Source organism: Haliotis rufescens, unplaced genomic scaffold (assembly GCF_023055435.1).
Source record: "Haliotis rufescens isolate VD_foot unplaced genomic scaffold, xgHalRufe1.0.p SCAF_133, whole genome shotgun sequence".
Taxonomy (NCBI): domain Eukaryota; kingdom Metazoa; phylum Mollusca; class Gastropoda; order Lepetellida; family Haliotidae; genus Haliotis; species Haliotis rufescens.
In genome coordinates this window covers 190,764-299,554 of record NW_025963817.1, presented here as the reverse complement: position 1 = coordinate 299,554, position 108,791 = coordinate 190,764, and the positions used below count along the sequence as shown (strand labels likewise).

Below are 108,791 nucleotides of genomic sequence, written 5' to 3'. Positions count from 1 at the left end.
CAATATGTGACACTTAAATAAACATTTCTTCTTCTTCTTCTTCTTTGTTCTCCCGCTGTGAAATTTATTCCCCTCCAAGGCGGGATACACGGTATTTAATCAAGATGACATGCAATAATGAGATCTCATCATTCTGACATGGAGGTATGATAACACTTTGTGTCTATCATTGCCGCTGGTTTGTCACGACTTCTCTTGAAAATGATTCCGTATTTGTCATCTAACTGTCTGACGGTTTGGGACGCTGCCCAACCTACACCCAATACTCTCCCAACAGGTTGTGGTGTATTTATATGTAACACAAGAGGCCTACACAAGTGCGATCCACACTGTGTCATGGTTGGCTTAACACAGCAGGGCTCCGTTGATAAAGTCATGTTCCCTATTAGGAAAGTCATTGGGTATTTCCCACTTCTTCCAGGTAGCCATATTGTGTGGCTGTGACTATCACATTCTTTCAGTGGGAGCAGCGGTTATGTGTACGTTCGCAGGCATTAGGGTGAGATTATATTAATAACTTTGCTGATGATTACAATGTATTTCATGAACATTTCATGTATCCATTATATTAGTCACTTGCATTTTATTAGTCACTCCACCTCAACACATTCATTTCACCAAATCAATCAAAGAAAAGAAAAAAGAGTGTGTGTTTTCATATCCATACGTGTGTGTGTGTGTGTGTGTGTGTGTGTGTGTGTGTGTGTGTGTGTGTGTGTGTGTGTGTGTGTGTGTGTTCGTTCGTTGTAAGAAGCTTGGATATAGTGACTTGGGTATGCTTTCTCCCTTGAAATACGCCATATTAATATCACATCTCCTTGCACTATTACCTCTCCATCGTCATTGGTTGGTTTAGTTGTGACGTTATTTGTGTATTTTCTGTTTACTAAGTGGTAGAAGTAGCTAGTTGGTTGTTCACCTTCTTCACATCATCGGATTCTATTGCAAATTTGTATTCCTCTATTTTCCATCTTTGTTTTAATCCAACTGTTTTGTATTTTCTCTCTTTTGTCTTTTTGTCTCTTTGGAAGTGTGAAGCAAATGATGTTGTTATACCACTTACTTTCATTAAAAAGTTTCTAAAAATAGAGAATTACTGATTGTTAGTTTCAATGATGCATCTTTCGTATATTTATACGATACAATATTCATTTAGTTGTTGCCATACATCTACCAAGTAAACTTTTTCTATTTTATCTAATACTGTTTTTCTTGCGTTTGAATTATTAATTTTTTATTTTTTTTTAAATTCCATGGTCTAGTATACCCCCATACTATTACAGATTCGTTATCAAAATCATCAATGCTCTTGAATAAGGTATCATAGAACATTTGATCATTTCTATTAGGTCTATAAATTATATTACAAAAAGTGAGTCCTATTCCTTCAATAGTGGTCTTGGGCGTTGATGTAGCCTTGTGAATAAAACGTTTGCACGTCACGCAGAAGACCTGTGTTCAATTCCCTGTATGAGGGGTACAATGTGTGAAGCCCATTTCTGGTATATCAGTGCCGTAGCCAGCAGGAACATATTGAACAAGTCAAAATAGGGAATTGCATCGGACATCATTTTTGACACTGATGCGTCAAATTTGGTAATGTCCTCTGTTTGTTTAGCATAAACGTTTTGGAAAGTTTTAATAAGGCCTTGACGTCTGTAGCCTTGATCAATCTTAAAGCAAGAGTCGTATGACGCTCTTTGAAATCTTGGTAGAAACAGCATGTCCACTTGTACCTAAAACAATGTGAAATGTAGACACCAAAAGCTGGAGCTGTTGGAATATTTCTACGCATAAATGGGAAAGTTGTCTATTGGAAGGTTGATGTCATCCATCTTGCCATTCTTACCCGCCCTGAAAGAGGGGAAGCATGCGGTTACTTTGTTACTAAATGGACTACCAGTATTGAACGATGTCAGAATGTCATCAATATACCAGAGGCTTAAGTTAAACATCTTGGCCCAATTCCCTTTGGCATTTCACATATTGTTTTTTTTTTAAGTACACTTCAGATGGATTTTTGCTTTCATTTTTGAACCTGTGAACACACATGGCCAATCAAGGAATCAAGTTTTTCCTAAAGTTTGTCTTGTGGGGCATTGGTGTACAAAGTTGAAAAGACAAATATTTTTACTTAATTAAACTTGGTTCTTTTCTGAGACTGCAAATCAAATAGGCAAGCAAATCTTTTGAGGTTTTGAGAATGCACATGGTATTACATGGTTTCGAAAAAAGTGTAAGCATGCCCTGCCCTATGGCTAGCACACGACACTCCAAAAATTGGCATAAAAAAGTATAATTCTTGCAAATCCTCTACCTCTATTACATCTTTGCTTGATTTTGGCTTCATTCACACTAACTTAATTTTCAGATTTTCAACAGCCGTCCTCTTCACTGTCAATTACACACAATTAGTTGTTCCCAATATAGCACTACAGCAACCCAAGCAATGACGTGTGAAATGGCTGGAAACCTCACTTCTTTCCTCTGTGTGCTCGAGTCAACACCTATTATTATAGTTGTAACGATCAAGCACTTGGTGGTGGTCACATAAATCTAACATTGTTGTATAGTTTTCTTAAAACAGACATATTAAGTCAAAATTAAAAGCTGCTAATTGTTGTAATTCTCACGTAAATATAAAACTGGCGTGGATGTTTGTGAGGTCGTCATGGAGTCTCCCTCTCCTCTTACTTGCAAGAAGTGTGGCCATTTTATGATCATGAGATATCCTCATAACAACTGCTGGAAGTGCAGAGATGCACGGGAGAGGCAAGATACGATCAGTGCTCTTCTCTATCTAAGAAGGCCTTCACCAAGCTAGTTGAAGCCTTAATTAAAGCTAGAAGACGAGAAGCAGCTAAGCAGAAAGTTGACGTCATTGCGGCTACTGACACTGACTTAGCCTCTGACTCTGTCCCAGCGACTCCACCAACTACTCCGGCGAATGGATCATCTCCTGCGTTCTCTATGAACTTGATAGAACAACTCTTCATACAGGAGATGATGGAGTCGATGTTAGAGTCTCGCTTCTCTGCTATAACTAAGGACATGGAGATGCTTAAGAAGAAGCAGACCGTATTGGCTAAGAAGAGTCCTCCGGCCAAGAGGCCACATGGGGGACAGCCGTTTGGTCAGGCTACAACCACAGCTCAGGTTTTACCCTCCCGTGAAACATGGGCATCTAGATCTCCGCTCGGGTCCTGTCAGAGTGCCGCAAGGCCATACTCCCCAGCTAAGACACCGCACGGACTCTACTGTAGCCAAGCAGAGCGTTACGAGAGCGTCACATCAACCGCAATGTCGCCAGATGTCAGCGGGACAGTCTAGCAGTTTGATGGAGGATCATCATTCCTGTACTGGTTCCATTATACACGGGCAGTCATTACAAACCGCATGGACCTTACTCATAGTGGAATCCTGGATACCAGCGAATGATGAACCGCAAGGGGAACACGTTGAATGTATGGATTATGACGAACAGCAGATGGATACAGCTGGGACAGCTGGCAAATTGGGACATGTCCTAGACGAGATCAGACAAGACACAACTGAACGATTCCAAGTATCAACTATTGACCTAGCTGTCAAGGCACATGAATCTTCCTATCCCCCCGAAGTGTTCCTGGGACCACAAGGACTCGTCATATAAACAGCCACCTAAGAAGAATTTGTCCCTTCCGTGAAGGATTCATTCCATCCGAGTTGGGTGTACGAAAAGCATCAATCTTCTCAGGATTCATTTTGTCAGTCCGACTACAGAAAACGAAGATCCTATTCCTGGGGCAGATTCGGGGGCAGAGGTGAACGCAGGTTCTGACTTCCTTGCCACCCATTCTGCCGTTATAGACACTTTCGACCTTGTTATGTATATGGACTGCGATTTAAGCCTATCATCTTCAACATAATACCGACTTCAGGGCCAGTGGGAGGGAGTCTTGAGTCATATGCCTAAAATTGGAAGCAGATTACACCCGACAGCTTGAAGATACTCAACAAAAAATTATTGGTACCTCCTCTAAAGTTCCAGATGGAATGCATTAGGAAGATGCGGTTGGCTTATCAGCCTCGACCGACAAGACGCCTATCTTCACGTCCCAATACCCCCATCAACATGGAAGTACCTGTGCTTCATAATCAATGGTCGACGTTATGAGTTCCAGGTCTTACCATTCTGGTTATCAATAGTCCCTTGGCTGTTTACCAGGATTACAGCGCCAGTCATCAGCTAGTATGAAGCCATGGCAGACCAAGAAGAAGCTTGGTTACACCAGAACATTTCTGGTCCTATGCTTATGACCTACCTAGGCTTCCTAGTCAATCCCTCCAAGTCTGAGACCACTCCGGTTCAAGACATTGTATACATCGGAGCGCGTTTCCAACAACACAAGGGATATCTATGTCCACCATAGGATCGATTCGTCAAGACTATTACGATAATTCAATCCCTATCAAGTCAACCTGCCAGGTCTCTAAGGTGGTGGATATCTCTTCTAGGCAATCCAACGTATCTACAGAATATGACCTTCAGAGCAAGGTTGATGTTACGTCCTCCACAGACATGGATCAACTCACTACGATCCAACACCCTAGGGTTCAGGACTCAGTTACATCCCAACTTATTACGGGACCTGCATTGGTGGACACACGGAGAAACTCTTTTCACAGACTCCCCAGATTCGGGATGGGGAGCCCATATTGACGATCTTATGGTACAAAGGTCTTGGAACACCAGAGACAGGATTCTACATATCAACTGCACGGAAATGAAGCCCATTTATTACGCCATCCTGACATCTAAGATACGTCTCTCCCAATCGTCCATCTTCATAGCCACAAACAGCACCACAGTAGTTGCATACATTCAGAAACAAGAAGGAACCAGATCAAGTTCTCTGATGATGGAGACTACACGATTGTTTGCCTTGGCAGACTCCATCAGGTTGGAAGCGAGACATATTCTCGGTAAGCTGAACATCCTTGCTGATCTGACAGCCTTTCCCGCCAGGGGAGAATAGTACCAACAGAATGGACCCTACATCCCAAGATCTTGGCTTGGATAACCACGTTATGGGACATCAGGCATCTCTTTGCCACCTGCCCAAACCATCAACTTCCAGTTCATGTCTGTCCAGTTCCCGAACCAATGGCTCAGCAGATCAATCTGCTGTCGATGGATTGGACGGGTCTATTTGCATACGTATTCCCACCTTGGTCTCTCCTAGACAAGGTCATCCACAAGGTGGAGGAGACGGATTGCATGATAATCTTGATAGCACCAGTCTGGCCAGCAGAGCGTGGTTCCCCAGATTATTAAGTCTATTAATGGAAGAGCCTCCCCATTTACCTCTCCGTCGAGATCTGTTTCAACAGCCCAGGTCAAACATTTTCTACGACAACCTGCCCAGCCAATATCTAACCACCTGGAAGTTATCACGCAAAAGATGCAGACATCCGGGTACTCTGAAGCTGTGGCAAGATCATGAAGACATTCATCATTATACAGTGGGCCATAGACACTATAACATTCCTGCCTTGGGGCTGACAGTGGATCACCAAGACAGACTTTTTTTTGTCCCTTCAGAGCTCTCAAATTCTACCCTTCAGCTACAAACCCACATAGACGCCATAGAAGGAGACTATTCATATCCTGCAAGCCTCATTCCAATAAAGACACCACCAAGGTTACGATAGCGGGCTGGCTTAAGGCTACCGTTGCAGCGAGTTATACGCAGGCACAGAATTCCACTCCTGTCTTGGATCCTGACCAGCTCACGAAATCAAAACCCTAGCCACGAGTCTCACTTCATCGACATTTCCGTTTCAGTGGAACAAGTAGTGTCCAGCTGTCAGTGGGCCTCACAAGACACCTTCACCAGTTTTTACTTGCGTGACGTACTATCATCCACCACCTCGTTCTATCGAAAGATAAGGCAGGGTGGTGTGTGTGTATGTGGGTGGGTGGGTGGGGGGGGGGGGGGGGGTGGGGGGGGGGGGGGTGGGGGGTGGGGGGGGGGGGGGGGGTGGGGGGGGGGGGGTAGAGGTACTCTCTTGATTACCCTGTTAATTAGGTGTAGGATTTGATTTGGAGCACCTTGAGTAACAGCTGCTACTAGTACGAATTGCAGATGACCGGAAGTGACGTCAGAGCCGGAAGATGTATAATCGGAAGTGACGACATCACTAGAAGTGACATCACCACCAGAAATAGAAGTTTAAGGTCAATCTAATCAGGAAATGACGTCTTTTGGTAGATATAGACATAAGACGTCATTATCCATTATCCAAGGGAAGTGAGAAACCGGAAGTGACGTCACAACGGAAAGTGAGATAAGAACAGAAAGTGACGTCAGCACCGGAAATAGTGTCCATTTTTAACAAGAAAAGCCGGCATTTGGTAGAAATACAACAGAATGACATCATTGCAATACTCTCCGGTGTAACATGAACAGTTACACCATTTCTCATGTATCAATACGTTTTTTACAACCAGTGACAACAATCTTTCATAATTTAGTGTGGATGAACCAAATCTATCACCCTGGTGATGACAATGCCTGTTCAGAAAAATACATTCGTCCTGTGTTACATACATCAGCTGATCTTCGCAGCAAAAAAACTAATACATTTCTATTTTTATAGTTTTACTTACAAAACACCGTTGGATTTGGAGAACATTTATTAAGACTGTATTTTGACATAATGCATTTCAAATATTTGCAACGCAGACACGTACGGGAGGTTTGAAAAGGTCTTCGGCAACCCTTGCTTGCCTAAAAAGTGAATACGTTTGTCGTAAGAGGCGACTAACGGGATTGGGAGGTCAGGCATCTTAGTAAACATAGAGTTGAAATATGGATGAGATAATGCCGATGCGACGTTAAATTTTAACTCACACACTCACTCAATTACGTAGATCACTGCTCATATTGTCAATCACTGAATTGTCTGGTCTAGACTCGATTATTTACAGACCGCCGTCAAATAGCTGGAATATTGCTGAGTGCGGAGTTAAACCACAAACAAACAAACATCATTGTTCATTGTTCTAGTGACGCACGTCTATCAGGACAGAAGCAATATGAACCTGGTGGATAACCCCTATACCAGTCTGTCTGGGCAGGACATGGTTCACACAGACCGCGGTCGTCCACATGTAGAAGAGGCAAGAGAGCAGTTTTCTCCTCACATGGAAGGTGTGGTGGGAGACCAGACAGAGGAAGATGCGATCGTGAGTTGAAATATTTGATCTTCATCATTCGTATGGGTAGGCCACTTGAAATATTGTAGTACTTGAACTTTTTAAGTGAATGTTGTTTCGGGATCCTGGCAATGCTACATGTAAGGGATGCGGCACTGCTCAGGGAATTAACACGCACTATCTCCTTCATGGGTACCTGTGTCATTATTGCATGTGTGGATTCTATGACTATTTTGGACTTATATCAGAACAGTGGAGTGCAACTTTCAGTGAATATACCTTAGATATTGCCAAGATATACTATATTAAACTTTTACCATGGTACTGTTACAATGATTTTCCATTATTTCAGACCTCAAGTGAAGGAGAACAGGAGGTTCAAAATGAACAAGGGCCTGGTAACATAGATAATCTCTTAATACTTATTGAAAGGACAATACAGTACGATGCAAAGAATGTAGGAGATATTGGGAATTAACAAGACATTTCTGCTGATGTATATGATATTATTAATGGAAATCATTTCATAATATCTGGGGATCGTATCTGTTATGGGTTCTAAAGCTTGATGTGATCAGATGGTGGCGCACTTGGTCATTAAAGAAGTCGGAGGTCAAATAAGAAATTTGCATTTTGCAGCCAAGGTCACTAATATCGGGTAAAACCACCTCTGTTGGCCAGACATGCGTGAATTCTTTGATGTGTCGACCAATGTCAGCTTCCACCCATTGGTGAGAGCAACATCGAGTTCATTAAAAGTGGTGGGTGGAATTGGGTCACAATGAGTAGTGCTCTATCATCTTGAAAGAACACGTTGAGCAAGTGGCAGCATGATTGGTGCAATGAGGTTGTCCCGATGGTGTTGACCTTTGAAACTGCCACGGACAACATGGAGTGGCAGTCGTGTACCAATATGGGTCCATAACGTTGACGTCCTTAAAACGTTCAAAAGGACGTCTCTAAACGCGTTTCCTTCGGTCATAAAAGTCGACATTTAACCTCGTTTCATCAGAAAACATAACATTAGCCCAAAGTCGATTCTTCCGGCGTTGATGTTCCCTACACCACTGACGCCTCTGATTCAAATGACATGCAGTAAGTTGTGGGATGGCACGTGGGATGACACGTAAACGTGGACACGTGGACATCGTGCTCGCAAATTCCATCTGTGCAAATGATTTCGCGTGTACTCTTACACCAGTTGCCTGTTGCATTGGTACCTTACCTGAGTGTCAGTTTGCAACCCATTTCTTAATGCTATCAGTCTGATCTGATCTGTCCTAGCCTGGAGATGCTGCCCTTGGGGGTACATAACGGCATTCATCATCGACGTAATGTGTTTGTTGGCATCGGGCCCACAATCTGCTGATGACAGATTGGGAATCATGCAGCATTATTATGATGTGTGCTTATCTGCAAAATACCTATTGTTTAGAAAGGTGTCTTTTAGCGTTTGGTTCCAAGAAAACTCACAAGCGATGCAGTCAACTGACAATGGTAAATCAAGTATTCCACCCTGTCTGAGTGTTGTCCGAAGTCACATGCTTCATGACTGTCACTATGTTGTGTTTGGAGTTGTGTTTCGGAAATGTTCTTGTCACATAAATCACTTACTTTCATTGCCAGACATTGTTGCATTTTCCTGTAATTTCACCTGAAACAAAATATATTAAAATTGTTTTGCAAAGTGTATATTAAAGGGGGAAACTCTACACTGAATAATACACTGAAATATCCGCTAAATATATCATACCAAAGTAAAGTTTTAAAAGCGAAACTAGTAACAAACGGCTCGTAACTTATCACATATGAAGTACTAGTGCCTTGCCGTTTTGTAATCGCCCTTTGTCAGTATCTTCGAACCTTATAAAATTATTAAAAAAACTATTCTAAATGGTCAAAACATATACTCACAGAACTAGAAACAATAGACCTGACGGTTTCCAACAGGTTCGCCTTTTGAGTCAAATGTAATCTTCGTCACGATAAACAGGTACAAATCTTGAACACATCTCCAATGTCCTCAATCATCTAGTTGTCAGAAAAAAATGTTACTATTTAACATATAACCAGGAACAATTATTTTGCTCACGGCTTCACAACTTACATGCTCTGCCTTTTTAACAGTTGTCATCTACACACGTGGTGCAACAAAACACGCCGACAACGTGGATGCGTTCTTCAGAAACAACGGTAGAAGTATACCACGACTTCAGTGTGACAGTGAGTATACTTTTGTTAAAGTAATGCATGACAGTAATGAGGCAACACGTTTACCGCATCCAGTGGCGAGTTGACCGTTATACATTGTATATATTCGGTCCCATTATTAAGAAATGATTGTATATTGCGACCTCACATGGATTATCCGAACAGGCAATATGGTTGATATTCCTATTTGTCATTGTGTCCTGGTTGACTAAATATTGATCACGTATGTATGTGTGTTTCTACTGGATAATGAAAGACTATCAAGACAAAATGTTAAGCATAGAATGTGATCCCATCGAATTGTTTAGCGTATTATCTTTCTTTAATTTGTTTTTGTAGATGCTGAGACGTTCACAGAGGCAGTCAAAACAAACTGTACACGTATGATTGTGTTGATTGATGAAAAGTTTTCTCAGTTGCTGGAAGATGAATACATGATGTTCAAACTTGCTTTCAATGGTGACAAAACTTTCTAATCATTTTCTGTCAAACTATCAAAACCTATTAGAATGGAATTACACATATATTTTCGACCGATGAAGATCTGGGGTAGAATAGGTCTTCAGCAACCCATGCTTGCTGTACAAGGTGTATATGCTTGTCGTAAGAGGCGTCTAACGGGATCGAGTGGTCAGGCGAGCTGACTTGGTTGATGCTTGTCATCATATCCCAATTGCGTGGATCGATGCCCATGATGTCAATCACTGTATTGTCTGGTCCAAACTCGATTATTTTTCAGACCGCTGTCATATAGCTTCAGTATTGCTGCGTGCGGCGTTCACAACAAACACATATTTTTGCATGAATTGTGCGACCAACCAACACGATATGTTTTTCATGGAATTAAATTCATGTTAAATGCTTCCATGTGGAATTGTATCAGTTATTCCTAGTGACACCCATTGTGTAGCTAATGCCACGGCAAAGATATTGTCTTCATTGCGACATGTTCATATTTTCGCTGACATTTGAGGTAAATCTTTGGATTTTTCTTGTACAGTATTGGACTGTTCCCAACTTTCTAAGAGTACAATGCTTTATGGGTCTAAAAGGTGAAGCGACCAGTTACATCCTTGAACAAATTAGCAAACTAAAACATCAATCATATCAGCTGTTCTGGTGTAAACCGATAAAATAATTCATCGCTGTTTTACAAAATATCAGAATCTTTCCATCATATATTTGTCACTGACACGTCAAAATGTCTGCTATAAAATCGTTTGGAATATTTGCTAAGGCCTTGAATGCTGTCAAACAACTTTTGATCAAGAGGCGTATGCCGATCTTTGAAATCGCTGTAAAACGAGCATGGTCGATTGTACCTCAAACGTTGTGAAAGGCAGACACCAAAGGCTTTTGAACTGCTGGAACATTGCTTGACATATAGGCAAGAGTTGACTCTTGGAAAGTTGCTGTCATCCCTCATACAGTATTGTGGGGTCTTTTATGTCACTCTGAATCTTTATGCATAGATCTAAAGTTGAAATGGATGAGGCGGTTTACACGGGTTTCTTTTATCTCGAGTTAAATCGGGTGGTTAAATCAGTTGAAGTGAATGAGCTATTTGACCGTTATTGAAGGGTATCAGATCATTGATACACCTGACGCTCAAGTGAAACTTCTTGGCCAAGTTGTCTTGTTTAGATTTTGTCAGTCCGAGCAGACATTCCGATCCATATGCATAAAGAAATAGATCAGCAAGAAGCGGAATACATTTGGTGCCAATGGGGATGCCTACACATGCTCATGATTTCGATGGAGGAGTAAAATGAACTCCGCATTCAGCAGATATTTTTTTAGGAATATTGAAAAGTTTTTGTCGCTTTTATTTAATAGAATTCTTGCCATCATGGGATGATTTCAAATTCTCTCTTACCACTTCACTTTGTTTCTGTCTTATCTTTGAACCATATTTCCTTTTAAAAAGATTAAAGGTCACCAGACTTTATCTCAAACGTTTGTACCATTTAGAGTACTGATAATTTTTCACACATTAACCTACCTTTATCAGTTAATCCCTTACCCTATCAGATTATATTTGCAATATTTGTCTTTAATTACAGATCTCGTAGAAGCAGAAAAAGAGGTTCAATTAGTCAATTATCTTGATGATGACGAAATCTTCCGAGAAGTAAAGTATAAGCTTCCTAGGGCCATGAGAAAAAATATTATTCCTAACACTCGGTTCCTCAACAGTACCAATGGTCATGTGGCTCTTGAAGGTAGGCTCTTGAGTTTTTTTCATTTTTTTTATTGGCTTTTGGTGTAATAAAATAAATAGCACGATAGCAAAACGATGCGCTTGCCACAAGAACCATTTACAAACAAATTAGCATGACAACATCAACGGTCCAGCTCTATCTCCATTGGTAGGACTTTCTGACTTCTCTTGCCACATGGTCAATCGGCCGTGTGCCATTATCATTTACGTGTTTGCCCTTACAACTTTGTGTGACCGATCACACCTATTTTGTTGCTTAGCTTGCTGAGCAAGAATTACTATGCGATTTTAAACATTTCTGCCTTTAATGCAATGTTGAAAATGCATTTGTGACCATTACGCATATGAACGTGGAAAAAACATATTTTAAAATTGTTTTGTTGTTACCTCAGCGATGACTTTAAATAGCACGTTTTTCTAGCCAGACTGGTGTATCTCTGTCTGCCTGTTGTAGAGACACTTCTGTTATTTGATTTGACTCTTGACCTCTTTATGACCTGACCGAAATAACAATAGTCCAGAAAAGTGCGTTTGTCTTCAGGCTTGATGTTCAATTTCTAATTTATCAATATTAATCGGGTTTGACTGTACTGCTTTTCATGTGACCAAATATAAACAAATTCGACAATACGATGGTCAATAAATTTTCACAACAATTTTTCATTAATTTGGAATATAGATTTCGAATATTTAATTGTGTACATTGCTTGCAGAGACGTGTAAAACGTGTGTCCTTTCAGATTGATAAGATGCAGTATGAAATTGATGATGCAGGATGTCTGAGCATGACACATATTTTTCAGATCATGCTACAACAGCTACACAGGTTGGCAACAACAACCATATGGAAGTCCCTCCGGAGGCTGGCAATATACGCGCACAGCAAATCGGGAGAAGCAACACGTTTACCGCATCCAGTGGTGAGTTGACCGTTATATTGCGATCTCGTTCACCAGTCTTTGGTATTGTGTATGTAATATGTCTTAAAAACACATATGATGCAGCTAAAATTATGATGTCTGTGGACAGTGTCCATTGTCATCCATTTCATCCAACGCTTACATATTCCCAATATTTTGAAGGTATGAAGGCCGACAATGCATTATTATTCAGTCAGATCAAACTTAGTCAAAAGCCATGTAGTGATATAATCTTGTGCGTGGGCTTGTGCGTGTTCGTGTGCGTGTGCGTGTGCGTGTGCGTGTGCGTGTATATCAATATTGGAATGAATGGAAGTGAAATGAGCAAGTCAATATTACGTGTGTCACTCATTGGCGCTAAAAGTCACACCCACACTCGACGTCTTGCGGAATCTATAGGATATATGTTTAGCGGTAGCAAGAACTGAGATCTGATTTTGTTGAGATTGGAGCTGTTTTATTTCTCATATGTTTTCAGTGTTCATGTTGCGCATTCACGATGTAACAATTTAGAATTCAGTAAACTAAAGGACGGTTTTCAGTTGCACTCGTGGCTGTCGTTCTGCAACTGGTATTACAATATTTCGTGTGTTCGAATCCAACTCTCAAAGCGTTTTTTTGTGTGACGTGAGCCTCTGATATGATAGGATACGCACAACTTTTCATGAACACCTGGTACAGTTATTGTGATTCATAAACGCATACATAAGATATAGTCGGAATCGTACACTGGACTCTGCATTAAGCAGAGATTCCTTGTGATTATTGAAACTGTTTAGTCACTTTCATTTATCTCATCTGACAACTACCATGTAATAGGTACCAGCATGAATATCACTTACACGTCCAACGGCCATATCTCTTAAATGACTCTTATTGGTATTATGTATTAAATCTGTTTGACACAATTAATTGTAAATATGATGTTTTGTAACTAAAACATTCTTGTCTCAGGCCCATCAATTCAGGGCTACGAGTTGACCGTAAAGACGCCTGACACAGACTACGAATTGTGTGTAGAAATGAAGAAGCACATCGACAAGAACATAGACAACATTAACATCTCCCTGAAACCACACAACGCCAGAGTGGAGTCCACCAGTCTGGGATCTGTCATCATCAGGGTGGCAGTGGAGCCTGGCACAAAACTTGGACCAGTTTGGCTGAGAGAGGTCATCACAAAGATCCTGTCTGAAGACATCATTGCTAAACTGCCAAAAGGCACCAGCATGGAAGTCAACATCAGTGCATCTCTTCCACTCACACCTCTGGATGTGGATATATTCGGTAAATACACAGTAGCATTGTAATTAGCTCTAATATCACCTTTCATTTCATGAGATACTCATGGTATGCAAAACAAATGCTCAGTTTGCACGTGAAAGTCATGATACAGTCATAATATTATATTCACAAGCTATATTATTGGCATTATGGCATATAACGGTGCATTGTAGACTGATATAAGCATCAATATGTTAAATGCTATATGCAGTTTAGCTTACCATTCTTACCATACTTATGTCGAATTGTTTGGTAGCAAGTAAATCCTTACGTATAGATTTATTTGTTTTAAATTTAGGTTTAGAACAGGAGCAAGGGAAGAATATTTTTCAATAAAACAAACAATTTTGGACAATATTAATTTTGAATTATGTATCAACATGCATTGTAAAAAAGATCCTTGAACATTTCTTTAGCTTTGAAAATACAAATGAAGCTTGGGTGTTGTGTATTGGTAGCTAATAAGGTTCTTTCTGACTTGCAACATTCATAACGCAAATCAACAAAACGATAATGGAATAATTAACTCAGTTGAACCAAACATGCAGTCTGCATTGTTACCATTGATGTGTTTATAAAGTTGGATTTCAATTAACTATTTTGATATTTCTTTTTTTATTCAGAGTTTGAAGGTGAAAACGAAGCCACCCATTGGATGACAGAATATACATCTGACATTCACAGGAGGGATAAAACTGGTCGCAACATGCTCCACCAAGCGGTCAGAATAGGAAATAGGGCTGCTGTAATTTTCAGTCTAATATCAGGCTGCCTTGTAAATGATCAAGATTGTCATGGGAATACTCCTCTTCACTATGCAGCAATGTCAGGTCAAACGGGTGCGTCCTTGTCCAGACTGCTCGTTGAAGGAGGAGCCAGCATTGACGTGGTTAACAGGGTTGGATGCACACCACTACATCGTGCTGTCACAAAGAGGAACCTGGAGATGGTCGAACTCTTTGCAAGAAAGTTTGGAGTGAAAGAGAGCACTCCTACAGCCAATAAAAAAATAGAGTTATCTTCCCTTATACATCTCTTGGTCAAACAAGGAGGAGATGTCAATGCCCTCAACAGAAAACGTCTCACACCACTGCATGTGGCTGCTTCATCACAGAGGTTTGATGTTATTGTGGCATTATTGACCGAAGGCGCGGACGCGAATGTTGTTCATGAAAATGGTCAAACTCTGTTGCACCATGTATTGGGGTTGAGTAAGCCTAACAGGAAAATGTATGAAGGGTTGAATAAGCCTAACCGGAAAAATCCGAAGAAACACCTGCGAGAAAAGCCTGTCACACAATCATCTGGAGATACATGTAAACCTGATGATAATGGAGCTAGTAAAGCACAATCTTCAGTGTTGGACATACCAGACAGTGAAGGTAATACTCCACTTCAGAGTGCACTCAAATCTAACTTCACACAAGCTGCTATCATTCTGTTGAATGCTGGGGCAAATGCAAATACCAAGAACAAGAAAATGGACACACCCCTCCATACAGTTACTAGAAATACAAACATTGAGAATACTATCACTGAACGTGATGCAGTAGTGAAGATTATTGAATTCAGCAGAGATGTGAATGTTACAGATAAGCAAGGCAATACACCTCTGATGTTGGCTGTCGAGAAGAACAAAAACATCTCACCCCTGCTCAAAGCTGGCGCTGATGTCAATGCTCAAAATATACATGGTGACACACCGCTGATCATAGCTGTTAAACACAACAGTCGGATAATGGAAACATTACTGGAGGCCGGATCTGAAGTGTCCACCGGCAATACACAACTTCTACTGAAAGCAGGAGCTGACGTCGATGCACCCATAAATGAGAGACAAAGCAACACCGAACAACTGATTGCCGCTGGAGCTGACGTCAATGTTCAAAACAAAGATGGTACCACGCCTCTGATGTTGGCTCTTAATACAGGACGGGATATCGCACCACTACTCACAGCTGGGGCAGATGTAAATTCAAAAAAAGGATTGGGTAGAACAGCGCTGCATCTTGTTGGTGAACAACAAGATCACAGGTATGGAGCCGCAGTCATAAACAAGAGCCTCACAGATCAACTGATTGCTGCTGGAGCTGACGTCAAAGTTCAAGACAAAGATGGTAACACGCCTCTGATGATGGCTGTAAAGACAGGACGGGATATCGCACCACTACTCACAGCTGGGGCAGATGTAAATTCAAAAAATGGATTGGGTAGAACAGCGCTGCATCTTGTTGGTGAACAACAAGATCACAGGTATGGAGCCGCAGTCATAAACAAGAGCCTCACAGATCAACTGATTGCTGCTGGAGCTGACGTCAAATTTCAAGACAAAGATGGTAACACGCCTCTGATGATGGCTGTAAAGACAGGACGGGATATCGCACCACTACTCACAGCTGGGGCAGATGTAAATTCAAAAAATGGATTGGGTAGAACAGCGCTGCATCTTGTTGGTGAACAACAAGATCACAGGTATGGAGCCGCAGTCATAAACAAGAGCCTCACAGATCAACTGATTGCTGCTGGAGCTGACGTCAAAGTTCAAGACAAAGATGGTAACACGCCTCTGATGATAGCTGTAAAGACAGGACGGGATATCTCACCACTACTCACAGCTGGGGCAGATGTTAATTCAAAAAATGGATTGGGTAGAACAGCCCTTCATCTTGTTAGTGCACGCGATTATCACCTGTATAGGGCCACAGTCACACATGAGAGCCTCACAGAACAACTGATTGCTGCTGGAGCTGACGTCAATGTTCAAGACAAAGATGGTAACACGCCTCTTCACATTTGTGTAAAGAATAATGATTACCGTTCTGTCAAAGTCCTTTTGAGTGTTTTACGGTCTGATGTCAATATTACAAATAGAAATGGAAAATCAGCATTGGACCTCGCTGAAGAAGCTGTATTACCAACACATTTTGGTATTAGGGGAAAATTCAGGAAAATACCACAAATATCTTTTGGTACACCTGGATATTCTCATGATCCTGAAAAGGATAAAAAAGCAAAAATACATGCAATCCTCAGCAGACATCCAGATCTCAATGCTGAAAACCACAGTGACAGAACCCCTTTGAACATTGCTAAAATGTCAAGCGACATATCTCTTAAAGAACTTCTGTTATCTAGAGGAATAACGTCAGAGGAGTCAACATATGGCTCGTCGAGGCCAAGACCTCATTATTCATCATCAGAAAAGACGAAATTGAAAATGCAAGAAAAGACTAAAAACCCGTGGAAGGGAATGTTTGAAGGGAATATGGACGTCCATTAGATCAATGTCACAAAAAGGAACTTGATTATGTGTTGACAAGATAGGCAATTGTCCTACCCAAAACTAGCCATTGTTGCAGACATTATGCATTTCTAGTGCGTGACTGGATAATCACTATCATAACTTCGAACGTTTGTAACTAATAGATGTATTTTCAATGAATTTTAAGTAAGAATTACCTTGCTTACGAACGAGTGTTGCGTAATTCCTATCTGTGTATATGTTTCAAAATTATTTTAGCTTTTCAGACGTAGTACATTTTGATAATATGTATTTTGGTGTATATGAAAGTAAGGGATGGTCTTAATAGAAGGTTAATGGTTGGCACAATTAAGATGCTACAAGTCTTCAGTTTGAATGATTTTATATGTTTAATGTGGACATTGCACCTCTTGAGTAATTCATTTTGTTTTCAGTCAGGACATATACATAGGTATACATGGAGAAGCTGTATCATGTTCAACCAAACTTTGATTGAGAATATTATGTTTCATTTTTTTACGTTTGTATATACATGTACACTTGTGAATTAGTTTTACGCCTCATGCATATGCCTGTCAAAACACAATATACTTATTGATTATACTAATTGATTGTATGTACATGGATATAGCACACAATGTTTGGTAAATACATATTAAAAGTTTGGTAAATCAGTGATCTATGATTTCTTGTGAGCAGTGTAGGTTGATACTACATTTGTCCTCAGTACTTCTTAAGCCTTCATAATTGTAGTTGCCAGTTTATTCAGTCTATTGGCTGGGTTGGTTTTATACATCAATAGATACTTGTTATTTATCTGAACGTGTTATCTCTTGGTGAATTGTATCAGACGGAATATTTTGTTGATTGTACAAGATTTACAACTGGTAAAAACTTGACCATTTTTGTTTTTCATGTTCGTTAGTTAAGACAAATAAACTCTTTGAGCTATTTCTATGACCTTATAAAAGGATGCATTGATAAAAGAAGTTCCCTTTTTACAAATCATTTTTTAAATCATTGTTTAACATTCTATTGTATTTTTTTCAGATGCGTTTGTTATCCTCTTGTCTTGCAATGAAACATCAGATATGTTTTCCCCAACCACCCATGTAAAATGTAAACATGGCGGTATTGCTCTAGTCAGCATGTTTGTGGTATTTTCTGTGTTGAGTTGAGTCCTGCTTAGGAATGTCTTAAATGTTGTTTAGTGCTAATTCATTACAAACATAATTTGTTGATTGTGATTCTTATATTGACTAAAGTTATAAACATGTCATAGACTACCCTACCGATTAGTCTGAAAGGTTGCCACAGTAACCCATATATGGTCTACATGGTATGCTAATTTTGATTTGGTTAGATATTCCAGTTCACATGTACGGTTTTTTGGGTCCGAGTTTCTAACCGAGTGTATTCGCAAGCTTCATGAATGTATTAGTAATCTGTTTGTTACTATTACTGTTACTATTATTGATTCTGGCTTATTTGGGCGACGTTATTTCATATTTGTATAAGTATATAATATATACATCAAATTATTTTTAGATTTCTCATGTTACAAGGATGTCTTGTGGATTAAAAAATACGCTAAAATGTTCAAAGGAGGATAGAAGCGCAAAAAGGTGTGATTAGTCGAGTAACACAGAAGAAAACGTTAACAACCGAAAGTCCCTTTTACAAGAGTTTCCTTTCAAACGTATATTTGCCTAAAACAAGGGCTTCACTGTATAAGTATCATGGGCGGATACAGAGGGGGGGGGGGGGGGGGTTCGAAAAAATCTTTATTTCTGTATAAATTACCACCATATCTTAATTGTGCTAGATACTATTCATTTGTTAATATAATCACAGTCCTGAGCCAGTCGAATTCGAGTTTGGAATTGGTCCTCAGGAACCAATGTTTGTGGTAGGGGCAACAAACATGGATAGTCGACCAGACTCAGTGACTTGATTGAATGCGTACCAAGGCTGTGTGGGATGTTGAACAGAATATTATCAACTGGTTTGTCTGGTCCAGGCTCGAGTATTTACCGACTGCCTTGATACATCTGTGTATACTTTGCTTAGTGTCACTACTAGCTACCTAAAATTGGCACTGTATTACATGTATGCTTATATAGTTTATGTATTAGTATATGTCTGTCAATGTAGAGGAAATAAACATCGTTTGAGGGTAATTCCCTGTTTCGCTTATCCATCACATTACAGCTCCCACTTGGTTGTGGTAGGCTTGTTAATGCACATATCACCTATTGATGACGAGGCATGAGATTTTTATTCCACATTGCGCCAGGTAAAAACATCTTCCAAAGACAAGAGAGTTAACTGACATTAAAAGTCCAGTGTCCACCCTTTCCGAACTAGGCTGGAATTCCTTGGATCGATCGTAGCGCCACCAGTGGCTATTACGAGTTTTGTCACTTCTATGCCTCTCCTATGGACCAATCAGATTCCACCTCTCGTATCACTTGCATTTGCACTTGCAAAATGGTGGCGCCCAGTCAAGACGATCTGATTGATAATCAAGATCTATATTGTGATAAAACGAGTCTTACATCGCGAATTGCATCAAATCACGTAATCACATTTATTAAAAACACGAAAAAGTTTTTAGAAAATATCTGTTGATGAGTTGGCGGTGCACATGCTTTCCAAATCCTGCAATCAACCAAAAGCTGCATGACAGTTTACGAACCGGATTTCAATTTTTTCGGTTGTCTTGTGTCTAATAAGAATCTTTGAGTTTTATAGGTTAATCCCTATCCAGTACCAAAACAGTACATTTCATGGTTGACCTAACATGACCCGAATATGTTTGGTCAAGTCAAGTTTCCGACACTGACCTCGAATATTGACTAGTCACATGATCACTATGACCTATCACGTGACGAGTATTAATTTCGTCTGCTACAAAAACATCACTTCTGCGAGTGGCAATACACGGTTTGCCGATCTTTTAGATAAGATCGCGACTGAAACGTAATAAATCAGAAGACTGTAAGGTAAAATCTAATTAAGTTTTCGGTATCACAAAGCACGATGATCAGTCTTAGCGAGGTCATTATGCGAATACCAGAGGACTCTACCTGAGGTGGTCTGTCCGGGCCGAGCCAGCAGCATACACATGTCAGTATGTGATGTTGACTGCGCACAGTAATATACCAATCCACTGGATCTGCTTGTAGGTAATAAATTTCTGCTACCGCCTGTGACGATTATGCGATTCAGTCGTGATGTTGTGTTGTTTGTTTGTTTGTTGTTTTACGCCGCACATAGCAATATTCCAGCTATATGACGGCGGTCTGTAAACGATTGCGTCTGGACCAGACAAGCGATGGATACGATGACATGCATCAACCAAGTCAGCGAGCTTGACCACCCGATCCCGTTAGTCGCCTCTTACGACAAGCATAGTCGCCTTTCACGGCAAGCATTGGTTGTTGAAGACCTATTCTAACCCGGATCTTCTTAGGTCTCAATTGATATGAGAAATGTATTGAAAAACAGGGATATTATGTTGAAAAACAAACTTAAAACACTTTCACAATTGTTGGTTTTGTTTGTTAGGCTTAGAACGTTTTGACCAGCCCTCGTATAAATGTGTCTGAGTGGGGTATACGGATACCCTCGGGGAGTTATCATTGAAAAACACGTTTCACCACAGAGCGTGTATTGTGTGCTGCGACTTCCATAATGTTACCTATTGGTTTATCAAGTACAAAGAGTTCTCTCTCATTTCTCATGGTAAAGTTTGCCTACATGTACGTACAATCCTATATAAACCTCTAATGTAGTGACCTAATCATATTGTTTTAAGGGGCCTTCGTTTCGTAGAACATTCTTTCAGCAGGGACTTTCTACAGAATATCCCTCTGTCCAGGAATATTCTATTGAATGTCCCTTCGAGATATATTTTGCATTGTCCACATAAAAAAGATTCTAACTAAAGGATATGTGCGAAAAGATGTAAAATCAAAGCCAAATGTTACTATATATGTCAGTGGGATCGAAACCTTTGTATTTGTTAAAAACTTCGTATGTGAGTGAACCCCTACCCTACAGAGGCGCTGATATACTACACTGTTGTTTTTTTTAATCCTTTTTTAACCAGACTTATTTTGGGTCCGTTTCCTAAGGTTCATGGGTAGTGTACTGGAAACATAAAATTAATTCAGATTTTCTCAAGGTTTATAAAACGGCTAAAACACCAAACAAATATCCAGGCCTCGCCCTAGTTATTTCCCTCATCCTTTCTTAACACCTTACCCGACCGTGTCCACGAGTTTTACCAAAGGGGTAAATGTTTATACCTCAGACCTCCAAACAATTAGATGTAAGACTGAACTTTATCCTTTATTCTTTATCCCTAATTCTACAAAATTGTGGAATAATCTATCTGAAGAAATTTAATATTACGTATAATCCCATCATTCTATCAAATCGGGCACTGTTGATTATGCTTCAGTTGATAACTGACCACCAAGGTATATTGTGTGTAATCATCATGCTTGACACCCCACCTTGACTTTCTTCTGTTACTTGATTATAAATAGGGAGAGATATTTACAAAAAAGAATTGTTTACCGATCCCAATTTTTAGCCGAAATAAAATTATTTTTAAACAATTTTAACTTAACATGCATTAATTAAATATTATGTTACCGGGTTTTCTGTGGCATTATCCATTATATATACAAACAGATGAGACCAAAGACGGCTTCTGTTTACTTGTGAGTGAGTTAGTGACTGGGGCTTATTGCCGCTTTTAACAATATTCCAGTTACGGCGGCGTGTCAGCTTAACGTGGGAGGAAAGCCCGAAGTGATGCAGGTCTCAGACCTTTACCACTTCAGTGAAACCCACGAGCACGGGTATGGTGCTGACAAACCTAGAAACATAATCGGGGCGAACCGGGATTCGAACCCCCAATCATAGGTTTCTGGCGTGCCCAAGGGACACATCTCTGCACAGCGATTCGCGGCGCTTTAGACGACTGGGCCACCCGTGCCCCCATACCGCGTATGAAAAAAAGTTATTTCAGACATTATTAAAGGTTGGTAATTGAACTGATTCTCTTCCACCCTCAGCTAAAGGGTTCACCCCAATTATGACTACAGAAAATGGGGGTAAATTTTGAGCCTACCTATAGAATAATGGACTACCCCAGTCGTCGTCTGTCCTTTGCCCATATATACATAAACAATGTCATTTTCGATGTATTACTTTTATATTATTTTCACAAAAATCACAGAGAAATCTGTTAGAATATTTAAAATAGCAATAAAAATGTTAGTGGAAAATGCAACAAAAGCTGTGTTTGCATTATTAAAGAAAGCAGGAAACGTGAACAAGCCTCTTGATTGTATGTTTTTGTCATTTGACAACGATTGCCTCGATTTAAATGTATAAAAGGCAAATTTAGGGATTTGAAAATACAAACTTTTTTGATATAGCATTTCTGTTAATTGCAGCTGGTCTTCGTTACTCAACACCAAATGTCATGGCCCAGGGTGAATTTGGAAGATAACTACTGTATCATATAGTGTATAAACACAATACCAAATTTTCGAATCATAATTGCAATCCCCAAATTAACAAACATTATATACCGGTATATCACTCTCAGCAGAAAAATGTGAAATGTGAAAAATACTTAATGATTGTGGACTTTGATAACCTGTTTATATGTTCTAAGCAATGTCTGGCATTAGAGGTAGGAGAAATATTTAAAGATCAATGTCTGAAAAACTGGCTTTGCTGTACAAGTAATTTAAAGAAACTTTATCTTTGGAAATGTATCTCATCTCAAATTTACAACTAACAAGCATGAAATATTCATATTCTCCGCCAATATGACATGCCCGGTTGTGTGCAATGCTTTAGCTCCTGTGAACTATGTTCACTGGGCCTTTTTGTAAATGTCCTTATTGCAGCACTAAAAAAGTTAATACTGGTGTTGCTTTGCCATCTACAGTTTATGATAGAATATGTAACTGTATTTGTAATGAGTAAGGATGAGACATATGGACGAACAACTTTTTTATGACAATTAGGTTGGTTGGTTGGCTGGTTGGCTGGTTTGTTGTTTAACGCCGCACTCAGCAATATTCCAGCTATATGACGGCGGTCTGTAAATAATCGAGTCTGGACCAGACAATACAGTGATGAATATCATGAGCATCGATCCACACAATTGGGATCGAAGACATGCATCAACCAAGTCAGCGAGCCTCCGTTAGTCGCCTTTTACGACAAGCATAGTCGCCTTTTATTGCAAGCATGGGTTGCTGAAGACCTATTCTTCCCCGGAATCTTCACGGGTCTATTACAATTAGGAACGATGGTTTCGGTGTAGGTTCTAACACCGTTATCAAGCAAGTGAAGTACAGAGTATGTTTGACAGAAATATATACAGGATAGGAGGCAGTGTCTATACAGTTGAGTGGGTTTAAGATCAGTTACACTGTTGTATTTGTAATGAGTTGTATTTCTGCATAAAGTTAGCCAGTGAATGCAACAACCGTGTCCATGACACTTTTGGAGGAAAATACTCTCAAGAAATGAAGAACTTACCAACAAGAAAGGAAATGTATTCAATACTGCGAGATTACATTATGTGCCATGTTTGGTGAAGAAATATGGGACGGTTTTCAAGATCTTCTCCAGAAACGAGGACTACCGCCATTTTCAGTCTAAGTCAAAGTCGTTGCCATGGACACTCAAATTTTTTTATTTTTTTAAATCCCAAACTATCAAAAGGCACCAGTTCACCACTAGACATATCTATGTGCCAAGTTTGGTGAAGAAATATGGTACGGTTTTCAAGATCTGCTTCGGAAACGAAATGTGACGGACGGACGGACGGACGGACGGCACCCATTCCTATATCCCCCTTCAACTTCGTGGCGGGGGATAATAAACAATAGAAACCATCCCCTGGCACAACATTTCAGAGTACCACGAGTATGGAACGACGCTCCCGCAGTTCGGGGTGAGTTTCACTATCTCAGATGTGTAGCTCTTCTCCAGAAGCGAGTTATGTACATTCCTAAAGCAACCTATGAATGGACAAATATGTATGAATAAAAAAACATGTTCTCATCCCAGAAAGCGAAAAATTGAAAGATTGTTTCTAATTTGACTGTACTGTTTAAATAAATGAATAATTCCATTGAATACTACAAGGAATCGTTTTTGTCTTTTTCCCATTTTTACTTCTTCACCCAGAAACTGGTGACAGGTAGTGATTAGCAGTCACTGAACTATGAAGCATATGTATTGAAACAGTAGTCATAACGGAAAGACATGTGCCATAGATGAAGATCTGGCCAATCCATATTATAAGTTGTAGCAGGATCACGATGGATACATGGGGTTTTATCCTTCCCGAGTATAAAACCTAACGAGTGTCGCATAAAATCCCATATTCCCCGAGCGATCCTGCTACAATGAATTTATCATACTTCGTGACATTGTAAAAGAATCCAACGAATTAAAAATTAATAGAGAACAGCTGTTCTATTAAGCTAAGGTTACCTTGTCTTATGTCACGTGACTTCCATTGACTGTATTTAAAGATCGATGCTGACACTCTGACGGTTTGGGACGCTCCCAAGCCTACACTCCACTCGCCCGACAGGTTCTGTTGTATTTATATGTAACACATGCAACCAACACAAGTGCGATCGATGCTGTGTTAGGGCTTGCTGAACACACAAGGTTCCGTTGATAACGTCATGCGTTTTACGAAGTAAGTCAGTGGGTATTTCGTACTTCTTCCAGGTAGCCCCATATTGCTTGGCTTTGACTACCACATTCTTTCAGTGGGATCAGCGATTACTTGTACGTTCGCAGGCATTAAGGTGAGATTATAATACTATCTTTGCTGATGATTGCAATACATTTTATGAACATTTAATGTATCCATTTTAAGTCTGGTCTGTTGTCTTCCACCAGGTGAAATGTTTGGCACTTTCATTTAGTTCTTGCCATACAGCTGTCAAGTCAAGTTTTCCTATTTTTTCTGTTGGGACAAAGATCCATTTGCAGAATCACACGCAGTATGCCTCGTCGAGTGAAGGAATTATTGACAAATCGTGGCGGTATTGCGCACTACTGCTCCGGTACAATGAACATAAAAATATGTTAAGTGAAGGAGAATGTCCGAAATCTATCTGATACTATGCTATACTTTGGGACAATCTCATTAAAAATAGATTTTAGTTCTCGCTGCCGCTAAACAAAGATCTGAAGACATCCCATTACGGGTCACGTCAGAACGACCTTTCGCGAATTTTGACCGACCAATGAAATGACTGACAAGAAATCGACATTGGCCAATCAGAAGGCAACTTTCTCGAGCTTTACAACACTAGTTTCCAACTGGCGACTACATTTCCAAATATATATTTGGCGTATTCGCGATTAAAAAAATTAAAACTGATAAGAAGAACATTCTGGAATGGCTCATAGATGGCCTAGATTGTATGGATATAATCATAAAACCTGTAACTGTTGTTCGGAATACCCCGTGTTAAATATATCGTGGTATATCCGACTGTCACTTTCATGTTCTGGAAAGCGATTCTCTGATTGGTTGCACGCGTCACATGCGTAGTGAAAACATTGAATTACATGAACACATATACCCAGCAACAAAAGTTATTGTGACAACCTTCTTTACCCAACATAAACTACATGTACATGACTTATAGAAACAATTACTTTTTTGTAGTTTTGTCAAACACAGAAAGTGCGTTCGGCAACTGCTGACTGAAAAGCGACTATGCCTTTCATAAGAGGCGACTAACGGCACCGGGCGATCAGACTCGGTGACTTGGTTGATGCATGGCATCACATCTCATTTACGTAGAGTCGCTATATGGCTGTAATAATGCTGATACGATGTTAAATTTTAACTCTCAAAAGCACTCAATTACGTAGATCGATGCTCATGATGTCAATCACTGGATTGTCTGGTCCAGACTCGATTATTTACAGACCACCGTCATATAGCTGGAATATTGCTGAGTGAGGCGTTAATCAAACAAATAAACAAATAAACTAAGTGTCCTATTATCATTATATGGATGCTTTATCCCAAATAAAATGTTGTGGACACACTGATGGACATTATTGTCCATTGTTCCAGTGACGCACGTGTACCAGGCCAGAAGCTATATGAACCTGGTGGATAACCCCTATACCAGTCTGGTTCACACAGGCCAAGGTCGCCTACATGTAGAAGAGGCAAGAGGGCAGTTTTCTCTTCATATGGAAGGTGCAGTGGGAGGCCAGACAGAGGAAGATGCGATCGTGAGTTGTGGAATTATTTGGTTTTCATCCTTAGTAAGGATAGTCTACTTTAAATATTGTAGTACTTGAACTTATTAAGTGAATGTTGTTGAATGAATGGGATCCTGGCACTGCTACATGTAAGGGATGCGGCGCTGCTTAGGGAATTGACACGCACTACCTCCTTCATGTCTTTATTGCATGTGTGGATTCTATGACTTTTTTGGACTAATATCAGAGCACTACAGTCAGAGTCTAACTGTCATTGAATACACCTTAGATATTGCCTAGATATACTTTATTTCGTAAGTATTTAACTGTTGCCATGGTATTCTAACAATTGTCATGACTTTTCCATTATTTCAGACCTCGAGTGAAGAACAGGAGGTTCCAAATGAACAAAAGCCTGGTAATATAGATAACCTCCTAATAATTATTGAAAGGACAATACAGTACTGTGCCATATAAGGTTTAGGTCGCATTAGGTCGTTAAAGAAGTCGGAGTCAAATAAGAAATTTGCATTTTGCAGGTAACGTCACTAATATCGGGTAAAACCACCTCTGTTGGCCATATATGTCGATCAATGTCAGCTTCCAGTCATTGGTGATAGCAGCACCGTGTTCATTAAAAGTGGTGGGTGGAATTGGGTCACAATGAGTAGTGCTCTATCATCTTGAAAGAACACGTTGAGCAAGTGGCAGCACGACTGGTACAAAGATGTTGTCTCGGTAGTATTGACCTTTGAAACTGCCATGGACAATATGGAGTGCCAGTCATTGTAATACCACCCAATATTATGTATTCATAACATTAACGTCCATAAAACGTTGAAACGGACGTCTCCAAATTCGATTCTTTCGGTCATCGAAGTCAAAATTTAACCTCGTTTCGTCAGAAAACATGACATTATCCCAAAGTCGATTTTTTCAGTGCTGATGATCCCTGTGTCTTTTAGCGTATGGTTCCAAGACAACTCACAAGCGAGTCAGTAAAGTGACAATGCTATATCAAGTATTCCACCCTGTCTGAGTGCTGTCCGAAGTCACGTGCTTCATGACTGTCACAATGTTGTGTTTGGAGTTGTGTTTCGGAAATGTTCGGAACCTTCGAAATTATAAAAAGATCTATTTTAAATGGTCAAAACATATACTCACAGAACTAAAAACATTAGACCTAACGGTTTCCAACAGGTTCGGCTTTTGAGTTAAATGTAATCTTCGTCACGATAATCAGGTACAAATCTTGAACACATCTCCACAGTCCTCGATCATCTAGTTGTCAGAATTTTTTTAATTATTTAACATATAACCAGGAACAATCATTTTGCTCACGGCTTCACAACTTACATGCTCTGGCTGTTTAACAGTTGTCATCTACACACGTGGTGCAAGAAAACACGCCGACAACGTGGATGCGTTCTTCAGAAACAACGGTAGAAGTATACAACGATTTCAGTGTGACAGTGAGTATACTTTTGTTGAAGTAATGCATGACAGTAATCAAGCAACACGTTTACCGCATCTAGTGGCGAGTTGACCGTTATACATTGTATATATTCGGTCCCATTATTAAGAAATGATTGTATATTGCGACCTCACATGGATTATCCAAACAGGCAATATGGTTGATATTCCTATTTGTCATTGTGTCCAGGTTGACTAAATATTGATCACGTATGTATGTGTGTTTCTACTGGATAATGAAAGACTATCAAGACAAAAGCTTAAGCATAGAATGTGATCCCATCGAATTGTTTAACGTATTATTTTTCTTTAATTTGTTTTTGTAGATGCTGAGACGTTCACAGAGGCAGTCAAAACAGACTGTACACGTATGATTGTGTTGATTGATGAAGAGTTTTCTCAGTTGATGGAAGATGAATACAGGATGATCAAACGTGCTTTCATTGGTGACAAAACTTTCCAATCATTTTCTGCCAAACTATCAAAACCTATTACAACGGTATTACACATACTTTTTCGACCGGTGAAGATCCTGGGTAGAATAGGTCTTCAGCAACCAATGCATGCTGTACAAGGCGACTATGCTTGTCGTAAGAGGCGACTAGCGGGATGGAGTGGTCAGGCTAGCTGACTTGGTTGATGCTTGTCATCATATTCCAATTGCGTGGGTCGATGCCCATGATGTCAATCACTGCATTGTCTGGTCAAAACTCAATTATTTTCAGACCGCCTTCATATAGCTGGAATATTCTGCGTGCGGCGTTGACAACAAACAAACAAAGACATATTTTTGCATGAATTGGGCTACCAACTAACACATATGTTTTACATGGATTTAAATGCATGTTGAATGCTTCCTTGATGAATTGTATAAGTGATTACCAGTGACACCCATTGTGCAGCTAATGCCACGACAAAGATATTGTCTTCTTTGCGACATGTTCATACTTTGCTGACATTTGAATTATTGAACTATTCAAATCTTTCTAAGGGTACAATGCTTTATGGGTCTAAAAGGTGAAGCGACCAGTTACATCCTTGAACAAGTAGGCAAACCAAAACATCAATTGTCTCAGCTGTTGTGGTGTAAACTGATATAATATTCCATCGATGATTTACAAAATATCAGAATCTTTCCATCATATATTTGTCACTGACACGTCAAAGTGCCTACTATAAAATCGTTTGGATTATTTGCTAGGGCCTTGAATGTTGTCAAACAACTTTTTATCAAGCTACATAATTATGTCGAGCTTTCAAATCGCTGTAAAATGAGCATGGTCGACACCAAGGGCTTGAACTGCTGGAACATTGCTCGACATATAGGCAAGAGTTGACTCTTGGTAAGTTGAGGTCATCCCTCATACAGTAGTGTGGGGTCTTTTATGTCACTCTGAATCTTTATGCATAGATCTAAAGGTGAAACGGATGAGGCGATTTACACTGGTTTCTTTTATTTCGACTTAAATCAAGTGGTTAATCAGTTGAAGGGAATAGGCTAGTTGACCGTTATTGAAAGTTATAAGATCATTGACGTGCCTGACGCTCAAGTGAAACTTCTTGGCCAAGTTGTCTCGTTTTGATTTTGCCAGTCCGAGCAGACATTCCGATCCATATGCATAAAGAAATAGATCAGCAGGAAGGGGAATACAATTGGTGCCAATGGGGATGCCTGTCCATGCTCATGATATAGATGGAGGAGTGAAATGAACTCCGCATTCGGCAGATATTTTTTTAGGAATATTGAAAGGTTTTTGTCGCTTTTATTTAATAGAATTCTTGCCATCATGGAATCATTTCAAATTCTCTCTTACCACTTCACTTTGTTTCTGTCTTATCTTTCAACCATTTTTCCTTTTAAAAAGATTAAAGGTCACCAGACTTTATCTCAAACGTTTGTACCATTTAGAGAACTGATAATTTTTCACACATTAACCTACCTTTCATCAGGTCATCCCTTACCCTATCGGATTATATTTGCAATATTTGTCTTTAATTACAGATCTCGTAGAAGCAGAAAAAGTGGTTCAAATTGTCAATTATCTTGATGATCCCGAAATCTTACAAGAAGTAAAGTATAAGCTTCCTGGGGCCATGAGAAACAATATTATTCCTAACACTCGGTTCCTCAACAGTATCAATGGTATGTGTCTCTTGAAGGTAGGTTCTTGAGTATCCAGAAGTTTTTTATTAGCTTTTGGTGTAATAAAGTAAATAGCACGATAGCAAAACGATGCGCTTGCCACAAGAACCATTTACAAACAAATTAACATGACATCATCCACGCTCCAGCTCTATCTCCATCATTGGTAGGACTTTCTGACTTCCCTTGCCACATGGTCAATCGGCCGTGTGCCATTATTATTTACGTGTTTGGCCTTACAACTTTGTGTGACCGATCACACCTATTGTGTTGCTAAACATGCTGAACAAGAATTACGATGCGATTTTAAACATTTCCGCCTTTAATGCAATGTTGAAAATGCATTTGTGACCATTACGCATATGAATGTGGAAAAAACATATTTTAAAATTGTTTTGTTGTTGCCTCAGCGATGACTTTAAATAGCACGTTTTTCTAGCCAGACTGGTGTATCTCTGTCTGCCTGTTGTAGAGACACTTCTGTTATTTGATTTGATTCTTTACCCCTTTATGACCTTACCGAAATAACAATAGTCAAGAAAAGTGCGTGTGAGCTTCAGGCTTGATGCTCTATTTCTAATTTATCAATATTTATCTGGTTTGACTGCACTGCTTTTCATGTGCCCAAATATAAACAAATTCGACAATACGATGGTCAATTAATTTTCACAACATTTTATTCATTAATTTGAAATATAGATTATGAATATTTAATTGTGTTCATTGCTTGCAGAGACGTGTAAAACGTGAGTCCTTTCAGATTAATAAGACGCGGTATGAAATTGATGATGCAGGATGTCTGAGCATGACACATCTTTTTCAGATCATACTACAACAGCTACACAGATTGGCAACAACAACCGTATAGAAGCCCGTCTGGAGGGTGGTAGTATACGTGCACAGCAAGTCGGGAGAAGCAACACGTTTACTGCATCCAGTGGTGAGTTGTCCGTTATATTGCGATCTCGTTCACCAGTCTTTGGTATTGTGTATGTAATATGTCTTAAAAACACGTATGATGCAGCCAAAATTATGATGTCTGTGGACAGTGTCTATTGTTCATTGTCATTGCCAACGCTTCCATATTCCAAATATTTTGAAGGTATGAAGGCCGACAATGCATTATTATTCAGTCAGATCAAACTTTGTCAAAAGCCATATAGTGATATAATCTTGTGTGTGTGCGTGTATATCAATATTGGAATGAATGGAACTTAAATGTGGAAGTCAATATCGCGTGTGTCACTCCCACGCTAGACGTCTTGCAGAATCTATAGGCTATATGTTTAGTGGTTGCAAGAACCGAGATCTGATTTTAATGAGATTGGAAGTGTTTTATTGCTCATATGTTTTCAGTGTTCATGTTGCACATTCACGATGTAACAATTCAGAATTCAGTAAACTAATGGACGGTTTTAAATTGCACTCGTGGCTGTCGTTCTGCAACTGGAATTACAATATTTCGTGTTCGAATCCAACTCTCACGCGTTTTTTTTGTGACGTGAGCCTCCGAAATGATAGGATACGCGCAACTTTTCATGAACACCTGGTGCCATCATTATGTGTTTGATTCATAAACGCATACACAAGATATAGTCGGAATCGAACACTGGACTCTGCATTAAGCAGATATTTCTTGTGATGATTGAAACTGTTTAGTCACTTTCATTTATCTCATCTGACAACTACCATGTAATAGGTACCAGCATGAATTTCACTTACACGTCCAACGGACAAATCTCTTAAATGACCCTTATTAGTATTATGTATTAAACAATTTTTGGCACAATTAACAGTAAATATGATGTTTTGTAACTGAAACATTCTTAATTCTTGTGAATACCTCACCTCTATAACATCAGTGCCATAAATTCCTGTTTATGCTGAGAACCACACTATAAATTTTTATAAATTTTCAACAGACGTCCACAACACTGCCAAGATATCCATAGTTGTGAGGGAAACCCTATCCCTTGCCAGAGGCGCCTATGCGCATGCGCAAGGCGGGAATCTAGTCACTTCTTTCCTGTGTGTCCTGATGACAACAAGGGAAAATTTGTATGTTGCACATCCGAACACGTGATTGAGTTTCACATACTAGATAGATCGTCTCAAGCTTCATAGATACAATCAAAGAGCAGTTCTACAAGCAGAACGGGGTTATAGAAGATCGGAGTCTCTAGTAAGTAATTAGTTAAGAAAAGTGTTGTGGGATGAGATCTTCCTCTCATAAGCAGACACCTGTCTGTTCGGGCTGTGGACAACACCAAGCTCCTGGGGATCCTCACCCTAGATGTCTCGCATGCAAGAAAACAGCTGTACACAGAGGTCAAGGTGCAGTTATTGCGAGCATCTGTCTAAAGAAAAAATTGACAAGCTCTCCAAGGCATGGATAAAAAATCCTGATTATTAAAAGGTCACTAGAGCATCTACATCAAGAAAACAAGTGATTAAGCTCGTGGCGGCAAAAAATAATCACGTGGGTGACAAGCGAGCGTCGCGGGAGGGCGCCGTCTTACCTTATGGGGAGAAGAGACCCCGTCGCTCATCCTACTCTCCCTATAATATTGCGGAGCAGATGCATTTTACCGGTCAATCAGAAAGTGCCTCTAACTTGCATCCGGCAACGTCTGGTACGGTCGATCATCGAGTTTGGACAGGAACTAACAATTTTCACCCTCTGCCGCGTTCCCCCTTCAACGTAAATGAGTTCGTGGAAATAATACCAAATTCTATGTCTGTTATGATTGACACACGCATGCAATCTATGTCTTGAGAAATCTCAGCTCTAAAAGAATCAGTTAATCAAACCCGGCTTGGCCAACCAGGGATTGATCACGAGAGTAAACAGAGATCTAAGGCTGAATATGGCAGTACACCCTCATACAGCAGACATGTACAAGGTTACGCTGAATCAGACTATGAGGACAGTAGGAGAATTATACTAAGAGACCGAGAATCTCATAGATCTTCTCCCTACCACGCATACCATAGGGCTCATCGTGAATCACGGTCTTAACACCGAAGCATGCACAGAAATACGCACCAATCACCGTCAAGCCACTATGATAGACGCACCGACAAAGCTCGTGCATATCAGGATAGTAATCCTAAGCGTGCACCCTCTCATACTGCCACACAGTCCTGTTATACGGGCGAAGAAAGCGAGGGAAATATGACATCACCATACAGTTATAGATCACGTGATTCCCGCTCAGCTTGTCGTAAATCAGACGACCGGGATTACGATACCCTCAGCCATACGACCCACTCCCAGCACAGCCAGAGTAGGGGGTGCCGATCTACACCTGAGTATTCAGGCTATGGGGACACTGCTAAAGAGGAGGTTTAAAGATCAAACAATTACTCCCTTAGAGACATCATAGCAGAACTTTATGAACTAATGCCCATCTTAAAACCAGATCAGGACAGTACACCCGTTAAACCCTTGATTGAACGTGCAGGATATGAGGGACCCGATAAGGGGACCGAACCATTCCATACGCTTCCCCCTCCGTCATATTTGGATGACGTCATCAAGAGAACTGAAAATCAATTGAATTTTTCAGCGGGTCCTAGTGCTAAACTGAGGCCTATCTATATTAGATCTGCTTACAAAACACATGATGAACCATTCCATACGCTTCCCCCTCCGTCATATTTGGATGACGTCATCAAGAGAACTGAAAATCAATTGAATTTTTCAGCGGGTCCTAGTGCTAAACTGAGGCCTATCTATATTAGATCTGCTTACAAAACACATGATGAACCGTTCACACTACAGCCTAGCATTGACGAAGATTACTTCGATCTGGTTAAGAAACCTAACCCCAATATGCGCATTGATATGTCCAAGATCAAGAGCTTAGATAAGGTCAATAGACAAATGATTAATACCAGTTCTTAAATCAACTGGTTAGCAGCTGGTATTCGCCATGTCATACCCCCGTGCAATCAGAGCGAAGATCTTCCCTTAGACACTTCCACGGAGATGACTAGTCAGAAGACGGGATTTATCCACAGCTCATTAGACCACATACTGAAGATGCAGGAAGACCTCCTATCAGCTCAAGTATGGATGTCATCGCAGTTTCTGCTCATGCAAAGAAGACACTTACTACAGCAATTTCATCATGTGATGCCAGACCCTTTAAAGAGATGATGATCCATGATGTCACAGCCCATTACGTCATCGCAGATTTTCAACGGTAGACTGAAGTCGGTGAAGGAAGCCATTATCTCGTCAACTAACCAGAAATTTCAGGAATCCACCATCTCATTAGCATCCAAGTTACAGAGACAACCGGCCGTTTCTCAACCCCAGCGACGGAGACCTGGACCCCGACGCGAACAGCCCAACCGGGATTCTTTTCGAGCCTCTACACAGAGAAACAGATCGTATCAACCCAGGTACAAGAGCTCCAAAGTTGATTTTCCCACTTCACAGAGAGGACTTGGCAGAGGAAGAGGCAGTTCCCGTAGGGGCCCCCTCCGGAGATGACTTCACCATAAATCTACAGACCCATCCAGATCCTACCGACTTCGCCTGCCCTACGGACAACGATTTAGCATTACGGAAGACCAAGAACACGTCTACACCAAATCCAGTCGAACTAGCCAATCCTAAAAACATCGACCCAAGACTTCCCAAGTTCAAATCTCATCCTATTCCGGGACCTGTCGGGGGCCGTCTTATGCAGTACGCAGACAACTGGGAGACCATCACAGACGACTCATGGTTACTCGAAGTAATAAGAAGAGGCTACAAACTTCACTTCTTAAAACGACCAAAACTAGTCATTCATCCTACAGGACCCCGATTCCAGCTATCAGGACCAAAGCTAATCGCAGCAGAAATAGCCATACAAAAATTTCTCACAAAAGGAGCTATCAGCACCCTAAAAGAGTCTGACACCACCCTCGGATTCTACTCCCCAGTTTTCCTGGTACCGAAGAAGAATTCTTCGGGGATGAGATTAATAATAGACCTAAAAACTCTGAACAAAGATTACCTGGAAAATCCACCCACATTTCAGATGGAATCTATAAAGAAGTTGAAGAATTCCCTAAGACAAGCAGATTGGATGATAAGCATAGATCTCCAAGACGCATATCTTCACGTCCCCATCCATCCAAGTCATCATAGATACCTACGATTCGCTGACAACGGTCAGAGATACCAGTTCAGGGTACTACCATTTGGCATATCCATCGCCCCATGGTTATTCACCAGGATCACCAATCCCGTCATTGGCTTCGCCCATCTAAAGCTCATAAGGCTTCACGGATATATAGACGATTTCCTATCGGTCGATCAGGACAAATCACAACTCAGTCTAAACACAGTGTGTCTCATCCAACTTCTCACACACTTAGGTTTCCTGGTTCACTCTAAAAAATCAGAGCTGGTACCCACACAGGTCATCACCTACATAGGCGCAAGATTTATTCTCGACAAGGGCATAGTCGCACCCCCAGAGGACAGATATGCAAGAGTACAGCACATGATTACAAGCGCACTCGATCAGCCCGTCAAGTCGAGAAGGTGGTGGATGTCTTGCCTAGGCACGCTCACATCTATCCAAGACCTAACCTACAGAGGCAGGCTACAATTACGGTTCTTGCAGATTTGGATGAACACCGACAAGAACCTAGAGCTGGAAGCACTAATCCAACCCCCACAAGTTCGAATCTCAGAACTCCTTTGGTGGCTAAATCGTCAAAATGTCATGCCAGGTATTCCACTAAACTACCCCACCCCCCTACATCAACTCTACACAGATGCATCAGGAGAGGGTTGGGGTGCCAATATGGACGATGTCACCATTCAAGGGAAATTCTCCCAAGAGAAAAAGTTACATATCAATTGTCTAGAAATGAGAGCGATATATCTAGCATTAACAGCTTGGCTGTATCGTCTACACCACTCGTCAGTGAAGATCGCTACAGACAACTCAACCGTGGTCGCTTACATACAGCACCAAGGAGGCACAAGATCTCAGCCTTTACTGAAGGAGGTTACACGTTTATATGCCTTGGTAGACTCAGTGAGTTGCAAGATCGAAGTAAGACACATTCCGGGCAAGCTAAATATACTAGCAGATTACTTATCCCGGAAGACAAGATAGTACCCACAGTACCCAATGGTCACTACATCCCGAGGTGTTCAAGTGGATAACCCAGATATGGCACACTCCAAACCTAGATCTATTCGCCACATGTCTCAACAACAAGGTACCAGTCTACGTCAGCCCGGTACCAGACCCACTAGCACTCCAAGTCGCTGCGCTCTCCATGAAATGGAATGGAATGTTTGCTTACGCATTTCCCCCATGGGCTCTCCTAGACAGAGTACTGAAGAAAATAGAGGAAACGGACCCTTGTCATAATCCTCATAGCCCCGGCTTGGCCAAAAAGGGCTTGGTTTCCGAGACTTCTACAACTCCTGGTAGAAGTACCTCTGAAACTCCCAGTACGTCACGACCTATTGAGACAACCAAGGACGGACATATTTTACGGCCGCCTCGACAACCTCCATCTTCACGCTTGGAAGTTATCTCGCATAAGATGCAAGCAGCCGGTTACTCTGAATCAGCTGCACGAAGAGTGGCTAGCTCATGGAGATCAGCTTCATCTGCATTATACAATAACAGATGGGACAAGTTCGTCGAATGGAGAAGAGGAAAACAGTTACATGGAGATATAACGATACCTATAGTAGCCGATTTCTTGCTCCATCTCAGAAACGACAAGAAATTACGACACGGCACTATCGAAGGATATAGATCAGCCCTGTCATCAGTATTACAACACGATGACCTTTCTATAGGTACCCATCCAGTACTAAATCGACTTATGAAGTCTTTTGCCCTGGAAGATATAAAAGTACCACTTTCTTTCCGTAAATGGGATCTATCTATAGTATTGTCAGCATTGATGAAAGCACCGTATGAACCCATGAGTAGTGCGGCATTACTATCAGTCTCCAAGAAAACTGCTTTTCTCTTAGCCATGGCTACGGCGGCTCGCGTGTCAGAACTACACGCTATTGACACCTCCACTGTAACTCATACCCAAGAATGGAAAGCAGTGTCGTTCAGATCGCTCCCTGAATTTATTGCCAAAAACCAGTCGTCAACCTTCGGCCCACTCGGACACAGGAAATACACAATACCAGCCCTAAGTAAAAGTGTGGACTTCCCGGATAGATTGCTTTGCCCCATAAGAGCCTTGAGATATTTTATCACAGCAACTCAACCCCACAAAAAGCAGAGAAAACGCCTATTTATCTCTTGCAAGCCCTCGTCAGAAAAGGACATCACAAAGGGCACTGTAGCAGGATGGCTAAAAACAGTTATCACAGATAGCTATAAAATGGCGCAAATCTCTACTCCGATTTGGGGTAGCTGCAGACCTCACGAAATCAGAGCACTGGCAACAAGCCTAGCCACATGGAATACTGCATCCATCGAACAAATCGTGGCCAGCTGCCAGTGGAAGTCCCACAACACTTTTTCAAACTTTTACTTACGAGACATACAGACCGATCTAAATGGACTATACACTCTGGGGCCCTTGGTGGCTGCCCAGGTGAAAGTCACCAAGTGCCCTGTTCCCTCCCTCTTCCAGGAAGGATTAAAAAAAATTAAAAAAATGTGTGTGTGTGTGTGTGTGTGTGTGTGAAGATTTCAGAAGTACCTCATGAACTCAGGGTAAGTTGTATTTTGTTACTGGATAGCGCTATTGAGTAAGTAAAACAGGGCAAATGACAACACTGAAATCAGAGATCGAAGGATTAAGTGATATACGGTAATCTACATGATAGGAACGTCAATGTACTACCACCGGAAGTGACGTCATAGGAGTCATCACACCAGAGAAACGTTAAGATACGTTAAATAATACTATCCAAAAGGGCATAACGGTAAACCACGTCATAAGTGATACGAGAGAATAGTGACACCGGAAGTAACGTCACAGATGACATCAACACCGGAAGTGACGTCACATATGACATCAACGCCGGAAGTGACGTCACAGATGACGTCATCACAGGAAGCGACGTCGCCAAATGTCTAAGTATCACAAGGGAATATACATATACCCGTCACATAACGCCTTGAAAATTCTATACGTCTAAGTCTTGTAAGTAGACTATTAGACACATCCGTTTTAAGACCCCTTTTGGCATTTTATCCTTGGTTTTACCACTTCACTAGCCAAATATCTATGGGATGCTAGATACCAGAACCCGCCGGTCCCTCTGGTGTATACTGGCACTGATGTGATAGAGGTGAGGTATTCACAAGAATTATCAAACAATAGTTATCATTGTGAATAAGTCTAAGAATACCACCTCTATCACATAAGGAATTAATCCCTCCCACCTCCCCAAATATCTGCATCTAGTTGATGAGAGTATGGGTTAAAAGAAGTGACTAGATTCCCGCCTTGCGCATGCGCAGAGGCGCCTCTGGCAAGGGATAGGGTTTCCCTCACAACTATGGATATGTTGGCAGTGTAGTGGACGTTTGTTGAAAATTTATAAAAAATTATAGTGTGGTTGGCAGCATAAACAGGAATTTATGGCACTGATGTGATAGAGATTGTATTCTTAGAATTATTCATAATGATAACTATTGTTTGATGTTTCAGGCCCATCGATTCAGGGCTACAAGTTGACCATAAAGACGCCTGAAACAGACTACGAATTGTGTGTAGAAATCAAGAATCACATTGACCATAACATTGACAACATTAACATCTCCCTGAAACCACACAACGCCAGTGTGGAGTCCACCAGTCTGGGATCTGTCATCATCAGGGTGGCAGTGGAGCCTGGCACAAAACTTGGACCAGTTTGGCTGAAAAAAGTCATCACAAAGATCCTGTCTGAAGACATCATTGCTAAACTGCCAAAAGGCACCCGGATGGAAGTCAACATCAGTGCATCTCTTCCACTCACACCTCTGGATTTGGATATATTCGGTAAATACACAGTAGCATTGTAATTGCTCTAATATCACCTTTCATTTCATGAGATACTCATGGTATTCAGCACAAATGTTCAGTTTGCACGTGAAAGTTATAATACAGTCATAATACTATATTCACGAACTATATTATTGGCATTATGGCATATAACGGTGCATTTTAGACTGCTATAAGCATCACTATGTTAAATGCTATATGTAGTTTAGCTTACAATTCTTACCATAATTACCATACTTATGTCGAATTGTTTGATAAGTGCTTTCTACATACTACATGGTAGCAAATAAATCTTACGCATACATTTATTTTTATTGAATTTAGGAGCAAGGAGAGTATAGGAGTTCTTTTTCGATAAAACAACCACCTTTTGGACAATATTTATTTTGAATTATGTATAAACATGCACTGTTAAAAAGATCCTTGAACATTTCTTTAGCTTTGAAAAAACAAATGAAGCTTGGGTGTTGTGTATTCGTAGCTGATGAGGTTCTTCCTGACTTGCAACATTCTAAACGCAAATCGAATTAGGTGAGGTGAAATGGGGTCTTACGTCGCGTCCAAGATTATTGCACTTATATAGCGACGTGCATGCACGTGTATGTGTGCGTGTGGCTGCTTGTACTAGCACACTGAGATACCATGCCGCAGGTTAACATGAATACCCCACTGACACATTATACTGACTCCGAGCCGACCAGTCCTCGTTTTAGCCCCTTAATGCCGAGCGCCAGACAGGGTAGCAACAAGTACCATAATTTAACGTCTCTTGGTATGACGCGGGCGGATGCTCTACCATTAGACCACGGAGGTGGTCGCAAATCGAATGAAAGACTGACAAAACGATAATGGAATAATTAACTCAGCTGAACCAAACTTGTGTGTCAGCATCGTTACCATTGATATGATTATAAAGTTGGATTTCAATTACCTGTTTTTCATATTTCTATTTTGTTTCAGAGCTTGAAGGTGAAAACGAAGCGACACATTGGATGACAGAATATATATCTGACATTCACAGGAAGGATGAAACTGGTCGCAGCATGCTCCACCAAGCGGCCAGAATAGGAAATAGGGCTGTTGTAATTTTCAGTCTAATATCAGGATGCGTTGTAAATGATCAGGATTGTCTAGGAAACACTCCTCTTCATTATGCAGTAATGTCAGGGGAAATGGGTGTGTCCTTGTCCAGACGGCTCGTAGAAGGAGGAGCCAGCATTGATGTGGTTAACAGGGATGGATGCACACCACTACATCTTGCTGTCACAGAGAGGAACCTAGAAATGGTTGAACTCTTTGCAAGAAAGTTTGGAGCAAAAGACAGCAATCCCACAGCCAATCAAAAGATGGAGATATCTTCCCTTATACATCTCTTGGTCAAACAAGGAGCAGATGTCAATGCCCTCAACAGACAAAGTCTCACGCCACTACAAGTGGCTGCTTCATCACAGAGGTTTGATGTTATTGTGGCATTATTGACCGAAGGCGCTGACGCGAATGTTGTTCAGGAAAATGGTCAAACTCTGTTGCACCATGTATTTGGGGTGAATAAGCCTAACTGGGAAATTGATTATGTCACTGGGGCATACAGACTGAGGAAACGCCTGAGAGTAAACCCTGTCACACAATCTTCAGTGTTGGACATACAAGACAGTAAAGGTAACACTCCACTTCAGAGTGCACTCAACTCTAACTTCACACAAGCTGCTATCATTCTATTGAATGCTGGGGCAAATGCAAATACCAAGAACGAGGAAATGGACACACCCATTCATACAGTTACTAGAAATACAAACATCGAGAATACTACCTCGGAACATGATGCAGTAGTGAAAATTATTGAATGCAGCAGAGATGTGAATGTTACAGATAAGCAAGGCAATACACCTCTGATGTTGGCAGTTGAGAAGAACAAAAACATCTCAACCCTGCTCCAAGCTGGTGCTGATGTCAATGCTCAAAATATACATGGTGACACATCGCTGATGATAGCTGTTAAACACAACAGTCGGATGATGGTAAAAACATCACTTGAGGCCGGATCTGAAGTGTGCACCAGCAATACACAAGGTGGTACAGCTGCAGACAGGGGGTGGGAGATTGCAGACAATGGAGCTGACGTCGATGCACCCAAAAACGAGAGAAGCAACACCGAACAACTGATTGACGCTGGAGCTGACGTCAATGTTCCAAACAAATATGGTAACACGCCTCTAATGATGGCTGTAGAGAAAGGATGGAATATCTCACCACTTCTCACAACTGGGGCAAATGTTAATTCACAAAATAAATTGGGTGAAACAGCGCTGCATCTTGTAAGTGATCACATGTATGAACATGCACCCATAAATGAGAGACAAAGCAACACCGAACAGCTGATAGCCGCTAGAGCTGACGTCAATGTTCAAGACAAAAAAGGTAACACGCCTCTGATGACGGCTGTAAAGAAAGGATGGAATATCTCACCACTACTCACAGCTGGGGCAAATGTTAATTCAAAAAATAGATTGGGTGAAACAGCGCTGCATCTTGTTGGTGATGAACACAAAGGTGACTGGTATGGATATGCACTCATCAAGGCGAGACAAAGCAACACTGAACAACTGATTGCCGCTGGAGCTGACGTCAATGTTCAAGACGAAGAGGGTAACACGCCTCTGATGATGGCTGCAATGGCAGGACGGAATATCTCACCACTTCTCACGGCTAGGGCAGATGTTACTTCGAAAAATGGATTGGGTAAAACAGCGCTGCATCTTGTTTGTGAACACCGATATCCCCTGTTTGGAGACTCAGTCACACACAAGAGAGTCACAGAACAACTGATAGCTGCTGGAGCTGACGTCAATGTTCAAGACAAAGATGGTAACACGCCTCTGATGATGGCTGTAAAGACAGAACGGAATATCTCACCACTACTCACAGCTGGAGCAAATGTTAATTCAAAAAATGGATTGGGTAAAACAGCGCTGCATCTTGTAAGTGATCACATGTATGAACATGCACTCATAAACGAGAGACAAAGCAACACCGAACAGCTGATAGCCGCTGGAGCTGACGTCAGTGCTCAAGACGAGGATGGTAACACGCCTCTTCACATTTGTGTAAAGAATAATGATTACCGTTCTGTCAAAGCCCTTTTGGGTGTTTTACCGTCTGATGTCAATATTAGAAATAGAAATGGAAAATCAGCGTTGGACCTCGCTGAAGAGGCTGAAGAGGAATTTTCAGGAAAAGACCACAATTATCGTTTGGTGCACCGGAATATCCTCATGATCCTCAAGGGGATAACACAGAAGCAATAATACGTGCAATCCTCCGCAGACATCCAGATCCCAATGCTGAAGACCACAGTGATAGAATCCCTTTGACAAATGCTAAAATGTAAGGCAACATATCTCTTGAAGAACTTCCGTTATCTTGAGGAATAACGTCAGAGGAGTCAGGGTTTGTCTCGTCGAGGCCAAGACCTTATTATTATTCATCATCAGAAAAGACGAAATTGAAAATGCAAGAAAAGACTAAAAACCCGTGGAAGGGAACGTTTGAAGGGAATATGGACGTCAATTAGACCAATGTCACCAAAAGGAACTTGATAATGTCTTGACAAGATAGTCCAATTGTCATTGTTGCAGACATTATGCATTTCAAGTGTGTGACATTTAGGACATGTTTCGTGGCAGATTCTGTTTGGTACCATGAATGTCCAGCATGCATAAAGTCATCAATGCTTCCACCTTCTATAAATATTTGAAAATAGTCAAATCGTACAATTGGCGACTGGACAAACATTCCCATACACAAAGAAGTAATGACCAGTACATGAATTAAAAGCAATGCAAATCCTTATCTGGACATCATAAGGTGATATTTGTCTCTTATTTCAATAACAGAAAAAGTATGTAATATACACATCATGATCGTGTATTATGACTGGATAATCACTATCATAACTTCGAACGTATGTTTGTAAAAAATATTTGTATTTTCAATGAAATTAAGTAATAATTACTCTGCTTACGAACGAGTATTGAGTAATTCCTATCTGTGTATAAGTTTCAAAATTATTTTAGCTTTTCAGACGTAGTACATTTTGATAATAGTATAGTGATGTATAAGGAAAAAAGGGATGGTCTTAATAGAAAGATAAGGGTTTAAACAATTAAGATGCTACCAGTTTGAGTCTTCAGTTTGAATGATTTTATATGTTTAATGTGGACATTGCACCTCTTGAGTTATTCAATTTTTGCAGTCAGGACATATACATGGTATACATAGAGAAGCTGTATCATGTTCAACCAAACTTTGATAATATTATGTTTAATTTTTTTACGTTTGTGTATACACGTACTCTTGTGGATTAGTTTTGTGCCTTATGCATATGCCTTTCTAACACAATATAATTTATTGATTATACTTAATTGATTGTATGTACATGGGTATAGCACACAATGTTTGGTACATACATATTTAAAGTTTGGCAAATCAGTGATCTATGATTTCTTGTGAGCAGTGTAGGTTGATACTACATTTGTCCTCAGTACTTTTCATAAGCATTCATAATTGTAGTTGCCAGAGCATTTAGTCTATTGGCTGGGTTAGTTTTATACGTCAGTAGATACTTGTAATGTATCTGAGCGTGTTATCTTTTGGTGAATTTTATCAGACGGAATATTTTGTTGATTGTACAAGATTTGCTGCTGGTAAAAACTTGACCATTTTCGTTTTTTGTGTTCGTTAGTTCAGACAAATAAACTCTTTGAGCTAATTCTATGACACTATAAATAGATGCATTGATAAAAGATGTTCCCTTTTCACAAATCTTTTTTTAATCCTCGTTTTACATTCTATTGTATTATTTCAGACCCGTTTGTTATCCTCTTGTCTTGCAATGAAATATCAGATATTTGTTTTCCTCAACCACCCATGTAAAATGAAAACATGGCGGTATTGCTTTAGTCAGCATGTTTGTGGTATTTTCTGTGTTGAGTCCTTTTGCTTAGGAATGTCTTAAATGTTGTTTATTGCTAATTCATTACAAACATAATTTGTTGATTGTGATTCTTATTGACTAAAGTTATAAACATGTCATAGACTACCCTACCGTTTAGTCTGACGGTTGCCATAGTAACCCATGTCTAGTCTACATGGTATGCTGATTTTGAGTTGGTTAGATATTCCAGTTCACATGTACGTTAACTTTGGGTCCGAGATTCTAAATGTACGGTTACTTTGGGTCCGAGATTCTAAATGTACGGTTACTTTGGGTCCGAGATTCTAAATGTACGGTTACTTTAGGTCCGAGATTCTAACCTAGTGTATTCGCTAGCTTCATGAATGTAATAATAATCTGTTCGTTACTACTACTGTTACTATTATTGATTCTGACCTATTTTGGCGACATTATTTCATATGCTTCTAAGTATATAATGTATACATTAAATTAGTTTTGGATTTCATGTTACAAGGATGTAACTTATAAAATGTACGCTAAAATGTTTTAATGAGGATAAGAGGGCAATAGGTGTGATCAGTCGATTGACAGCAACACAGTAGAAAACATTAACAACCGAAGGTCCCTTTTACAAGATTTTTCTTTCAAACGTTAATGTGCCTAAAACAAGTGTTTCACTGTATTAGTATGCGTATTTATGCTTTTTACTCTAGTCCAGCTTGCTACCACATATTGAGTCTAATTATCATATACACACACCTTACATATTCTGAAACCCAAGACAGCAGCTTTATTTCTTTCCAACTTTGTTCAATTTCATTTACAAATGAATATAGACATGATGACTCCATCGTACATCTATCTCAACTACATGAGATCTAGATACTATTCATTTGTTCATATATTCACAGTCCCGAGCCAGTCGAATTCGAGTTTAGAATTGGTCCTCAGGAACCTATGTTTGTCGTAAGGGCAACAAACATGGATAGTCGACCAGACTGAGTGACTTGATTGAATGCGTACCAAGGCCGTGTGGGATGTTGAACAGAATATTATCAACTGGTTTGTCTGTTCCAGGCTCGAGTATTTACCGACTGCCTTGATACATCTTTGTATATTTTGCTTAGTGTCACTACTAGCAACCTAAACTTGGCATTGTTTTACATACATGCTTATATAGTTTATGTATTACTATATGTCTGCCAACGTAGAGGAAATAAACATGGTTGAGGGTAATTCCCTGTTTTGCTTATCCATCACATTACAACTCCCTCTTGGTTGTGGTAGGCTTGTTAATGCGCATCACCTAGTGATGACGAGGCAGTCGCTGCTGCTCTTGATGCTGCACAGATTTCTACTCCACGTTGAGCCATGTTAAAACCATCTTCCCAAGACGAGGGTTAATTTACTTTAAAAGTCCAGTTTCCACCCTTGCCGAACTAGGCTGGAATTCCTGGGATCGATCGTTCGGTCGTTTTGTGTGTATTAAGAATCTTAAGTTTAAATGGTTAATCCTTATGTACCGAAACAATAAATTTCAAGGGTGACCTAACGTGACCCGAATATGTTTGGTCAAGTCACGTGGCCGACACTGACCCTGAATATTGACTAGTCACCATCACCTTTCACGTGACGAGTATTAATTTTGTCTGCTACGAAAACATCACTTCTGCGAGTGGCAATATACGCGACTGAAACGTAATTGTAATAAATCAGAAGGCTGTAAGGTAAAATCTAATTAATTTTTCGGTATCACAGAGCTTGATGATTAGTCTTAGCGAGGTCATTAAGCGAATACCCGTGGACTCAACCCCTGAGGTGATCTGTCCGAGCCGAGTCAGCTGCATACACATGTCAATATGTGATGTTGACTGCGCATAGAAATACACCAATCCACTGGATCTGCTTGTAGGTAATAAATTTCTGCTATGTGACTTGCACATGTGATTAAGTGGTGATGTTGTGTTGTGTTGTTTGTTTGTTGTTTTACGCCGCACATAGCAATATTCCAGCCATATGACGGTGATCTGTAAACGATCGAGTCTGGACCAGACAATCCAGTGGATACGATGACCTGCATCAACCAAAGCAGCGAGCTTGACCACCAGTCCCTTTAGTCGCCTCTTACAAGAACAGTCGCATACGACAAGCATTGGTTGTTGAAGACCTATTCTATCCCGGATCTTCACAGGTCTCAATTGATATGAGAAATGTATTGGAAAGCAGGGATATTATATTGAAAAACAAAATTAAAACACTTTCACAATTGTTGGTTTTGTTTGTGAGGCTTAGAACGTTTTGACCAGCCCTCGTATAAATGTGTCTGAGTGGGGTATACGGTTACCCTCGTGGAGTTATCATTGACAAACACATTTCACCACAGAACGTGTATTGTGTGCTGTGATTTCCATAATGTTACCTATTGGTTTATCAAGTACAATGAGTTCTCTCTCATTTCTCATGGTAAGGTTTGCCTACATGTACGTACAATCCTTTATAAACCTCTAGTGTAGTGACCTAATCATATTGTTTTAAGGGGCCTTCGTTTCGTAGAACATTCTCTCGGCAAGGACTTTCTACAGAATATCCCTCTGTCCAGGAATATTCTATTGAATGTCCCTTCGAGATATATTTTGCATTGTCTACATAAAACAGATGATAACTAAAGGAAATGTGCGATAAGATGTAAAATCAAAGTCAAATGTTACTATATATGTCAGTGGGATCGAAACCTTTGTATTTGTAACCCCTACCCTACAGAGGCACTGATATACTACACTTTTTAAATCCTTTTTTTAACCAGACTTATTTTAGGTCCGTTTCCTAAGGTTCATGGGTAGTGTGTTGGAAACATAAAATTATTTCAGATTTTCTCAAGGATTATAACGGCTAAAACACCAAACAAATATCCAGGTCTCGCACTAGTTATTTCCCTCATCCTTTCTTAACACCTAACCCGACCTGTCCGTGAGTTTTACCAAAGGGGTAAATGTTTATACCTCAGACCTCCAAACAAATAGATGTAAGCCTGAACTTTACACAAAATCCTTTATCCCTAATTCTACAAAATTATGGAATAATCTATCTGAAGAAATTTAACATTACGTTTAATCCCATCATTCTATCAAATCGGGCACTGTTGATTATGCTTCAGTTGATAACAGACCATCAAGGTATATTGTGTGTAATTATCATGTTTACGCCTTGACTTTCTTCTGTTACTTGATTATAAATAGGGAGAGATATTTTAAAAAAAGTATTGTTTACCGATCCCAATTTTTAGTCGAAATAAAATTATTTTTAAACCATTTTAACTTAACATGCATTAATTAAATATTATGTAACCGAGTTTTCTGTGGCATTATTCATTATATATACAAACAGATGACACCAAAGACGGCGTCTGTTTACTTGTGAATAAGCAAGATAGACACCCTGTAATAATTAACAATAGATAATATAATATATGCATTATTAAATTGTATTGCTCTTACATTGCTTACAACCAAATACTATTAGATGATATGAGAGAAACGGCTTATAAAACATATTGGATAAAATAGCTACACATGTGATGCACTTCTACGTGTATCTTAGATAAGAAAATGATATACAATGCACACATACCCTATGTGTGAGTGAGTGAGTTAATATTTAACGTCACATCGGCAATATTTCAGCCATATCGTGACGAGAATTAATACATTAATAACATATAAGTATATATACTTTATAAAAAACCTGTCAGCAAAGGACAGTACAATAACTAGAATATCACAGAGTGTATGAAAACTAGTTGAGGAACATATAAAAGCAGAAAGAATTAACAACACAATATAAAAATGGGCTAGAGATCGTCAGTAACTAAAGGGAGATCACCATACCAGGGACAAAGGGGACTTACAGTGCCTTTGCTTCCTGCATGCGCCCTGGCTGGATTTATATCATCCCTTCAGTCACTGGCGATAGTTTACCAGTTAAGCCTTAGATTAAAATGACAAAAATACTACGTTTTAAAATTCTGGTATGCATAACAATACATTGAATGATGTGGGACTGACATACCCTCTTAGGGGGACAATAATTTTACGCTACTTCAACCCCCTTCGAGGGTACAGCCACTAACAATCTAAGTTATATATTAGCACTACCAATATATAAAAACATATTAGGTACATCAAAATTTATGTATTAAATCAATTTCCTTTAAAAAGTGCAATACTAAATGAGAATTAACTTGACTAAAAAGGTCCTTGACTGTTTTGACACTATAATATTTATCCCTTGTGATGGCAAAATCAATACAATCAAGCAGAACATGCTTGACTGTGATTCTTTCATCACAAGGGATGCAAAACGGAGGATCCTCACCATTTAAAAGATACTCATGTGTATATCTTGAATGGCCAATACGACATCGTCGCATAATGACCTCTTCAAATCTGGACTGACAGCCCAAGTAGGTGTAACCGATATTTGGTTTAATTTCATGTAATTAATTGATACCTACTTGGGCGTCCCAATTCTGTTGCATAAGATCTCTGATGTAAGATCGAATCATGGGTTTAAAATCAGTGTATGGGATCAGAAATGGTGGCACAGATTTGTTGAGTGCTGCTTTTGCAGCAGCATCGGCCATTGTGTTACCAATGATACCAACATGGCTTGGTAGCCAACAAAAGACGATGTCATATTGGCCAGTAGCAAGATCATTAAATAATTCGAGAATTTCTATTAAAAGTGGATGTTTAGGGGACATATTTTTAATCGCCTGAAGGCATGAAAGAGAATCTGAAAACAGTATGAATTGTTTATGTTTAGCTTGATTACTGATATATTTAAGTGCTGTAAAAATGGCGTTTGCTTCTGCAGTGAATATGGAACTGTTATCAGGTAAACGTGAAGATATTGTTCTGGATCCAATGACGGTGGCACTAGCAACTGCGCCACCATCCTTGGATCCATCTGTAAAGATAGATTTATAAGTGTCATAATTGTTTCTTAATTGACTGTATTCTTGTTGGTAAATTAATCCATTAGTGTCTGATTTCTTTAGTTTTGTTAATGTAAGATCTACCTCTGGCTTTACCATTTGCCAAGGAGGAGATGAGAAAAGTTTAGTAGGAGCTATATCTTGGAGTTGAATATTAGAAGCTGATACTGCAGATTTTATTCTGATTCCGAATGGTGGAGTAAGTGTTGATTTCTTATTGTAAAGATCCTCGTAGAGAGGATGGAATATGCATACAAAAGCTGGATTGGACTGATTAGAATATAATTTAGTGATGTATTGTAAAGATAATTTTAGAGGGCGTTGTTTAAGAGAAGGCTCATCTGCTTCTATATAAAGACTGTGAATGGGAGACGTTCTGAAGGCTCCAAGGCAAAGCCTCAGGCCTTGATGATGGATGGTATCAAGTTTTATCAAATTACTTTTACAGGCCCCACCATAGACGATGGAGCCATAATCAAGTTTTGAACGGATCAGTGACCTGTATAAGTGTAAGAGGGTTGTTTGATCCCCTCCCCACTTTGAATTAGAAACAACTTTCAATAGATCGAGTGCCTTCAGGCATTTAGCTTTAAGGTATTTAATATGTGGGAGGAAAGTTAAGTGATTATCAAAAATAAGTCCCAAGAACTTGGCCTCCTTAACAACTTTGATAGGGGTGCCATTCAGAAATAGTTCAGGGTCCTTATGCGGTTTATATTTTCGGCAGAAATGTATGCAATTAGTTTTTGATTTGGAAAATTTAAACCCGTTTTCTAGACACCACTTGTTAATTTTATTTAGACATAATTGTAATTGCCTTTCAATTGTGCGCATATTTTTACCACGACAAGATAGATTAAAATCATCCACAAAAAGGGATCCATCAACTGAATCATTTAAAACTTTTGACAAACTGTTAATTTTTATACTGAATAAAGTGACAGACAAAATACTGCCTTGTGGGACACCCTGATCCTGATGATAATGATCAGACAGGGTTGACCCACTGGGACTTGAAATTGCCTGTCTGTTAAAAACTGGGATATAAAATGAGGCAGACGGCCTCTTAATCCAAAATCATGAAGATCTTTTAAAATACCATGTTTCCATGTTGTATCGTAAGCTTTTTCTAAATCGAAAAAGATCGATACAGCATGTTGTCTATTTACAATGGAATTTTTAATGAACGATTCTAAACGCACTAAATGATCGATAGTACTTCTGTTTTTCCGGAAACCACATTGTATATTGGAAAGAAGATTATTTGTTTCCAAGTACCACACTAATTGATTATTTACCATGCGTTCCATCGTTTTACAAACACAGCTAGTTAAAGAGATAGGTCGGTAATTTGATGGATCAGAATGATCCCGCCCAGGTTTGGGAATGGGGATAACAATGGCTTTATGCCATGAAGCTGGAAACATCCCAGATGTCCAAATATCATCGAATATATTTAACATAGTTTCAAGGCATGATTCGGGCAAGTGTTTCAGCAGCTGATAATGAATATTATCAGCGCCTGCTGCTGTATCATGAGCTTGCCCTAAGGCATTATATAGCTCATGTAGTGAAAATACCTCATTGTAATCTTCACCATTATCAGATGTAAAATTTACTTTTTTCTTTTCCTGTTGAAGCTGATATTTTTTAAATTCAAGAATGATGAGATAAAGTTTCCCCAATGCTATTGGCAATGGCAGATTTATCAGTTAACAAAGTATCGCCATCCTTCAGATGGTTAACTGTAGAATTTGATCCCTTGCCTTTGATCTTTTTAATCATGTTCCATACCTTGGACATAGGGGTACGAGAGTTAATTTTTGAGACATAAGTCTGCCAGGATTGACGTTTATTTTGCTTAAATAGACGTCTTGCCTTGGCATTTGAAATTTTAACAGTATTTAAATTGTGGACAGTGGGATGTTTACGGAAGTACTTCTCCGCCTTCTTACGACATTTCCTAGCTTGTTTGCAATTAGCATCAAACCATGGTTTACGAACACGTGGGTTGACAGAGGACTTAGGTATTGTTTCATTAGCAATTTCATTCAGTTGATCTGAAAACAACTGAATTGGGTCAGCAACATTCTGAAAAGACGTAGGTTGTAATTTATCTTTGCATAAAGATTGAAATAAAAGCCAATCAGCCTTCACAAAATTCCATCGAGGTGAAGGTGGATCATCAGCGGGATTAATGGGCTTAAGCACCGTGGGGAAATGGTCACTCCCACATAGGTCATCATGGACGGACCATGAGAATTCATTTAACAAAACTGAATCCGTCAAAGACAGATCTAAAGATGAATAGGTACCAGTAGCAGGGTGTAAGTAAGTGTCAGAGTCATCATTAAAAATGCAAAGATCATTATCGGAAACAAAATCCTCGATCACTTTTCCCTTTTGATTAATGGTTGAACCTCCCCATAAAGGATTATGCCCATTTAGATCACCCATGATGACACAGGGCTTTGGGAGCTGGTCGTATAGTTTTTGTAGATCAGTACGCTGAAGATTTGAAGATGGAGGAATGTATGAGGAGCAAAGTGTGAAGGCAAAATGCAGTGTAAGTCTAACTGCAACTGCTTGCAAATTCGTGTCAAGCGGAACAGGACTGTGAACAACGCCCCGCCGCACCAACATAGAAGCACCTCCAGTAGCTTTATCTCCTGGAGGAGAAAAAGAATGATAGGAACTATACTGCCTTAATTCAAATCTATCTGTATTTTTTAAGTACGTCTCTTGTAAACAAATTGCTGATGGAATATAATCTGTTGTTAATAACTGTAGTTCATTAAAGTTGTGCCTAAGCCCTCTGCAATTCCATTGAATTAGACTAGAATGATTCATGGTGGTTCTATATGAGAACGCTCACGTGAATGTGAAGATGAGTCACCACTATTGTTGTGGAGTGAAGATGGGGTAACATCCATCTCAAGAGGCTCGAAAAAGTTATGAAGTTCAGTGACAGTGGGGATCCTTGTTGTAATTTTTTTACTTTGTTTTTTCTTTTGTTTTTTTGCCATATCCGTTGAAGGTTTGTTTGGAGCTGACATTACAGAAGATGGTATTTTCGGAGTTGGTGGTGATGGGGCCACAGCCTGAGTCACAACCGGAGATGCTGAAGATATATCACATGGACTGACGGAATGATTTGTCTGACTCTCGGATGTTGTAGTTTGAATGTCAGATATATTTGCGATAGACGCAGTTTCAACTGGCTGAAGAGAAGTGACCCATGTCAAATTGGTTTGACACTGAACAGATACAGTGGTTTTAACAGGCTTTGCCACAGCAGCAGAGTAGTTTATAGTTGAAGGAGAACTTGACTGATGGACAAGCTTCCGAGCATCTGTAAAAGATATGTTTTGTTCACATTTTAGTTTCAGAATTTGTGTTTCCGTTTGATACACGGGGCAGGATTTGGAAGAGGCCATGTGTTGGCCTTCACAGTTGATGCACTTTAAATCTAGACTGCAGTCGGTACTGTCATGGTTTCCACCACAACGATTACAAACGATAGATCGTGTACAAGTTTTCGAACCATGTCCAAACTTTTGACACTTATAGCATCGGAGTGGATTGGGGACATACACCTCCACTCTGATGTTGACATACCCAGCTTTAATAGAGTTCGGAATCGTTGGACGGTCAGAGGTGAACAGATAGGTATTTGTGTTAACAAAATTTTATTTTTTCATCCTTTCGGGTGAAACGCTTGACTGACTGAACTCCTTGATGTTGAAGTTCTGAAACAATTTCAGCTTCTGACATATCTGACAGTGAACGTGTCCTGTCACGGACAATGCCACGGCAGGAGTTCAGCGTCCGGTGTGCAGAAACAGTAATATTCACATTAGCAAACTGAGTTATTGATAAAAAATTGATAGATTGCTGCTTTCTCACACATTCTACCAAAAGAGATCCACTGCGTAAACGTGTAACGTTTTTAACCTCCCCACAATAGCCATGTACAGCTTTGGATATAGCGAAGGGGTTAACTTGATTGGTTCATGATCTGCAGCTTCGATCACAAGGAATCGAGCCAAGGAATCAACATGTGTATCAGCTTCATCAGATGTACTTGTATCTACATGTCTTCGTTTAGAACCAGGGTGATTGTGAGCCATATTGAAAGGAATTTTTTCAGCAACCCTGCTCCCCACCCACCATGGAGCGTCAACAAGGACAGTGTTAAATTGCATCGGATCTCCAGGATGCAAACACCAGGGATACAGGGTTGTTATACGCCAGCGAATATGACACAAATAGCAATATTTGTATACCAAATTAAATGCCAGGCTGGTTCTGCCCATGACAAGAAAATGGATGCATATTGAATTTGGAGGTCAACAACACCAGATTGGCCCATGAGCCTCCGCCTCCGCCTCATACGACAAGCAATGGGGTGCTGTGGAAACATTCTGCCCCGGTTCCACACGGGGGAAGAGCTATTAGCGTTACCCAGCACTCACCACGAGGAGGTTGCTCTTCACGAGTGCCTACCCTATGTGTGGCACAGGGGTGTGACAAGTGACACACTGAAATCGTCACTGCTTATGATATATGTCCTGCAAAAGAAAGAACAGGAATAAATACTTTTGCATAATATGTAAATAATATGTAAATACTTAAAGCTCCAAGAAAATAGTATTACCAAGTGCACAGACAAATTACTATGCAAACTAAATGCAATGAAATAAATATCAAAATGTGTAGTTTGTGCATTTCCATAATGGTAGACAATGGTAGATATACCGGTACCTTAACATATACACAAGACAATAATAAAATACACTGTTGAACTTTGCTTGCTTAGGTTAAAGTTCAACCTCTTAAACACATACATTCAAAACATCAACATTCATACAAACATAAATTAGCGGGCAAAAGAAACGTTTCCAAATAAATAATGGTCGTCAGTTTTCAACAAATTTGCTAAACAGCACGAAAACTGTTGGGAACACATAGCTGGAATGCAACTTACATATTCCCTGTGAACATGCGCACGAGAAGACTAGTGTACTCAGCGTCGACCTCTTGTTAGGGCCTGCATCGCTGATTGGGGTGGGGGTGGGGTAGGGGGTGGGGATTGGGGGTTGGGGGTTGGGTGTGTGTGTCACATCCGATACTGAGCCATGTGTGTAGCACGGGACTTTAAAAGAGATCGACGTCGATTCTGCGGGTGTGTGAAAGAATTGACTTCATGATCAGACGCTTGTTGGAAAAGTTTGACCTGCCAACTGATAAATATTCACCCCACAGCCTCCTGAAGAAGGGGCGGGGCTACTCACCTGCTGATATGGTAGATGCACGTCACCGTATCCCAAATGCTCCTGATGTCAATCTGGTCCAGATCCGATTATTTACAGACCGCCATTATATAGCTGGAATATTGCTGAGTTTGTCTTTCAACAAATACTAAACAAATATATAATCGTATCCTGTCTCAAATATCGCCGTGTAAGGTGTCGCAATTCGCGTCCCTTGCAGAGTTGCGTCGTTTAGGCGTGCAATAAAATTGTTAAAAATACGCCCTCATTACGTTGTTGATTTTGTTAAATAGCACAATGTCCGTGCCCGCGTGTTTCATCGAAATAGTCATCGTCAATCCAAGTGGACTCCACCTGGCCATGGCGCCCTGTAATCAATAAAATAACACTCAACACATAGATAAAATACTCTTTCTAAATATATAAGTTCTAAAAATCGTTTTGATGTATTTATGTTTCTGGGTGGAACACAGTAGGGAAGGGTTATTATCACTGAGGTTCTTTCTTTTACTACATTTTTTCCTGAACATTATGGACAAATTGTCAACCTTTTAACAATACATGGAGCTTACACCTTTCCTTTCGTATTTTTTGCGATTAAACATTTGCGCCGAAACAATATTTTTTCCAATATTTTTGTTTGTTTATTTGTTTGTTGTTTAGAAACGCACTAAACCTTATTTTCATCAATATGACGAGGGCATGTTCATAATCGAGGATATAATTTTACTTATTGTCTGCTCCATTCAAATTTCATAAACGAGTAAACTTAACTGTACATCCGAGAATCAAAATGAACCTTTGGAGCACAACATGATGTATGTACATACGTACAATTGTGATAATTTAACGTTATAGACAGGGGTAATATCGTCTCGCTCTCATAGTTGACAGGAATAATTTCCCCAACTGGATCTACTAAAAACACAACAGTTAAAAAAAAATGCTTGGAATGAAAATAAAGAGTGATTTTCACTTGGTTAATGCATAATGTTCACCTCCTCATGCAATTATTGTACAGTTGAAAGAGAACAATTAAAAAATAACTGACTTAGTTACCGTGAGCAGACACAATAAAATAAGCTACAAAGTTACAAAATTACTTCCATCCGTACACCTATTTCACATCACGTGTGCAGCGACCAGAACTGGGATACGACCAGAACGGCCCGCTCCACAACAACCTGAGTGTAGAGTGAGTGTGCTGACAAAGCAACCTATCCAGAGCGATATTAAAAGTTAAACAATGATAAAGTATATTCGAACGCCTATCTATATTATATTTTTTCTCATGTGTTTACAAAGTTATTGATTGATATTCAACCTTTATTCGATTAGTACAACATACTGGGAATATCCACCTAAATATTTCACAAACCTTACAGTCAGCTGAATGTACAACGCTATTACTAGCTATGTGTGTTTTTTACAGTTACAGTCGGTTGGCTTTCTGTTATAACAGAGACTGTGTAGATATTCAGATAAACGTCGCTATGAGGATAATACAATCAGGAGATGTACGTTTAGTAGACTACTACCATATCAACCTGTGTGTATAGCGAGACTACAATGAAATAACGGTTTCCGTGTTTACATATGATCGTCAGATTGTTCAATGGGTGTGTTGACTATGTACTAGCTGTAAATAGCTAACAAGTGAGTATTCAACAAAAGACAGCTTCTCCAATTATGAATAATATTTTATAAAATGGACACATTGACCAAAGAAGTTTATTACCCGGGTTCATGCTACAGTCAATCCTTCTAGATCTATACATGTATTGTCAAGGCTGGCGTGGGATAGATCCCCGACCCACGCTAGTCTTATGTACGGGGATATTAAAATATTGAAATTGTATACTCTCGTTGTTTGTTTTAAAAGTATAATTATTTGTCTCAATACATACTTCATAGGGGGCGGCCGGGTAGCCTAGTGGTTAAAGCGTTCGCTCGTCACGCCGAAGACCCGGGTTCGATTCCCGACATGGGTACAATGTGTGAAGCCTATTTCTGGTGTCCCCCGCCGTGATATTCCTGGAAATTGCTAAAAGCGGCGTAAAATCATACTCACTGACATACTTCATATCGACCCCTAATCACGATTCATTCTGTTAAATCGACCGAGATTCAAAATGAAGGAGGGGCACGCAATATCACGGCGGGGGACACCAGAGTGAGTGAGTGAGTTTGGTTGTACGCCGCTTTTAGCAATATTCCAGCAATATCACGGCGGGTGACACCAGAAATGGGCTTCACACATTGTACCCTTGTCGGGAATCGAACCCGGGTCTTCGGCATGACGAGCGAACGCTTTAACCACAAGGCTTGCCAACCGTCCCTGTGGTGGTCCAGAACATACACTTATTCAGCAACTCGTCTCATTCAGCCCATTATTTATCATTGCTATGGGTGGGTATATACACCAGACTGAACAAGAGTTGGCCTCGAACTGGACAAATGCCGCTAAACACATAAAATCGTTAATTCCCCATATTGACGATTTCAAGAATTTAAACATTATGATGACGTCACGCTGTTGCAGTTGATTTGGAGCCAGGAATTCACTGTGTGATATTAAATTTAAATGAAATGTACTTTGCTATATGGCTCTCGAAACTTGGACCAGAAGTTATTCTTTTAAGTGGTATAAAAAACCTGTTATATATTAACGTGTGATAATTGTTTTCAGAAGATTTAAAATTCCTTGTCACTTTGAAACGAGATGAATTCGACATGGACATAATTGTGATAAACTGAAAACATCTTCAAAATTATACCCTCCTTATCTTTTACTGCTTTCGGATCTTTTCAATTCTATTGTCTTAAAAAGATTTGAAAATTGACGGTGTTCCTTGTTGAGGGCTCCGACTTTTTGGATGCCACATTTATTAATAGGCGATGAAGGTTTTCAAATAATCCATGGAAATGACAAATAATTTCAGGTGGATTATTCAGGCCTTAACTCCGCTTTTAACAGTATTCCAGTTATTTCATGGCGTGTCAGCTTCATGTGGGAGGAAAGCCCCAAGTGATGCAGTTCTCAGACGTTTACCACTTTGGTGAAACCCACGAGCACGGGTATGGTGCTGACAAACCTAGAAACATGATCGGGGCGAACCGGGATTCGTACCCACAATCATAGGTTTCTGGCGTGTCCAAGGGACGCAACTCTGCACAGCGAATCGCGGCGCCTTAGACGACTGGGCCACCCGTGCCCCCTTACTGCGAATGAAAAAAGGTTATTTGAGACATTATTAAAGGTTGGATATTGGACTGATTCTCTTCCACCCTCAGCTAAAGGGTTCACCCCCATTATAACTACAGAAAACGGGGATAAATTCTGAGCCTACCTATAGAATAATGGACTACCCCAGTCGTCGTCTGTCCTTTGCCCATATATACATAAACAATGCCATTTTCGATGTATTACTTTTACATTATTTTCACAAAAATCACAGAGAAATATGTCAGGCTGTTCACAATAGCAATAAAAATGTTAGTGGAAAATGGTACAAAAGCTGTGTTTGCATTATTGAAGAAAGCAGCAAACGTGAACAAGCCTCTTGATTGTATGTTTTTGTCATTTGACAACGATTGTCTCGATTTAAATGTATGAAAGGCAAATTTAGGGATTTGAAAATACAAACCTTATTGATATAGCATTTCTGTTAATTGCAGCAGGTCTTCGTTACTCAACACCAAATGTCATGATCTACGGTGAATTTGGATGATAACTACTGTATCATATAATGTATAAACGCATTACCAAATTTTGGCATCATTATTGCAATCCCCAAATTAACAAACATTCTATACCGGTATATCGCTCTCAATAGAAAAATGTGAAATGTGAAAAATACTTAATGATTGTTGGCTTTGATAACCTGTTTATATGTTCTAAGCAATGTCTGGCTTTAGAGGTTGGAGAAATATTTGAAGATCAATATCTGAAAAACTGGCTTAGCTGTACAAGTTATTTAAAGAAACTTTATCTTTTGAAAAGTATCTCATCTCAACTACTAAACAATAGAAACCAACCCCTTGCACAACATTTCGAGAGTGGGAATATGGAACGACGCTCCTGCTGTTCGGGGTGTGTTTCACTATCTCAGATGTGTAGCTCTTCTCTTCTCTAGCAGCGCATGAGTGAGTGAGTGAGTTAAGTTTAACGCCGCTTTTAACAGTATTCCAGTTATATCACGGCGTGTCAGCTTCATTTGGGAGGAAAACCCGAAGTGATGCAGGTCTCGGACGTTTACCACCTAGGTGAAACCCACGAGGACGGGTATGGTGCTGACAAACCTAGAAACATAATCCGGGCGAACCGGGATTCGAACCCACAATCATAGGTTTCTGGCGTGTCCAAGGGACGCAACTCTGCACAGCGAATCGCGGCGCCTTAGACGACTGGGCCACCCGTGCCCCCCGCAGCGCATGATGTACATTCCTAAAGCAATCTATGAAGGCCAAATATGTGCAAATTCTCATGTTCTCATCCAAGAAAGCGAAACATTTAAAAAAATGTTTCTTATTTTACTGTACTGTTTAAATTGATGAATAAATCAAATGAATACTACAAAGAATCTGCTTTGTCGTTTTCCCATTTGTACTACTTCACCCAGAAACAATTGTGATAGGTTACCCGTAGTAATCAGCAGTAACTGAACTATGAAGCATATGTATTGAAACAGTAGTCATAATGGAAAGACATGCGCCATAGATAAGGAAGTGGACACTCCATATTATAAGTTGTAGCAGGACCAGGCGGGATACATGGTGTTTTATGCGTCCCGAGTTAGTTTTGTTCGCCACAGGTGGTTGGTATTAACCGTAACGAGTGGCGCATAAAATCCCATATTCCCGAGTGATCCTGCTACAATGAATTTATCATACCTACATTATATGTCATTGTAGAGAATTCAAACGAATTCAAAATTAATAGAAAACAGCTGTTCCATTAAGCTAAGGTTATCTTGTCTTATGTCACGCGACTTTCATTGACTCGGCTCTTTGCTTTGAAGCAGGGTATTATAATCTGTCTCTCAGAAATCCACATGTCGCGGCGGAGGTATGGCAACACTTAATGTCAAGCATTGCCGCTGGTTCATCACGACTTCTCTTGAAAATGATTCCTTATATTATTTGTCATTTAAAGGTCGGCGGTTTGGGACGCTCACCAACCTACACTCCACTCGCCCGACAGATATGTAACACAAGAAACCTACACAAGTGCGATCGATACTGTGTCAGGTCTTCTTGAACACGCAAGTTTCGTTGATAACGTCATGCTCATTATGAGGAAAGTCAGTGGGTATTTCACACTTCTTCCGGGTAGCCATATTGTGTGGCTGTGACTACCACATTCTTTCAGTGGGGGCCGCGATTACTTGTACGTGAGGTGAGATTATTTTAATAACTTTGCTTATGATTACAAAATAATTCCATTTTGTTAGAAACTTGGATATGATTTCTTCCTTGAAATGCGCACTTTAGTAACACACGATATGTCGGATCTCAACCTCAACACATTCATTTCACCAAATCAATCACAGAAAAAAAGCGTGTGTGTGTTTTCAAGCAAATGTCCTGGGGCCTCATGACAGATTTGGCGGTGGATCGGTTATCGTGTGGGGTGGCATCAATATAACTGACACTGGACAAAATATCATCCATTCCAAAATATTGGATTTGTTTGGATTTGTTTGGAAATGTTTGGATACAACATGTCATAATCATATCTGTTAAACGTTGTACAACTTTTGACCTTATGTGAGATTAGTAATGACATGAAAGTAAATAATTAAGAGTATTTTGGCACTATGTACCACGAAAAGACCAAATCATGAGCAAATTTAACTAAATGAATTTCTGTCATTTAATGTGGCTACTCTTTGTATTTAATTTCTTATCTTCCTTGTCTATAATCATATGACATTGACTTTGAACTTTGAACAATTAAACAAATATTTTGTTTCCCCATACCGACTTACGGTTGACGTAGAACAAAGACCGTTTCGAGAATATAGAGGGCCTCATTATTATAATTTGAACTAATATACATATGTACATAATAATACTAGGTATAAATGAATTTTGATAAGTGTTCGTACAAGAATATGAACTTCGAACTATCTCGGAATTATGCGCAACACAAAGGGCTGGAAATTTTATAATTGTTCTGGAACTATCTGACGGTAATTCAAAACAGGGAACAAGATTTCGTCAAATGAATCATTGAGCCAGGAATGCAACGATTTAAATGCTGACAAAATGAATAAACATATCTGGAACAGAGTAGACTGTTCATGTGGACAATTTTATGCTACGTCTATTGCCAATGAAGTTTATCACCCCATGTTATAGCATTTGTTTCATACAAAAGATAGAAGCCAAATAAATGGGACAATTAGTTGTTATGAATTAGCTTTACCTCTGTGACACATTACGCAACTAAAGGTGAATATGTTTATCAAATAATCAATTACAGTAATTAACCTAGTGTCCTTATTTACACACAATTTAATTACGTATTGGGGTACAATATATAATAAACATATACACGGAATGATTTCTTATTTTGTCAAATTAATCATAACCCAAATCATACAAATCAAAATGTGAAAGTAGTTACTAACTTTATGATCAAGGGTATATACACAATTGTATCTATTAATCCTAATAGTATAACAATAAACCCTGTGTATATACTGAGAATATTTAGATACATCCGGATCTACGACCGCAGCAATATAATCAATCAAGGAAAGTATATTAGATTGAATTACAAATGTGCTATCACTTAAACAAAATTTTCCGTTATCCACGTAAGCCTAAACCTGGGAGAAATTAAGTTCTGCTCTGTTCTGAAGACGCCGTCATGATTAGTTGGCGCCAGTCTAGACTGTCCAATCAACGTGAATATACAAACCGTGATGTTACTTGACCAAACTCAAAGTGCCCCTGGTCCTCCACCCACCATGTACATTTTGTTGTTTTTGTTAACGATCGTTTCCATTTTCAACGTGGTAACCTTATAAGTGACTCACTTTTTTATCATGATGAAAGAAAACATATTAAAATAATCAGAGGGACTGACAATCGCATTTTTCGCATATATGTCATGCTCGCATTAATTTCATGATTTACTGAAGATAGATTTGAACATTTCTGAGCAACGATCATGTTTGGGTAAGGGAAGTAATCTTGTCTCCGCTTGCAATTGGATTCAGTTCCGAGATCGCAGCTTGACTGTTCGGTACGGCCGAAAGGCGGCATCCATGTTGTTCACGCTCCGCTGATCACGGGGCCTCATTTGTGTGTATTCTGCTTATGAGCCGGGATGCGCATGAAACACGGGTGTCAAAACGAATATATTTACCAATTATACGAACGGTCAATTAGCCAGTCCAAGAGACAATACCCTGGTTCTACCACCTTTAGGTGTAATTACGTCGCATGCCCCTGGTTCACGGTTCGTCTGATCTCCCGTCATAAAACCACGATGTTCATTTACCTGGATCCTCCGACAGCGCCGACTTCCTGTGTACATGTACGTACATGGCAATAAATGGTTTGACAGTTGTTTGACGGAATCAATCAATAATTATTGACACGGTGATGTAATTAAAATTTGTCATTATTCACAACTCCTATTTTTACTTTTCTATTGTTCAGCTGTATTTTCGACCAGTTTTATATGTATAAAACATCTTCTCTCGTATTTATAAACCAAAACTAAAAACATAATATAAGAACAATTGTGTTTTTAAACCGTAAGTTTTCTATTAAAACAACCATGCAAGTAAGATTTCAGCCGTAATATTTCTTTAGTCACTCCAAAGATTACACATCTTATATGCTGCAAACGCAGCGAATGTAATGCTACAACGCCACAGCTGCCTCGTTAATTAAGGGCTGGAATGTTTTTGTGAAGGCAGTTAGAGCAGACGAATTTCCCCCCTCGCTGTATAATGACGGTCGCTAACCATATATGTGTATTTTTCGTGTTTTTGGCTTGATTTGATTTTCCTTTGATGAAAACAAATGTTCAATTGTGAAAGCAAACCCTTTTCCCCTGAACGTTAAAAAGACAGCTGACTTTGTTTCTGTCTGAAATATCAACGTTGGAGTCGTTTATATATTCGGAAATCCATATTATGGTTAATATTTATAATATAATATCGACAATGGTAAAATTCATTATCACAGTTTAAGTGCTATTCCCAAATGTATGTAAATCTACTTCGTGATGAATGAAGCATGGCAATAAATGTATGCATCTGATTCTTCATTTGTTCTGTATTCTTTGACGAGAATGAGTTTCGTTAATGATGATCACTCTTACAGATTTTTTTATAAGAGGATAGGACTTTAACTGGAGAATAGTTATGGAAAAATATATAAATAAGTATAGGCGGTCTGTGCACATGTGGTGAAACTGATACCTCATTGATTTGCTAATAGGGACTTGGAAATCATAGTCTGTCATTAAATTGATTTTAAAATATATGGTTTTGACTGTAGTACGTCCTGACATCATAATATTATGTTGTAAACAACTTATCTTATCTTATGTTAAGTAAAACAATTATTGATAACTTCCTGAATTCCAATTGTTCAAGGAACAGAATTTTTCACAGCCCTGGCGTGAGACAACAATAAATTAGATGTTACCCAAGATTGTCCATTTTATGATCTTAGGCACATGTCGGCGCACTTACATGTGAGCCGTCTAGACGACTGTCTGTTTTGTAATTAAATGGCAGCTGCCATCCAGCCGAATACTTAATCTTGAGACCTATTAGTTGTCATTTATTCCAAATTTAAAACTTCCAAAAATTCAATATAAGCAACCCCTAAAAGCCCCCTCTTGGGTTGCACACACAACTTTCACCCTTTTCGGAATACACTAAATGGTCTGGCCAGGCCACTGCGAAATAATCAAAGCGCTATCGGTGCTTTGCGTGTACACGAAGCCTGCATGGGCCATGTCTTCAGCGGTCTGGACCATCTGCATCGACCACGCCTGAAACGAAGTGATGCTGCTTTCAAAAGATTGATGACATGGCGACGTTGGCTTACTGGACGGCGACGGTGGTGGTGGCGGCGGCGACCTATCGTGCTCAACCATTCGTGCTCTTAGTCCACAGATGAATCTTGGATCCATAAGCATCCGTCAGCTCAGTCACCATGGTCCCCTCACTCGTATTCGTACTGCTCTCCCTCTCTGCAATTCTCACGATGCGATGATTTTTTTTTCACAAGTGACTCCACTCGAGTGGCTTCACTTTTTTATGGGAGAGGGACCAGATCGAACATTGCTGCACACTGAATGGCCCAACACGCTGTGTGCTCATTGGTCCGTTCCATCACTTGGCCTGAGCCTCGACTTTTCCAAAATGGACCGACCGTTGTGTTTCTTTTCCATAGAAAATGGATTTTACCATGGGAGAAAAAGCACAACCTGGTTCGACGAATCAGAGGCCAGAACAGACGAGCGCGTCCTCTGAATGGTCGAAAACCAAAGCGTCTGATTGGTCAGATGTTTCGACCAATCGGATAAATATACCTTCTTGTTTGTCTATATAGAGGAGGGCAGACGTTCATCGGGCACTCATAGCCATCATGATGGGCAAACAGAGTACACCGTATTGTTTGGAGAAAGCAGAGACGTCTCGATCCAGATGGTTAAGAAGCGCTAACAACAATTATCGTTTGACATTGAACCCAGACTACTTGGAAACCATACCACTGGATCGCTTTCCCATAGAAATACCACCTTTATTTGACATGGTGATCGAGGACTTCTATCAACAGATGTCAGGTCAGAAGGGGGATCGTATTGGTCTAGGTATCCAACACCCCGCTTTGGGAACCCCCATACAGATTCCATTTCGCCGCTTTGAAGATCTCCATGGCCAAGATATCTTGCATGAAGACGAAGAACACCCCCGTCCAGCGATTGCTCATAACGCACGAGGGTATGATCTGCATTTGATCATGAAGGGCATGCTCCCGCATTTGTTGAAACCCCCAACCAAGATTCGGAGAGGGCTACAGATTTTACAGACGACCAAGGGACGGTTGTGTTTGTGTTTCTTTCCCTGGGTGATGAAAATATTTCAAGAGACCTTTGAACGGAATGAACTGAAGAAAGGGTATTTTCCTCACTTGTTCAATACCGAAGCCAACCAAACCTACAGAGGTCCCCATCCATCAGCTGACATGAACGATCCTGATGGCATGTCTCCTACGGAATGCTTTGCCTTCCTCCAGTGGCATACCAAGAAAGTACAAGAAGGAGCCTTGTTTGACTTGCAAGAATAACGCTTAGCCTACTGCCAGAGTGATGTCGATATTTTGAGATGTGGATGCGCTGCTTTCAGACAGAACTTCATCAGGACAGATCGCATGGATCCCTTTGTAGAGGTGCTGACACTCCCTTCTGAAAACATGATCTGAAAACCAAAACCATGGCCATTGCTCCACCTTAAGGATACCAACCCAAGAAAAGATATTCCCAGGCCTATATGAACTGGTTATGTTATCTCATGGAGACCGACCCTGATCTGCACATCCAGCACGCCAAGAATGTAGGTGAAAAGACGTTCAGGTGCTGAGAGGGTAAACATCATTACCATAGGGATAGCTACGACCAAGCGACAGGCACCGTCTCTGAATTCATGGGTTGTTTCTGACATTGGTGCTGCTCCTGTTACAAGACCGAACATCGAAAACCTCATGCCGTCCTGGGCACGTCGATGGGAGCATGTTTTCGCCTGGGTCTCTTGAACCAACACCCTGACGCCCAGCAACGGTCAGACCCTGCTTTGCGCGCTTTCTTGCAAGGGGACCCACTGTACCAACCTACCTGTTCCATGGATGACGAACCAACGCCACCCGATTATGCTACGACGCCCAAAATGGTTAAACCATCAAGTATATTGATACCTGTTTGCTTTATCCCTACATTTGCAAGACTAGAGAGTTTCCCACGGGATACCCGCCCATTCTTCATCAACCCCCTGTGGAGACGTTGTTTGATCTGAAAGGTCTTATCCAACGTCGTGTCCTACCCAAGACACAGCTCTATCATCTGCTACTGCCCTACAGATCGGATGGAAAAGTGCTCTTTAATTTGTGCTGCACGTGTGCCGATACCCTGTCAGAGATGAAGAAAATACCATCGATGATATCACTGTCATCAACGAACATAGAGTGGAGGTGACCTATACTCGCAAGGAAGAATTCCAAACAACTCATCCTCATTTCAATGTCGCCGTGGCTGCTTGGGTCACCGCACAAGTGCGTCTTGAGCTGTACAAGACCCTCAGCCCGTTGGGTTGCAGGGTCTTGTACTCCGACACGGACAGCGTCTTATACATTCATCAACCCGGGGAATGGAATCCAGAGCTGGGCAATTCGTTGGGAAAGTTTACAGACGAACTGAATGGAAAGACCATCAAGACGTTTGTGTCAGGAAACTATGCCTATGAGTTAATGAACCCAAGACCCGATGGAACCCGCACAGTCTGCAAAGTGCCAGGGTTCACCTTGAATTACAGAAACCAACAACGTCTCAACTTTGACACCATGAAAGGAATGATTATGGGACAACGGCCTAGGAAGGAGAGGTAGAAAATCAGCTTGCATTTCCCCATAAGATCATTCGTAAAGGACCTCGGCATGGGAATGATCTTGTGACCAAACACACCAGAAAAGACTACCGCATGTTTATGACAAGCGACACATCATCTACGACAAAACCACAGGTCTGCCTGTAGGGAAGCTCCCCTTTGTGTACAGAGACTAGATAATTTTTTCATGATGTTCTTTACACTGTGTTTGCTGTTGTCATTTAATCATGAAGACAGACGTGTTTCGGAGAGAGTACCATGCCCTGCTCACTTCCATCCGTGAAGCCATCAACCCACGGGCCGAAGGTGGATCAACATACACCACCCTGAGAGACTAAAAAAACCAGGATTGAAATCTGACCAATGAGGTGCTAGGGTTTTGGACCAATTGGAGACTGTCCCCACCCTGGGTGTCCCTCTGATTGGTCAAAACGCTGTGGTGCTTTCTCTCCCATGGTACAAGCCTGACCTCATGGAAAAGAAACACAACGGGTGTGCCACACAGAAACCAACCAATGAGAAGGTTGGGTTCTTCACCAATGAGAAGGTCGGATTTTCCACCCATCAGGAAGCAGGGTTTCAGTCCCTTTAAATACGACAGACGTTCTCTTGCTCATCACTTTTCAGTGAACTGTCCAAACAACAACATCATGTACCCCTGGGATGACGTCCACTACCGCATCCCCAAACAGAACAGGGAGGGGGAAGGGGAGTATGAGGACGTTCTAAAGTCTGATGACCGATGCCGACCGTTGTGAAATCGTCGACATCATGGAGGAGCGGTTAGCTCTCCATGAACAGATGATGAGATCGATCTGTATGTACGCAACTTCCTATGACGAGACACGTGAGCGTGTAAAGGTCGTCGTGGAGTCATTACCTCCAGGGTATGCTATTTGGATCCCCACCATGAGCAAGGAAAGGAAACAGCCTGAACGATCCACTCCACCTGATCAAAAAAACAAACAAACAAAACAACGGACTGAACCCTCATCCACAACAACAACAACAACAACAACAACAACAGCAACAGCAACCACACCAGCAGCAGCAGAGGCAGCAACCACACCCGCAGCAGGAACCACACCCACAGCAGCAACCACACCCGCAGCAGCAGCAGAAGAAGCAGCAGCAACAAAAGCAGCAGGAACAACACCCTCTGCAACGCTGACTAGAGATGACTTTGCCAGATACTTACCCCAAAGCCTATGTGGTCAACACAGATTCAAATTATCAACCTGGCACACACTGGGTGAGCATCTACCCGCCAGCTCCTGGATGCGTGGAAATGATGGATAGCTACCCCTGTTTAAAGAGACTTTGAATCGCATGGGTCAGAGGGAACAACGATGGAATACACGCCCCTTATAACATGAATACAGCACGTTTTGTGAGGTGTACTGTCTCTACATGCTGACCTATCGCGTGCGTGGATGGACTTTTAATCAAGTGTTAGATACGCTGGACTGGAAGGATACTGTCAAGAATGAAAGGACACCCCCTCATCCTATGACTTTGGTTTTTGTTGGTTCATGTGAGTGGGAATTTAAAAAGTTGGAAAAAAATAAGTGTTGTGTTGTCTTTAGGATGGGAATCACCATGCCCACATGAGGAAAAAAGCAGGATCGAAATCTGACCAATCAGAAGCTTGGGTTGTTGACCAATCAGAGCGCGTGTTCGCCCTGTTCTGGTCTCTGATTGGTCGAACCGGGGTTGTGATTTCTCTCCCATGGAAAACAACATTTCCTATGAAAAAGAAACACAAGGGTCGGGTCAGTTTGGAAAACTGAGTCTCAGGCCAGGTGGCGGAACGGACCAATCAGCGCGCTGTGTTTTGGACCAATCAGCGTGCAGCAATGTTTGATCCGGTCCCTCTACCATAAAATGGGATCCCTCGAGTGGAGTCAGTGTCACATCATCCCCATCATGCCACGTGGAAACCATGCTGACATCCCGGCGAGCCTCCTTGACTGGAGGATACACACTGGCTACATTCCCCGTAGAAGGAGGAGGATGCTGGACTGGATTCACCCCGGCAACCTTCTATGGGAAAGGAGGAGGAGAAAAGACTCCCCAGTGCCAAAAGGGCCACAAGGCTGCGAGATCAACCCGCCACCCTCCCTCGGAGGAGGAGGAAAAAAGGCTACCCGACAGCAGATCCCCCAAGGCTGCACGTCAAGAGCACCCCAGATACAGGAGGTGTTAAGATATACATCATGACTTCTCCACACACTAAAGAGCCAGCATCATCACAGGAGAGGTCATGCCCCAACTGCCAATTCTTTGGTCGTTGGCCACCATGTTGCTACTAAGTATGACGGCCATAGAAAACTAGGATGACGTTTCCGTTTCCGTTTCTGTTTCCGTTCCTGTTCCAGTTTTTTCATCTTCCTCCAAACGGCCCTTTTCAGGGCCACCAATCTCTCCCGAAAGATAGCTTTCATTCTTGCTTTGACTACCCTCTCCACCACAAACCAAAACAAAGAACCCTCCTCCTTCCCTCCCTCCCTCCCTCCTCCTCCATCTTCTGAGTGGTGTCATTGAACCGGAAGTGCTGCCATCTTGGAGGCGCAGGTCACGAGACTATGGCGGTAACCAGATCCCTGCCCCCAACTACTGCCAAGCACTGCAAAAGGCAGGGGACAAACATCCATTGGGAGAATCTTACGCAGTATGCCTCGTGGAGTGAAAGAATTTTTGACAAAGCGTTGCGGTATTACGCACTACTGATACAACATCATCAACTTGGAAATTTCGCCTCTCGCCCGTATTGTCCGTTGGCGGTCATTACATCAACTGTCATACTTCACTACCGGTTTAATCTGTTTCCGATTCGTTCATTATTATCTTACAAATGTTACTAGAAACTAACATCGCAAAAAGGGTAAGCATGCACTGCATTGTTGGAGTTGGTTCATCATTACTTTTCAACATAATCCCCTCCGTTCTTCACACACTTTTGCCAACGATGCTGGAGTGCCTGGGTCCCACTGGTGTAGAAGGATTCCTCCTGTGGGGTGAACTGTCCGCAACAGCAGAAATGATGTCATCACTGTTTACATATTCCTTACCAGATAGCTCTTTCAAGTTGGGGAGGAGGTGGAAATGTGGTGGTAAACACATTCTTATGATCTACATATACATGTAGTCGAAATCTTACAATGGATTTGAAAGGGTTTTGTTTTGCAATGCAAGTCACTATATTCCAAGATGGATTATCAAGACCAGTCATGTTCAATATTCCTATTTGTAATTGAAAGACTGAAGAAATATTAATCACCTGTGTTTTTTATGTTTCTATGGCATAATATAATATAGTATATTTGTCAAATGTAAATACAGTTCATTTGTTTTCCAGGATTATTGTTCGGGTGTTATGAGGAACCCAAGCCTCGTTTTCATGTTCAACTGTCTTCTTCTCGTTGACTTTTTATATTTAAATGTTTGCACTGTTATCTTTTGAACATATTGCATGATGTTACAGATGTATTGGTTTGGATTTTAGGTACCGGGGTTGTCTCTCAAGAAAAGTATTGTACTATACCATAACGTGTTTGTGTTTGTGTTTGTGTTGTATGCATGCATGTGTCCGGGTGTTCAATCTCTTTGAATTGTAACCTCTAATTTTCATAATATGACTTTTATTATAAAAATATGGCATTTCATGAGACGTCAATGAACTCCAACTCAGAGGACAGTGTTTGAACTGCTAACATAATGGGACTTTTTCTTGCTTAAAACTGTTTTGTTGAGCCTGACCCTGATTGAAATAGGTTAATGACGTCACATCCGTTGTGAATACATTGAATTACATATACCCAGCAACAAAAGTTATTGTGACATCCTTCTTTACCTCAAACAAACTACATGTACATGACTTATAGAAACAATTAGTTTTGTCAAACACAGAAAGTGCGTTCAGCAATTGCTGACTGAAAAGCGACTATGCCTGTCGTAAGAGGCGACTAACGGCACCGGGAGGTCAGACTCGCTAACTTGATTAATGCATGTCATCATATCTCAGTTGCATGGATCAATGTTCATGATAACGCTGGATTGTCTTGTCCAAACTCGACTATTTTTCAGCCCCCCCCCCCCCCCTCCGGTCATATTGCTGCGTCCGACATTAAACAACAAACAAACATCTCATTCCCGTAGAGTGGATATATGGCTGAAATGATGCCGATGCGAAGTTAAATTTTAACTCACAAACTCAATCAATTTCGTAGATCGATGCTCATGATGTCAATCACTGGATTGTCTGGTCCAGACTCGATTATTTACAGACCGCTGACATATAGCTTGACTATTGCTGAGTGCTGCGTTAATCAAACAAATAAACAAATTGTCCTATTATCATTATATGGATGCTTTATCCCCAATAAAATGTTGTGGACACACTGATGGACATCATTGTTCATTGTTCCAGTGACGCACGTGTACCAGACCACAAGCTGTGCGAACCTGGTCGACAACCCGTACACCAGTCTGCCTGGGCAGGACATGGTTCACACAGACCCCGATTGTCCACATGTAGACGCAGCAAGAGGTCAGTTTTCTCCTCAAATGGAAGGCGAGGAGGGAGGCCAGATAGAGGAAGATGCGATCGTGAGTTGTTGAATTATTTGGTTTACATCCTTTGTAAGGGTAGTCTACTTGAACTATTGTAGTACTGGAACTTATCAAGTGAATGTTGTTGAATGAATGGTATCCTGGCACTGCTACATGTAAGGGATGCGGCACTGCTCAGGGAATTGACACACGCTACCCTCCTTCATGAAGAGGATGCCCGTGTCATTATCGCAAGAGCGGAATCTATTACTTTTTTGGCCTAATATCAGAACAGTGTAGTCAGAGTCTAACTGTCATTGAATATACCTTAGATATTGCATAGATATACTTTATTTCTTAAGTATTTAACTGTTGTCATGTTATTGTAACAATTGTCATGACTTTTCCATTATTTCAGACCTCGAGTGAAGAAGAACAGGAGGTTCCAAATGAACAAAAGCCTGGTAATATAGATAACCTCCTAATAATTATTGAAAGGACAATGAAGTGGTGTGCCAAAAAAGTAGGAGATACCGGGATACCAGCACATAAATGTTTAAAACATTACAAACGTCGCATGACCAATGATGCTGCTTCATCATGATCAATATGTTTAGAAAGATGTCTTTTAGCGTTTGGTTCCAAGAAAACTCACAAGCGAGTCAGTCAAGTAACAATGGTAAATCAAGTATTCAACCCTGTCTGAGTGCTGTCCGAAGTCACGTGCTTCATGACTGTCACAACGTTGTGTTTGGAGTTGTGTTTCGGAAATGTTCTTGCCACATAAATCACTTACTTTCATTGCCAGTCACTGTTGTATTTTCCTGTAATTTGACCTGAAACAAAATATATTAAAAGTGTTTTGCAAAGTGTATATTAAAGGGGGAAACTCTACACTGAAAAATACACTGAAATATCCGCTAAATATATCGTACCAAAGTAAAGTTTTTATAGCAAAACTAGTAACAAACGGCTCGTAGTTTTTGCAACTTTATCACATATGAAGTGCTATTGCCTTGCCGTTTTGTAATCGCCGTTTGCAGTATTTTTGAACCTCATAAAATTGTAAAAATAACTATTTTAAATGGTCAAAACATATACTCACAGAACTAGAAAAATTAGACCTAACGGTTTTCAACAGGTTCGGCTTTTGAGTCAAATGTAATCTTCGTCACGATAAACAGGTACAAATCTTGAACTAATCTCCACTGTCCTCAATCCTCTAGTTGTCATTATTTAACATCACAGCAAAAAAAGTGTAGGTTTCCGTCTTCCGGAAACCTTCCGGAAACCTTCCGGATACCTTCCCATTTTGGATCCGGCCCAGATACCTTCCGGAAACCTTCCCAAAAAAATGTCAAAATTTGGGGGGTGCATTTTGTTCACTTAAGTGTGAAACACATAAAAAAATTAACTTGAAAATACCAAGCAATTTGAAGGTTGTTGAAGGCATCTGGAAGGTTTCCGGAAGGTATCCGGATGCAAATTTTCTTCATGACTTGCTTCTGGTAAATAATGTTAGCCTGTGCATTACAGGTACCTGTTGTAATATTCTGTGTTATTTTAGTTGTAAATATCCTCCTCAAACTGAGATATGTGGGCATGCACTGTTCACAAGTTGTTTTGCGACATGGGTCCAATGTGTGAAGCTTATTGCTGGTGTCCCCCACCATGATATTGTTGCAATATTGCTAAAAGTGGCAAAACAGCATTCTCACTCAGAAAAAAATGGAAAGTCATTGGCTATGTGCTTTGGCATTTGGCCCTGGTGAGATTAACAGATTGGTTTGGAACGGTATCAGTACTTGTTATATCGGACAGTGTAGTTTCATGGGAATATAAAACAGAATACAATTGTCCCAAATTGGTGCATAAGACTAATGGCATCCATAGAAAACACCTAAATAAAGTACAGAAAAAATATCAATGTCATTTGTCTACTAAGGTGGAACTACAACTTTTGTTAAGTGAGCTGTATTTATAGTAGGAAAACATTCAGGGCATTAGTACATTTTATATTTGTTCAGCACCTATGTTATGGCTGATCAGTATTATATTTCTTTATGCTAATGAAGCAAAACAAATCATGTTTTTGGAAAAAAATCTTATTTATTGATTATATGGCATTTCATTGGTACATATCACAAATTGAAATTTAATCAAGCAAGAAGAGGAACTAGCATAAAGTAACCAGTGGTGTTTGCAAGGCCTTACAGAACAGACGCTTCAATGCCATTTTCTAAATAAACAAATTAGTCAAATCTCAGAAGAATTTTATTGAAGAAGAATATCTAAAGTCAATTATGTTTCTGCAGTAAACCACAAAACTCATTCAGATTTGTATAGTCAGCATCGGTGTACACAAACTGGACATAGTCACAGTGCTTTGGCATAAATTCATTCAGACTTCATTAGTGTCATAATAAAACCACCTACAGTAACACTGATGTGGCATTATTCATTCAGAATCATCACTTTCTGAGGTGAATCTGTTGGTTGTTATCAGGAGTACTGTTCATCATCCGGCGAGTCCCTTGTCTGAATTGTGTGAGCAAGATCTTCTTAAATGTAGCTGGTGTCAGATTGTGAAATCCAGGTACCTGAAACATTTCATAACATCTTTAGAAACTTGTTAGTCAAAAGTTATGAAACACACACATATTTACAAATGTTTAAAGTTGTTTTCTCGAACAGTGAGGTATTGACAATTTATCTTGCAACTGATATTTAACCAATCTTTGAACATGTAAATAAGCCATTGCAAACAGAAAATGTGACGTAGAACCCACTTCTGAGTGGCGTCATTGAACCGGAAGTGCTGCCATCTTGAAAGGCGCAGGTCACGTGACTATGGCGTCACTTCCAGTAACCAGATCCCTGCCCCCAACTACTGCCAAGCACTGCAAAAGGCAGGGGACAAACATCCATTGGGAGAATCTTACGCAGTATGCCTCGTGGAGTGATAGCATTTTTGACAAATCGTGGCGGTATTACGCACTACTGATACAACATCATCAATTTGGAAATTTCGCCTCACGCCCGTCACTGTCATGCTTCACTACCGGTTTAATCTGTTTCCAATTCGTTAATTATTATCTTACAAATGTTACTAGAAACTAAGATCGCAAAAAGGGTAAGCATGCACTGCATTGTTGGAGTTGGTTCATCATTACTTTTCAACATAATCCCCTCCGTTCTTCACACACTTTTGCCAACGATGCTGGAGTGCCTGGGTCCCACTGGTGTAGAAGGATTCCTCCTGTGGGGTGAACTGTCCGCAACAGCAGAAATGATGTCATCACTGTTTACATATTCCTTGCCAGATAGCTCTTTCAAGTTGGGGAGGAGGTGGAAATGTGGTGGTAAACACATACTTATGATCTACATATACATGTAGTCGAAATCTTACAATGGATTTGAAAGGGTTTTGTTTTGCAATGCAAGTCACTATATTCCAGATGGATTATCAAGACCAGTCATGTTCAATATTCCTATTTGTAATTGAAAGACTGAAGAAATATTAATCACCTGTGTTTTTTATGTTCTATGGCATGTGTGTGTGTGTGTGTGTGTGTGTGTGTGTGTGTTTCTGTTTGTGTTGTATGCATGCATGTGTCCGAGTTTTCAATCTTTTCATTATAATCTCTAATTTTCATAATATGACTTTTATTATAAAAATATGGTATTTCATGAGACGTCAATGAACTCCAACTCAGAGGACAGTGTTTGAATTGCTAACATAATGGGACTTTTTCTTGCTTAAAACTGTTTTGTTGAGCCTGACCCTGATTGAAATAAGTTAATGACGTCACATCCGTTGTGAATACATTGAATTACATATACCCAGCAACAAAAGTTATTGTGACATCCTTCTTTACCTCAAACAAACTACATGTACATGACTTATAGAAACAATTAGTTTTGTCAAACACAGAAAGTGCGTTCAGCAATTGCTGACTGAAAAGCGACTATGCCTGTCGTAAGAGGCGACTAACGGCACCGGGAGGTCAGACTCGCTAACTTAATTAATGCATGTCATCATATCTCAGTTGCATGGATCAATGTTCATGATAACGCTGGATTGTCTTGTCCAAACTCGACTATTTTTCAGCCCCCCCCCCCCCCCCCCCCCCCCATCCGGTCATATTGCTGCGTCCGACATTAAACAACAAACAAACATCTCATTCCCGTAGAGTGGATATATGGCTGAAATGATGCCGATGCGAAGTTAAATTTTAACTCACAAACTCAATCAATTTCGTAGATCGATGCTCATGATGTCAATCACTGGATTGTCTGGTCCAGACTCGATTATTTACAGACCGCTGACATATAGCTTGACTATTGCTGAGTGCTGCGTTAATCAAACAAATAAACAAATTGTCCTATTATCATTATATGGATGCTTTATCCCCAATAAAATGTTGTGGACACACTGATGGACATCATTGTTCATTGTTCCAGTGACGCACGTGTACCAGACCACAAGCTGTGCGAACCTGGTCGACAACCCGTACACCAGTCTGCCTGGGCAGGACATGGTTCACACAGACCCCGATTGTCCACATGTAGAAGCGGCAAGAGGTCAGTTTTCTCCTCAAATGGCAGGCAAGGTGGGAGGCCAGACAGAGGAAGATGCGATCGTGAGTTGTTGAATTATTTGTTTTTCTTCTTTCGTAAGGGTAGTCTACTTGAAATATTACAGTACTTCAACTTATTAAGTGAATGTTGTTGAATGAATGGTATCCTGGCACTGCTACATGTAAGGGATGCGGCACTGCTCAGGGAATTGACACGAACTACCTCCTTCATGAAGAGGGTGCCCGTGTCATTATTGCAAGATGGAATCTATTATTATTTTGCCTAATATCAGAACAGTATAGTCATTGAATAAACCTTAGATATTGCATAGATATACTTTATTTCTTAAGTATTTAACTGTTGCCATGGTATTGTAACAATTGTCATGACTTTTCCATTATTTCAGACCTCAAGTGAAGAAGAACAGGAGGTTCCAAATGAACAAAAGCGTGGTAATATAGATAACATCCTAATAATTATTGAAAGGACAATGAAGTGGTGTGCCAAAAAAGTAGGAGATACCGGGAATCAACAAGATATTTCTTCTAATCTATGTGGTATTACAGATGGAAATGATATGATTATATCTGCTCGGGAATAGGCGATCAGATGGGTTCTAAAGCTTAGTGTGATAAGATGGTGGTGCATTAAGGTCGTTAAAGAAGTCGGAGGTCAAAACAGAAATTTGCATTTTGCAGCCAACGTCACTAAAATCGGGTAAACCACCTCTGTTGGCCAGACATGCGCGATTTCCTCGATATGTCGATCAACGTCCATAAAACGTTCAAAAGGACGTCTCAAAATTTGATTCCTTCAGTCATCGAAGTCAATATTTCACCTCGTTTCGTCAGAAAACATGACATTATCCAAAAGTCGATTTTTTCAGTGCCGATGTTCCCTACACCACTGACGCCTCAGATTCAAATGACGTGCAGTAAGTTGTGGGATGACACATGGGAGGACACGTAAACTTGGACACGCGGACGTTGTGTTCGCAAATTCCATCTGTGCAAATGACTTCGCGCCGTATAGGCGTGTACTCTTACACCAGTTGCCTGTTGAAACCGGTACCTTATCTGAATGTCAGTTTGCAGCCCATTTCTTAATCCTATCAGTCTGATCTGATCTGTCCTTGCCTGGAGTTGCTGCCCTTGGGCGTACATAGCGGCATTCATCATCGACGTAATGTGTTTGTTGGCATCGGGCCCACAATCTGCTGATGACAGTTTTAGAAACATGCAGCATTATTATTATGTGTACGCAAACGATCAATGATGTTGCTTCATCATGATTAAATGTGTTTAGAAAGGTGTCTTTTAGCTTTTGGTTCCAAGAAAGCAATATGCGTGGGCTCGGAAATGTTCTTGCCACATACTCACTTACTTTCATTACCAGATATTGTTTTTTTTCCTGTAGTTTCACCTAAAACTAAATATATTAAAACTTTATTGCATAGTGTATATTAAAGGGGAAACTCTACACTGACTAATACCCGTTTTTAACAAATATCCGCTAAATATATTGTACCAAAGTAAAGTTAATGCAAAACAAGTCACAAACAACTCGTAGTATTTGCAACGTATCACATATGAAGTACCATTGCCTTGACGTTTTGTAATCGCCCTTTGCAGTATCTTCGAACCTCATAATAATTATGAAAAAAACTATTTTGAATGGTAAAAAGTTATACACACAGGGCTAGAAACATTAGACCTAATGGTTTCCAACAGGTTCGGCTTTTAAGTAAAATGAAACATTCGTCATGATAAACAGGTACAAATCTTGAACAAATATCAACTGTCCTCAATCATCCAATTGTCAGAAAAAGAGTTATTATTTAACATATAACAAGGAGCAATCATTTTGCTCACGGCTTCACAACTTACATGCTCTACATTTTATCAGTTGTCATCTACACACGTGGTGCAAAAAGACACGCCGACAACGTGGATGCGTTCTTCAGAAACAACGGTAGAAGTATACAACGATTTGAGTGTGACAGTAAGTATACTTTTGTTACGGTAATGCATGACAGTAATCAAGTCAATATGTCCTTACATAGATTATCCAAACAGGCTGTATGTTTGATGTTCCTTTTTGTCATTGTGTCCAGTTTGACTAAATATTGATCATGTATGTATTTGTGTTTCTACTGGATAATGAAAGAATATCAAGACAAAAGCTGAAGCATGGATTGTGATCCCTTGAATCGTTTAGCATATTGTCTTTCTTTAATTTGTTTTTGTAGATGCTGAGAGGTTCACAGAGGCACTCAAAACAGACTGTACACGTATGATTGTGTTGATTGATGAAGAGTTTTCTCAGTTGATGGAAGATGAATACAGGATGTTCAAACGTGTTTTCAATGGTGACAAAACTTTCCAATCATTTTCTGCTAAACTATCAAAACCTATTACAACCGTATTACACACATATGTTTTCGACCGGTGAAGATCCGGGGTAGAATAGGTCTTCAGCAACCCATGCTTGCTGTACAAGGCAACTATGCTTGTCATAAGAGGCGACTAACGGGATCGGGTAGTCAGACTCGCTAACTTGATTAATGCATGTCATCATATCTCAGTCGCATGGATCAATGTTCATGATAACGCTGGATTGTCTTGTCCAAACTCGACTATTTTTCAGCCCCCCCCCGCGTCCGACATTAAACAACAAACAAACAAACACAAAGATTTTCATGAATTGTGCTACCAACCAACACGATATGTTTTTCATGGATTTAAATGTTATTATCTTAATTGTGTCATGTTCATATTTACGCTGATCTTTGGGGTAAATCTTAGGACTTTTTCTTGTACAGTATTAGACTATTCCAATCTTTCTAAAGGTACAATGCTTCATGGGTCTGTAAGGTGAAACGACCAGTTACATCTTTGAACAAGTAGGCAAACGAAAATATCAATCATCTCAGCTGTTCTGCTGTAAACCGATATGATGAGATATATATCTCATCGATGTTTTACAAAATATCAGAATCTTTCCATCATATTTGTCACTGACGTGTCAAAAGATATTGTCCTCCACGTGTCTACCATAAAATCGTTTGGAATATTTGCTGAGGCCTTGAATGTTTTCAGCAAGAGACTATGCTGATCTTTGAAATCGCAGTAAAACGAGCATGGTCGATTGTACCAAAGGCTGGAACATTCCTCGGCATATAGGCAAGAGTTGACTCTTCGAAAGTTGAAGTCATTCCTCATACAGTATTGTGGGGTGTTTTATGTCACTCTGAATCTTTATGTATAGATCTAAAGGTGAAAGAGATGAGGCGATTTTACTGGTTTCTTTTATTTCGTGTTCAGGTGGGTAAAGTTGAAGGGAATTGGCTATTTGACCGTTATTGAACGATATCAGATCATTGCTAACCTGACGCTCAAGTTAAACTCCTTGGCCAAGTTGTCTTGATTTGATTTTGCCAGTCTGAGCAGACATGCCGATTCATATGCATAAAGAAACAGATCAGCAGGAAGGGATATGGGGATACCTACTTCTTGCCCATGGGGATGCCTGCACATGCTCATGATATAGACGGAGTAGTAAAATGGACTTCAGCAGATATTTTTTAGGAATATTGAAGGGATTTGGTCGCTTTTTATCCCCCGCCGGGCCAGAAATGGCCGAAGGGGGATTATGTCGTGGCGCAGTCCGTCCGTCCTTCCGTCCCACAGAGGGTACTAAGCTTGTGAAATCACCTCCTCCTACAGTTTCCAGAGAATATCCCTGACACTCAACACACAAGATGTCGACATGTTGATGATACGCATATCGCAGTCCCGTTTCGTTTCGACTAATTTTGACAGAGTTACTGCCCCTGTTTTACGGAGCTTCATTTAACTTGTTAAAAAAGTTCATGCGGGGGATGTAGTGCTCTCAGAGCACTCTTGTATTTAATCGAATTCTTGCCATCCTTGGATGATTTCAAATTCTCTCTTATATTACCACTACACTTTGTTTCTGTCTCATCTTTCAAGCATTTTACCTTTAAAAAAGATTAAAGGTCTTCGGACTTTATCTCAAACGTTTCTACCATTTAGAGTACTGATAATTTTTAAAACATTAACCTACTTTTTATCAGTTTATCCTTTACCCTATCGGATTATGTTTGCAATATTTGTCTTTAATTGCAGATCTCATAGAAGCAGAAAAAGAGGTTCAATTAGTCAATTATCTTGATGATGACGAAATCTTCCAAGAAGTAAAGTATAAGCTTCCTGGGGCCATGAGAAAAAATATTATTCCTAACACTCGGTTCCTCAACAGTACCAATGGTTATGTGGCTCTTGAAGGTAGGCTCTTGAGATCCAGAAGTTCTGTATTGGCTTTGATGTTATGAAATAAATAGCATGATACCTAAATGATGCGCTTGCCATATGAGCCATTTAAAAATTTAATGCTACTGAGGTCATCCACGCTCCAGCTCTATCTCACTTGGTTGGACTTTCCATTTCATTTCCATTTTTGCCATTAAGACTTTGTGTGACCGATCACACCTATTGTGTTGCTAAACATGCTGAAAAAGAATGAGGATTTTAAACATTTCCGCCACTAATGCAATGTTGAAAATGCATTTGTGACCTTTCCACAGCCATTTCTGAATGAAACATTATGAAGTTTCATATGAACGTGGAAAAGCATATTTTAAAATGGTTGTGTTGTTACCTCAGCGATGACATTAAATACCATGTTTATCTAGCTATACTAGTGTCCCTCTGCCTGCCTGTTGTTCAGAAACCTCTGTTGTTTGATTTAATTCTTGACCCCTTTATGACGTAACCGGGCCTATGAAGATCCGGGGTAGAATATAGTTCTCCAGCAATCCATGCTTGCCACAAAAGGCGACTATGCTTGTCCTAAGAGGCAACTAACGGGATCGGGTGGTCAGGCTCGCTGACTTGGTTGATGCATGTCATCGATCCCAATTGCATGGATCGATGCTCATGTTGTCAATCACTGGATTGTCTGGTCCAACCTCGATTATTTATAGACCGCTGTCATATAGCGGTAATATTGCTGAGTGCGGCGTTAAACATCAAACAAAACAGAAAATGACTTTACCGAAATAACAATAGTCCAGAAAAGTGCCTGTGAGCTCCAGTCTTGATGCTCTATTTCCAATTTATCAATATTTATCTGGTTTGACTGTACTGCCTTTCAGGTTCCCAAATATCAACAAATTCAAATACGACAGTCAAGACATTTTCACAACATCTTTTTATTAATTTGCAATATAGATTATGAATATTTAAGTGTGTATATTGCTTGCAGAGAATTGTGTAAAACGTGTGTCCTTTCAGATTAATTAGATGCAGTATGAAATTGATGATGCAGGAAGTCTGAGCATGACACATATTTTCCAGATCATGCTACATCAGTTGCACAGGTTGGTGACAACAACAATATAGAAGTCCGTCTGGATGGTGGCAATATACGCGCACAGCAAGTCGGGAGAAGCAACACGTTTACCGCATCCAGTGGTGAGTTTACCGTTATGAATTTGTGTTCTGTCCCCTTATTAAGAAATGATTGTATATTGCGACTCGTTCACCAGCCTACAGTATTGTGTATGTAATATGTCTTAAAAACACATCTGATGCAGCCAAAATGATGATGTCTGTGGACAGTGTCCATTGTCATCCATTTCATCTAACACTCGCATATTCCCAATCATCGCAATTTTAAAGATATGAAGGCTGACAATACATTATTATTCACTCAGATCAAACTTAGTCAAAAGCCATATAGTGGCATAATCTTTACATGTGCGTGTATATCAATACTGGAATGAATGGAGCTGAAATGAGCAAGTCTTGCGGAAACTTTAGGCTTTATGTTTAGCAGTAGCAAGAACCGAGATCTGATTTGAATGAGATTGGAGCTGTTTTATTTCTCGTATGTTACGAGTGTTCATGTTGCACATTAAAGATCAAACAATTCAGAATTCAGTGAACTAAAGGACGGTTTTCAGTTGCACTCATGGGTGTCGTTCTGCAACTAGTATTACATTATTTCGTGTTCGAATCCAACTCTCAAGCGTTTTGTGTGTCTGCTTTTATGAATCTCAATGACATAATGATGATACCAGGTGTTCATGAAAAGTTGCATTTATCCTATCTTATCAGAGGCTAAGGTCACATAAGATATAGTCGGAATCGTACACTGGACTCTGCTTTTAGCAGAGATTTCTTGTGATTATTGAAACTGTTTAGTCACTTTCATTTATCTCATCTGACAACTTACATGTGGTATGTACCAGCAAACAAATTTATTTTATGTTGCAGGATCGCATTTTGAGAAAGTAAGGAAAGAACAATCAGATTCATTTCAGGTTCATAATTAACCTCAGTGGTTCAATAATGAATGTATTGTATTAAAAAAGTTGAAATATAAATGTTTGTGTCTTCTTCGAACAACAAAAAGGCCCCAAAATTTGAGGTTGTAAATTTTAGAAAATTATGTCATGAAAAGCAAGAGTGTTTTAAACAAAAAACGATTGAGTCCGTAAATTCTGCCCTACTAAATAAATATTGCCATTAGTATTAAACGTTTAATACAGTATCGCAGTCGAATACTTGGGGTGCCACCGTCTGTATTGGTTATTTTCTTTCATGAAATCCTGAACAAGTTTCTGATAATGAGTTTGATAAATCTGTTGCAGATTTAATCAGACACCATGATCTTTTGAATTCTGAGAAATGTAACGATGCTGATATGCTTTCAGATATGATAACAGATGAGGAAATAAAACAAGTATTGAAAACTTTAAAGTTGGGTAAGGCACCTGGACCAGATGGAATACCACCCGAGTACTACAAATATTGTATGAATATTGTCCCATACTTAAATATACTTATATATGCCATTTTAAAGACAGGGACTTTCCCTTGTGTCTGGAATAGTGGTCTTATAATTTCTTTGTATGAATCTGGTGAGTCAACAAATCCTACCAATTACAGAGGAATATCTCTCCCAAATGTAATGGGAAAACTATTTACTTCTGTTGTTGAACATAGACTTAGATACTATCGGAATCCCAAGCTGGATTTAGAGAGGACCATTTAACAACTCATAATATTTTTGTTTTGCAGGCCTTGTGTCAAAAGTATTTAAGAAAACCAAAACATCGATTTTATGCCACCTTTATAGATTTCAGCAAGGCGTTCGAATTTGTTAATAGAAAGAAAATGTTGTATGTACTTCTTCAAAAGGGCGTTCTTGGTCAAATGTATAAAGTTATTGAAAATATGTATAATAATGTCTGTGCATGTGTGAAGATAAGTAATAGCATATCGGATGTTTTAACACCTCTTGTGGTGTAAGACAGGGCTGTATGTTGAGCCCATTATTCTTTATTCTCTTTATTTATCAATTAGTGTCTGAGGTGAGGTGAGGTGAAATTGGGTTTAACGTCGCATCCAAGATTATTGCACTTATATAGCGACATGCATGCATGTGTGTGTGTGTGTGTGTGTGGCTGTTTGTACTAGTCCGGACTGATGCCGATTTATAGTGCTAGCTCACTGAGGTACCATGCCGCAGTTTAACATGAATACCCCACTCAGACACAGTATACTGACTCTGAGCAGACCAGTCCTTGTTTAATGCCGAGCGCCAGACAGGGTAACAACAAGTACCATCCTTTAACGTCTTTTGGTATGAAGCGGCCGGGGATTGAACCCCGAAACCTTCCGCTCTCAGGAGGCGGTCAATTTAGTGTCTGAAATTATGGCAAGTGAATGCCGGGGCATTTTTGTAAGTCTAGTTATTGAAACAATTAAGCTGCTACTCTTGGCAGATGATGTCCTACTTGCAGACTCCGTGAGAGAATTGCAAAGAAAATTAGATATATTAGAATCATTTTGCAATAAATGGGCAATGGAGGTAAATATGAAAAAAAAGAAGAAAAATGTGTTTTTCAGAATTAAAACGATGTTTTATTGGTCTGTTTTCAGTCGTACAAATGGGTATCTCTCATACCCTCACTTCTAGTCGCACGTTTAAATGGAAGCCAGAAGCTGGAATGTAAACATTAAACTTGTTTCCCTCCGGTTGCGTATGCACCTCCCTCTGACATGTCACAAATCTCGAAGAATAAGCCATCATTCAGGACTGGACTGGATTACCTCCCTGTGGGGATGGCTGGGTGGGAACGTACGACTGAAAACAGACCAATAAAACATCGTTTTTATTCTGAAAAACACATGTTTTAGTCTGTTTTCAGTCGTACAAATGGGTAGAATTCGATGGAACACTGGAAGGAGGGTCGGGGAAGTAATCAGGAAGTGACTTCTTTCACGTCGAATGTACCAAGTTCCTCACCCCTGTAGTGACAATAGAACATTCGACCAGATGCACGGACGAGACAAGTTGTTTATCACGAACGCACAGCATGGTTAATGCTCTTCGACACACAACTAATTATAATTAACGATGCGACAGGACAACTGCACGCGTCAATTGAACTGCCATTGAAGTGTGGTCGGCGCATAATTTAGTGACAGAGAAACTCGCAGTATACAACTAAAAAATACGAGCAGTACTATAAAGTATGGGAAGACGATGCATACACCGAATAACCATAATAAAATAGCCAAAGTACTGCACGCAACAAGAAAACCATAAGAATGCGTACATTCGGCAACAGCTTTTATTGTAACATGTTATATGACACGAAGTGTCGAGTAAAAAGTCCAAAGTGAATAAAGCACAAATTCACTGTCTTTTCTGGGAGATCTGTTGTGCCACCACGAGTGGACCAAACTGTCTGAGTCCTTCAACATCTTCTGTTGAGATATCGCTAAAAAATCCCATCTGAGACCAACATGGACGTTCCCATGATTACGCTGATCGAACGTAATCCGACCGCGATTTCAATGGCATGTATTTCCGATACTCTCGCTGCCTTAGCCAGCAAGAGAAGTAAAGCTGTTTTCGAACGCGACCTGATCTTGAGGCTCGTAAGTCTGACAAGACAGGTTGCGCAGAACGACATCAAGGTCCCTTGCCGGCGGTCGGAATTTACCTGACTGATCTTCAACTATGAAGGCACGTAGAATCTTCTGCAACTCCGGTACTTTAGTGAGCTTGTCGCCCGTAGAAGACGGCACCACTGAAGCCAAGCGGCCAGATAAGTCGAGATCGTCGACCCTTAAAGACGCCCAGATGACCGGAGATAGACTAGGAACTCCGTCACCTGTGGTTGGGTTGCTACCGCCAGGTTGAAACCACGAGACCTGGCGAAAATGGAGAAAGTGGTCCACTTGTCATCGTACAGCTTACGAGTCGTAACTTGATGTGCCAGCGAGACAAGTGCTGCCGCTTTAGCCAAATATGCTTTCATCATTAATGAGGTCTTAAGCCAACCCAGGCGTGAAGCTGGAAGTTCTTAATCCCGAGATGCAAGTGGTTGGTGCGAGGATGAAGAAGGAGATTGTCTTGACCTGGCAATGGGTTGGCTGATCGATGATCTGAAGAAGTTCCAGGAACCACGTTCTGGCGACCAAAAGCGGACGTAGGTTGGCCGTTTGACGAACTTTCTCATGTATCGATGGCGTCTAGACCCTCCCACGATATCGCTAGAGTGTTGTGGTCCCATGCCCGTGGGTCTGGAACCGGCGACACGAATCGAGGGAGGTGGTTGTTGCACAGGGTTGCGAAGAGATCTACTTGGGGCAAACACAGTCGATCTGTCAGCAGATGAAAGACTGTCGGATGGATCATCCACTCCGTGGGAGACGGCCTCGATGGTCTCGACAGGGCGTCGGCTATCACACTCTTGGCCCCCGGATGTGACGGGCTCTTACGCGCATGTCCAAGTCGTTGACGAGGGCGAAAGAACCTGAATGTCCGGTCCAGAAGGGCCGCCGACCGAGTTGTTCCCTGTTTGTTGATGCAGTGGACAACTGTGGAGTTGTCCGAGTGTATCAACAGCCGTTTCCGACGGAGTCGAAGTTTCCAGACCACCCGAATCACTGCTTCCATCTCAAGGCAGTTGATGTGGAGGAGCTTTTCTTCTGGCGACCACAGCCCGGCCGCTTGGTCGTCCCTGAAGTGCGCCCCCAAGCCTTCCAATGACGCGTCTACGAATAGGTGTAGTATGAACGGAGGCTCGCTCATAAAGACGCCTTCGCAAACGTTCGACGGCTGGAGCCACCACTCCAAGATGACAAACGTAGCTGCCCCGGAAGTGGAACCAGGAGGTTGGGAAACTCCAGATGGGGGTACAGCAATCTCTGCAGAGGACGAAGTTGAAGACGACCTCGGCGAGTCAGGTCTTGTGCCAATGTCAACAGACCGAGGACTTCCTGCCACGTGTGCACTGACACTGGCTCATGTAGGAGTCTCAGAACACTGCTGACAATCTTGGAACAAGGTCTTGAGGTACCTTGACCAGATTGACCCCCGTCTGGAAGCGTATCCCGATGTACTGTAGATCCCTTTTGAAGGTTGACGATCCACCCGAGGTACCGTAGTAGACTCAGGGTGGTCACTAACTCTCCTTGAAGGGCTTCTGTGAACTGGTGAGCATGGGGCCCGTCGTCTAGGTAGAAGGCAACCCTGATCGCCTGCCGATGGAGACATTCTACGACCGTCTTCATGATCCATGTGAAAATGCACGGGGCTGTAAAATTCCAAATGGGAGGGCCGCCCACTGGTTATGAATACCCTGGTAGACGAATCGGAGGTACATGTACTTCTGGAACTCGGAAGCTATTGGTACATCGAGATACCCTTCTTGAAGCATCCTTTCGAGACGAGCAAGTCGTTCGGTAATATCATCCGACGCAGAGAGCTGAGGGAAGGGTCCTCACTTCTTTCCCCGCTGACTCTTTCCGCCTCTTGGATAATTTGAAAAGGAGACCTGGAGACCTTTCCTGCCCAAATCTCTCTTGCGGGACGGCTGTCGAGGCATGTCCCTACGAAACGCCCGTTGCATATTCTTGTTCCTGTAATGTCGTCCTGGGGCGTTCGAAACCGGTGGCCGTCTGGACAGGCTGTGCAAAGCCAAAATGATGATTTCACGCTCGGCTTCCCTGTAGTACTGTCCAGAACTTCGTTGGTACGACCGTCAAACAACTGTTGCAATGACCACGGGGCCTGTAAGAGTGTCCTGCCATGACGATCAGGTAGTTCAGTGCAGTTGATGTAACCATAGCGACGTGCCGTAGTAATCTGGTCTGATACATATCGGGACTGAGCAAGGACGTCCGAGATCCACCATTGCATACAGGTGAGGACCGTTGGCACCGTCCTTTCGTCCTCTTCCTGGGGTTCTTTCTCCCCACTGAGGGGGCCTTGATCGCTGTCGACAGCATAACAAGCGGTTGTAGCTAGTGACAAACAGCTGTGTCCATGGATTCCAAATGCCTGTCTTCTACAAGAATCTTGGAGGGCGCTGGTTTCTTGAAGAGTAGATCCCAATCCAAGTCCCTACTCATGGGTGACGAAAACGGCATGCCATAAATCGGGTAACGAGACCGAACAGGCGGCTTGCTGAAACTCTGCCCAGGCAGAGCAGAGGCAAAGTTCTGGTCCATATCTTTAGTCATGGCTCTGAAGGCATCGGGAGGACAAAACTGAAGAGACTGCGGTGTATCTCCGACCTTAAAGCCAGCACGCGTCAGTTTGTCATCGTCTTTTGATAACTCAGGCAGAAAGTTAGATAGCCAAGCAAACAACTCAATGTCTTTTGGAGGCCTAGGCGGTCGTCACAATCCATCGTCGACGTCGATTGTGTAGGCGTAGATGAAGGAGCTGGTGTACTGGTTGACGGTCCATGGACCCCCACAGAGTCGAATCCTTCTTGGTCGACACCGTCGAGGCGAGTACCGCCGCCATGATCTGGGCTATCAAAGCCAGGTCAATATGAAAGTGAGACGAGGGTGTCGTTCTGTCATTATCTCTACGACACTGATCTCCCAGAAACTCCCTGCGAGAACGTCGCACATCCTCGTGGGGATAAGGGCTACGATCTCTAACTGTAGAAGTACTACTATCCCCATCGTAGTTATCGTCCGAATCCTACTCCCGACGACCACGAAGGCGATGAACGTCCTCTTGTCGTTTACTGTCTCTCGACGAGGCACTAGACCTGTCATCCCGGGAACGGGAACGACTTCTAGAGATGGATGTGTGTTCACTGTCGTCCCGTACGACGTCCCTATCGTCGTTGGTAGAACAAGATACGGACCGACTAGGGACCGTAGTCCCCTCATGGTCCTCGTCACCACCCGGTCCCGTTACGACGGGACCGGGTGGTGAATGAGTGACGCTCTTGATCAACTGATTGACGAAGATCAGTCGTGCGGGTAGTATCATCAGCAGGCGAAAACAGAAGTTGACTGAGGCTGGTCTTAATCAACTGATTTCTTGGGTGTGGCCGACTCGCCACTCCCAGGGCCGGATGTGGAGGGTGCAGAGTCCAAGGATCCACCCGATGACCTTCTCCGCTTGTAGTGCTGGTCAGCAGCCTGCTTCGCCATACACGAAGATACAAGTTAAAGTTTATAGAAGACAAGTGCTCACATTCTTTACAACGTTTATCCCACGAACAAGTTGAAAACCCGTCCTTAATGATGCAGGAAGGTCAATACTTGTCAGGATCTACTTTAGACAGTTTTCTTTGACATGAGGCACAAATGCCCTACATGATGTCACGTGTATAATCAAGTCAAACAGTGAAACATGTGTTGAACACAAACAATGGATTACCAAGGATTACATTCCAGGAGTCTACAGGTAAGACATATTATTATTACTTTATTAGAACAACAACTGTAGACAAGCGATAAGTACTAGTAGAATACAAACTAGCAGTCTACCGCGACAGTCTTTCTCGAGCGAACAGTCTCTGAGGCGCGCTGAGAGATTTGTGACATGTCATAGGGAGGTGCGTGCGCAACCGGGAAACAAGTTTAATGTTTACATTTCAGCTTCTGGCTTCCTTTTAAAGGTGCGACTAGAAGTGAGGGTATGAGAGATACCCATTTGTACGACTGAAAACAGACTAAAATTATTTTTTTCAGAAATGGCGGGTATCTAAAAAAGTGGAAAATGGCTTTATAAATCTATGGAAATGTCAGCATTATATTTTCTTCCAGGTTAATCTGGTCTAAAGCTTGTGAGACTATTTCATTACAAGCTAGAAAGTCATGTTTTCCGTTATTTCAACTCATGAAAACTTATCCAGATATATCTTTGAAGACAATTGTTGCTTTGTTTGATTCAAAAATTGGACCCATTCACAGCAAAAAAAATGCAGTTTCCGGTATCCGGATACCTTCCGGATACCACCGGACACTTACCCAAAACGCGTCCGGGTATCCGGTGGCAGATACCTTGCCGGAAACCAGATCCGTGGTATCCGGCATGGACACCTCACCGGAAAGTATGCCACCTGGAATCCGGGTATCCGGCACCTGATACCTCACCGGATACCTCAATCTGGGTGGCCAGGGATCCGGCACCGGATACCTCATTCTGAGTTTCCAAAAACATGTCACAATTTGGGGGTGCATTTTGTTCAATTAAGTGTGAAACACCTAAAAATATATTGGAAACTAACCATGAAAATTGAACATTGCTGACGGTATCCGGCAGGTATCCGGCAGGTATCCGGATGCAATTTTTCGAGATGTTTTTCTCCTAGTAACTAATGTTAGCCTGGGCATAGCAGATAGCTGTAGTAATATTCTGTGTTATTATAGTTGTAAATATCCCCTTAAAGTTGAGATCTATGGGCATGTACTTTTGGTGAAAACATTTTTCAAGTTCTTATATATTTCATTTTAGATGTTCAGCGTATTAAATGAAAAGCATTCAGTCCTGGTATGGTGGTATCCTTACATTTCATCTTCATATTCCCAGTTTGTTCTAGCCTAGTGGTTGAGGCGTTCGATTCACCACATCGGTACATTGCTTGGTGTCACCCATCATGATATTGTTGGAATTTTGCTCATAAAGTGGCATAACACCATACTCACTCTGACAAAAAAATGAAAGTCATTGGCTATGTGCTCACTTGGGCCTTTGTTCCTGGGGGGATTAAAAGATTATTTTGGAACTGTATCAGTACTTGTTACATCTTGACAGACGAGTTTCATTGAAGTTTGAAACAGAATATCATTAACCCAAATGGGTGCATAAGACTAATGGCATCCACAGAAAACACCTAATAAAGTACCGGTACATAAAAATATCAATTAAAATTTTTCTACTGACATGGAACTAAAAACTTCGTTCAGTGAGCTGTATTTATTGTAGGAAAACATTCAGGGCATTAGTATATTTGATATATGTAAGCACCTATGTTATGAATGATCAATATCATATTTCTTAAAGAAGCAAAACAAAAAAATTGTTAAGATAAAAAATCATATTTATTGATTTTATGACATTTCATTGGTTCAGTAACCAGAGGTGTTTGCAAGAACATTCAAAAACAGAAACAGATGCTTCAATGCCATTTTCTAAATAAACAAATTAGTCAAATCTCAGAAGGATTTCAAGGTAGAAGAATACCTAAAGTCAATTATGTTTGTGCAGTAAACCACAAAAGTCATTCAGATTGGTATAGTCAGCGTCAGTGTACAACACATAAACATAGTCACACTGCTGTGGTATTAATTCCTTTAGACTTGATTAATGTCGTAATAAAACAACCTACAGAATCACACTGATGTGACATTATTCATTCAGAATCATCACTTTCTGCGGTGCCCACCCCCCTTTTTATTTCGAAAAAAATCTTTATTTCTGTATAAATTACCACCAATGACAATAAATAGATCTTAATTGTGCACCCCCCCCCCCCCCCCCCTTTTAAAAAAGCTGTAGTATCCGCCCATGATTAGTCATGAGTAAAATCATTATCATATTTTTATCATTTATCCTATCTTTAATTAAGATTAACGGGAAAAACTGCCAAATATATTGGTCAAGTGTAATCACAATTTAAGTAATTCTATTCGGTTTTGGAACCTTTCAAGGGTAATTGTAAATATATGAGTATTCCTATTTGAATACTCATTTGATTGTTATAAAGTTACACAGTATTGCATCTATCGTCTGTTTCTAAATACAGTGGAACCCAAGTCCTTGTGGCACACATAGTTTGCTACAAGGCAGAATCCAATAAGTACAGTTGAGACAACAGGTCGTATCCAGACAAACTGTCTGATAATCTCAAGTATGGTCTTGGTAGCATCAAGGGATGTAGCTAATCCTAAATAAACATTAAACAAGTGACATAATCTCTTCTACAGAACACATGATCAAAGCCTGCCCCACCTTTGATGTTTATCATCTCGTTACGCTCACAACAGCTCATCAGCAAGATGAACTCAATGTCAACTCATGGTGGATTAGGGATTAACAGGGCAATTAGTGTCGGGTGGGTATTATCACTTGCAATTGTCTGTTAATTACTTAATTGAGTAGTGACGGCTTAGTAAGTTTCCAACCACACTGACTGCTATGCTACTTATCAAGTTAGTTTACTGGTAACATGTTTCTGTGGACCAAGGAAATGTATCTTGTCAGATACGTAAATAGTTCTACGCATCAGTTATAAAATAATGACAGTTTTAATATGCAATTCTCCCTCCAAAAACATTTAACATTTGAACTGTCTGTTGAAACTATGATGATGCTAATATACAAGTCACACAAAACAACTCATTCATATACTGGTACCTAGCCAAACATACATAATTTTTTTACGCGTATGCACATGCTTGTACACATATACCTCTACTGGCATATCACACATACAAACAATCATTAGATGGATGTAATCGTTTAAAAATATTTTACTTACAATAACAAGTGAACAGATTCTGTAATAGCATGGTTAATGTTGGGAGATGTTTTAGCATTTCCATTTTCCCAGAATCGAAGTCATATCCTTTCATGACTCAAATCAGCTTGTAGTGATTTAAATTCACATAAAACTGATTCATGTCAAATGACCTATCCCGCATGTGTGGCACCTGTTAGAAAAATACCATTCATTACTTATTTGTGTGTCCAAATTATGCTATTACCCCCCACTGTACAGTATACAGCGATACAAATATCCAGGACTAATGACATCAGAGACCGGTGAAATGATGAAAGAGTGTCTGTTCAATAGAAAACCGTTCTGGGCCACTTTTCATCAATACGATCTATTCACAATACTCTTTATACAATGAAGGTGAAGAAAGTTGCTCGGACTCGATTAGACAACAAAAGATATATATTAGACGATGGCACATCATTGTTGCCTTATGGTTTTATAGATTATGACTAAACATTTACCGCACCATCCTTGTTCAATGTTTTACTAATGTTACTGAGCACATCCTCATGAATCGACGGAATATCACGATAATCTGACGGAAGCCTGCACAGTATCAGATGTCTTGGTATCCCCTTTCTAAATTCCCAACAGCTGATGGTTCATATATCTTAGCATTAAAGGCTAAAACTTCTTGCTGCCTTTTCCACAACAAATGAATGAGGTGGAAGGACAAGACGCCTTTAATAATCTGATGGACACTTTTTAACCTAAATGCCATATTCTATATCATGGTTGTGAAATTTGGGGACATACATACAGGGGATCTATAGAAAGATTACAAATTTTATTCTTTAAAAGAATTTTGAAACTGGGAAAACAAACACCTTCAAGTGCCGTTTTGGGCGAAGTTGGCCATTATAAACTATGTCAAAAATTATTTTAGCAGGTGTATAAAATATACAATAAATATGATGTTTTGTAACAATCTCATTAAAATCAGACCTTAGTTCTCGCTACCGATAAACAAAGATCTAAAGGATTCCCATAAGTGGTCACGTCAGAACGACCTTTCATCCGACCAATCAGAGCGTCGCTTACCAGATTATGAAAGTGACAGTCAGAATGTGATTTCTAATCATGTAATTTCGAAAACTTTAAAACGGGGTATTCCAAACGATAGTTACGGGTTTAACGACTGAATCCTTACAATCTAGACCATCTATTAGCCATTCCAGAACGTTCTTTTGTTTAGGTTTCAAATTTGTAATCGAGAATTTGTCAAAATATGTTTCGAAACGTAGTCGCCAATTTGAAATTAGTGACGTAAAGCACGAGAAGCTTCCTTCTGATTGGTCATTCCATTGGCCGGTCAAAGTTCGCGTAAGGTCAGTCTGACGTGACCCGTAATGGGATGTCCTCAGATCTTTGTTAAGCGGAAGGAGAACTAAGATCTGATTTCAATGAGGTTGGTTTTGTAAATTCTTGTTTCAGGCCCATCGATTCAGGGCTACGAGTTGACCATAAAGACGCCTGACACAGACTACGAAGTGTGTGTGGAAATCAAGAGGCACATCGACAACAACATCAACAACATTAACATCTCCCTCAAACCACACAACACCAGAGTGGAGTCCACCAGTCTGGGATCTGTCATCATCAGGGTGGCAGTGGAGCCGGGCACAAAACTCGGACCAGTTTGGCTGAGAGAAGTCATCACTAAGATCCTGTCTGAAGACATCATTGCTAAACTGCCAAAAGGCACCCGGATGGAAGTCAGCATCAGTGCATCTCTTCCACTCACACCTCTGGATGTGGATATTTTCGGTAAATACACAGTAGCATTGTAATTTGATAATATCACCTTTCATTTCATGAGATACTCATCATGCTCATGGTATTCAAAGCAAATGCTCAGTTTGCACGTGAAAGTCGTAATACGGTCATAATACTATATTCACGAACTATATTATTGGCATTATGGCATTTAACGGTGCATTTTAGACTGATATAAGCATCACTATGTTAAATGCTATATGTAGTTTAGCTTACCATTCTTACCATACTTATGTCGAATTGTTTGATGCAAGAAAAGTGCTTTCTACATACTGCATGGTAGCAAATATATCCTAACGTGTACATTTATTTATATTAAATTTAGGTTTAGAACAGGAGCAAGGGAAGTATATGAGTTATTTTTCAATAAAACAAACAACTTTTAGACAATATTTTTTTTGCATTATGTATAAACATGCACTGTTAAAAAGATCCTTGAACATTTCTTTAGCTTTGAAAAAACAAATGAAGCTTGGTTGTTGTGTATTGGTAGCTAATAAGGTTCTTTCTGACTTGCAACATTTCAAACGCAAATCGAATGAGAGAGACTGACAAAACAATAATGGAATAATCAACTTAGCTGAATCAAACATGTATGTCTGCATTGTTACCATTGATGTGTTTATAAAGTTCGATTTCAATTACCTATTTTGATATTGCTATTTTGTTTCAGAGTTTGAAGATGAAAACGAAGCAGCACATTGGATGACAGAATATACATCTGACATTCACAGGAAGGATGAAACTGGTCGCAGCATGCTCCACCAAGCATCCAGGATAGGAAATAGGGCTGCTGTAATTTTCAGTCTAAAATCAGGCTGCGTTGTAAATGATCAAGATTGTCAAGGAAACACTCCTCTTCATTATGCAGTACTGTCAGGGGAAACGGGTGCGTCTGTGTCTCGACTGCTCGTAGAAGGAGGAGCCAGCATTGATGTGGTTAACAATGATGGATGCACATCACTACATCTTGCTGTCACAGAGAATAACCTGGAGATGGTTGAACTCTTTGCAAGAAAGTTTGGAGCGAAAGAGAGCAATCCTACAGCCAATCAAAAGATAGAGATATCTTCCCTTATACATTTCTTGGTCAAACAAGGAGCGGATGTCAACGCCCTCAACAGACAAAATCTCACACCACTACAAGTGGCGGCTTCATCACAGAGGTTTGATGTTATAGTGGCATTACTGACTGAAGGCGCGGACGCGAATGTTGTCCATAAAAGTGGCCAAACTCCGTTGCATGGTGTATATGGGTTGAATAAGCCTAACCAGAAAACTGTTGAAGTCCCTGATGCATACAGACTGAAGAAACAACTGAGAGTAGAGCCTGTCACACAATTATCTGGAGATACATGTAAACCTGATGATAATAGAGCTAGTAAAGCACCATCTTCAGTGTTGGACATACCAGACAGTGAAGGTAACACACCACTTCAGAGTGCACTCAACTCTTACTTCATACAAGCTGCTTTCATTCTATTGAATGCTGGGGCAAATGCAAATACCAAGAACAAGGAAATGGACACACCCATTCATACAGTTACTAGAAATACAAACATCGAGAATACTACCTCTGAACATGATGCAGTAGTGAAGATTATTGAATGCAGCAGAGATGTGAATGTTACAGATAAGCAAGGCAATACACCTCTGATGTTGGCAGTTGAGCAGAACAAAAACATCTCACCCCTGCTCAAAGCTGGCGCTGATGTCAATGCTCAAAATATACATGGTGACACACCGCTGATGATAGCTGTTAAACACAACAGTCGGATGATGGTAAAAACATCACTGGAGGCCGGATCTGAAGTGTGCACCAGCAATACACAAGGTGGTACAGCTGCAGACAGGGGGTGGGAGATTGCAGTCAATGTTGAAGCTCTACTCGAAGCAGGAGCTGACGTCGATGCACCAATAAACGAGAGACAAAGCAACACTGAACAACTGATTGCCGCTGGAGCTGACGTCAATGTTCAAGACAAAGAAGGTAACACGCCTCTGATGATGGCTGTAAAGAAAGGATGGAATATCTCACCACTTCTCACAACTGGAGCAAATGTTAATTCACAAAATAGATTGGGTGAAACAGCGCTGCATCTTGTAAGTGATCACAGGTATGAACATGCACCCATAAATGAGAGACAAAGCAACACCGAACAACTGATTGTCGCTGGAGCTGACGTCAGTGTTCAAGACAAAGATGGTAACACGCCTCTGATGAAGGCTGTAAAGACAGGATGGGATATCTCACCACTTCTCACAGCTGGGGCAAATGTTAATTCACAAAATAGATTGGGTGAAACAGCGCTGCATCTTGTAAGTGATGACAGGTATGAACATGCACCCATAAATGAGAGACAAAGCAACACCGAACAGCTGATAGCCGCTGGAGCTGACGTCAATGTTCAAGACAAAGATGGTAACACGCCTCTAATGAAGGCTCTAAAGAAAGGATGGAATATCTCACCACTTCTCACAGCTGGGGCAAATGTTAATTCACAAAATAGTTTGGGTGAAACAGCGCTACATCTTGCAAGTCATCACAGGTATGAACATGCACCCATAAATGAGAGACAACGCAACACCGAACAACTGATTGCTGCTGGAGCTGACGTCAATGCTCAAGACATAGAAGGTAACACGCCTCTGATGACGGCTGTAAAGACAGGACGGGATATCTCACCACTACTCACAGCTGGGGCAGATGTTACTTCACAAAATGGATTGGGTAAAACAGCGCTGCATCTTGTAAGTGAACACCAACATGACCTGTATGGAGCCGCAGACATAAACAAGAGCGTCACAGAACAACTGATTGATGCTGGAGCTGACGTCAATGTTCAAGACAAAGATGGTAACACGCCTCTGATAATGGCTGTAAAGACAGGACGGGATATCTCACCACTACTCAAAGCTGGGGCAGATGTTACTTCACAAAATGAATTGGGTAAAACAGCGCTGCATCTTGTAAGTGAACACCGATATTGCCTGAATGTAGCCGCAGTCACATACAAGAGCGTCATAGAACAACTGATTGATGCTGGAGCTGACGTCAATGTTCAAGACAAAGATGGTAACACGCCTCTGATGATGGCTGCAATGACAGGATGGGATAGACGTATCTCACCACTACTCAAAGCTGGGGCAGATGTTACGTCAAAAAATAAATTGGGTAAAACAGCACTGCATCTTGTAAGTAAACACCAACATCCCCTGTTTGGAGACTCAGCCTCACACAAGAGCGTCACAGAACTGATTGCTGCTGGAGCTGACATCAATGTTCAAGACGAAGATGGTAACACGCCTCTGATGATGGCTGCAATGACAGGATGGGATATCTCACCACTACTCACAGCTGGGGCAGATGTTACTACAAAAAACGGATTGGGTGAAACAGCGCTGCATCTTGTACGTGAAAAAAAAAATTATTTGTGTATAAATAAACCCATAAACGAGGGACAAAGCAACGCCAAACAACTGATTGCCGCTGGAGCTGACGTCAATGCTCAAGACGAAGACGGTAACACGCCTCTTCACACTTGTGTAAAGAATAACGATTATCGTTCTGTCAAAGCCCTTTTGAGTGTTTTACGGTCTGATGTCAATATTACAAATAGAAATGGAAAATCAGCATTGCACCTCGCTGAAGACGCTGTATCACCAACACATTTTGGTATTTTGGGAATTTCAGGAAAAGACCACAATTATCTTTTGGTACACCTGGATATTCTCATGATCTTCAAGGGGATAAAAAAGAAGCAATATTACATGCAATCCTCAGCAAACACCAAGACCTCAATGCTAAGGACCACAGTGACAGAACCCCTTTGAAAATTGCTAAAATGTCAGGCGAAATATCTCTTGAAGAACTTGCGTTAACCCGAGGAATAACGTCAGAGGAGTCAGAGTTTGGCGCGTCGAGGCCAAGACCTTACTATTCATCAACAGGAGTGGGAGTGAGAGTGGCAATACCCGGTTCGCCGATCTTTTAGAAAAGATCGCAACTGAATCGTAATTGTAATAAATCAGAAGGCTGTAAGGTAAAATTTAATTAATTTTTCGGTATCACAAAACATGATGATTAGTCTTAGTGAGGTCATTATGCGAATACCCGAGGACTCTGTACTCTGTGTCTGGGCCGAGTCAGCTGCATACACATGTCAATATGTGATGTTGACTGCGCATAGAAATACACCAATCCACTGCTTGTAGGTAATAAATTTCTGCTATGTGACTTGCACATGTGATTAAGTCGTGATGTTGTGTTTTTTGTTTGTTTGTTGCTTTACGCTGCACAAAGCAATATTCCAGCCATATGACGGTGATCTGTAAACGATCGAGTCTGGACCAGACAATCCAGTGGATACGATGACCTGCATCAGCCAAAGCAGCGAGCTTGACCACCCGATCCCTTTAGTCGCCTCTTACAAGAACAGTCGCATACGACAAGCATTGGTTGTTGAAGACCTATTCTAACCCGGATCTTCACAGGTCCCAATTGATTTTAGAAATGTATTGAAAAGCAGTGAGATTATGTTGAAAAATATAATTAAAACACTTTCACAATTGTTGGTTTTGTTAAACTTAGAACGTTTTGACCAGCCCTCGTATAAATGTGTCTGAGTGAGGTATACGGTTACCCTCGGGGAGTTATTATTGACAAACACGTTTCACCACAGAGCGTGTATTGTGTGCTGCGACTTCCATAATGTTACCTATTGGTTTATCAAGTACAAAGACTGCTCTCTCATTTCTCATGGTAAAGTTGGCCTACATGTACGTACAATCATTTTATAAACCTGTAGTGACCTAATCATATAGTGTTACGGGGCCTTCGTTTTGTAGAACATTCTCTCGGCAGAGACTTTCTACAGAATATCCCTCTGTCCAGGAATATTCTGTGGAATGTCCCTTTGAGATTTATTTTGCATTATCCACATAACATATGCTAACCAAAGGAAATGTGCGAAAAGATGTACAATCAAAGCCAAATGATACTAATATGTCAGTGGGATCGAAACCTTTGTATTTGTTAAAAACTTCGTTTGTGAGTGAACCACTCCCCTACAGAGGCGCTGATATACTACACTGGTTTTTTAAAATCCTTTTTTACCAGACTTATTTTAGGTCCGTTTCCTAAGGTTCATGGGTAGTGTGTTGGAAACATAAATATGTCAGTGGGATCGAAACCTTTGTATTTGTTAAAAACTTCGTATGCTACAGAGGCGCTGATATACTACAATGGGTTTTTAAAAATCATTTTTTCACAAGAAATATTTTACATCCGTTTCCTAAGGTTCATGGGTAGTGTACTGAAATCATGAAATTATTTCAGATTTTCTCAAGGTTTATAAAACGGCTAAAACACCAAACACATATCCAGGTCTCGCCCTAGTAATTTCCCTCTTCCTTAACACCTAACCCGACCGTGTCCATGAGTTTTACCAAAGGGGTAAATGTTAAACCTCAGACCTCCAAACAATTAGATGTAAGACTGAACCTTATGCAAAATCCTTTGTACCTAATTCTACAAAATTATGGAATAATCTATCTAAAGAAATTTAATATTACGTATAATCCAATCATTCTATCAAATCGGGCACTGTTGACTATGCTTCAGTTAATAACTGACCACCAAGGTATATTGTGTGTAATTATCATGTTTACACCTTGGCTTTCTTCTGTTACTTAGGAGATAAATATTTCGTTTTGTAAGATTTGTGTGATGTTATGCTGAATTGATGTACGGAAATTTGATTTGAACACAACGACATAATGTATTTATCGACATTGTAACATGAACGTTCATTAAAATCGCTATTTAGGAGGAACTAATTTACTGAGCGCATGACACAACAAAACTGTCGTTTGCAATACGTCTCCTCGTGCTCACCTTCGAAAACATACATGATATGGGGTGCCGCGAAACCGATTTATGGTTTCGAGGTACTCCAATAATGATGGTTCATTTTACGAAAGGGGTGGTCACATGTTCAACCCAGCTTACTTGTAATTTGTAGTAATGCGTTTCTATAAAATACAAATAATCAAAATTAGAAAAGACGTACATACTGTTTGGCCCCTGTACAAGATAGTGTCAACTCGCCTGAAACTGAGGTGGTGACACGAGACGTCAAACAGATTTTAGACATGCAGCTTAGCTGGGATGGAAAAAGTTGTTTACTGTCACAGTGGAATTACATATGTGAAAGAGACCATGGGAATTAGCAGAAGAAATAACCTGGAAGTCATTCACGGGAGCAGTGGACAGTGGCAGGATATTTCTATCTTGGACAGGTACCAAATTACGTTCGTTAGCGAGCTGCTGCTGTCCCTGAAGAATGTTCGAATAATGTCGTTTTTGAGCCGAGCTCGAGTCAATGGAATACGACTTTCAACGATTCATCGGTTTTGTGGTCGGTAATTTTGGAAATCTCGCGATTTTCAATACCTGCGTTTGACAGCAAAGTGACGGCAGTTGCCCGATGACAATGGTTTGTATACACTTTGAGACCAGCATTGGTAGAAATTTCTTTCATCATGTTGCCAATGACATTTACACCAACTGGCCTCGTGGTGTTCCATTCGGTGTCGTCGTTGTGGACTCGTCTCTTTGGGAGCCTGGTAAAAAGCACCATTGTTGGGATTGAGGAGAGACGTGATTTTTAGTGGCTTCGGAGTGTGTCATTTCAATAAACTAGAACCCCTGTTCATCAGTGGATACACGAAAGGAAGATACAGTTAATTCCCTTTGGTTTTCTTTACCACGACGAGCGAAACCGAGTGTAAGGTCGAACCACACTTTACGAAGCAAGCCCGAAGGAGTTTCCGTATCCAGACTTTCACGATTTTTTTAAATAGTTCTGGGGGATAGCAGCATGATGTGTTGTCTGGTCAAGGCCATCGCGCTTAAGTTTTTTATCATGGACAGAAAAATATTGTTTGCAGTGTGAAATTCCCGGTCTTGGATAATGTTTGTGCTGCGCTCAAATGGCGGTCCCAGGATGTGCCTATGTATGGCAGCACGCAACCCAACAAAACTCGATTTTGAGTAAAGATCTCCCTCAGCATTTCTGACTTCGGCATAAAAGAACCTCAGTCTCTCATTCAGTTAAGAAGCATGAAGAACTTGGGATCAAAACTTTGGAATCCAAGCCATTCTGGAAGTGAAAAGATTGCCTTGTTCAGGGTACAAATGTGACAGTAAGTGGGAGTAATTTGTTATTATTACGTAAATGAAATTTCCGTACATCCATTTAGCATAACATATCTCAAATCTTATAAAACAAAATATTTAATTTACGTTAAGATTTTGGTCAATCTCGTTATATTATTGTCAATTTTTGCGATGACACATTTGTCACGCTTTACATTGCTATCATGGCATTGGTGTAAGGGAGGTAACTCTCGCTGATGTTGATCGAATCTGCGTAGGAATTTTAGGTATGTGTTTATGTATTCTTTTATGTTTCAATGGCTTACGTCGAAATATTTTAACTACCCGGGAGGTATTACGCCCAGTAGATTTGGAGAGGTTCCCATCCACGATGTCCTGTACTGCTTTTGCATCAAGGGACGCGAAGCGGTCACTGGCCGCTTGAACTTTGGGCTCTACGGAAACGCTAGTTCAGTGGCCATCTCAGAACGGTTTTCAGCTTCAACAGCTGTTGTGAGCAATAATAATAACAAAATTAGGTGGGTGTGTGAAAGTTATAACTATTATAGAGTTGCAATAAATGTTTTTTACTCTCTTAAAAATTGATATTGTTTTGTTTTTCCCTTTGACCAAACCCATGAAAATAATATCATTTATGATTATGATTGTGTAATTAATGGAAAAAGGTAAACTTCATTTACCTTCAAATTCTTGAATTATCTCAGAAATGTCTCGACGTCCCATTCGCTCAATATTTCATTGAAATCTCCAATGTGGAAGTCAGGGTAAAATTCCATCTGTTCCTCCATGTTGATTATTTCAAAAATAGTTCCATTAATTAATGTATACATACACGGTGATGAGACCCCAAATATTCAGTGATGTTATGCTCATTCGACAACACTTATTAACCAATCAGATCAGGGAACATACCTACTTTTATGATTATATATAGGGAGAGATATTTTTAAAAAAGTATTGTTTACCGATCCCTATTTTTAGTCGAAATAAAATATTTTTAAACCATTTTAACTTAACATGCATTAACTAAATATTATGTATCCGAATTGTCTGTGCATTATCCATTATATATACACAAATATGACACCAAAGACGGCTTCTGTTTACTTGTGAATAAGCAAGACTGACACCCTGTAATAATTAACAATAGATAATACAATATATGCATATTAAATTGCATTGCTCTTACATTGCTTACAACCAAATACTATTAGATGATATGAGAGAAACGGCTTATAAAACATATTGGATAAAATAGCTACACATGTGATGCACTTCTACGTGTATCTCAGATAAGAAAATGATATACAAAGCACACATACCCAATGTGTGGCACAAGGGTGCAACACGTGACACACTGAAATCGTCACTGCTTATGATATATGTCCTGCACAAGAAAGAGCAGTAATAAATACTTATGCATCATATGTACATAATATGTTAATACTTAAAGCTCTAAGAAAATAGTATTACCAAGTGCACAGACAATTTTTAAATTACTATGCAAACTAAATGCAATGAAATAAATATCAAAATACATAGTTTGTGCTTTTCCATAATGGTAGACAATGGTAGATATACCTTAATATATAAACAAGACAATATTAAAATACACTGTTGAACATTCCTTGCTTAGGTTAAAGTTCAACCTCTTAAACACATTCATTCAAAACATCAACGTTCATACAAATATAAATTAGAGGGCAAAAGAAACGCTACCAAATAAATAATGGTCGTCAGTTTTCAACAAATTTGCCAAACAGCACGAAAACAGTTGGGAACACATAGCTGGAATGCATCTAACCTATTCCCAGTGAATATGTGCACGAGAAGACTAGTGTACTCAACGTCGATCTCTTGTTAGGGCCTGCATCGTTGCTAGGGGTGTGGGTTGTGTGTGGCACATCCGATACTGAGCCATGTGTGTAGCACGGGACTTTAAAAGAGATCGACGTCGATTCTGCGGGTGTGTGAAAGAATTGACTTCATGATCAGACGCTTGTTGGAAAAGTTTGACCTGCCTTCTGATAAATATTCATCCCACAGCCTCCTGAAAAAGGGGAGGGGCTACTCACTTGCTGATTTAGTAGATGCACGTCACCGTATCCCAATTGCTCCTGATGTCAATCACTGAATTGTCTGGTCCAGATTCGATTATTTACAGACCGCCGTTATATAGCTGGAATATTGCTGAGTGTGTCGTTCAACAAATACTAAACAAATATATAATCTTATCCTGTCTCAAATACCGCCGTATAAGGTGTCGCAATTCGCGTCCCTTGCAGAGTTGCGTCGCTTAGGCGTGCAATAAAATTATGGTCGTGGGTTCGAATCCCACATTCGCCCTCATTAAGTTGTTAATTTTGTTAATTAACACCATATCCGTGCTCGTGTGTTTCGTCGAAATAGTCATCGTCAATCCAAGTGGACTCCACCTGGCGCCCTGTAATCAAAGAAATAGCACTCAACACATGGATAAAATACTCTTTCTAAATATATAAGTTCTTAGATCGTTTTGATATATTTATGTTTCTGAGTGGAACACAGTAGGGAAGGGTTGTTATCATTGAGGTTCTTTCTTTTACTACATTTGTTCCTGGACAAATTGTCAACCTTTTTACAATACATGGAGCTTACACCTTTCCTTACGTATTTATTTTTCGATTAAACATTTGCGCCGAAACAATATTTTTTTCAATATTTTTGTTTGTTTATTTGTTTGTTGTTTAGAAACGCACTAAACGTTATTTTCATCAATGTGACGAGGGCATGTTCATAATCGAGGATATAATTTTATTTATTGTCTGCTCAATTCAAATTTCATAAACGTGTAAATTTAACTGTACATCCGAGAATCAAAATGAACCTTTGGAGCACAACATGATGTATGTACATACGTACAATTCCGATAATTTAACGTTATAGACAGGGGTAATATCGTCTCGCTCTCATAGTTGACAGGAATAATTTCCCCAACTGGATCTACTAAAAACACAACAGTTAAAAAATAATGCTTCGAAAGAAAATAAAGAGTGATTTTCACTTGGTTAATGCATAATGTTCACCTCCTCATGCAATTATGGTACAGTTGTAAGAGTACAATTAGAAATAACTGATTTAGTTGCCGTAAGCAGACACGATGAAATTAGCTACTATCTATAAAGATTGCTTGCATCCGTTCACCTATTTCACATCACGTGTGTAGCGACCAGAACTAGGATACGACCAGAACAGCCCACTCCACAACAACCTATGTATAGAGTGAGTGTGCTGACGAAGCAATCTATCCAGAGCGATATTAAAAGTTAAACAATGACAAAAGTATATTCGAACGCCTATCTACATGTATATTATATTTTTTCTCATGTGTTTAAAAAGTTATTGATTGATATTCAACCTGTATTTTAGTTGATTAGTACAACATACTTGGAATATCCACCTAAATATTTCACAAACCTTACAGTCAGCTGAATGTACAACGCTATTACTAGCTATGTGTGTTTTTACAATTACAGTCGGTTGGCTTTCTGTTATAACTGAGACTGTGTAGATATTCAGATAAAAGTAGCTATGAGGATCATACAATCAGGAGATGTACGTTTAGTAGACTACTACCATATCAACCTGTGTGTACAGCGAGACTACAATAGAATAACTGTTTCCGTGTTTACATATGATCGTCAGATTTTTCAATGGGTGTGTTGACTATGACCTACATGTAGCTGTAAATGGCTAACAAGTGAGTATTCAACAAAAGACAGCTTCTCCAATAATGAATAATATTTTATAAAATGGATACATTGACCAAAGAAGTTTAATTCCCGGGTTCATGCTACAGTCAATCCTTCTAGATCTATACATGTATTGTCAAGGCTGGCGTGGGATAGATCCCGGCCCACGCTATTCTTATGTACGGGGATATTAAAATATTGAAATTGTATACTCTCGTTGTTTGTTTTAAAAGTATAATTATTTGTCTCAATACATACTTCATAGGGGGCGGTCGGGTAGCCTTGTGGTTAAAACGTTCGCCCGTCACGCCGAAGACCCGGGTTCGATTCCCGACATGGGTACAATGTGTGAAGCCCATTTCTGGTGTCCCTCGCCGTGATATTCCTGTAAATTGCTAAAAGCGGCGTAAAACCATACTCACTCACTCACATACTTCATATCGACCCCTAATCACGATTCATTCTGTTAAATCGACCGAGATTCAAAATGAAGGAGGGGCACGCTATCGATGACCCACATTTTCACCATGTGCTATAGATGGGATTCCCCATGACGTCATCAAGAATGTGTCATCCTCCGAGCTGTGTGGTGGTCCAGAACATATATTTATACAGCAACTCGTCTCATTCAGCGCATTATTTATCACTGCTATGGGTGGGAATATACACCAGACTGAACAAGAGTTGGCTATCGAACTAGACAAATGCCGCTAAACACATAAAATCGTTAATTCCCCATATTGACGATTTCAAGAATTAAAACATTATGATGACGTGACGCTGTTGCAGTTCATTTGGAGCCAGGAATTCACTGTGTGATATTAAATTTAAATGAAATGTACTTTGCTATATGGCTCTCGAACAAGAAGTTATTCTTTTAAGTGGTATAAAAAACAACTATTATATTAACGTGTGATGATTGCTTTCAGAAGATTTAAAATTCCTTGTCACTTTGAAACGAGATGAATTCGACATGGACATCATTGTGATAAACTAAAAACATCTTCAAATTTATACGCTCCTTATCTTTTACTGCTTTCGGATCTTTTCAATTCTTTTGTCTAAAAAAAATGAAAATTGACGGTGTACCTTCTTGAGGGCTTCGACTTTTTAGATGCCATATTTCTTAATAGACGATAATAGGTTTTCCAAAATCCATAGAAATGACAAATAATATCAGGTTGATTATTCAGGCCTTATTTTACAGCGTATGAGTGAGTTGGGTTTAACTCCGCTTTTAACAGTATTCCAGTTATTTCACCGCGCGTCATGTGGGAGGAAAGCCCGAAGTGATGCAGGTCTCAGACCTTTACCACTTCCGTGAAACCCACGAGCACGGGTATGGTGATGACAAACCTAGAAACATGACCGGGGCGAACCAGGATTCGTACCCACAATCATAGGTTTCTGGCGTGTCCAAGGGACGCAACTCTGCACAGCGAATCGCGGCGCTTTAGACGACTGGGCCACCCGTGCCCCCTTACAGCGTATGAAAAAAAGGTTATTTCAGCCATTATTAAAGGTTGGTAATTGGGCTGATTCTCTTCCACCCTCAGCTAAAGGGTTCACCCCCATTATGACGACAGAAAACGGGGGTATATTTTGAGCCTACCTATAGAATAATGGACTACTCCAGTCGTCGTCTGTCCTTTGCCCATATAAACATGAACAATGTCATTTTCGATGTATTACTTTTATATTTTTTTCAAATAATCACAGAGAAACCTGTTAGAATATTCACAATAGCAATAAAAATGTTAGTGGAAAATGCCACAAAAGCTGCATTATTGAAGAAAGCAGGAAACGTGAACAAGCCTCTTGATTGTATGTTTTTGTCATTTGACAACGATTGCCTCGATTTTAATGTATAAATAGCAAATTTGGAGATTTGAAAATACAAATCTTATTGATATAGCATTTATGTTAACTGCAGCTGGTGGTCTTCGTAACTCGACACCAAATGTCATGGCCCCGGGTGATTTTGGAAGATAACTACCGTATAACAAAATGTAAAAAAACATATTATAAAATTATATATACTCAATTTTGGCATACAATTGCAATCCCCAAATTAACAAACATTCTATACTGGTATATCACTCGCAATGGGAAAATGGGAAATGTGAAAAAATACTTAATGATTGTTGGCTTTGATAACCCGTTTATATGTTCTAAGCAATGTCTGGCTTTAGAGGTTGGAGAAATATTTGAAGATCAATATCTGAAAAACTGGCGCAGCTGTACAAATAATTTAAAGAAAATTTATCTTTGGAAAACTGTCTTTTTAGAAAGTATCTCTTCTCAAATTTACAACTAATAAACAATAGAAACCAACCCATGGCACAACATTTCAGAGTACAACGAGGATGGAACGACGCTCCTGCTGATCGAGGCGAGTTTCACTATCTCAGATGGATAACAACTTCTTTAATACTGTGAAAAGCGACGTTTCGGTATAGATCCTTATACCGTTGTCAAGCAAGACTGAATGAGGGTTACTTACCTACTTATATTGGAGATTTTACGTGCGCTTTCCGACTGCAGCGTATTTCGCACATGGGCCCGGCCAAGCCATTTAATGTGTTTCCGAAAAGGGGAAAAAGTTGTTTGGCAATCAAGTAGGGGTGTTTTAGTGGTTGCTTATATAGAATTTTGGAAATTTTGAAATTTTGAAAAAATGCCAAGAGGGTTTGGGGGACGAACTAAGGGACCTGAGTATGGAAGTTTGTTAGTTTGATTATGTGGTCTGGTTTGGGTAGTTGGTTTTAAATGCGATTTATTAGTCCTGTTTTGATTAAGTAAGTATACGCCTAAGGCTTTGAATTTTTCTATTTTATTTTGTGGGTTTAGGATTGCTTCTAGAGTAAGAGCCTTATTTAGATTTAGGGTGGTTTGTAGTGTAGTTCGGTGTGTTAGGTAGTGGGTGCAGTGTATGAGTGCGTGTTCTGGGGTTTCTTGTTGTTTGCAATGTGGGCAGGTTCCTGTTGCGTGTTTTCTTATTATTTTGAGGTGGTTATTTAGGTTGGCATGTCCTGTTTGGAGTTTAGTAATTACTCTGTCGATTTTTTTGTACGGATGTAGAATATTTGGTTTGGTTAGGTTTTTTTTGAGAACCTTTTTGATTTGGCTATTTGAGTTTTGATATAGGTTATGCCATTTTTTGGTGATTTTTTGTTTGTTAACACTTTTAATTTCTGATTTGGAGATGGGTAGGTTTAAGCTTATTTCTGGGATTTTAAGGGATAGTTTAGCTGCTTTATCGGCGTTTTCATTGCCGTATATTCCTACGTGGGCGGGGATCCAAATGAATACTATTTGTTTGCCTGCCTTAGTTAAATCGTTTAAGCTTTTTAGTATCTGATTTATTAGTTCAGGGCGGTTTTTGGTGTTTTTATTTTGGAGGGCTTGTAGTCCACTGAGCGAGTCGGTAAGTATAAGGATTTTTTGTTGTTTTTTAGATTGTTGATTATGAAGGGCTGAGGCCATGCCCATTAGTTCGGCCGTGAATATTGATTGATTGTTTGGGAGTCGGTAGGATTGTGTGGCTTTAGTTGGTTGTGTGATGTGGACTCCGAAACCTGTGTGTTTGGAGATCGGATCTGAGGATCTGTCTGTGTAAATGTGACACCAATTTGGCCAATTTTCATGTATGTATTTTGGGTGTTTTAAGTTTTGGGGTGAAGATATTTGATTTTTTACAGTTTTGTTTAAGATTGTTTATTTGGTGTTCATTTAAGTAATTGGTTATTCTTTGGGATATTGGAGTAAGTAGAGGGTGTTTTCGAGCTAGGGCTTGGTTTTTTGGGCTTATATTTTTGTTTATTAGGCTTTGAATTAGGGGGTTGGATTGAGACGCGGCCCAGAAATTTAGGGTTAATTGTTCCCTACGTAGACTTAGTGGCATTTCTCCTGTTAAAGCCTGGAGTGAAGTGTAGGAGGTGCCATGTCGAGTGCGTGTTATTAGTTTTAGAGCCTGATATTGGATTGAGTCTAGGTTTTTGCTTAGGGATTGGTTTAGGGTGTCGTATATGGCACATCCGTAGTCTATTTTAGATCTAATTAGTGATATATAGAGTGAGAGGAGGGTGTCTTTGGAGGCCCCCCAGTTTGAGCCAGTGAGGCATCTTAGCGTATTTAGATCTTTGCTACATTTAGTTATTAGATTATTTATGTGAGCGTCCCAGGAGAGATGTTCATCGAAAATTAGTCCTAAGAATTTGGTTTGTTTTAGGAATTGGATTGGTTTGTTATTTAGCTGGAGTTTTGGGGAGGCGGGTTTCATGTTTTTGTGTTTAAATACTATTCCTGTAGTTTTTTCCGAGTGGAGAAGCCCCATTTGTCAGCCCATTGCTGTATTTTGTTTAGAGATTTTTGAAGTAGGTTTGGGGCCATTTTAATGCTTTTTGTGCGGATCCAGAGGGCTCCATCTTCCGCGAATTTAGATGTGTTTATTTTAGGGGATAGGCCCTCGAATAGATCATTTATCATTATATTGAAGAGTGTGGGGCTGAGGATACTGCCCTGGGGAGTGCCATTTTCTAGGGGACATTGGTCTGATAGCTTTTGGTCTATACCCACGGTTATTTTACGATTGTTTAGGAAGTCTTGGATGTAGTTTATTATTTGACCTTTGAGTCCTATTTTTTGTAGTTTTTGTATTAGCCCGTTGTGCCATACCATGTCGAAAGCTTTGGAGAAGTCTAAGAAGATGCCTGTAGTATATTGTTTGCTGAGTTGTCCTGTTTTAATGTCCTGCTCTAAACGGGCGAGGTTATCTAAGGTTGAGCGGCCAGGAGTGAAACCACTTTGATCTGGGTTTATGATGTTATTTTGAGTTAGGTAATGTTGTAGTCTGTTTTTAGCCATAGATTCCATTACTTTACATAAGTTTGAAGTTAAGGAAATTGGTCTATAGGAGTTAGCCTGATTAGCTGGTCATGGAATGAGGGACATAGTACAGAATATATATGGTAGGTGGAGGATTTACAGTAGATGATTAACAGTAACTACAATTGCATACATGAGTGGAATAACATTGGTTGGTGTTGACAACAAAGGGATGATGCTGTCACAATACGATGGACAGAAAACACATAGGTGGAAGCCAATAGGGACATGAAGCCAATAAACAGGATAAGTGATTATTGTTTGATGAGTTCATAGTAGGCGGGTGGGATGAAATAGCCTTGGTCTCTGTTAATTGATGGCTTGTGGCGGCGAATGTGGACTGCTTCTGTTAGTTTTCTTTTAGTGAAATCGTGGAGGT

The 108,791-nt window shown here is 40.3% G+C and overlaps 3 protein-coding genes across 4 annotated transcripts; all 3 read left to right on the top strand.

The window, feature by feature from the left end:
* Positions 1-414: 414 nt before the first annotated feature.
* LOC124130103 (serine/threonine-protein phosphatase 6 regulatory ankyrin repeat subunit B-like) lies at positions 415-96,850 on the top strand. 2 transcript variants are annotated; one of them, XM_048394920.1, is made up of 9 exons: positions 415-499; positions 7,053-7,231; positions 7,554-7,599; positions 76,888-76,983; positions 77,231-77,350; positions 79,131-79,289; positions 80,361-80,477; positions 92,273-92,605; positions 93,288-96,850. In XM_048394920.1, exons 2-9 carry the CDS (start codon positions 7,082-7,084, stop codon positions 96,446-96,448), a joined length of 4,182 nt encoding a protein of 1,393 aa, XP_048250877.1. In that variant the 5' UTR covers positions 415-499; positions 7,053-7,081; the 3' UTR covers positions 96,449-96,850. The 2 variants fall into 2 exon arrangements, with proteins under 2 accessions (XP_048250877.1, XP_048250878.1); XM_048394921.1 differs by lacking the exons at positions 415-499; positions 7,053-7,231; positions 7,554-7,599 and adding exons at positions 59,532-59,612; positions 70,280-70,458; positions 70,820-70,865.
* Positions 9,758-18,135, top strand: LOC124113214 (serine/threonine-protein phosphatase 6 regulatory ankyrin repeat subunit C-like). The gene is made up of 5 exons (XM_048394922.1): positions 9,758-9,871; positions 11,476-11,634; positions 12,437-12,553; positions 13,508-13,840; positions 14,461-18,135. The coding sequence occupies exons 1-5, from the start codon at positions 9,796-9,798 to the stop codon at positions 17,115-17,117; spliced, it is 3,342 nt and encodes a 1,113-aa protein (XP_048250879.1). The 5' UTR covers positions 9,758-9,795; the 3' UTR covers positions 17,118-18,135.
* LOC124130102 (serine/threonine-protein phosphatase 6 regulatory ankyrin repeat subunit C-like) lies at positions 41,112-45,184 on the top strand. The gene has a single exon (XM_048394923.1). It carries the CDS (start codon positions 41,211-41,213, stop codon positions 42,297-42,299), a length of 1,089 nt encoding a protein of 362 aa, XP_048250880.1. The 5' UTR covers positions 41,112-41,210; the 3' UTR covers positions 42,300-45,184.
* Positions 96,851-108,791: the final 11,941 nt, after the last annotated feature.

Bases quoted from the DNA above. Each gene is read 5' to 3' on its own strand.
- LOC124130102 (XM_048394923.1), top strand. From the start codon at position 41,211: ATGATGGCTGTAGAGAAAGGATGGAATATCTCACCACTTCTCACAACT.
- LOC124113214 (XM_048394922.1), top strand. From the start codon at position 9,796: ATGATTGTGTTGATTGATGAAAAGTTTTCTCAGTTGCTGGAAGATGAA. The intron at 9,872-11,475 runs GTGACAAAACTT...CTTTAATTACAG, and splicing joins GTTCAAACTTGCTTTCAATG to ATCTCGTAGAAGCAGAAAAA. The intron at 12,554-13,507 runs GTGAGTTGACCG...TTCTTGTCTCAG, and splicing joins CACGTTTACCGCATCCAGTG to GCCCATCAATTCAGGGCTAC.
- LOC124130103 (XM_048394920.1), top strand. From the start codon at position 7,082: ATGAACCTGGTGGATAACCCCTATACCAGTCTGTCTGGGCAGGACATG. The intron at 76,984-77,230 runs GTAAGTATACTT...TTGTTTTTGTAG, and splicing joins ACAACGATTTGAGTGTGACA to ATGCTGAGAGGTTCACAGAG. The intron at 79,290-80,360 runs GTAGGCTCTTGA...CATATTTTCCAG, and splicing joins TGGTTATGTGGCTCTTGAAG to ATCATGCTACATCAGTTGCA.